The sequence below is a fragment of the Phocoena phocoena genome, chromosome 3 (assembly GCF_963924675.1).
Source record: "Phocoena phocoena chromosome 3, mPhoPho1.1, whole genome shotgun sequence".
NCBI lineage: Eukaryota > Metazoa > Chordata > Mammalia > Artiodactyla > Phocoenidae > Phocoena > Phocoena phocoena.
Window position 1 is genome coordinate 32,465,489 of NC_089221.1, and position 144,179 is coordinate 32,609,667.

General features: G+C 38.6%; 1 protein-coding gene across 1 annotated transcript; it reads right to left on the reverse strand.

Annotated features, from left to right (window-relative positions):
* Positions 1-6,269: 6,269 nt before the first annotated feature.
* On the reverse strand, positions 6,270-103,163 carry FYB1 (FYN binding protein 1). Its single transcript, XM_065873378.1, has 18 exons — positions 101,994-103,163; positions 58,020-58,176; positions 39,754-39,800; positions 37,813-37,832; positions 37,339-37,373; positions 36,258-36,378; positions 33,808-33,967; positions 33,160-33,304; positions 28,749-28,771; positions 27,603-27,669; positions 26,697-26,831; positions 25,004-25,029; positions 22,175-22,241; positions 19,388-19,478; positions 18,044-18,206; positions 10,331-10,364; positions 7,648-7,679; positions 6,270-6,861 (listed from the first exon to the last, which is right to left on the reverse strand). The coding sequence occupies exons 1-18, from the start codon at positions 103,126-103,128 to the stop codon at positions 6,839-6,841; spliced, it is 2,481 nt and encodes an 826-aa protein (XP_065729450.1). The 5' UTR covers positions 103,129-103,163; the 3' UTR covers positions 6,270-6,838.
* Between the last annotated feature and the right edge of the window lie 41,016 nt (positions 103,164-144,179).

A 144,179-nucleotide genomic window follows, 5' to 3' on the forward strand; every position in this document is an offset into this window, starting at 1 on the left:
CACTTGGGAGCCAAAGCATTAGGAGCCTCCCTGCCCCCACCACGTGGGCTGGCACATGAATTAACCAGTCAATGGAGTTCTCTCTCTAGGGACTTTGATTCACGAGTGAGTTATGTAAAGGCAATAGTTAATTTCTGTTGCTTGTAGCCAAGAACTCTGAATCTTTATCTAAACTTCAGTAGGAATACCGTTAATAAGTTGGTGTTTAAACATGCTTTTTGACACTTGCAAAACTCTTCTAATTCAATAGATTGTGGAGACAGAGAGGAATTGCTACATGCAGATGAACCCCCAGAGACAAGAGGTGCCTCTTGCACATCCATTATTTTACCAAATTTGCAGTTAAAGCTGAAGATTGTGACTATGCCCCAGCCTACTCTAAGAGAACATATACACAGCTTAATATATATATATTTTTTGCGGTACGCGGACCTCTCACTGCTGTGGCCTCTCCCGTTGCGGAGCACAGGCTCCGGACGCGCAGGCTCAGCGGCCAAGGCTCACGGGCCCAGCCACTCCGCGGCATGTAGGATCTTCCCAGACCAGGGCACGAACCCGCGTCCCCTGCATCGGCAGGCGTACTCTCAACCACTGGGCCACCAGGGAAGCCCCTAATATTTTCCTCAATGAAACAGGGTGAAAACTGTCACTGAATTAGAAAACAGATGTTTCTATTATGAAAACCAGGATGACTGTCTCCCTAAGAGTTGCAGGAAATATCAAATAAAAAATGATGTCCACACTGTAACCTGAAACTCAGATGCAGGAACTGGACCTGGCTCAGACATTGGGTTTATTTATTATTATTTTATTTTTGTTTATTGTGTTTAATCTTAAGTGTTTCTATATTACTCTCAAATATCAGCTGGTAAATAACTGGGAGTCAGAGCAAGTTTGCCATCATTAAAATAATGCTCATCTCAACAGAATTCCATTCAGTTGACATGTTCAAAACGTATAATAGCAAACAAGCAAGCAAGGTGATAATGATAAAATTAACATGGGTCAGGAACTTCCCTGGTGGTCCAGTGGTAAAGAATCCACCTTCCATTGCAGGGGACACGGGTTCAATCCCTGGTTGGGGAACTGAGATTCCACATGCCTCGGGGCAACTAAGCCCGCGCGTCACAACTATTGAGCTCGCGCACCTCAATCAGAGAGCATGTGTGCCACAAACTACGGAGCCCACGCACTCTGGAGCCTGCGCCCCACAACTAGAGAGAGAAAACCCGCACGCCACAACTGGAGAGAAGCCCGAGCAGACTGCGTGCCGTGATGAAAAGATCCTGCATGCCTCAACAAAGACCCCATGTGCCACAAGTAAGACCTGACGCAGCCAAAAGAAATAAGGAAAATAAATAATAAATAAAATAATATTAAAAAAAGATAAAAAAGTTAATATGGGTCAGACACTGTACTAAATGCTTAAGTACATAGTTTCAATTAATTTTCACAGCACTGTAAAGTACGTACTTTCATATTTTATAAATGAAGATCCTGAGTCTTAGCAAAGTTTAGATTCTTATCCAAGGTTATGTAACTTAGCTGATAATCTCAAGCAGGAGGCAGAAGAAATGACATACGTAGTCACTAAAATAAACCCTTAAGTATGTGGCATAATTGTGACAAGCATCAGCATGTATTTCAAAATAAGTCATAATAATAATGTGATAATATTTGAGTCCTTATGATGTGTCCAGAACAATGCTTAGCATTTCACAGATGTAATGACACATAATTTGCCAGGGAAAAAAATTGTAATTTGCAGTCTATTTCTGTCCAATCCTCCATCTTTTTACCTTTTTCTCCCAACTGGATCCTTCCCATCTGGTTTTGAATAAGCTCAAGTCTTTTCTCTCTTAGAAACAATCTATTCCCCAGAACAAAATAATAAAGCCCTTTCTTCACTTTATTTTCCCATCTGGCTATTACTTATATCATTTTCCTTACTTTTGCAGTAAAATTTCTGGAAAGAGGTGTCCATTATGTCTGTCTCAATTTTCTAACCTTCCATTCACCTCTCAGTCCATTTGTGGACATGGGATGCTAACCTCCTTCAAGGAAGTACTCGCTGCCCAGCTGAGGGGAATGTGGTCTGCAGACTGCCTCAAACTGTCTGCTTCTTCAGGGTCTGCCTCAGACTCAGTGTCATCTTGCACAAGGTCATGCCCTTCCAAGGGTGGCCCACGTATGGTGATGAGTGAGGTAAAAGGACTGGCCATTTTGGCCTGGGTAGAGTTTATTCCGAAGGCCCCCATCTGGTTGGCTGAGGATGTTGGGCTTGGATCCCAGTTTAACTGCTTTCTCTGCTCAGTCATATTTCTCTCCCTTCCTTCAACAGATGTTCATCCCTAATAGATACTCCAAACTCTATCCCAGAATCTGCTTCCTAACGCAGGGCACCATTGCAGTCAGCTTGGGCTTGATTGCTTCAGTCTTTCTAAGGTCACCTATTATCCACATGTTGATAAATCGAACTGGCATTTCTCAGCCATCAATTTACTCAACCTCTTATGGCATTTGAAACACCAATTAAGGAAAAATTACAGTGGCAGCCTACTGGATTAACACATTCTTTGCAGGCATCACTTATATTTTCATTGTCAAATATATAATAAAAGGCTTCAAATACCATGTAAAGTATAGGAGTATAAAACAAGTAAGACAGAGTCTTTATTTTGGGGACCTCTGTTTAATGATGAGTCATTGGACACTGAGAATGAATGAGCAGAAGCAGAGAAACTTCTGGTTTTGAGCTTGGGCAAATGGACGATACATTTGTCACTGAGATAGAATCTACAAGAGGGATCATCAACGGAAAGGGGGAAGAGAATGAGCTCAGTTTTGAGTCACGTGAGTTAGAGGTACTTGTGGGATATCCACATAGAGCTGACTTGAGAGTAATTGCAGCAGAGATCAGACTGCAGCAAGTTGAAGATTGAATATAACTTAAGACTGTGGCAGAGGGTGAATAGAGGCCAGGGATTCCCAAACCTGGCTAAGCATTAAACTCATATTTAGAGTTAATCAAAAATTGATGGAAACCAGCAAGTTTCTACTGTGTAGCACAAGGAACTATACTCAATATTTTATAATAACCTATAAGGGAAAAGAATCAGAAAAATAGATAGATTATATATATGTAAAACCGAATCACTTTGCTGTATACCTGAAACTAACACAACATTATAAATCAACTATACTTCAATTAAAAATAATGATTGAGGGCTTCCCTGGTGGTGCAGTGGTTGAGAGTCCGCCTGCCGATGCAGGGGACACGGGTTCGTGCCCCGGTCCGGGAAGATCCCACACGCCGCGGAGCAGCTGGGCCCGTGAGCCATGGCCACTGAACCTGCGCGTCCGGAGCCTGTGCTCCGCGGCAGGAGAGGCCACAACAGTGAGAGGCCTGCGTACCGCAAAAAAAAAATAATAATAAAATAAAATAATAATAATAATGATTGAAAAGTTTCTTCCCCAGAGATTCTGATTCAGTTGATTTGAGGAGGATGTGTATTTTTACAAACTCTCCAGCGCTACTGTGTTCAGTGCAGGTCCTCTGGAAAGCAAACACCAAGATGGAGTGAAAGTGTAGTAATTTTCTGTGTGTGGGGGGAGGGTGGCACAAATATATGTGTCAGAGGAAATGGGAGGGAGGTGGGGAAGGCTGGAGGAGCCATCTGGCAGCAGCAGCGCAAGTCTGACCTCATGAAGGGAGGAAGGGGAGATGATTGGGTAGAAGCATCTCAGAGTGCTATGTGGGATAAGGAAGGGTTAGCCAGGCTGCTGGAAGCTTATGTATCTTTCAGGAACAGGCCTGCCATGCTCAATTGCTGGCTACACAGGAACAGTCTGTGGGAAACGTGGCATTGGCACAACTGTGGGGATGGATTTCAGAGTGCAGAAGCTGGGGTCTTTGGTTAATTAAGCTCTCCGTGGTTGAAAGTCTGTGAGGCACGTTCTCCTGGCTGCCACATATACCCTACTTTTTTTTTTTTTTTGGCCACACCGGGCGGCATGTAGGGGTCTTAGTTCCCCAACCAGGAATTGAACCTGTGCCCCATGCAGTGGAAGCATGGGAGCCCTAACCACTGGACCACCAGGGAATTCCATATACCCTACTATTTTAAGACAATGAGATGAGGAAAGGAAGATAGAAATGGGCTGTAGTTAGAGAGGTATTTGGATTCGAGGCAAGGTTTCCTGCTGTTTTTCAAATAGGAAAGACTTCGGTATGTTTGTAAGCCTAGAAGAGGGAATCTGCAGAATGGAAGATGTTAAAGATAGAAAAGAGGAAGGGAAGGAGGGAGAGAGGGCTGGGGAAGAGGTGCAAGAGGGAGGTTGAGAATGAATTAATTGTGGAGGAAGAAGACTCCAGAGAAGGTAGAAAGACGTGAGATAACAGGTTGTGGCTTTGACTCTAAGCAGTGACATCTTATTTTCTGGGATAGTGTCTGGATAGGGTTAAGGTTGAATGTTGTAGGAAGTTAAAGGGAACTGCACTTGGTTATCTCAATTTCTACCACAAAACAGGAGGCAAAGTATCAAGGGCACCAGTGGTGGAAGGTTTCGTCTTGAACAGGAGGTACCACCCCATCCGCTGAGGCGGAAATCAAAAGAGGTAAAAATGGGCTCAAAGACTCATAGATTTGGGATCAAGTTACAGGACAGAAGGGCTGATGGCCGTGATTTCTTGATAAGTAGGAGGCAAAGTTATCTGCTGAAGGTATTATTTATTTGTCCCTCTTCTCACACGACAAAATTCCTCACATAAAACCATAATAGAAATAATATTTAGTATATTAAAATTAATACTTCAGATATTTCTTTTATATTAAGATGATTGTCTATCATATAAATCTTTCATAAACATGTGTCTGTTTCTTGGTGTATAAACCATAACTCTGAAAGATACTCTTGATATGATTTAGAATTTTAAAAACTGACATTGGGGCTTCCCTGGTGGCGCAGTGGTTGAGAGTCCGCCTGCCGATGCAGGGGACACGGGTTCGTGCCCCGGTCCGGGAGGATCCCACATGCTGCGGAGCGGCTGGGCCCGTGAGCCATGGCCGCTGAGCCTGCGCGTCCGGAGCCTGTGCTCCGCAACGGAAGAGGCCACAACAGTGAGAGGCCCGCGTACAGCAAACAAACAAACAAACAAACAAAAAAACCCCAAAACTGACATTGTATTGAGTTTATACCATTCTCAATCAGAAGATAAAATTACTGGAAACATAATGTCAGTGTATGTTGTATATTTGTTACCAAATGTAACAAACAAAAACCACTTCTGGATGCTGTAATTTTATCTAGTATTAAAATAAATTCATCACGTGAGCAAATACTGGCTCTCCCTATCAAAAAGTAGACATCAAAATATTTCATAATTGGAGGGGGTCTTTGAGATTAGTGGCTTCTAATTTGGGGGCCTCAGACCCCCAGAGTATACACATTGAACAATAGTAGTTGATGATCTATTTTTAAATTTCAAAGCACCTAATAGAAATCCCACTTTACCCACATGAAGACTTTGAGTTCCTTTACAATTACTTGAAATTATTTCAATTCAGTGGGGCTACTCTTCAGACTCTCCAATGGGCCTCCGCAATATTAAAACATGGATAATGCATTAATCATTATTTAATCAATGAGTTTTAAAAATCAGTAAAACTTCTGAAACACAGGGCTAGGGTAGAGGGAGGATTAAAGGCATTTGAGGTAACTGATAGTGAAAACGTTGGGAAAAATTGACTTAGTCTAATCCTGAAATTTGCAGATGAGAAAACTAGGAGGAGGATAAATAATTTATCCAATAACACATCATGGCTCATTAATAGCAGAGCCAGCATTAGGATTTGCTCGATTCATATTTTGGAAGCGGTGAAAAAATTTCCTAATATGCTATTTTCTTGGGTGTTAGGTTTCTGCATTTTGTATCGTGGCGTTTAGTGTTCTTAGCATTTGGAACCCAAATGCTTCACATTTTGTTTTGGGGTTATTTTTGGTTGAGTACGTACCAATAGGAAATACCCCAGCCCAAACGCTAAGGTTTATTAATTTGTATTTCCTCTGCTGGCCAACTTTCCAGTAAAGTGGTTTAAAATTTTTTTTCCATAGGGGTAATAGAGAAACAAAAACAGAAACCTTTAAAAGAGTCTTCATAGTAAAGAGGTGCCATGAAAGGCTAGTCAATTTTGAACTCCATTCTTCCATTCTTCATAATTTTGGGGTGGTCTTCATTCATATCTACTCTAGTTACAACAGTATTTTAAACAATTATATGGTAAACTTTATACAAAAGTTCTGCTACTACTATAATGTTTGAAAACATTTAACCCACCGGTAAGAGTGGAGACAGCCCTGCCTTTTAAAAGATAGATAATTTGAATAGAGAATATAAGATAGGATCATTAGAAGTACAAACAAGAGTTTTTCTTCTTATGAAAAGTTTAAAGATTTCCTTCCTTATATTTTTGTTGTTCTTTATATTTCTTTAGACAACAGCCATTTTTTCTCAAAAGATTTTTCTTTTTTTTCGGAAGGGAGAGTTGTCTATTGATGGTCTAAAAGAAGTGCTTACATAATTGTAGCTGAGGCAGAACTGGGTATTTAATATTTCTTACATCTCATTGATGCAGTCTTCCAAGATGTTGATTAAGCAGGGAAATCATTTTCTAAGTCCAAAATCTCAAAATGTATAAAAATAATCATAATTTTATAACAAATGGTAATAACTAGTTTTGTGCATTCATTTTCTATGATACCCGATAACATAGGACAATTAAAACACAGACTTCACATTGTCATCAAATGAACATAGCAGAATGACCAAAGCTGAGAACTAGTCATTGTCATAGATGCAACCTAAAAGAAGAAAATACAAATTTAAATTAGTTACACAAAATACATATCCTCTAAGTGTTCCAACACTGTAAATGTAAATGATTCATACTCTCCTGGTTTAGGATAAAAATAGGAGAATTGTCTCACTTTATGAAAAAGCATTTAAATCGAAGGCCATATATTTATTTAACATTCATTGCTCAGTGTACTTTTCCAAACAAAGTTTCTGGACAAATCTATTCTCTATCAAAATGAGGCTCAAGATTATTTTACCTGGTACTTAATTAAATGTACTTTTTGATAGTAATTCTGAATGAGGTTGAAAATATTAGGTATCAGTAAGAATCATACATTTAAAAGGAGACTAAAAGGAACATAATTAACACTATGCTTCATTTCAGGTGAGATTAATGTTTTAGATCATAATTTAGAAATGTACAATGCTTAGATAATACTAGTGAGTAATACAGGTTATGAAATAAGTACCTACTTATTGTTGAGGCACAAATGTTTTTGTGGATAAAGCAATTCTTATTAAGATTCATGGTATAATGAAAAATACACTAATATTTCATTCTTCTGCTTTCAAAGAAAATAAATAAGAGATTTTTCCTTGATTTTCAGTCATGTTCAAAAATAATTTTATTTCATTATACCATGGCATTTACCTTTCTTAACATTTTCAGGTGATTCAAATTCTAATCAGATTGGAAGGCTCTAATTAATCCAGCAAGCTATTTTCAGTATTTGTAAGAACAGTAAATTCACCATGACTGTTCTCTGTGCTGGATGCCACGTGAGACTTACCATCAGCAATATCGTCATAAATCTCTCCATCACTGTAAATGTAGAAAATAAATTTTATTTTAAAGAAAGAATCTTCTTAACATTAAAGCAATATTTAGGTTATAAGTTTAATAATGTGATTTTATGTGACATAAGGCATTTAAGGGTGAGAAGTTACATTTATAAGTGGGAAGAAATTTCATATTCATCTGTATCTCCTTTCATTGATTTAATCTAATCCTCTGTTTCATTCTTATAGCACACACACACACACACACACACACACACACACACACAAAATTTATTCCATATCATAGACATACAGAATAATGAAAACATGCCCCAAGAGCATAGACCATGCCTTACTCATCTTTAGATAGAACTATAAGCCTAGCACACAGCTGTCCTTGGTCAGTAGCGTTTGTTGAACTGAACAAACTGAAAAATCACGGCACAGTACTCCACTGGGGGCCCTAATCCAAAACTGTGATGGATTCTTTATGTTCAGTAATATCAGATTTATACTACTTTCACTTGAACTTCAAATGTTGAATCAAATACAGAAATATTTGGCATAGGAAATGGGTGCATGCTTTCTGCAATGTTTCTAATTATAATTTGTAAATATTAATTTAAAATATATAAATATTGGTTACAAAATAAGCAGCCAGGATATGGTTTGTATGGTGATTCTTTTTTTATTTATATATTTTATTTATTTATTTATAATTAATTAATTAATTAATTTTATTTTTGGCTGCGTTGGGCCTTCATTGCTGCACGCCAGACTTTCTCTAGTTGTGGCGAGCGGGGGCTACTCTTCGTTGTGGTGCGTGGGCTTCTCATTGCAGTGGCTTCTCTTGTTGCGGAGCATGGGCTCTAGGCACGCAGGCTTCAGTAGCTGTGGCGCATAGGCTTAGTTGCTCCGCGGCATGTGGGATCTTCCCGGACCAGGGCTCGAACCTATGTCACCTGCATTGGCAGGCGGATTCTTAACCACTGCGCCAGCAGGGAAGTCCTATTTTTTACTTTTTAAAGTTTTTGGCCATGCCGCGCAGCATGTGGGATCTTAGTTTCCCGACCAGGGATTGAACCCATGTCCCCTGCATTGGAAGCATGGAGTCTTAACCACTGGACTGCCAAGGAGGTCACTGTATGGTGATTCTTATGTTATATAATTTAAAAAATATTTGTGGTTATAGGCGGCAGCCATAATAATCGTTCTGGTGAGTTTTACACATTTTAGGTTTTATCTGGTCCTGAATCTTTGTGAAATATTCTATTCTACACACACACTGAGTCCCTCCTATGTACCAGGAGATATAAGTAAGACACAGTTTTTATTTCAAGAAACTTATAATCTAATGGAGGAGAGAATGATATGCAAGTAATTAAAGTAGAAAGAATTATAAATATTAATATAGCCTTGAAACGTAGGATACACAAATGTAAGGTGACTTTGTCATTTAGACCAGACCTACTCTTGGTTCCTATACTACCTCTGTGCATTTATCATGGAAGCAGCAGCAGGCTTTTCAAATTGCTGCCAACTATGGCAGATGCTGTGAGTTCCCTAGGTCTTCTGTTTGGATCCTTTCTCTGAGATTGAGGGAGGATTTGGCTAATGGAAATCTGATACAAATGCAAAGAGGACAGATTTTTTTCTATTATTCATTCAATAAACTTTTATTAAGTATTCACTTCAATAGGTAGTAAAGCAATAATTACTTAGAAAGTACACTTTCTGAATTCTCTCTTAATCATCCTGTAGTAATCACTGATGAAGACGTGGTCCCGTTATTTGTCACGCATTCTTTCCTTGAAATTTGTATCTTTCATAGAGTAAAACCTATTGAAAAGTCCCATGCCTACTACTGTGATTAATGCTCTGAGGAAAATAAAAGTATTGTGATTATTTTTCTTTTGACTCTTTCCTGGTTTGCTGACAGAGCCCTTAACATTGTTTTGCCTCTTTCTGATTGGTGTCAGGTTATTTATGGATACAGTTTGTGAATCGTCCTTGATTTCTTAATCATGCTGAATTCTGTAAATCTCTGTATTGGTATATGACCTACCCTGATAATGGAGTTCATTTCTTGCACTGGTTTACTTGGAATAGGATCTTATAACATTGTGGGTGGACTCTAATAGCACTAGTACCAGACTGTGACAATGTCCTATTCATAAAAATAGAAGAATCATTGACCGCTATCTTTTTCTGGCATGCTTCCAAAAAAGGCAACTTAATACTCTACTATGCCTAGTGTGAGTAAAGAAAAGCCTTCAGTTAGGCGCCAAGCCATAAACCGTTTACAGGCGATATTTGTACCTACTCTGCAGACACTAATCGATACCTGATTAATTCAATTCAATCAACTGCATTAATAGCTAGTGAAATGCAAAGTGTTAGTGGTTTTGACCTGTCTCCAATATTTGCAATGTGTGTATCCAATGAATATCTAAAACTATGAACTGTATAATCATGAATGAGAAGGGCTCCTCCTTTATATTTAAAAGAGTGACACTTTATCAAAACTAACTTCGTTATGGGTACTACCATATTGACATTAGTATAGCATATTGTTTTAAAATTTATTTATGATAGTTTAGTAGATTATATTATGTAAGTGATATTAGGAAACTTTCTTAAAGAAAAGCATATAATTATTTTCAGAAGTATAGTAGTAGAAGAAAATGGGCTTACTTGTCTACCAAGTAACTCCGAAGGACATAACCGTCTAAGAAAGAAAAAGAAAATAAATTTTATTAACAGTACAAACTAGAAAAATCCCTACTATTTTTAAAGAAATTGAAATAGAATTTAATAATTAAAGAATATGATATAATATATTGAATAATTATTTTTATCTCCAAATATGACTTATTTTTCTTATTTGTGTCCACTTTTCTCTCCTTCCTTTTTTTTTTTTTAACATCTTTATTGGAGTATAATTTCTTTACAATGGTGTGTTAGTTTCTGCTTTACAACTTTTCCTCTTCTCTCTAACTTTTTTTTCTCTCTCTCTCCTACATGACTCTTTTCCTCCATTTACAATCTTTCCTCCTTTCCCCCTTAAATTAAAAACCAATATTTTCTTTTCTAAGCTACTGTAGGTTGTAGCATAATCTTCTTTCACATTTTAATCTATTTCTTTAAGGTGTTACCCATTTGACACAGTTTTAAGAATTTATTAAGCATAATTTCTTCTATGAAAAAAGTAGGTCACAGGTAGGGATTTTAAATATCACCAGGTCTAAGACTTAACGTTTCAAATTTTATTATACTGAACAGTCAGAACTGTGTTCCATTCCCCTTTCAGATCCGCAATCTAGTGTGTACTTGGGGGAGTGTGCATTCTAAATGGTTTCAAAACACCTCTCTTATAATGAGTGTGAAAGATCTTTCACTATTGCTTTTGCCATCTGACAGAGCGTCGATGTTTGCATTTTCATCTTTCATGGAATAAATAACTATTAGAAGAGCACGTATCAGGGATTCTAGTGATTCCTCTGTTAAATGGAAAATAAACATTTTATACAAGAAAGCAAAGTTTTTTTCACTTTATTTTTGCCCCTCTTGTGCAAAATACTCCTAAGAAAACATACGGGCTATTTTTCTTAAGAAAATGTCTGCTGACATCTAATTAATGTTACTAGCCTTTGGAATTATTGGTTTTGTGTTAGCACCTAGCCACTGTTGTATGCTTGATATTAGTACCATTTATAGTCTTGTCAATACAGCTTCCAAATAACTTCTTTCACTGAGTCAGTCTATTGGTTTTGCTCCACCTCAGATCTAGTTTTGGTTCTAAATAAGAGTAAATGTGTAAAAAATGATAAAGCAGGAAGCTCACAAGCAAAAATTAATACCAACGTTAATAAACTTACATAAACATACTAATATCATATTGCCATTGATTTAACATGCAAAATTTTTTTAAAGTTAGAATCATACAACTGAAATTGTGGATTAAAAATTAAGAGAATGAACTTTCCCTTGAAATATTCCAGGGTAAAAACAATTCCACCAAAATATTTTGTCAAGAAATTAACTACTTGTTGATGAAAATTGTTCATAAGAATCATATTTGGAAAATAAAGAATCGAAGTTATCTCTGAATTCCTGCAGCATGGCAGTAATGAAGCATATGTCAAAATGATAAAAGTACAATAAGTAATATTTTTCTCAGAGTATTAAAAATTAGACAATGTTATACCTTCCTTTTTATTTCAATTAAAGAAGTGGAAAAATTAATATAAAGGTCATCTAAAATTAATATCTATGATCCTTGGGTAGACTTTGATTCCACAGTTCTTTCAGTCATTTCACGTTAACAAACTTTAAAAAATAGTTAAGGTAGACATCATCATTTAGCGCAATTTTTAAAGGGGGATAATCTCATCTCTAACAAATTCAACTCTATGTGTGTCTCTCAAAAGAGAAACTCTGTGCAAATAACAGACTTTTTGAACAAAGTGTGGATTTTGTGTCAGGCTTCCAATAATTGAAGTCTATCTTTACTCGTACTTCTGTTTAGGGCTAACATAAAGTGTGAACCATTTCTACAGACAGTAAGAGTCACAAAGTTTTTTTTTTCGTTAGTTAAAATTGGTGGTTATGTTTTCATTTTGAATTTTCTCTTAAAACAAATTGGAAAATAAAACAATACAAGTAAGTGTTCCCATTGATATTCATGTTTAAATTAATAATTTTAAAATAACGACTGAAGCCTTTAACGATGAAATCAATCTCATTGTGAGTTGTCTGGGCTTTGTAAAGTGTCTGAACTAAAATTAGCATGTAGACAATTAGAGAAATGTATAAGAAGTAAGAAAATAGTGCCAGAGATTGGAATTATTCTGGCCTCAACTATATTTCTGTTGTTGTTTGTAAAAAATATTTAGAAGGTCAAGAGAAACAAAATCCAAAACAAAGAGAATATAATCACCATTTCTGGAAGTAAAAGGTTTTTATTTTCTTGTGCTTGTAGGTCATCTACTTTTTAAAACTCAGTTATGCTAAAATTGTGTAGACCTGGATAAAACACTATCTGTAATTAGGCATAAAACAGTCCTTTCAATGACCAAAGTTAATAACTCATGATATAGAGCTTAATTACCTAACCTCACAAAGTTTATTTATAAAAAAATATATTTTCCTAGCTTCTCAAATCCCTATTACATTTCCTCCTATATCTTGACTCTTCAAGCGTTCTATGGAGCAGCTTTTTCTTTTGTTGAAAACTCTAACGTTGTTGCCGTTTTGTTGTTTTTGTTATTGTGTGAGCTACATAAACATCAACGATTGTGAATATTATTTAAGAACAAACTTATCAAGGGGTTGGGGTGTGGGATGGTACTGTGCTGCTCTACTTTAGTTGCCTGAAATGATGTGATCATTTGGGGCTCATAAACTATGAAATCACTATTATATAGCACTTTTGTAGGGTTAACGACTTTTAATACAGCATAGGTTTTGCTGTCTAGTACCTTTAAAAATCTGTGCTGAAACTTCATTCTATTACAAGCATGATTCATGACAGTGTCAAAACAAGTGTCTTACCATGGAGTTTTAAACAACTTCTCCATGATAGTTCCTAGACACAAATTTTTTTTTTTTTGCAGTAGAAAAATGTTCTCTGCTCACATGTTCCATGAACATTCATCATAGGGAATGTCATGAAAAATACAAACAAATGAAATAAACAGAAAACCTCATCATAGTTCTGTAACATGCAGAGTGGCTGCTGTGTTTAGTTAGCTCTATAATATCATGGGCACTGGCACACCAGGGATGCTCACACGTAATATGAAATTATCATTAGGAAATCTCACATTCATAGAGCAGAACACAGTGACTTGAAACAAATGTTTTGAAATATGTGGTGGGTAGAGTTGGTTAAGAAAGTAACACCCACCCACCATATGTGCCAGCTAATTTCTTCCCAAAACATTTACTTGCTGCAGTGCAGGTGTGTCGCAGGACTAATGACTCACCTTTCAGAAGGGTGTTGTGAATATAAAATTACCAAGGATATACAAAACCATCTTTGGAAAAAATATCTTTGTTCTAATATTTTCAAATTTTTTACTCAATAAAAATGACAAATTTTATTATTTCCTTATTATTTCGTTTGTTGTGAGCAAGTCCAGAAATAAAGTTAAACTTACTCAATTTGGCCTCACGCAGTTTAAAAACAATAAAGTCATACTGCATAGATTTACTAAGGCAAGTGGAACAACGTCCGACTTCAAGAGAAAATGCTCATAATGTAATAGAAATTAAAAACAAAATGCAGTGTATAATGCTAAATATAAATTATTATCCTAGTTCTATAAAAATGTTCTCTTGCCCTCTCTCTTTTTCTCTCCCTACTTATTTTTAGGGCTTCAAATCAGGTGACATTAAATTTCTGAATACAAAAATTTTCTTCAGTGAACATGTGCTGTTTTAAAATCGAAACCAAAATTACCTAAGCAAAGAAATCATCAATTGGATTTGGGGACACCCAAAACACCTTTAAAATTCCCCTTCCTTTGGTGCCCAAAGGAAATGGACAACATTTTGATCACAACTCAGCTCATGTCTCATTCCACACTTTTTTGTAGAAAAATTTTCTCCAGTGACAGGAGGTGGGAAAACTCACAGCTTATGAGACTTTGAGTTGAGGAACATGCACAAACATTAGCGAGAAATTCTAGACATTTGGGAACGTGCCAGACATATATATTTAAGATCTCAATGCCTCTACAACGTGCTTTTCTACAAGTCAGCGGGTGAGACCTGATCAAATGTGATAATGCCTGTAAAAGTGGCTTGTACTCTACTCCACAGTGGGAAGGGATTACTGTTAATGATTTAGCCTCTCATATCTATCATTACAAATTAGGTTTAAGTAAACTATGGTTTTCTTTTTTTTTTTTTTGGATGGATTAAAGAAGAATAGAAAGTAAGGAAAATGTTAGGGTCATCGTGATGTTGGACTGCAAATGTCGTTACTGCTAATTAGATGTAGAAAAAAGGAACTGAAAGATTCAGAGTCTCCCAAATGATACACAACAAGTGAACCACATCACTATGGCTAAGACAGAGAACTTCTGTCTTCTAACAAGTTAAACTATTCAACGGACTTCTTCCTGTGAATGTCAGTATGTCAGATTTCATCTGGTTATCCAACTGCAATCTCCAAATTGTTATACTCAATTCAGCAAGCCCCAAACAAGGTGCCAGGCAGTGTAGAATGTGTTGGCAATACAGTGTTGAGAACATTCCACTGAAGCTACTCTCAAGCTCCGTCTCATAAGAGTAATAGATTGGAAAAACAGTAAGGACGGTGACCGCAATAACAGTAGTGGCATGGTGCAGCAAGGGAGAGATTAATTGTGTTAGGGTGGCTGCAGAGGAGGGAGGGAGTGTGCTTCCAATTTTAGATGACAACTGGGTTGTTTTTAATAGATAATTTATGGGCATTCCAAGTAGAATAAAATAGCATAGAAGGATGAAATAGCATAATTTATTCAGGGAATGACAAATGAATAGTTTACATTTCTGGAGTGTTAGTTGCAGATGGGAAATAGTTGATGAAGGTGACGCTAGATCACAAAGGGCTTTATATACTAACCCTAAAGACTTCATGTTTTTAAAAATAATATTTGGGTAACAGTATGGTGAGTGGATTGGCTGAGAGAAGGCTAAGGAGACATAGCATTTGAAAGGCTATTGCAATAATCCAGGTGAGGAAGGGTTAAATCCATACAACAATTGTCCCAAATCCTATGGAGGTATTTGAGGAATAGATCAGAAATTAAGAAAATTAAACATGTTAAGGATCCAGTTCAAGGAAGGACTAACCAGCAGTTTTAGAAAAATTAAGAAAAGCAAGAGATTTGGAAAAATAAAAGGGAAATTAAGCAGATATGATCATTGAATCGTGGAATAATGAAATCGCAGATGCTCTTGGTGGCCCTCCCACCTGCCCAGGAGTAGGCTTCAATTCCTGATGGACACGGAGTTGATGTATAAGTACCCCAGTTTGTTTCCCACCAGATGGGATAACACTGCCACTCCGATTTCCCAACTGATTAAACTCCTACTACCCAAGTGTACCTTTTTTTGATAACAAGATTTTATTAGCTGCCTTCTCTTCCCAGTTTATTAACAAGATTTTATTAGCTGCCTTCTCTTCCCAGTCTACTTCTCCACGTGCTCATGGGAGTATCCCAGAATCTCCTCCCAAATGGGAAAGCCAAACTAAGACAAAGTCCTGGCCAAAGAAAGTCTATAAATAAAAAACAACTAGTACGCAAGTGCTACTGATATAATCATCTGGTTTTCATTCTGTTCGAGGTGGACCCTAAAACCACCTAAGAATTGAATTAGTTATCAGTGAGCTTGAGAATTGTAAAGTGCATTGGTCCTGCCACAGAAAAAAAAAAAAGAAGAGAAAAGTTACAAGGAACTCTTGATTTTATCTACCAGGATGTCATGTAATGTTTTCACCTCTCATTTTTAACAGATGATAAATTCTAAGAGGATAGGAGTCCTCCAGTATTCATAGCAGTATTTAGAATTACTGAGGTCGAAGTAGAAAATGATAGCAGATTACAAATTATCCCAGAATGGCTGTTGCTTTTCCTCATTCTTAAGGTCTACTGGCTCCTAGGTGGGAGTCTCCTCTGAATTTCTGTTTTTGATGCTGAATCTACATCTGCTCATCTGTATCTATACATGTTTGTTGTTGAGGTCATTTACATCCTGTTACTCAGAGTATGTTCTGCGGACCAGCAGCATCAATTACCTGCGAGCTTGGGAAAACACCTTACCTCAGACCTACTAAGTTAGAATCTGCATTTTTAACAAGATCCCCACGTGAAGTGTATGTACTTCGGAGTCGAGGAGCATTGCTCTAGATGGGATTTGTTGCGGGGACAGAAATCTCAGGACAGCAGGTCAAGATAAGTCTGAAGCTTGTCCTCTGGAGAAAGGTCCACATGACAAGTACTAGAACAATTCTCTGTTGTGAAAAATGTGAAATAATTTGGAAAGTAGAGGGAAGGAAACATATCATTTAGGCCCATCACCCTAATCAGCCACTATCAGGATTTTAGTTTGGTTTCTTTTATTTACATATTTTTTAACATGGCTGTAAATAAATCCTATCCTACTTTAAGCAGGCTTCTTATTCCTCTCACTGTTGTATCATGAGAATTTCCTCATGCTATCATAATCACCCTGGAAAATACACAGTTTATATATTTATCATAACTTATTTAATAATTTTAAAAATTTGAACATTTTAAAATATTTTGATGACCTTTTAAAGCATGTAGTTATTCTGCATTTAAGACTATTCCTTGGGGTACATCTTCACAAATCCAGGTCTGAATGGGGGTTTTCTTTGTCTTCTGGAGCTCCACCTTTGAATTATCTCCAGTAACCTTCAAGTCGTAATGCTACATACCCCTGCCTCTTATCCTTTGCACCCACATTCCATTTTTTTCTTTTAAAGCCAACCACACCCCTTCCATAAAAGCTTTAGATCCATTTTCCCCACCCTTGAGTCACTGTATTTTATTCTTAAAACATCTACTTCGGTTCCTGTCCCTGAGTCACCTTCCTGTCATTAAAATTGAACTCAGAGTTTGTGTTTTCCGTGCAGACTTACCGAGCTGATATGGGACAGCCATGTTGGCCATTCAATTTTAAATATAGGACAACATAATTTTGACTTACTCTTCCCTGGACGTTAAATGAAATAAGCTTCCTTTTAAAACTGGACAAAAACATTTCCACCTGCCAGCTTTAGTAGCTCAGAAAGTCAGAGAGGACAGGACACTCTTGTGTTTATTTGGAATAGAATGTCATATTAAATGTGGCCGAACAGGAAGTGAAAACAAGTGAATTTGCAAGGTAGGAAAACTGGAGATTCTAGGTGTGACATATGCGATATAATTTCAAACCAGACCAGAGCAAGAACCACTCACTACTTTAGCAGAGTGGTTCTCACTTTAGTGTATGTAGGAGCAAACTAGGGAAGCCGTTATGATCACAGACTCTGTCTGACCCACAGAGTACATGACTCAGCAAGTCAAGGGTGGGTCCAGGGTGTTAGAATTGTAATACACACAGGAGTTTTCTGATGCTGGTGGTCTGGGGGACCACATTTCCAGAAGCACACATTTGGCATAACTTTGGCAACTCAGTGCCAAATATAGCAGGTGGGAAATGAAAAAAAAAAAAAAAATTAAAGTAAAATACATTGATTCCAGCACAGCAAGGTCTCCAGTTTCTTAATGTTTTCCACAACTCACAAAGCATGGAGCAAAAACAGTTAATACAAATAGGAGTGATCACTAAGACTTGTTTAGTCGTTAAATTCTGGGGTGTCCTATCGATAAAGAATAAATAGTGACTTACATTTTCCTTCTTCGTTCCTGCAGAGAATTTTTGTATCATCTGTGTTTTGTATAACTTCCAGGGATTCTCCAGGCTTCACCTGTAGATCTCTGTTCCCCCACTTTTTAGAAGTTAAGTAGGGTGCAACTTTGGTGTAATAGAGGACTCTAATTTCACCATCATACTGGAAAAATAAGGAAAAGCATTTACCTTATTGATTGATGTGTATTATTAAAGTAATTCATTTATTGACAGATTTAGTAAGAAAATCTTTGTTAAATAACTAGTTCCTTGTTTTCAAAAAATAACAAAAACTTCTTTGGAGAAAAATCACTCATAACTTCACCAACCTAATAATAATAATTATTATTATTATTATTTTTTTGGCGGTACGCGGGCCTCTCACTGTTGTGGCCTCTCCCATTGCGGAGCACAGACTCCGGACGCGCAGGCTCAGCGGCAAGGGCTCACGGGCCCAGCCGCTCCACGGCATGTGGGATCCTCCCGAACCGGGGCACGAACCCGTGTCCCCTGCATCGGCAGGCGGACTCTCAACCACTGCATCACCAGCGAAGCCCCTAATAATTATTTTTAAAATAAAAAGTTTTTTTAAATTTAAGATGTAATGCATGTGTTGATTTGTCGCACTCATATATTGCAAAATGATAACAATCAGAACATAAGTTCTATTGGCTTGATCACCTCGCAATATTACCATTTCTTTTTTTATAGTGAGAACATTTAAGATTTGCTCCGTTAGGGACTTCCATGTATATAATACAGTATTGCTAACTATAAGCACCGTGCTGTAATTAGATCCCTAAAACTTACTCATCTAACTACTGAGTATTTGTACCCATTTGACAGACATCTCCCCATGCTCCCCTCCTCTGGTAACCATGATTTTACTCTTGATTTCTGTGGGTTTGGTTATTTTAGATTCCACATATAAGTGATATCATACAGTATTTGTCTCTGTCATTCTGACTTATTTTGCTTGGTATAATGCTCTCAAGGTGCATCCCTGTTGTCACAAATGGCAGGAGTTCCTTGCTTTTCATGGCTGAATAATATTTCACATATATCTATCTATCTCACATCTTTTTTATCTATTCTATTTTTAGCTTACCTTCTTATTAAGTTTCAAAGGACAGCTAAATTTAGATGATTATCACAGTACATATATTGTGCATGTATGAGAGTTTACTTAATTTCTTATAGGAATAAATTTAAATCTAAAATAAATTTTGTAGAAAATAAAGGAGTTGTGATGGAGGACTGTGATATTGATAATCACACTTTTAAAAATCATCAAATTTTTCATTAGCACTTTGAACTTTGTATGATATTTAAATGTAAACATACTTTAAATTTTTTCCTGAAGTCTTTTTCTTCTTTTTCTTGCTTTTTTAGTTTCTTAGGGTCTTTTTCTTCTGCCTTGGCCTTGGCTCCTTGACTAGGATGGCAGAACACACATAAAATAGCATTTAGTTTCAAAATATAAGAAGAATAGTGTATAACAGACAATTCATAACATTACATTTTTGCTAAATTTCATTTTCAATTATCATTGTTAGAAATCTAGTACATTCATTGTAATAAATGATGACATTTCATAATGCAGAATAGATTTTCAAAAGAATACAGACTGAGTTAAAATGGAAGTGAGAGATAATGTATTATGTTGAATGGTATAAAATGACTGAAGTATAGTTTAAACATGGTTACATATCAGCAGTTTCATATGATTCAACCTATTCTTGAACCCCTTATATTTTTCAGCCTTTCCTAGATAATTAAGTGGTTTGGCTAATGTCATAGAAAAGGCTTTTTAAAAAAGAACACTTTGTGAAAGACTGATTTTTATGGCTTAAAAAATTTATCTATATATAATCTACTTAAAACAAAGCCAGGGTCACATCTCATGATACCAACTAAAGCCAATTATTATAAGAGAGGTGAACAGCTCTGAGGTAGTGATTCTCCAGCCTGGCCACATATAGGATCACCTGGGAAGTTTTTAAAAAATACCACTGCCCTTGTCTAATTCCCAGAAATTAAATTAATTAAAAATTCTAATTAATTAAATTGAGTGTGGTCCAGGTACTGAATATATTTTAAAAGTTCCCAGGTGATATTAATTTGCAACCAAGGTTGTGAACAATTCCTGGGTTAAGTATGGATATTAGGGAAAGGCTGTGACTCTCTGTAGGAGGGAATTTAAAAAATCAGAATATTTGTGAATAATGAAAAATTTTAAACACTGACATTAATTTTGATTACCTAAGGTAAAGTTTTGTTTGTAACTGATTTATTTAAAATTTTTGAATCTTAGAATTTAGTTCATTCACTGGGAAATGAATTAGCACACTGTCCTGCCCTAGGTTCTGCATTGTCCCTCATACCTTCTCTCTGATGGTACCTGGGTAGTAGTGGAATCGCTGGCCCGGATTAGCACTCTGGAGCGATCAGAATATACATGAATGTTAAAAATGACCCACAAGCTCTCTTTAAGGGTAATTTATTGAAATTTATTTAAAAAAATAGAATGCTGTGTTAGAGACACACGATTGCCTTGAACTCTGAAAATAAGCAATGGGAAAGAAATTAGTACATATCGCACAAAGTTTAATCAGCTGGGGCTTATTTTGCTTAAAGAAAAGGGCCAGTGGGTGACCTAGAGAGATATTTAATGGAATGTGGTGGCATTTCTACAGTAATATTAAACACAAAAATGTGCTTAAAACTGTCAGGAATAGAAGCGACTTCCCAATGGTGAGGAATATTAAAACTTAACATATTTCTGAAGATTAGATTTTCCTTTCATGGAGAACTGAAAAAGGAGAATGATTCTCCTTTCATATTTCTGGTGTGTTTTGCCTGTAGAACTTGATCTTCTTATATAAATAACAGGATATTTTCCCCTCAGTTTCTTTGATCTTGCTCTTGTTGTGTAAAATTAGTTTAACAATGTTGGTAAAAAAAAACAAAAAAGAGGGGCTTCCCTGGTGGTGCAGTGGTTGGGAGTCCGCCTGCCGATGCAGGCGACACGGGTTCGTGCCCCGGTTGGGAAGATCCCACATGCCGTGGAGCGGCTGGGCCCGTGAGCCATGGCCGCTGAGCCTGCGCGTCCGGAGTCTGTGCTCCGCAACGGGAGAGGCCACAACAGTGAGAGGCCCGCGTACCACACACACACACAAAAAAGACAAAAACAGAAACTTAGAGTTCACTCATGCATTTTTACCAGTACAGCTCAGAAGACACCACTTACTGTATTCCATTGATGTTACTTTTATCCTTTAACTGATCAACTTCAAGATCTTTTTATTCATCTTTCTTTTTTCTTGAAAAAGCTAGAGAGGTGTTCTTGCTTCCATACATAGCATGTATCAGATCATCTCACATATTTATTGGAGTATAAAAAAGCATCCTAACATATTATTTTCTATTACAAAAGAATTTTCAAAAGGTACTCCTCTTCTATTAATTGATTTTAGATTTTCTTACAACTTTTGTCTAAAATTAAATTGAAGCCTTAGGTAAGCTAAAGAATGTCACTATTCACTGTTGACTGTTTTTGTTTGAATGGAACCTTTGAGAATCAGATGATTTTGTGAAAAAGTGACATAACTCGTAAAAGTCCTTTCAAAACACAAATCTGCTGTCTCTTTTTTTTTTTTCATAAAAGGAAATGATCTTCTTGTGGAGGATGGAGGAGGCTTGAAGCAGGTGGGTTAGGATTGAGACATAAACTAAGCAGTGTGTTCAAGACAAAAAACGTTTTGAGAAAAAAGTAAAAAAGGGAGCGAATGAATCAGTGAGAGCAGTTGCGATCAGGCTCTCAAATATTTTCCCAGTGAATAAATGAATGAAGACATTGGTGAGTCATAGGTCAGAAGATAATCAGGGGACAGGAAGAAGGACCACTGGGAAGGGGTGAGGGGAAGCGAGAGAGAGAAGGAGGAGGAGAACCTGGGCTATCCATCCATTCACAAACCTGGCAGAGAGGTCAGAGTTGGGATCAGGGAGAGGACGACAAAGCCAACAGGATGGCACACAGTACACACGCCCTCACTGGGGTTTTATTCCAGCTGAATTTTCTTAAACCGTCTGATTTTCATTACTTCATTGTAATGAGAACATTTAAATTACCTCATCTCTGGTGGTGGAACAGGGAAATCAGAGGCATCCACATCGTCATAAACTTCATCTCCCATGTCTAACGAAAGACAGAATAGCAAATGTTGAAACACTGTTAATGTACATTTTGATGTGAGCATTCAATGGGATTTTAATATAAAGATTGTTTCAAGGACAACAAAATAAGTTTTCCTGAGGTCTCTGTACATTTCTCCTGGAAGCACTGCCTATTCCTTAAAAGGGAGAGAGAAGTTCCTCTCTTCCTTGATGCTTGTGTTAAATATCCCTCAAAAAGAAAAACAACAACAACAACAAAATAGTGACAATGATAATAACTATTGTTATCAGGAAAAAAACCCTAAAGCAGTGACTGAGATTATTTGAATATCCACAGGTGTGATGAATTGTAAGATTAGTAGATTGCTGACAAGCAAATCAATATTACTGGCCATTGGCTGCAGGTAGAGATTGAAGTAAAGATGTTTATGGGATTTGGGGTGCTAGGATAATATACATCACTTTATTTATATGTCTTTGTCTTTGTGCCTATCTATCTATCATCTATCTATCTATCCCTCTTTTTTGCTCATTAATCTGTCTTCATTAACTTTTACCTTATAGGAATATTATGTGTGGCACTATTGTAAAATAAAAGACACTTCTGATACCAGCAGGTCTTGAGAATCAGTATTGGTGGAAAAGTTGCTATGACCTTAACTGGTTCAATGGCTTTTCCAATATGTAGACATTTTTCTTGATCCTAGACTTCTTGTTAATAAAGTCAGGAGGAATGCATCCTCTCTACACCTATTAAGTTGCTCCACAGCAAATTAAGCTGAAGAGATGAATTGAAGAGAGTACAAATGTTTTAAGAAATGATTATCACAGAAAGTTTAAAATGCTCTCTGGTAGTGGTAAGGATTTGATTTCCTTTAAAAAATACCCCCCCGCCACCTTGGGACTTCCCTGGTGGCACAGTGGATAAGACTCTACGCTCCCAATGCAGGGAGCCTGGGTTGATCCCTGGTCAGGGAACTAGATCCCACATGCATGCAACAACTAAGAGTTCACATGCCACAACTAAGGAGCAGGGGAGCCGCAAATAAGGAGCCTGCTTGACGCAACTAAGACCCGGTGCAACCAAAAAAAAAAAAATCCCCCTCTTCTGTATATATGTACACACACACACACACACACACACACACACATATATATATATATATATGCTCTGTATATGTATGTATATATGTGTGTGTGTGTGTGTGCTTGTGTGTGTATTTTCCTCCCACTCAGGTTAAGTAATTTCACAGGATAAAACGTGCTCAACTATATGAAGAATCTATAATAAATATGTAAAAATATTACATATCACTGGTTTCCAGAAAGGGAAAAGTTACTATTCCATGCACATGCACTTAATACACCTTTGAGAATGAAAGAAAATTAAAACAAGAAACACATTTTTTACTTATTTGATCACATTTTTTCCATTTTGTACCTACTATTTGTGGAGCTAAGTTTCTTTTTTTTTTGTTTTTTGCGGTACGTGGGCCTCTCACTGTTGTGGCCTCTCCCGTTGCGGAGCACAGGCTCCAGACGCACAGGCTCAGCGACTGTGGCTCACCGGCCAAGCCGCTCCGCGGCATGTGGGATCTTCCCGGACCGGGGCATGAACCCTCGTCCCCTGCATCGGCAGGCGGACTCTCAACCACTGTGCCACCAGGGGAGCCCAAGAGCTAAGTTTCTTGAGTACTTTTTGAAAATTATAGATTAAGATATAAGCTTATCAGTTATTGATCAATTTGAGTTAGAGCCTTACATATTTTCAAATTGATAACTGAAAACAAAATCAGATAAACAGTCTGGAAGAATAGTTTATCTTTGTGTTTGGTTTGCTCTTTCTATTTATTTTCATGTTGGGGGTAGGAGTTTATTAATTTATTTATTTATTTTTGCTGTGTTGCATCTGCGTTTTTGTGCGAGGGCTTTCTGTAGTTGTGGCAAGTGGGGGCCACTCTTCATCGTGGTGTGCGGGCCTCTCGCTGTTGCGGCCTCTCTTGTTGCGGAGCACAGGCTCCAGACGCACAGGCTCAGTAGTTGTGGCTCACGGGTCTAGTTGCTCCACGGCATGTGGGATCCTCCCAGACCAGGGCTCGAACCCATGTTCCCTGCATTAGCAGGCAGATAGATTCTCAACCACTGCGCCACTAGGGAAGCCCTCTTTCAATTTATTTACATGTCAAAATAAACTTTTTGAAAGCCCCTGAATATTCTTGTGAGACATTTTATTTTGTTCAAAGTAAACTTAAGAAAACTCCTTTAAAGATCTGTCTCAGCAGGGGTAAAAAAATAAGCTGATCAAAATTGTACAAAGAAGAAACTGTTTCACATTGAGCAGTGGAAAATTTTCCAAAGACAATATAAGTGATACATTTTAAAAATCAAAGAAATTTAGATTTAGAAGGACCTTCATGGCATATAATGTGGCATGTTTTCAGAAATCTTTATGCATAAGTCCAATACACCAAGCTCTGACTGAATTGGGGTGGGGAGGGTCCATGGGGAATGTTGGGGTCCATCCCTACTCGGCCCTTTCTCCATAGTGATCCTATGGCTGGAAGAACTGTTTAAAATTCATGATATTTTAAAATTTCCTCTTCCCACTATTTTACTGTTGAGAAACTGTGGTAACCCCAGGTGCAGTTACTTGACAAGGTTACACAATTTATTATTTTCAGAGTAAGGACTTTAATTCAGACAGCGTGACTATAGCCAATCCTTTCCACTACCTCATCTGCAAGAAGTGAGATATAAAATATGCAATTAGCTTTTATTACTTACCCACTTGTTTAGGAGGAGAAGGGAAACTGGAAAGAAAATGATAACACAGTTATAATCAGACCAATATAAACACAGAAATTAAGTCTTTTATTTAGGAGTGACATGAATAGCCTGGAGGCTTATAAAGTCTAATTAATCTGTTGACTGTCATTCCTTTCTCATCCTCCATTTCTCTGCTAAGTCCCAAGTTTCTGTCCATCAATCTGGAATTTAGCAAAACTTTTTGTGAACTCCAGTGTTGACCAAAAAAGTCAAGAGTCAAGATATCCAGTGATTTGTTTTGCTCACAGCCATTAGACCAATGTTTGCAGATTTGTTCTATGAAGTTTGGGCATATTATCATACCAGAGTAATTAAATGGTCTCAGTATTCTGGAGTCACTGTGGCATAGCTCAGGCCCAGAACTGTTTATTTGACTCAAAGAATAGAAATGCAGAGTCAAAATCAGCAGAGGTCATAGGAATCTTTATATGACCATGTTTCAACAATATGTACATGTATATCTCCAAAAGAAGAATGGTGAATAAGAGAGGAATATCCACTGAAACTAGAGAGTGAGAGCTTATTAACAGAAGTGATTTGAAATCAGGATTGGGTGGCTTTTAGTTGCAACAGAAAAAGACCTTTGCTTTTATTACTTTCTGAGCTTTAAACACACACACACACACATCACTGGAAGAATGGTGCACAGTTACAGTAAAGTGTGAAAGGTCATTAGTTCAAGTGATCTAAAACCAGAATTAGCTGGTGTGTAATTAGAGCAAAAAAAAAAATCTCTTCTTTTATTTCTAAGGACTACATTTGAGTAATGCTGCATGAAGAGAAGATTTGCTATGTTTACTTATAATTTTAAGAGTCCTGTTTATTGAGTGTTGTTTTAGTGTCTCACAAAAGGGTTTAAAATTAGGACTTCTATGTGGAATTAACATCTTATAAAGACTTCAGTTAAGTGTGGTGAATCTATTAGGCACATATAAAATAAGGATATCCTGTACCAGCGAGTGTAATTAAGATCCTTCAAATTCACACACATGGAACTTATACTAAAGGGTTATTTTTGTATGGAAAGGTAAAATTTATGCTTTAGTTTTATTTATACAAACTGAAGATATTTAGAATAATTTTATTATAGGATAAATATGTAATTCAAGTAGAATTAATATATCACAATTGTGATATAGAGTTACAAAGACTTTAAATATTGTACTTAGAGAAAAGAAATTCCAAATTGTGTCCTTTATTTCTAGCAATTAATTTTTAAAAGAGAATGTGTATTTTGAAGAATAGTCAGTATACAATATTATATAATAAAATGTGGCATTGGAATTGTGAACATTCAGATGTGATGCCACAGTTAAAAAAAGTCCTACTAAATGGAGGGTGAGTGTGTATGAATGTGTGAGGGTGTGTGTATGTACACTTGTGCGTGTGTGTGCTTGTACATGTTTGAATGGAAAGCAAAATATATTTTTGAACCATATGATGATTTTCGAATACTTTGTGCTCCTCTTATATAAATGCATGAGTTTAAGGGTGACACAGTAAATGAGGCTAGAATAACTAATGGGAAAAACACATTAAATTGTTAAAAGTTTGTCAGAAGTTGGTTATTGGTTATAAAATATTAGCAGCATTTGATTAAATTATTAGTGCTGTTATCGTGCACTGTATTTGGTGGTTGGTCGACTCTTACGATGAACCTTCATTGTCTGACTCAGAGTCTTTTGGTTTCCCTCGTATACTTTTCTTTCTGTCATCTTTTCCCTTTAACATCTTCAAAATCCCCCAGGACCACGTGTTACTCTTCTCTTCAACCTGTAGCGTGGAGCTTTGGAGCATGCAGGCATTGATCAGATTTTTTATAATTATACTGCTTTGATCGTTCAGGCTGTAAGCTACTCATTGTATTGAACAAAATGAAGCTATTACGTTTACAGGTTATGGTCTTTGAGTACTGCTTCTACTAGGTAAACAGTTAAGTTATTTTTTCCTATTTGGTAGATTTCTCCTGGTTCTTAAACTAGCGAGCTGAGTCAGGATTAAGTTTTAGACATCAATTTAGCTATACTGTATTAAAAGTAAGTTGTTAATAGATTAAAAATATTTTTAAATGTATTTAAATTTTAAAATACACCATTTCAAAAGTTTAAACACCCAAAGGATTCAATACTGGTTTTGCCACAGAGAGCATATGATCTCAGTTTATTTGGGTTGCCTACAACTATGATTAATATACAAAGGATAGCCATGCGACTGATTAACTTTCCAGATTGTCATAAAAATAAATTATTGATTGATAAATAAATGATAGGGAAAAGTTTGAAAAGAAAATCTGCAACACTTCTAATCCTTTATCCCTTTTTCATTTCACTTCTTTTGACGTAGTTGTCAAGGTTATTCCAAACAATATACCACTTCATTTGAAGTGTGTGCAGTTACACTTCCGCATTTACTAATGCTGTTAATTAAACATTCAAATAATTTTTGGTAACGTAACAGGGAATGTTATTTCTGCTTTTTATTTTAAATAGAAATCAAAACTATACAACTCCAGTATATACAATACTTTGCAAAAAGGCAGTTTGCTGATCATTCTTACCCATTAACAGCATCCTCCTCTTCTATCCCATCATAAATATCATCGTCTGGGGGAGGTGGGAACATCCCTTCATGTGAATTAGGGGGAAAAAGTCTTCTGTTAGTTTTATAATTTGGTCACAAATGTTCACTCAAAATTTGACAATAAATCTGTCTTATTTAATTGCAGAAAGCATCCTACTTTCATATCAACTATTTAAATAAAAACTAGCTTTATTTCCCACTCTCACATAGGTAGTAGGTAAATTAATTATTTTTAACATTATCTTATAAGGAATTTTTAGAGGGGAAATGTAATAAAAATATGAGGGAAAATAAAGAGTATTATGCATGGGAGATGAAAGAAATGGGGGAAAATAACTATGAAAAAAGTCAAATTAAATAAAGATGGAGTTAGAATTTATTGTGGGAAAAGATGGGAGAGGTGATAAGAAAATTTTAATTAATACTGAAGAGACATTCAGAAAAAGCTACTGATCAAGATATAAGTAAAGAAAAGCAAATAAAATGAAAGGTGAATTTATAAACATTGATGGGCTGACTTTTCATTTCTCTATATCATTTCATCAATGTGATATTTTAAAAGTTAAACCTTTTTTTGATTTGTTATCCTATAGTCCTTAGGAACCTTTCTATTTGACAAATATTTATTTAACAAATCTTTATTGAGTACCTTCTCTGTACAGGAATATGTACAATCAACTTGACATTTGATTTTTAGGATGAGAATTTTAGCACTGTCAGGTATTAGTAACCCTTATTTTGTTGATGAGATAACGAGGAGTCTTTAGGAGTCATAGCTAAGGTGACCATGTAAGTTATCATCCAAACAAGGATACTTCTGAAAGTGAAGGGGGATACTACTAAAAATTGTGCTCAGACAATTGGCATAAATCAAGACTGCCCTGGGCATACTGGAAGTGGAGTCACCCTATGACCGACCCATAACAAACTTGGAAGAAAGAACTGACTTGCTCAGGGTCACTCAGTGGCCAGGGCTGGACTCCAGGTCATTGGTTTCCAGTCCAGTGTTCTTTCTACCACATTAAGATCCTCCTCATTGTTTGCAGACAAAAGCATTTTGTCATTAGTACACACAAAAACGTTGAAGACTTGCAGAAACTGCTGATGAAAGTGTGTGGCTTACCTCCACTTCCACTCTGATTGTGGCTAGGAAAAAAAAAGTGGACCAATTAAATTAATATATGAAGTATTTAGCTATCAGGGAGAGAAGTAAATATATTGAGCAGTTATACAAAAGAAAAAATAACATTCCAATCAAAAGTTTATCAGGATGTTATTTACAATAGCCAAGATATATCAATAGAAGCAACCTAAGTGTCCATCGACAGATGAATGGATAAAGAAGATGTAGTATATATACACAATGGAATGTCACTCAGTCATAAAAAGAATGAGATTTTGTCATTTGCAACAACACTGGTGGACCTACAGGGTGTTGTACTTAGTGAAATAAGTCAGATAGTTAAAGACACATACTGTATGTTATCACTTATATGTGGAATCTAAAAAAAATAAAACAAATGAATGAATATTACAAGACAGAAAGAGACTCGCAGATATGGAGAACAAAGTACTGGTTATCAGTAACAAGGGGATGGGGTGGAGGGGCAAGCTGGGGATAAGGGTTTAAGAGGTACAAACTACTAGGTACAAAGTAAATAAGCTACAAGGATATATTGTACAGCATAGAGAATATAGCCAATATTTTATAATAACTTTAAATGGAGTATAACCTATAAAAACATTGAATCACTATGTTGTATACCTGAAACTAATATAGTATAGTATACCTGAAACTAATATAGTAAATCAACTATATTTTAGTTAGAAAAAAAGTTATCAGATGTTATATGTGAAAAGGAAGAAAAACTGTTCCTTATTGTAATAGATGAGTAGTAACAAAGCAAAAAACAAAGCAAAACAAACCTAATAAGAATCAAGTGAGATTCAGCACCATAAAGTATTCTAAACAATGATACTGTTTGCTTCTAGCATTTTCCCATGAGGCAGTTTTCAGATTATGCTGTATTACATCATTCCATAGATGGACTTATTTATAAAAAGAGAGTATTATTCCAGAACCATTATTGCATTAAATTCAATTTTCTTTTGCTATCTCATAGTCACAGCATTTAACTCTTAGTCCAATAGCATTACATATTTTTAAAAGGGAGAACTTAAAAAAAACTGAAATCCTCTTCATGGGGCCTTTGTAGAGTGTGGCTCCTGATTCTCTAAATCCAGAATTCTGAGTTTTAATTTATTTTGATAACATTCTATATTTCCCCTCTTTTATAATTGTCTGTTTTCTTGCCCATTTCTGCCACTAAAATATGAGTTCTGTGAGAACAAAGGAAGTGTAGAGTGTGAGAACTAAAAAAAAAAATCTCAGAAGTCATCTAGTTCCTTTTGCAGAAAGCAATTGAGGTGCTGAGAAATGACGTGATATGACCAAGCCCACTTTTAAGTAAATGAACAGATGAGAGGAGAACTTCAGCATCCTGCCTTCCCTTACAATATCCTTTTGGCTACACCTCGCTGCGCTCCCTGTGTCACCATTTGAGCCTTTTGGATCATCTGCCAGTAACAGATATCAGTCTGATATTACAATTGTATAGTGTAATTATACACTCGTATCTGATTCCTCAACCTTTAAGTCAGAATAAAAGAAATTGGTCCGACGCAGATCTACTGCTGATCTAGAAATAAAAAATATGTTTGTTAATGGAACTTTGGAGAAAAACATGCTATAAGTGTCCTAATATATAAATAAGAATTGATTTTTGATGAATTCTTAGTATATTCTCTACTTGCTTACAAACTATTTTCACATTCATTGTCCTCAACACTTCCCTTTGAGCATGAAGCAAGCAGATAGAATTATGTGAAAAACTGCAATTTGGGTTGGCTGCCACTCCTGGCAAATACAATATATTCCCTTGGAGAGTCTCACACCCAATTCCTAAAGAACAGAGTTATAATCAGGAGCAAAGCCACCATACATGATTTCATCTCTATAGCCGTTCTTCAATTTCCTATAATGGTCTTTTTGGAATACAAACCATTGATCAGATGAATGAGAGGTAAGGAGAGGAGAGTGTGAGAAAAGAGGAGGAAAGAGAAAGAGGAAAGGATAAATCACAGGGAAAAGGTTGGAAACATACATAGAAGAAAGTTTTTTTATGTGATGGAAGAGTGGTATTTGCACTTGTAATTTCCTTTTGTTCAACGTTTCACATTTAGCACAAAAAATTGCTTAGTTGAGAAGAAAGGGAGAAGAACCGCTGTCAGGTCCTGTGCTTTTAAGCCTCCTGTCTGCTCACAGAATTTGAAGTACACAGTCAGCTCTCCTTACCCTGGAGGAATTGGGAAAGAGCTGGTAAAGAGTGCAAGGAACCAGGAGGCATCTGGGGGAGGGAGAGGAGAGGATGGTGCCTTCTCTTATTCTTGCCAGGACAAGCTGCCAGCTATACTCAGCATCTTTCCTTGTTCTACTAAGGACAAAGCATATTCTGTCATGAGATCTCTGCCAGCAGCAGCTGTAGTTTCAAGAAAAAAACTTGTGTAGAAGTGATGTCTCTTATTCCATTTTCTTATTAAATGCGCATAAGGGAGGAATAGATGCTAGTAAATATTGTGGGGCTATACTTGTTTAAAATATTAAGCATAAAAACCTTACACCTCCTCCAACCCCAGTTTATTAAATGGAAGATTCTTTTTCTGCTACATGTTTACTAACTAGAGATATCTTTTAGAGTTGTGGTATGTATAGACTAGATAAAAGGAAAAGGTAATAGCATTAGTTTTGGGAAATAGTCACCTATTATGGAAAATAATGCTTCATTTTAAGGATATCATCCCTTTTTGTGGGTTTATCATCTTTTTCTTGAGTATGTTCATCAGTGTAAATATGTATATATTAATATAACTGGGGTTCTTTAATTCCAAAATAAGAGAAATGTGTGTGTTTTTTTTTAAAAGATAAAAGTAAAACACAAGGTATATATGTTGCTAATATACATGGTATGGCATACTCATGTCCAGAAAATTCTGTAACTCTCAGAATATGGCCATTTGGAACTTTGACCCCCAAATTAGCATTTACTGACTTTCAAATTAGGTCAAGGTGTTTCTTATTACTAAGGCCAATTTACAATCTGTAAACTCCAATGCATACATTGCATGTTTTGCTATATATTGCATAATTTATGATCATAACATGGTAAGAAGGCATGGAAGGCCATCATTCTTTTTTTTTTGGCTGTGCCACGTGGCTTGTAGGATCTTAGTTCCCCAACCAGGGATTGAACCCAGGCCCCAGGCAGTGAAAGCCCAGAATCCTAACCACCAGTCCGCCAGGGAATTCCCTATTATTCATTTTAGAAAGACAAAACTGCCAGAGAGCAACATAAGTTTAATTGATGCCATGAGCTCAAAGTCCACAAGAGGGAAATTTAATTCTTCATATAGTTCAAAAGTATATTACTGTTTTGATCATTTTACGTTTTTAAAATGGTTGATAATGAAAATATTTTTCCTTTAAAATTTGAGTTATGAAGAATGCAGACACATTTTTTCCCAAGTGAAGATCTAGCACAGATCATGTGTTTTGGGATCACTTGGGGGATTTCCCAATTTCACAAATGGGCATTAAAAAAAAAGAGGATTCTTCACCGTGCTGGAGATTTTCCTTCTCCTTTTCCTTCAACTTGAAGGGATTATGGCTTTACCAGAAAAGGGAGATATTGGAGGCAAGAAGGAATGAAAAGAAAAGGGGAATGGAAAAGGAAGGAGAAGAAAGGACAAGGAAGATCAGAGCTAGGAAAAAGAGACAGAAGAGGAGGCAAGGATAAGGGGAGCTGGAGACAGAGAAAAGAGAGAAGGGAAGGAAAGGTACGTGGAAGAAGATCGCCATCCTCTCCTCTGGACTCCTCTACCCCAGAAAGATGTTCCCATAATTCTTGCAGGGAAGGTCATGCCATTCTAGTGGAATGAATGGAAAGTTGGACCCTTAGTTGATTGCCAGGGATCATAGGGGATTTTACATTTTTACTCTTAAAGAGCAAAGTAGAGTTGGCTTAAAAAAGCATTTTTGTCTGTTATGTTTTTAAATAAGAATGATGAATATATTTAGACTCAGATTTCAGAAAAAAACACTTTATATTTTTCAGAGCTAACTTCTACATCTCATCCTTCAGTTTTACAAAGTCATACTTACTTTAGGCATATCCTTAAGATCAAATCAGAATAAATACTGTAAAACAGCATTTTGGATTGACAACACGTTTGGCAATATCTGGCAAATGGCCCATTATATTTCAAGTAGTATTTGATACATACAATCAAAGAGTAAAATAAAAGACTATGGAGTTTCAAATGACTTTTCATCCATATTGAAGTGATTGTAAATGGTAATTCAGTTTAGTGATAGAGGGCAGTAGGAAATAGGGAAAGTAAAATTCTAGCATCTTAAAATCCACAATATCTGACAAAGAGATGATTTGATTTGCTTTACAATTTGTATTTACACATACCTGTTAACATCTTCCTGCTCTGCGACATCATCATATACTTCCTGGTCATCTTCAAAAGGTCTTGATGAAAGAGCACCAAGCGAATTTTTTTTCCGTTTCAAGGAATCATAGTCAATCTCTACAGCCGTTGTTTTAATATAGCCATCTACCAAAAGGGGAACAACTTATGTTCAGGTAACTGTAGTTTAAATATCTTAAAGTTGTGGATAAAATATTAATTGCACACTTACTCTTTAAATTTTCCCTTTATTTCTTTGCTTGAAATTCTGATTTATAGACTTGTTGACACATGTTTCACTGTACTTTGTCAAAGTCTTATGCTGTTGTGGTTTGGGGTAAGCCTAGAGTCTATTTTCAAGATTCCAAAGTGATTTCATATGAATCATTTTTGCCTTTTAACCTCAATGAAGAACCTAATGCTCTTTGCTCCTCCCTGAGATACTATAAATATTTACATTTTTCCCCACTAAAAAGATTACACAGATGAGGTGAAGATGGAGCTATACCTGTCATTTAAAATCTTCCTATCTTTGTCCACCCTGTAACGTGCTCCCAACTTAATGCTTATGAGTAGCTTTGGAAGAATTTTCACATTAATATTGGCTCAAATAGAAAACACTTCGAAGTCGTAGGAAAATGTGCACTCACATGACCCCCTGGCTGTTTTGCCCAGCCATTTTCCTTCAGGGTTGTCTGTGATTCGGATTATCTCAATTTGCTCTCCTTGCTTGAAGCTCAGTTCATTCTTTCCTCCTTTGACATCACAGCAAGCTTTTGCTTGGTGGATGACTTGAATAGGGCCTGTTAGCTGCAAAGAGGAAAAAAAATCACGACTGGCTTCTTTACTATTCAGAACATCTTTAAGGAAGGCGGTTTTGAAAGACAGTATGTCCACCACTTGCCAACCTGCCTATTACCAACATTTACAAGTTTGAACTAGAAGTTGAGGGTGAATGTCATTCCTGGTGAATGTTCTTAGAGGAGGGGTTAGGGGAAAATTGTAGAGGTCAGACAGAACCAGCAAAGAACAGGTAAGCACATGCTCGGGGGCCAGGAGAGAGTGGCAGTGATCTGTTGACCTCGGGAACTCTGTGGAAGATTTGCAGAGAAAGCCACCGAGAACCGAATACCACTTATGTACGACATGCTGGGTGCTATGTGTTTTTATGGGGTATGCTGGTGGTTTGCTTGGTAGACAGAGAAATAGCTTTGTGAATAATAAAAATAACAAATATTATGAGAGGTTTTTAAATTAATATCCTGAATAGTACAGTGTTTTCTTGACAGCAGGGGAATAATCTAGTTTAGAGGCCATGAATCCTAAACATTTCCTAATCCAAAATTGGTCTTTTCAACAGAATTTCTTGGACCTTTTGATATGCAAATATGCATTGTGAGTTTTGAAGAAGGTCTACTTTATTTTATTGAACTTGTGATGTGATGAATTGTGAGACATATCATATCATCTTTCTTTCTACCACCAAGAAAGAAAGAAAATAGCTTAAGTTAAATTTTGATATGCCAACGATGTTAAAACGCATCTTAATATCAGAATTTTAAAATGTGAAATATTTTGTCTTGGAATTAATGAAATGTGAAGCTGTGTAACAGTTCTCACATTTATTTATTTAATTGGAACATCTATTAACATTTTGTGGAAGGAATATAGCGTGTGAAGTCCTAGTCTCGACAAACTTTTGAGTTCATATTTGGTGGTATATCTTCCATATCCTATTTTTTTCTTACTAACAAGTGTTATTCAAATGAATGAGTAAAACAATGCAAAACTGATTTCTCAAAAAAAAACCCACAAGGGAAAGCTTCACACCATTCCTTCAAAACTACAAACAATCTCTTCATAAAAAGTATGTTATAAAGATTTTCATTTAAGAAATTAGTTTTTCATGTTTTCCACTTGAAAACTATAAACATTGGTAGCCATACATTCTGTATGAGTAAAATGTTTTAGTATTCATACCGTAATCTTAATTTTGCTTAATGTAGTCAGCAAAATTGAATGAGATCCTATAATAGATACAGTGCCTTCCGTGCATTATTTTATTTAATTCCATAAAAATCTTTCAGGAGAGGTATCATTGACTCACTTTAAAAATAAGGATCTGAGATTCAGAGAAGTTTGGTAATATGCCCATGATCACATAATCTGCATGTGCAGTTGGACTTTGAATCCACATCTGTCCAACTGACTCTAAGCTTTACATTTTCCCTTTGCCCTGCTGTTGAATCTTTGTTTTACTATAATCAATATACTGGGAAATTATATATAAACCACATTTTTATAATTCAAACCATATTGTAAATGTTCAGGAGGAATTAAATATTTAAAGGAAACTTGATATGAATCCTTTTTGTAGTGAAGAATAGTTTTGTAGCTAGATAATCACTTTATAGCTGACATACTAGACCCACCCCAGAAGGGCCATGTCATCAAAGACGTACTGGACAAGAGAGTATAGTGCGCAAGGATAGTGGTAGTGGTGGTAGTAATAGAAAGCACACAATTAGAAATCAGAGATCAGAGAAGACAGAGGTCAGAAATCCAGGTGGATGAAGAGGGAGGAGAAACAGCAGGTATCAAGTCAGAATGTAGGTCAGCTTAAAATAAAGGCAAAAATGTAAGTCAGGTCTAGACAGCAGCAATCAGGTAGCTCATGGAGCTTTATTACGACAGGTCTGGTTAATCCAGAGACACTTCTGTCCCTCGTACCACTGTAATACATGCCACAGGGATGTGTATGTGTGTGGTCCTGAGCTCATATTATGAGTAGGATAAAATGAAATGCATAACAAGGAGGGTCAAGATGGGTCTGAGAAATCAAGTACTCTTTCACTCAATCGACATAAAATTTCCTGAGCTCCCACCATATTTTATTTGGACTTTATTGCATTAGTTTTTTAGTGCAGGGGTAAAGGAGATTATTGGACAAAAACATTACTATTGTGAAGGTAGTTACTCTTTAGAAAATAATGATTAAGTAATTCTCCAACCATGTAAGGTTTCAAGAATTGTGCCCCTTTTGTGTGAAAGTTATAAAAAGAGGTTACTCTTTTTCACCCTTCGGCAAGCAAGCTCTTACTTTAAATTTCTTCTTTATTTCCTGTTCTTTCTTTTCTCTCTCTTTCTGTTCCTTTTTCTCCAGCTCTAATCTCTTCTTTTCCTCCTTTTCCCTTTTCTTCTCTCTTTCTTTGGATGTTTCTCTGTGGATTAAAATTGTAAGTTTGTTTTAGCATCCACGGGCATTGACGTGTCAGGGCTCCCTATCCAGAGAGGTTTCTACCCAGAACAGAAGATAGTATGTGAAGAAGTATAGGTGAAGGTATAAAGCCAAGGCTTGTCAAAATTCCTGGGTGTATGAGACTGTTCTTAGAACCAGCAGGAGGCATTCAAATGAGGATGCCTTCCTAAGGTTCTGCTGCCCTTACAGCTCGTGCAGGCAAGTGGAAAGCACAGTTTATAACGGTTCTTGCAGCCTGTCGGCATGAATAGAATTAATCTCTCTCTCTCTCTCATGCACGCACTAGTACAAGTTCACATACACACATGGACTTGCACACACATGTACAAACCTTAATTCAGAAACTTTAGTCAGAATTAGTTGAATAAGAACTGGGTAGGGAAAATTAACATATTTGAATCAACAAAAGATAAAATAACATATTCATTCTACTTCTACTCATTTTCCAAGAAATTTCTTAGTCTCGGGCTACCCAGAAACCCATTTTGGAACCCATTCTAACACCTTTCTGTTTAGCAGGCTAAAACTTTGGCATCTGGTGCTGTGTTAAATCGTCTCTCATAGCAAGGTTGTGAGGTGAAGCGCTGTCTAGGTGAGGACATTGTAATGTATGCACGAATTCATGTGCCCAAGGACACACCGAGAGCAAGAAATCAGATTCCCGGTCCCTGTGATTCCCTGCCTGTGGGCTATCTAGTGGGCTGCAGGCCTCTGACCTCTCCGGGGATGACATTTTAATAGAATCCTCTGTAAAATCCTTAGACAAGAAAAGAATCTTTAGTCCTTTGTATTGAAATAAAGGTTATCATTTGAATGCCCATCATTTCCCTCCCAGTGTTGAATATCCCTCCACTCTCCCTCATACAAATCATTATATTCATCTTAGAAGGAAAATATCATGGTAAAAAAATGTAACTCATACATGTCTTCATATGTTTCTCCTTCACTCTCTTGTTCCTGTCAAGAAAAACATTAATAATGATTAACTGTAATTATTTAATAAGGGAACATACACATATTACATTGCTCAAATAATCAGTAAAACAAGCATACATTTGTGTGTCAATTTGGCTTATTTAAGATATTTTTGTTTCCTTTTTAGAGACAGACTGGAAAAGGAAGCACAGAAAGATTTCATTTTATATCTTGCTATGTAATTCAGATGTGTAGCCAGACTTCAGTCTATGTTTAGCATTACAAAATTACTATGAGTCAGTGTAATAATGGGTGTTTAATGTCTCAAGCATTTTAGATGAAATAAGATTATAAATGGAAAAAATCACCATTACTCATAAGGATTTTTATTTGTTGGTTTATATCAATAGAAAATGAATCACAATAATTGTTACATATTCTAGTTACAGCAATATAATATGAGAAGGAAAAAAAAACTGACCTCATCCAGATTTCCAGTTCCTAAAGTGTTTAAAAAAAGAATACAATTTAATGTACTGTAATTAAGAAGTGCTTTAATACAGTATTATTAAATGCAATATAATATTCAAAACAGTTCATCATGTAACAGAACTTATAATTTACCAAACGTATAGAAGTACAAAATAAAATATGCAGTTTAGATTCTTACTATGGCTTTTTTGAATCTTGTAATTTAATTATAAAATCATTTCACTGACTTTCATAAAATAATGCAAAAGCCAAAAATTAATGAAGACACTCTTTATTCTCTTTATGAAAAGCATGCACATTTGGTTTTGTGGGCTTGCAGTATGGAACAAAGATTTTACCAGAAAATCACAACTTGTTCATACTTTTCGACTTACTTGTTCCCAAGGATTTGCTTTCATGTGTCAAACAAATCAAGTTAATAAGATTTTTTAAAAAGATATTTTACTGCTCAAGGGTTTGGTAATATCAATAAATTACCAGGTACAAAGACATCATCTAAAACAATAATAATAAAAACAGTGTGGAACTGATATACAAATGAATAGACCAGTGGAATAGAGCAGAGAGCTCAGAGACAGATACACAAATTTACACACACACAAATAGAAGCACACATTATGCACACACAAACACACCTATATATGCAAAGACACAAACACATCGATAGAGCTAATACAGTAAATGTGGCATTATAAATTAATGAGAAAAGGGTGGATTTCAGAGTATGGTAATGGGAAAACCGGCTTTGTACATGAGACAACAAATCTAGATTTCTACTAATGCCTCAAAAGTGGACTGCAAAGAGATCAAAGACCTAACTATAAAGGCTAAAGTTCATAGAAGATAATATTTGTATTTCCTAGGGATAGGACTTCTTAAATAAAACTTAAAAAGTATAAATTACAAAGTAAATGTTAATGAATTTGATTATATCAAAATATATTTATGTTCAGTGAAGGACAGCATGGACTAAGTTAATAGACAATGGACAGAATGAGAGAAGATATTTGCAGTGTCTACAACTGACATAGGATTAATATCTGGAATACAAAGGAACTCCTGCAAATCATCCAGAAAAGGATACCAACCCCAAGAAAAAAATGGTCAAGGAATAGGAACTGGCAACGTACAGAAGAGAAAACCACAAAGGCTATTAAACAAATCAAGTATTCGAACTCAGCAGCAAGCAGAGATATGAAAATGAAACAAGTCATCATTTTATGCATGTAAGACTGGAAACAACTGGAAAGCTGCATAGTACTATGCACTGGCGAAAGGTAGGCATCTTGGAATCTTCATGCCCTGTGATAGGAGTACACAGAGATGCAGCTCTTCTGGAGAGCACTCTAATCCTACTCAGTTGGAATGAGTAAACCATTGCTTACAAGCAGCCACTCTACTGCTGGATATACATAAAGGAAGGCTCTCAGAGGTCCACATGGAGATATGGACAAGAAGGTGCATTGAACTATTATTTGTGGTACCAGCGAGTTGAAGGTGAAATGTGAATGCATAGGATGCATACCATGGAGTGCTGTGCAGTAGTTAACAGAAAGAAATTAAATATACATATATAACATGGAGGAGCCCCCCAAAACACATTATGCTGAATATAAAAAAAAAGGCCAGAGTGAGCTATAATATACAGTTTGTGTAAATTGAAACATGTACATATACACATACAACAGCATGCAAAGAATATGTACAAAAGACACACACTAAGTACATTAGAATATTTGTCTCTGGTAAAGGGGAGGAAGGAAAGGGAGTGAGTCATGGAGATAAAAGGAAATAAATAAGTAAGTAAAATAAGAGACGGGTCTTGCATGGACCAATGACGATAATGACCCATTAATGATCCAATGAGAATAATTAACTCAAACTTCCGTATCGGAGGGAAAAAATAAATAAAACATCTTTCGCCTCTTACCATCAGAGTGCATGACACTATCTTGATATTCTTCATTTACAGGGCTTCTGAAAACAAGAGAGAAGAAGAAGTGAAAATGGAACAAGTAGATGCTCCCCTTACAATGAAAAAGAAAAAAGAATAAAAGGATCATTTAAAAATAACTCTTCTCTTTCATATCTGCTCTGATTTAAAACTTCAGAAGTCAGTAGAATAGGCTTTAGCCTTGTATTGATGCCACTACTGCTGCAAAAAATGGAGAATCGGGGAGCTTGAGCACAGCACTGCCCATTCAAAGTGAGTATCTACAATTAATCAGTAGTTTAGTTTCAGAGCAGAAATATTTTTCTGTTAAAAGGACAGTATGTCAATAAGTCAATTCTGGGTTCTGAAGGTATATGATTGGCTGTACAGTACAGATTCCAAAGATCATTAGTTCCAATCCTGACTCATCACCCTTTTCCAGATGTTTTCCATCTGGTTTTGCTTCCATCACTTGTGGCTTGAACTCCAAGGTGCTTCATTCCAAACCACTTCACTCCAACTGCTCATAACAGCTATCAATACCTGGGCTTCATGAATCCCTAATGATTTATGGAACCATCTATATTTTCTATTTCTATTCTTGGGTTGATTTGCATAACTGGGGAAAATTGCCATTTTACTGATTTAGGATATTACCAATAATTGACATTCAATCTCAGCTATACCCCCAACACTATTCTATAATCTCATTACACTTTTTTTCTAGTCAACCCTCTCTTGCATCATCCTTCCCAATTGCTATTCAAAACGTTCATTGCTTCCCTCAGATCTCCTATTCCTCTCCTTTCTCTTTTCATCAGATGATCTTGTGTCTTATTTCACTGATAAAATAGCACTTATTGGGGGTGAACTCTCTTAAAATACATTCCTTTAACTCCCAAGCTTATCTACAGTTACGCCCATCCTTACCTGTCCCTACCGAAGTTCCTTCCATCTGTGTTCTGAATCCTATCTGAATGATCAATTATTTTACTCCTTTTATTCGCTACCTTCTGTGTGTCATCATATTATTTATATTACTATTATTGTTCTTCTTCTTTCACTCCCCATCCCTAAATATCTCACTACTGTTTTCTCCCTCAGCCCAAGTTACTCTCATTCATGAAGGACAAACACTTCTCTTCACCTTTCTAAATCCTCCACATTACCATAAGGCCATCATCCTTTTCCCAAAGTAGAAAAAACTGTCCATACTCACCGACTTTACTTGCTCTCCTCCTTCTCATTTCTTCATTGACTACAATCTGGTTTCCCTTGCTAATCCTTCACTGAAACTATTCTTAAAAGATTTGATTACCAAATCCATTAAACACTTCTCAGCCAGCACCTACTTGATTGCTTTGTGGCTCTTATCACAGTATTGGCTATTTTGCCTTCCTGGAGTCTCCTTTGTTTCCATGAGAAATCTCTCCCACTCACTTCTTGTCCCTCTGGTCACTACCCCACAATTTCCTTTGTCGGTTAATTTGCTCTGACTTCTCCTTTTAAGTGATGGTGTTCTTTTGTGTTCCAGTCTTGGCTTCCTCATTTTTATTTTCACTCTACATTTGCCTCTAGATAGTCTCATGTTCTCATATAACTCCATAGTTTCACATATAATCTTGGTGTTGAAATCTCTAGCCCAGATCTCACTTCTGAGCTTCAGACTCATCTATCTATCTATCTATCTAACTATCTATCCATCCATCCATTCATCTATCTATCTATCTATTCATCTTCCTATCTATCTTTATTTGTATGTCTCACTGACACTAAACCTGTTTTTCCTACTAAGTTTCTTACCTTGGTCAATCGCACCACAATTCCCTTAACCACGTAAGCCTTAAGTCATCCTTTATTTCTCACTCTTCTACAGTCCCACATCGAATTAATCAAGTTCTGTAAGTTCTGCAAGTTCTGAGTATTTAGTGTCTCCTATAATGCACTTCCCCTTCTGTCTCTCCTCTATCCTGCTAGACACAAGAACAGGATTCTATCATTGCTAGTGTGGACCCATGTAGTAGCCTTCTGGACAGTCTTCTAGTGATGAGAATTGCTCTTCATCTTTCCTACCCTTAAAGTCCCTCCTACATGCTGCTGCCAAAGTGATCTTTCTAATGTGAAATTGACACGATTTGAAGAATGTGAGCAGGAAGTGCCTTGCTATCACTGAGACCATAAAAAAGGGCTAGTGGGTACTCTTGTAGCCCAGGAAGAATTGCCATGGATATACATGTCTCAGTTTCCACCTGAGATGATAAACATATGTGGTCATAAACTGTTATCTAATAAACTCACTTTTTAAAAAAATCAAACATTTAAAATTTAACACATATGCATAGCTAACTACCTAGGTAAGTGTAAAGGCCCAGTGAAATTGATCATGACACGACACTTGTTTTTCTTAGTCAGCCTTTTTTAGATCTTGGATGATTCAGAATTAAATACAGAAACAATGAAGTAATTCAAGCCCATGGTACAAAAATCTGTTTCTAATCATTGGGACAATATATGTATGTTCAATATTTTAAGTATTTGTAGTATTTAAGAGATTTACTATATTAGATATTCAGTTGAAAATCTGTGTCACATCACTTAAAAAATTGTCAGTTAGACTTAATATTTTAGTTGAAAACTAAGGACTCTAAATGTTAATGTCAATGGCTGCTGGCCTCATAAAACAGAGTCAGCCAAAATTATGAGCTCCTAATAAAAGAATATATCATCACCAAGGAAGGAGTCTTACCTAACTAAAGAAAGAAGTACATTTAGAAAATAGAACTAAATTTGATCAAGCACCCATCTGTATCCAACTACCAATTTCCAGAGGAATAGGGAACACACAAGCTATACTGTGAGGAAGCGATCAGTGCAATCTAGACTGTGGGCAACTATAACGCCCACGAACAACTTGATTTGCTCAACAAATAAATTGCAATAATTAAAAAGAAAGAAAGAGAGGGTGAACCTAGAGATTGAAAGAGAATTACAAAACATATAAGCCCTAGACTTTGCTTGGATTCTTATTCAAAAAAACAAGAAAACCCACATACAATTTAAGGGAAAACTGGAAATTTGAAGACTTTATGTCTTAAATTAATACATAGAGTCTATTTTTAGGGAAGCCTACTGAAATATTTATGGTTATTATTACATGATGCTTGGCATTAGTTTCAAAGTAATATGAGAAGAGAGAAGTGGGGGAGTATAGATGAAACAAGATTGGTAGTGAGTTAAAAACTGTTGAAGTTGGGGAAGGGTGCATGGGTGCATACTATGCTATTCTTGCCTTTTATACACTTAAAATTTTTTAAAATAAACGTTTCTTAAAAAGTATAAGAAAAGGACTAGGAACCAAGATGGCAGAGTAGAAGGACATGCTCTCACACCCTCTTGGAAGAACACCAGAATCACAACTAGCTGCTGGACAATCATCGATAGGAAGACACTGGAACTCACTAACAAAGACACCCCACATCCAAAGAAAAAGGAGAAGCCACAATGAGATGGTAGGAGGGGCGCAATCACAGTCAAACCAAATCCCATAACTGCTGGGTGGGTGACACAGACTGGAGAACACTTATATCACAGAAGTCCACCCACTGGAGTGAAGGTTCTGAGCCCCACGTCAGGCTTCCCAACCTGGGGGTCCGGCAATGGGAGGAGGAATTCCAGCAGGAGGAGGAAGAAGCAAGAAGAACTACAAACCTGCATCCAGTGGAACAAAAACCACATTCACAGAAAGACAGACAAGATGAAAAGGCAGAGGGCTATGTACCAGATGAATGAACAAGATAAAACCCCAGAAAAACAACTAAATGAAGTGGAGATAGGCAACCTTCCAGAAAAAAAAAATCAGAATAATGATACTAAAGATGATCCAGGACCTCAAAAGAAGAAAAGAGGCAAAGATCGAGAAGATGCAAGAAAAGTTGAACAAAGACCTAGAAGAAAAAAGAACAAACAAACAGAGATGAACAATACAATAATTGAAATGAAAACTACACTAGAAGGAATCAATAGGAGAATAACTGAGGCAGAAGAATGAATAAATGACCTGGAAAACAGAATTGTGGAATTTACTTCTGCGGAACAGAAAAAAGAAAAAAGAATTAAAAGAAATGAAGACAGCCTAAGAGACCTCTGGGACAACATTAAATGCAACAACATTTGCATTATAGGGGTCGCAGAAGGAGAAAAGAGAGAGAAAGGACTAGAGAATATATTTGAAGAGATTATAGTTGAAAATTTCCCTAACATGGGAAAGGAAACAGCCACCCAAGTCCAAGAAGTGCAGTGAGTCCCATACAGAATAAACACAAGGAGAAACATGCCGAGACACATAGTAATCAAATTGGCAAAAATTAAAGACAAAGAAAAATTATTAAAAGCAGAAAGGGAAAAACGACAAATAACATACAAAGGAACTCCCATAAAGTTAACAGCTGAATTCTCAGCAGAAACTCTACAAGGCAGAAGGGAGTGGCATGATATACTTAAAGTGATGAAAGGGAAGAACCTACAACCAAGATTACTCTAACTGGCAAGGATCTCATTCAGATTTGACAGAGAAATCAAAAGCTTTACAGACAAGCAAAAGCTAAGAGAATTCAGCACCACCAAACTAGCTCTACAACAAATGCTAAAGGAACTTCTCTAACTGGGAAACACAAGAGAAGAAAAGGATCTACAAAAACAAACCCAAAACAATTAAGAAAATGGTCATAGTAACATACATTTCTATAATTACCTTAAACATGAATGGTTTAAATGCTCCAACCAAAAGACACAGGCTTGCTGAATGGATACAAAAACAAGACCCATATATATGCTGTCTACAAGAGACCCACTTCAGACCTAGGGACACATACAGACTGAAAGTGAGGGGATGGAAAAAGATCTTCCATGCAAATGGAAATCAAAAGAAAGCTGGAGTAGCAATACTCACATCAGATAAAATAGAATTTAAAATAAAGAATGTTAAAAGAGACAAGGAAGGACACTACATAATGATCAAGGGATCAATCCAAGAAGAAGATATAACAAATATAAATATATATGCACCCAACATAGGAGCACCTGAATACATAAGGAACTGTTAACAGCTATAAAGAGGAAATCAAGAGTAAAATAATAATAGTGAGGGACTTTAACACCTCACTTACACCAATGGACAGATCATTCTAAATGAAAATAAATAAGGAAACAGAAGCTTTAAATGATGCAATAGACCAGATAGATTTCATTGATATTTATAGGACATTGCATCCAAAAACAGCAGACTACACTTTCTTCTTAAGTGTGCATGGAACATTCCCCAGGATAGATAACATCGTAGGTCAGAGATCAAGCCTTGGTAAATTTAAGAAAATTGAAATCATATCAAGCATCTTTTCTGACCACAATGCTATGAGATTACGAATGAATTACAGGGGACAAAACGTAAGAAACACAAACACATGGAGGCTAAACAATACGTTACTAAATAACCAGGAGATCACTGAAGAAATCAGAGAGGAAATCAAAAAGATACCTAGAGACAAATAACAATGAAAACACAACTATCCAAAACCTATGGGATGTAGCAAAAGCAGTTCTAAGAGGGAAGTTTATAGCTATACAAGCCTACTTCAAGAAACAAGAAAAATCTCAAATAAACAATCTAACCTTACACCTAAAGGAACTAGAGAAAGAAGAACAAACAAAACCCAAGGTTAGCAGAATGAAAGAAATCATAAAGACCAGAGCAGAAATAAATGAAATAGAAACAAAGAAAACAATAGCAAAGATCAATAAAACTAAAAGTTGGTTCTTTGAGAAGATAAACAAAATTGATAAACCATTAGCCAGACTCATCAAGAAAAAGAGGGAGAGGACTCAGATCAATAAAATTAGAAATGAAAAAGGAGAAGTTACAACAGACACACAGAACTACAAAACATCCTAAGAGACTACTATAAGCAACTCTATGCCAATAAAATGGACAACCTGGAAGAAATGGACAAATTCTTAGAAAGGTATAACCTTCCAAGACTGAACCAGGAAGAAACAAGAAATATGAACAGATCAATCATAGGAAATGAAATTGAAACTCTGATTAAAATTTTTCTGACAAAAGTCCAGGACCAGATGGCTTCACAGGTGAATTCTATCAAACATTTAGAGAAGAGCTAACACCCAGCCTTCTCAAACTCTTCCAAAAAATTGCAGAGGAAGGAACACTCCCAAACTGATTCTATGCGGCCACCATCACCCTGATACCAAAACCAGACAAAGATACTACAAAAAAAGAAAATTACAGACCAATATCACTGATGAATATAGATTCAAAAATACTCAACAAAATACTGCAAACAGAATGCAACAACACATTGAAAGGATCATACACCATGATCAAGTGGGATTTATCCCAGGGATGCAAGGATTCTTCAGTATGCGCAAATCAATCAATGTAATACACCATATTAGTAAATTGAAGAATAAAAACTATATGATCATCTCAATAGATGCAGCTAAAGCTTTTGACAAAATTCAACACTGATTTATGATAAAAACTCTCCAGAAAGTGGGCATAGAGGGAACCTACCTCAACATAATAAAGGCCATAAATGGCAAACCCACAGCAAACACCATTCTCAATGGTGAAAAATTGAAAGCGTTTCCTCTAAGATCAGGAACAAGACAAGGATGTCTGCTCTCATGGCTATTATTCAACATAGTTTTGCGAGTCCTAGCCACGACAATCAGAGAAGAAAAAGAAATAAAAGGAATACAAATTGGAAAAGAAGAAGTAAAACTGTCACTGTTTGCAGATGACATGGTACTATACATAAAGAATGCTAAAAATGCCACCAGAAAACTACAAGACCTAATCAATGAATTTAATAAAGTTGCAAGAAACAAAATTAATGCACAGAAATCTCTTGCATTCCTATACACTAATGATGAAAAATCTGAAAGAGAAATTAAGGAAACATTTCCATTTACCATTGCAACAAAAAGAATAAAATACCTAGGAATAAACCTACCGAGGGAGACAAAAGACCTGTATGCAGAAAACTATAAGACACTGATGAAAGAAATTAAAGATGATACCAACAGATGGAGGGATATACCATGTTCTTGGATTGGAAGAATCAACATTGTGAAATTGACTATAGTACCCAAAGCAATCTACAGATTCAATGCAATCCCTATTAAATTACCAATGGCATTTTTTATGGAACTAGAACAAATCATCTTAAAATTTGTACGGAAACACAAAAGACCCCGTATAGCGAAAGCAGTCTGGAGGGAAAAAAACGGATCTGGAGGAATCAGACTCCCTGGCCTCAGACTCTATTACAAAGCTACAGTAATCAAGAAAATATAGTACTGGTACAAAAACAGAAACATAGATCAATGGAACAAGATAGAAAGCCCAGAGATAAACCCACACACCTATGGTCAATTAATCTATGACAAAGGAGGCAAGGATATACAATGGACAAAAGAAAGCCTCTTCAATAAGTGGTGCTGGGAAAACTGGACAGCTATATGTAAAAGAATGAAATTAGAACACTCCCTAACACCATACACAAAAATAAACTCAAAATGGATTTGAGACCTAAATGTAAGACCAGACACTATAAAACTCTTAGAGAAAAACATAGGAAGAACACTCTTTGACATAAATCACAGCAAGATCTTTTTTTTTTGGTGGTACGCAGGCCTCTCACTGCTGTGGCCTCTCCTGTTGCGGAGCACAGGCTCCGGACGTGTAGGCTCAGCGGCCATGGCCCACGGGCCCAGCCGCTCCGCGGCATGTGGGATCTTCCCAGACCGGGGCACGAACCCGTGTCCCCTGCATTGGCAGGTGGACTCTCAACCACCACGCCACTAGGGAAGCCCGCAAGATCTTTTTTGATCCACCTCCTAGAGTAATGGAAATAAAAACAAAAATAAACAAATGGGACGTAATGAAACTTAAAAGCTTTTGCACAGCAAAGGAAACCATAAACAAGATGAAAAGACAACCCTCAGAATGGGAGAAATATTTGCAAACGAGTCAACGGATAAAGGATTAATCTCCAAAATATATAAACAGCACATGCAGCTCAATATTAAAGAAACAAACGACCCAATCCAAAAATGGGCAGAAGACCTAAATAGACATTTCTCCAAAGAAGACATACAGATGGCCAAGAAGCACATGAAAAGCTGCTCAGCATCACAAATATTAGAGAAATGCAAATCAAAACTACAATGAGGTATCACCTCACACCAGTTAGAATGGGGACATCATCAGAAAATCTACAAACAACAAATGCTGGAGATGGTGTGGAGAAAGGGGAACACTCTTGCACTGTTGCTGGGAATGTAAATTGATACAGTCACTATGGAAAACAGTATGGATGTTCCTTAAATAATGAAAAATAGAATTACCATATGATACAGCAATCCCACTACTGGGCATATACCCAGAGTAAATCATAATTCAAAAAGACACATGCACCCCAGTGTTCATTGCAGCACTATTTACAATAGCCAGGTCATGAAAGCAACCTAAATGCCCATTGACAGACGAATGGATTAAGAAGATGTGTTACATATATACAATGGAATATTACTCAGCCATAAAAAGGAACGAAATTGGGTCTTTTGTTGAGACATGGATACAGAGTGTAGTAAGTCAGAAAGAGAAAAACAAATATCGTATATTAACATATGTATGTGGAACCGAGAACAATGGTACAGATGAATCGGTTTGCAGGGCAGAAGTTGAGACACAGATGTAGAGAACAAACATATGGACACCAAGGGGGGATAGCTGGGGGGTGGTGGGGATGGTGGTGTGATGAATTGGGCGATTGGGATTGATATGTATACACTGATGTGTATAAAACTGATGACTAATAAGAACCTGTTGTATAAAAAAATAAATAAAATAAAATTTAAAAGAGAAGTATAAGAAAAATCCAATTGCAAATGCAGTTGGAGTAGATAAGAGAAATGGATATGGTTTAATAGGTTTACAAGAGTTGTTTAAGTTCTTGGGAGGTTTTGCTGAGTGGAGTTATGAAATTTGTTCAGTCAGGTAGGTACCAGAAATGCTTGAAAAAAAAATTCAATATGTAAATTTATACACATAATGGGAAACATGTAAGGGAGTTTAATTACTTAAATTTATTATAAACATAACTATTGATCTGAAAGAAGTTAGTCTGAGTTTTCCAATCATTAATCAGAGATCTCCCTGAAAATAATTATTCTTATTTAAATAAAAATTGCTAGGTGTATAAATTGCATAGCAAGTTATATTATGTGAGTTTAAGTATTTAAAATAAATTAGGCCTTTGCATTATTAACTTTAGTGAATTAAATATTAATTCAAAGCACAAGATATAAATACCTTAGACATCAAAATACACTGACATTTTACAGAATAAAATCTATAGTTCTTTTCATGGTATATAGTTCTTAAGATCTGTCCTGCTCTTTAAGAGTTTTATTTTCCATATTTCCTCTTCTTACATTGTCTTCTTTTCACATATTAATACTGAATTCACTTATTCTCTGAACACTGCTTTCTTGTTTCTCCATGCTTAGCCCCCCTGCTGTTTGCCTTCTCTGGAATAATTCTCCCTTCTCATCATCCCCTGCTGTGGCCCTCCTTAATCTTTAAATCTTTAAGCCTCTTTTTAAACACTCCCTCCTCTGTGAAGTTATCCCAACTCCCCCAAGCTCACACAGTTGCTGCTTCCATATGTCATACATTGCTCACTACAGAGATTATTCTGGATTGCTATAATTATAGAGCAATTACTTGCAGGTCTCTATTCCTACTACAAAACCATAAGCCCTTGGAATAAAGAGATTATCACTGTTAGTTAATTTATTATTATGACTGTCATTTTTAGGAAGCTATTAGAATAATTCCTCTTATGTATAGGACTTTGATTTCTTTTGGCCAAATTAAAGATGTCTTAGTAATACTAAGAAACAAACGCTTATTACTAAGGTGAATTGTTTATTATCATTTTTGAAGAAGAATATAAGTTAAAAAGACTACTAGACTTGCAGTTTACTTCCTGAAACACTTGGATGAATTACAAATATTTGCAAAATGAAGGGGATCTGCATAGCACACTCATACATATACACCTGCACTTTAATGTCAACCAATTATTACTTGTAGATAATGTTTGTATGCATATATATATTCATGGAACCAACATTATAGCATATAAATTTTAGTTTTATATAGGTCTGAATTCACCATATATAGAACATTAATATAGTCACTAAATATGAAATTGTGTTAAGAATAGGAATAACAGTGAAGAATAAAAGGAAGAAAGATGAGGGGAAGAAATAGGTGAGTGTCAAGGATAGACCCAGATCAAACTGTCACCAACTGCTCAAAAAAGTGTTCCAGGCATTGAGAAAAGCCACACAGAGAGATAAAGAGACAAACAACGACACTAGCCACAACCCAAGTCCTAGAAAAGTAAACAGAGGGAGCGGGTAAAGAAGAAAAGGAAGCTTATCAGTTGTTACAATAAGGACATCTATTCAAGAAGGCCTTTCACCATAGTTCTTTGTTTTAGTATAAACAAAGCATACAGAATTAAACAGGAAAAGCAAAATTAATTTAATGTCATGTTTAGAAAGCTATTAGAGCTCTATTTCCTGACTTTTAAAGATGGGAACTGTTGACCTTTATACCTTATTCCCTATTCATGACCTTTATTCCGTGACTTTAGCTCTTAATTCTCAGTTTGATTTTTAAAGAAGAAGGAGGAAATCTAAGTGACTTATAAAACTTTGTTCTATACCTGACCTTACTAAAAACGAAATCCCATGAATTTTTCTCTGGAATATGACTTCCTGTATTTAACACATGAGAAATTATAAAACTATGACTTCTTAAAGCAAATGGACTTAGGTAAGACTGTCTGGGAGTGCATGACTGATATGGCAAGTCTCAAAATTCCAGAAAGTGTTAAGCATTTCTTTCTTTTTTTTAATGTTCAAAATATGTTGAAGAAAGTGCTATTTTTTTTTAACATCTTTATTGGAGTATAATTGCTTTACAATGGTGTGTTAGTTTCTGCTTTATAAAAAAGTGAATCAGTTATACATATACATGTCCCCATATCTCCTCCCTCTTGCGTCTCCCTCCCTCCCACCCTCCCTATCCCACCCCTCTAGGTAGTCACAAAGCGCTGAGCTGATCTCCGTGTGCTATGCGGCTGCTTCCCACTAGCAATCTATTTTACGCTTGGTAGTGTATATATGTCCACGCCACTCTCTCACTTTGTGCCACCTTACTCTTACCCTTCCCTGTGTCCTCAAGTCCATTCTCTAGTAGGTCTGTGTCTTTGTTACCGTCTTGCCCCTTGGTTCTTCATGACCATTTTTTTTTTTAAGATTCCATATATATGTATTAGCATATGGTATTTGTTTTTCTCTTTCTGACTTACTTCATTCTGTATGACAGACTCTAGGTCCATCCACCTCACTACAAATAACTTAATTTCGTTTCTTTTTATGGCTGAGTAATATATGTGCTACATCTTTATCCATTCATCTGTCGATGGACACTTAGGTTGCTTCCATGTCCTGGCTATTGTAAATAGAGCTGCAGTAAACATTTTGCTACATGACTCGTTTTGAATTATGGTTTTCTCAAGGTATATGCTCAGTAGTGGGATTGCTGGGTCGTATGGTAGTTCTATTTGTAGTTTTTTAAGGAACCTCCATACTGTTCTCCATAGTGGCTGTATCAATTTACACTCCCACCAACAGTGCAAGAGGGTCCCCTTTTCTCCACACCCTCTCCAGCATTTGTTTTTGTAGATTTTCTGATGATGCCCATTCTATCTGGTGTGAGGTGATACCTCATTGTAGTTTTGATTTGCATTTCTCTAATAATTAGTGATGTTGAGCAGCATTTCATGTGCTTCTTGGCCATCTGTATGTCTTATTTGGAGAAATGTCTACTTAGGTCTTCTGCCCATTTTTGGATTGGGTTGTTTGTTTCTTTAATATTGAGCTGCATGAGCAGTTTATATATTTTGGAGATTAATCCTTTGTCCATTGATTCCTTTGCAAATATTTTCTCCCATTCTGAGGGTTGTCTTTTTGTCTTGTTTGTAGTTTCCTTTACTTTGCAAAAGCTTTTAAGTTTCAGTAGGTCCCATTTGTTTATTTTTGTTTTTATTTCCATTGCTCTAGGGAGGTGGATCAAAAAAGATCTTGCTGTGATTTATGTCAGAGAGTGCTCTTCCTATGTTTTCCTCTAAGAGTTTTATAGTGTCCGGTCTTACACTTAGGTCTCTATTCCATTTTGAGTTTATTTTTGTGTATAGTGTTAGGGAGTGTTCTAAATTCATTCTTTTACATGTAGCTGTCCAGTTTTCCCAGCACCACTTATTGAAGAGGCTTTCTTTTGTCCATTGTATATTCTTGCTTCCTTTATCAAAGATAAGGTGACCATTGTGCATGGGTTTATCTCTGGGCTTTCTATCCTGTTCCACTGATCTGTATTTGTTTTTGTGTCAGTACTGTACTGTCTTGATTACTGTAGCTTTGTAGTATAGTCTGAAGTCAGGGAGCCTGATTCCTCCAGCTCTGTTTTCCTTTCTCAAAATTGCTTTGGCTATTCGGGGTCTTTTGTGTCTCCATACAAATTGTGAAATTTTTTGTTTTAGTTTTGTGACAAATGCCAGTGGTAGTTTGATAGGGATTGCATTGAATCTGTAGATTGCTTTGGGTAGTAAAGTCATTTTCACAATGTTGATTCTTCCAATCCAAGAACATGGTATATCTCTCCATCTATTTGTATCATCTTTAATTTCTTTCATCAGTGTCTTATAATTTTCTACATACAGATATTTTGTCTCCTTGGGTAGGTTTATTCCTAGATATTATATTCTTTTCGTTGCAGTGGTAAATGGCAGTGTTTTCTTGATTTCACTTTCAGATTTTTCATCATTAGTGTATAGGAATGCCAGAGATTTCTGTGCATTAATTTTGTATCCTGCTACTTTACAAAATTCATTGATTAGTTCTAGTAGGTTTCTGGCATCTTTAGGATTCTCTATGTATAGTATCATGTCATCTGCAAACAATTACAGTTTTACTTCTTCTTTTCCAATTTGTATTCCTTTTATTTCTTTTTCTTCTCTGATTGCTGTGGCTAAAACTTCCAAATCTATGTTGAGTAATAGTGGTGAGAGTGGGCAACCTTGTCTTGTTCCTGATCTTAGTGGAAATGGTTTCAGTTTATCACCATTGAGGACGATGTTGGCTGTGGGTTTGTCATATATGGCCTTTATTATGTTGAGGAAAGTTCCCTCTATGCCTACTCTCTGGAGGGCTTTTATCATAAATGGGTTTTGAATTTTGTCATAAGTGTTAAGCTTTTCTAACTAATAAAAAGGTTATAATGGTAAATTCTTACTTTTCCTCTAATTTTAGAGCCAGAAAAAGAAAAGTCTTACACTGACTAAGAATGACCTCAGGGTAAGAACTGCTTAACATTTCCTTTTCCAACCTTAGTCATTTCCATTATTTATTACTTCACTTTTCCTGTTTCATTACTGTTAGTAACCATGTAATTTGCTTTGTATACCACAATATTCAACCACTGGTTCTGTGTTCATATGAATGAGTTATACTGTTAAAATTATAATTAATTTTTTAAAATGGTACCAAGAAATGCGTTACCCTAAAGATATTGATTTGAACACTAAAACTGATAAATGAGCTCCTTTGACCCATTTCAGTTCCTCTTCAGATGTCTGAGTAAAATAGAAAATGGAACTAGCTGATTTCTGACCACTAGGTGGGGAAACAATACAATTTAAAATACAGTACAACTTTGGCCTCAACTACTGTCTTTTTGAAGATGTTTATTATTCGTAATTCTCACCTGCCTCCAATTCTTCACATTCTTAAGGCATACTGACCTGAAAGATATAATTACAAGTGACTTCTGGGAAGTAGGCAGGTGATAAAGGCCGGGAGATCTCCTGAAATTCTTTCTTTGATCCCGATTCCTTTTCTTGCCATAAGCAATACAGACTCTACACCCTGGGGAGAACTGTGAACCTTATCAGTCATTTATGCCTTTGGGAAGCCAGTCCCTCACCTGAGCACTAGTTCTTCGTTGTTCTAATTCTTGGTTCTAGGAATTCACTTCCTTAGTGATCTTAACAGTGTCAGGACTTTAAGTGTGGAATATACACCCATAACTCTCAAATATATATTTTTAACCGAGAACTCTCTCCCAAACTCTTCACTTCTTATACCTAATTGCCTCCTCAACATCTGCGCTTGCGTGTTTAATAGATGCCACAAGCTTAACATAGCTGGGCTCTCCTGATCTTCCCCAGGCCCAAACTTGCTCACCTTCAGCCAATCCCATTTCGGTTGATGGACACATCAGCCTTGGAGTTACTCAGGCTCAGACCTTGGAGCCACATTGGATCCTCCTTTTATTTCATACCCCAAATCCAAATTCTGTAGTCTCTACCTTCAAAATACATCCAGAATCTGGACCTCGTACCATTTGCCCTGCACCCTCCTGGTTAGAGCCACCTCTGCACCTTGCCTGCACTTCTGCCCTATCTGCCTAACTGGTTTCCCTTCTTCAATTTTTGCCAACTGTCCCTTTTCAGACAGCTGTTAAGGTGATATTTACAAAACATAAGTGTGAGAACGTCACTGCTCTGCTCTAGCTCTTCAGGGTTTCCCATTTCACTTAGGATAAGAGCTGTAATCTCTATCATGACCCACAGGGACCTGCATGAGCTGAATCTTTCCCTCCTACTCCTTCCCTTGTTCATCTACTCCAGCCCCAGCTACCTCCTTCTGAGTCCCTGGACATTCTAGGGCTCTGTTCTGTCTGTCCTCTCTGCCTGGAATGGTCTTCCTCCAGATATCTGCGTGACTAACTCCTTCACCTCCTTGAGTCTTTGCTCCAGTATAACTTCCTATAAGGGAAGTGACCCTCACCTGTCCCTTTAAAGTTGCAACACGCTGTCCCCAACCCTCACACTACACCACTAACCTGCTCTACTTTCTCCTATAGCACTTGATATTTCCTAACATGCTATATCCTTTACTTGTTTATTATTTTTTTTTCCCTTGTGTCTCTTGCCCCCTGTTTTATGTGGGCAGGAATCTTTATTTTGTTCACTGATATTTTGTGAATTTCTATTGCAAAGGCACAAAGTAGTGGCTAAAAAAATTATTATTGGAAGGGTGGTGGTGAGAAGAAAAAGCATAGAACATACATCACTCACAATTTTACTTAAAAATCATTCCATATATTTCCCTCTCACATGAAATATAAATTTGTGAGACTGAATATCAAGACCGATGTTACTTTCATTTCCTCTTTGTGTCTTTTCTAGCTTCCCCTCCTTGGGGGAAAGTTTCCAACCCAGATTATTTCTTCATTTTGGATTTTACTTGAGCTCTCTGATGGGAGCTTGAAAGCCTTACACCATACACCACATTTTTACTTAAAAAAAGAATTGTCTTATAGATGTCCCTTGGCTTTTGTTTTCTCTGTTCTCTTCATCTGACATTTAACTTTCAGATGTGCCAGTTCTAGCTTATCTAGGCAATGTAACATCTAAGATTCTTGTTTCTCTCCATCTTTTTTCTGAGAGTAAGAGTAACTCTTAGATGAATCAAACTTTCTTATTAGGAGTCCTTAATAAGATGGAAATAGGGATGAGGTTAAGTTTATTACAATTGGTGGATTTTGCTGATTTCTGATGAAAACACTATTACAAGTGAAAATTTGAACCTGGCTGGTTGGCGGGCTCTTTTCAACTTTGTACGAATTTCCTACAAAGTTGGGAAATTGACCAGCATTGGTATGATGTTGTAGTCCAGGCTACTGGTCTCTTTTTGAAATCCTTTCTTCTTTTTATAACTTTTTATTCTCCACCTTATCACAGTGGATTCTAGGGTGTAGGTTTACAGAAAAGAGTTATCATAGCAGGCCTGAAGTTGCTATTTTTAAAAGAATCTTCTATCAAAATGGGCTGTTAGTTTGTAACTGGGAACTCAGCTCCGAAAGCATTTCCTGCACTGATAGGAAAAGTTGCCTAATGATAAGAATGCTTTGCTGTGCCTAGATTGTATAAACAACATGACTTACGGTGAACACCTGCTTTCCTTCTAGAAGTCTGGTATTTTGGTAGTTGCTAGGCAGAAGGTGTCTAGGTGCCAGCTTTCAGTAAAAGCTGCCTCTAAAAGGCTTTCCTGAGAAGCAACATTACACTTGTATTACATTTTTGTACATGGAGAAAAGAGCAGTCCTACTCTGTCCACTGCCAGGTTTAGAAGGAGAGTGGGAGTGGGATAAATCTTAGCCATGAGTACTACTATGTTCTGAGTCCCGTGTGTCCTTTTAGTGGATCATCAATCATATGGGTGGTCTTGGGGACTCCCAAACAGCAGGAATAATGCCAAACCCTTCTCCTCTCCATGATTTCTTCAATCAAAGAACTACCAGTCTTTATGCCTTAGAAATTATCAGGAATTCATGCTCAAGCTATTTACTGAAATTTCTCACTAGAATTAAACAGGATCCAGAAGCCTAACTGAAGCCAGGAGCTGGGATAGAGTCATATAATAAAATTCAAAAGTACTAAGATCGAAATCTAATGGGTTAAATTCATCAGAGTAAGAACAAAATTAGGAAAAAGACACAGGATTTAATACATGTGAAAGGAAAGTAATTTACACAGAAATCAAGTGTGTATAAGAACACCTATTAGTTATTTTAATTAAACTAATATTTATTTGACACATATCTTAGTAGGCAGATGGCTAACACTCTTTATTTGGTAGCTGGTAATCATAAATTAGGATTCATAAACTCAAATGCCTGGAAGGGCATGTAGTTAACATAAATGCACAGTGCAGCTTATACAGAGGATTGTAGCCACTAAGCTGCTCTAACACCTTCTAGTTAGTTGAAGTTATGCCTTTAACCACACCCCCCACCCAAAGCCTAATAAAGTGAAACATAGTGGTGGCTACCCATGGCAAACATGTTTTCAACCCCTGCTCTAAATTGTAATCATCAGCATTAAAGGAAAGCTGTCAATCGGATTTTGATATTAATAGATTTTATCAGAAGGATTAAGGATATTAAGTACTTTAAATGTAATGAATATCAATCTGATAGGGGATTGAAGTGAAGGAAAAACAAACGTAGCTAAATATTTTGTCATATTACTTACTTGTGGTAAAGGAGAATCATGCAAAACAATTTTCTAGAAGAGGAAACGGAAGATCTACTCTGACTTGCCAAAGGAATCTATGCTTGCCATCGTCTGGCTATTTCTTTTTAAAACATTTCATCTATCCCAAGCTTCTGCTTGCTTTTTCCTCAACCAGCTATTCTGGTAAATCACGGATAAAGAGCCCGTGCATACAACCCATACAGTTTTGACATTTCTAAAACTACCATCTAAGAAAAGTGAGAGTGGGCTTGAATAAGTTTCCTAGTGTTTTAATACACAGTCAAAAATCTGACTATTCAGAGAAAATCTCCATTTTTTACTTAAAGGAGGTTATTTAGCAGAGTGGTTAAAAGCTCACATTTTCTTTGGACTCAGACTGACATTGACTCACATTTGGAGAAGTTACTTAGCCTCTGTAAAGTTCCATTTACTCATCTGTGACAGGATGATAACACTATCCACTCAATAAAGTTATAAGGATTATACATGTAACGTGCCTAGCACATCATAGGCAGTGAGTAAAATATGGTGGTGGTGGTGGTGATGATAATGGTGGTGATGGTGGTTGTGATAGTGGTGATGATGGCAATGATGGTGCTGGTGGTGATGATAATGATGGTGGTGGTGATGATGATAATGGTGATGGTGGTGATGGCTGTGGTGTTGGTGATGATAATGGTGGTGATGATGTTAATGGTGGTTGTGGTGATGCTAATGGTGATGGTGGTGGTGCTGACCTGAAGAATGCTTCAGAACTTCTAAAAAGGCACTGGAAAATTTCTTCAGATGAACTCTTAAGGGGAAAACCACTGAAAAAACAGAGAAATAAGAGTTGCTCAAAGGTATGGTGTGTGAGAGCAGCTCGCTCAGCCATCTTTTCCCCCTACCAACTGCTCATCTTTGTGGATCCATTAGCTTACCATGGAACCCACAGCATTCAGCCAAACATAGTTTGAAAATCCATGGCAAGAGACTGACAAAGAAATGGCAAGATAACCTTTTGCTTACTTGAGATCTAAGGGAGGTTTAATGTTTCTGGGAGGTAGACTTGGGACTGCCGATTGTGTTGGGTGAGATGCTGGCAATGGTGGCTGGCAGGCTGGATGGGATGGTGGAGGTGGTGGTAGGGAAGTTGTTGAGTAGGACGTTGAGACCTTGCTGGTACCTAAGAAGCAAAGCAAAAAATACTGTGAATTAAGACAAATCTTCAAACTATAAGAACTGGCTATTCCAAGTATGTAGAAATGAGGATTTTAAACATAAATATGTAAGAAATGCATTCTAATTATTCTAATTAATGCTGTAAAGAGTTTAATACTCTCAGTATCATGTGACATGGCTTTTTTATTTTCTTTCTGCATACCAGCTTTTATATTTACACAATTAAAAGATCTACATATTTTTATTCTTAAATGCTTACAAAATCTCTATAGCATTATGATTCTCTGAATCCTCCTCAACACTCTTGCCCTCATAAAGTCATTTTTTTTCCTTCTTATTTTTCTTTTTAAGTTCATTTTTTTCCACACACACACACACACACACACACACACACACACACACACACTGTATTTTATTTTTACAAGAGATAAATAAACTGACACCAAGCATTGTAAATGGATGACCACAACAAAAGCAACAACGGTTGCAATTACCAAACATGAAAAATACTCATACTGTGTCATAATATTGACATTCAGTCCAGTAATCCTCCACTGTAACAGCTCCTTTACTTTGCAGTGAAAATTGATTTGTATATTTTTTGCCTCTGAGTCCTTGTGGGATTTCTTTTTTTTAATTCAAACAGAAAGTCACAAAAATTATAATCATCCACATCAGTTCACTCAGTCCCATGTAATTAATTTGTTTTTATCTTGATCTTTTGTTAGCACTTGTATGAATTCATCAGGTCTCCTTTAGAGTTCTGAAAATGCTCATTCATTCAGTTCAGCAGTATAGTCAGTTACCAGAAACCTGTACTTGTCAGAGGCTTTTCATAAATTCCTTGAAGATGAAACCCTTTTATAGGAACACTTTTGCAAAAGCATCAGAGTACACTCAGAAATGTCTGTAAATGACAAAAGACTTAAAAATGACCACGGTTTAAAGATTTGAAGAAAGTTCATAATAATGCAATTGACAAGGAAATTTATTTATTTCTGAGATATACATTTCACATTTTAAAGTAATAACTAGAATTATGATTTATAACTTTATACCAGAACATATAAGATTTTTAGAAGTTTCATGTAACATCTAAAACATTTATATTAACATATTTCTATACAAATAACCCAAAGAAAGTTTAGTATTAGTTGTTATTTTTTTGTTTTTTTTTTATACTGCAGGTTCTTATTAGTCATCAATTTTATACACATCAGTGTATACATGTCAATCCCAATCGCCCAATTCAGCACACCACCATCCCCCCCCTCCGTGGTTTTCCCCCCTTGGTGTCCATACGTTTGTTCTCTACATCTGTGTCTCAAATATTCCCTGCAAACCAGTTCATCTGTACCATTTTTCTAGGTTCCACATACATGCATTAATATATGATATTTATTTTTCTCTTTCTGAATTACTTCACTATGTATGACAGGCTCTAGGTCCATCCATGTCTCAACAAATGACTCAATTTTGTTCCATTTTATGGCCGAGTAAGACTCCATTGTATATAAATACCACATCTTCTTCATCCATTCATCTGTTGATGGGCATTTAGGTTGCTTCCATGACCTGGCTATTGTAAATAGTGCTGCAATGAACAGTGGGGTGCATGTGTCTTTTTGAATTATGGTTTTCTCTGAGTATATGCCCAGTAGTGGGATTGCTGGGTCATATGGTAGTTCTATATTTAGTTTTTTAAGGAACCTCCATACTGTTCTCCATAGTAGCTATATCAATTAACATTCCCACCAACAGTGCAAGAGGGTCCCCTTTTCTCCACACCCTCTCCACCATTTGTTGTTTGTAGGTTTTCTGATGATGCCCACTCTAACTGGTGTGAGGTGATACCTCATTGTAGTTTTGGTTTGCATTTCTCTAATCATTAGTGATGTTGAGCAGCTTTTCATGTGCTTCTTGGCCATCTGTATGTCTTCTTTGGAGAAATGTCTATTTAGGTATTCTGCCCATTTTTGGATTGGGTTGTTTGTTTCTTTAATATTGAGCTGCATGAGCTGTTTATATATTTTGGAGATTAATCCTTTGTCCATTGATTCCTTTGCAAATATTTTCTCCCATTCTGAGGGTTGTCTTTTCGTCTTGTTTATGGTTACCTTTGCTGTGAAAAAGCTTTTAAGTTCCATTATGTCCCATTTGTTTATTTTTGGTTTTATTTCCATTACTCTAGGAGGTGGATCAAAAAACATCTTGCTGTGATTTATGTCAGAGAGTGTTCTTCCTATGTTTTCCTCTAAGAGTATTATAGTGTCCAGCATTACATTTAGGTCTCAAATCCATTTTGAATTTATTTTTGTATATGGTGTTAGGGAGTGTTCTAATTTCATTCTCTTACATGTAGCTGTCCAATTTTCCAAGCACCACTTATTGAAGAGACTGTCTTTTCTCCATTGTATATCTTTGCCTCCTTTGTCATAGATTAGCTGACCATAGGTGCGTGGGTTTATCTCTTGGCTTTCTATCTTGTTCCATTGATCTATATTTCTGTTTTTGTACCAGTACCATATTGTCTTGATTACTGTAGCTTTGTAGTATAGTCCGAAGTAAGGGAGTCTGATTCCTCCAGCTCTGTTTTTTTCCCTCAAGACTTCTTTGGCTGCTCGGGGTCTCTTGTGTCTCCATACAAAATTTAAGATGATTTGTTCTAGTTCCATAAAAAACGCCATTGGTAATTTGATAGGGATTGCATTGAATCTGTAGATTGCTTTGGGTGGTATAGTCATTTTCACAATATTGATTCTTCCAATCCAAGAATATAGTATATCTCTCCATCTGTTGGTATAATCCTTAATTTCCTTCATCAGTGTCTTATAGTTTTCTGCATACAGGTCTTTTGTCTCCCTAGGTAGGTTTATTCCTAGGTATATTATTCTTTTTGTTGCAATGGTAAATGGGAGTGTTTCCTTAATTTCTCTTTCAGATTTTTCATCATTAGTGTATAGGAATGCAAGAGATTTCTGTGCATTAATTTTGTATCCTGCAACTTTAACAAATTCATTGATTAGCTCCAGTAGTTTTCTGGTGGCATCTTTAGGATTCACTACGTATAGTATCATGTCATCCGCAAACACTGACAGTTTTACTTCTTCTTTTCCAATTTGTATTCCTTTTATTTCTCTGATTGCCATGGCTAGGACTTCCAAAACTATGTTGAATAATAGTGGTGAGAGTGGACATCCTTGGCTTCTTCATGATCTTAGAGGAAACGCTTTCAGTTTTTCACCATTGAGAATGATGTGTGCTGTGGGTTTGTCATATATGGCCTTTATTATGTTGAGGTAGGTTCCCTCTATGCCCACTTTCTGGAGAGTTTTTATCATAAATCAGTGTTGAATTTTGTCAAAAGCTTTTTCTGCATCTATTGAGATGATCATATGGTTTTTATTCTTCAATTTACTAATATGGTGTATTACATTGATTGATTTGCACATACTGAAGAATCCTTGCATCCCTGGGATAAATCCCACTTGATCATGGTGTATGATCCTTTCAATGTGTTGTTGCATTCTGTTTGCAGTATTTTGTTGAGTATTTTTGAATCTATATTCATCAGTGATATTGGTCTGTAATTTTCTTTTTTTGTAGTATCTTTGTCTGGTTTTGGTATCAGGGTGATGGTGGCCGCATAGAATCAGTTTGGGAGTGTTCCTTCCTCTGCAATTTTTTGGAAGAGTTTGAGAAGGATGGGTGTTACTCTTCTCTAAATGTTTGATAGAATTCACCTGTGAAGCCACGTGGTCCTGGACTTTTGTTTGTCAGAAAATTTTTAATCAGAGTTTCAATTTTATTTCCTGTGATTGATCTGTTCATATTTCTTGTTTCTTCCTGGTTCAGTCTTGGAAGGTTATACCTTTCTAAGAATTTGTCCATTTCTTCCAGGTTGTCCATTTTATTGGCATAGAGTTGCTTATAGTACTCTCTTAGGATGTTTTGTATTTCTGTGTGTCTGTTGTAACTTCTCCTTTTTCATTTCTAATTTTATTGATCTGAGTCCTCTCCCTCTTTTTCTTGATGCGTCTGGCTAATGGTTTATCAATTTTGTTTATCTTCTCAAAGAACCAGCTTTTAGTTTTATTGATCTTTGCTATTGTTTTCTTTGTTTCTATTTCATTTATTTCTGCTCTGGTCTTTATGATTTCTTTCCTACTGCTAACTTTGGGTTTTGTTTGTTGTTCTTTCTGTATTTCCTTTAGGTGTAAGGTTAGATTGTTTACTTGAGATTTTTCTTGTTTCTTGAAGTATGCTTGTATAGCTATAAACTTCCCTCTTAGAACTGCTTTTGCCGCATCCCATAGGTTTTGGAGAGTCGGGTTTTCATTGTAATTTGCCTCTAGGTATTTTTTGATTTCCTCTTTGATTTCTTCAGTGATCTCTTGGTTGTTTAGTAACGTATTGTGTAGCCTACATGTGTTTGTTTTTTTTTTACATTTTTTTCCCCTGTCATTCATTTCTAATCTCATAGGTTTGTGGTCAGAAAAGATGCTTGATTTGATTTCAATTTTATTAAATATACTGAGGCTTGATTTGTGACCCATGATGTGATCTATCCTGGAGAATGCTCTGTGCACACTTGAGAAGAAAGTGTAATGTGCTGTTTTTGGATGGAATGTTGTATAAATATCAATTAAATCTATGTGGTCTATTGTATCATTTAAAGCTTCTGGTTTTTTGTTTATTTTCATTTTGGATGATTTGTCCATTGGTGTAAGTGAGGTGTTAAAGTCCCCCACTATTATAGTTTTACTCTCGATTTCTTCTTTTATAGATGTTAGCAGTTGCCTTATGCATTCAGGTGCTCCTATGTTGGGTGCATATATATTTATATTTGTTATATCTTCTTCTTGGATTGATCCCTTGATCATTATTTAGTGTCCTTCCTTGTCTCTTGTAACTTTCTTTACTTTAAACTCTATTTTATCTGATATGAGTATAGCTACTCCAGCTTTCTTTTGATTTCCATTTGCATGGAATATCTTTTCCATCCCCTCACTTTCAGTCTGTTTGTGTCCCAAGGTCTGAAGTGGGTCTGTTGTAGACAGCAGATATATGGGTCTTGTTTTTGTATCCATTCAGCAAGCCTGTGTCTTTTGGTTGGAGCATTTAATCCATTCATGTTTAAGGTAATTATCAATATGTATATTCCTATGACGATTTTCTTAATTGTTTTGGGTTTGTTTTTGTAGATCCTTTTCTTCTCTTGTGTTTCCCAGTTAGAGAAGTTCCTTTAGCATTTGTTGTAGAGCTGGTTTGGTAGTTCTGATTTCTCTTAGCTTTTGCTTGTCTGTAAAGCTTTTGATTTCTCCATTGAATCTGAATGAGATCCTTGCTGGGTAGAGTAATCTTAGTTGTAAGTTCTTCCCTTTCATCACTTTAAGTATAACATGACACTCCCTTCTGGCTTGTAGAGTTTCTGCTGAGAAATCAGCTGCTAACCTTATGGGAGTTCTCTTGTATGTTATTTGTCATTTTTCCCTTGCTGCTTTCAATAATTTTTCTCTGTCTTTAGTTTTTGCCAATTTGATTACTATGTGTCTTGGTGTGTTTCTCCTTGGGTTCATCCTGTATGGGACTCACTGCGCTTCCTGGACTTGGGTGGCTATTTGCTTTCCCATGTTAGGGAAGTTTTCGACTATAACCTCTTCAAATATTTTCTCTGGTCGTTTCTCTCTCTCTTCTCCTTCTGGGACCCCTGTAATGCGAATGTTGTTGCATTTAATGTTGTCCCAGAGGTCTCTTAGGCTGTCTTCATTTCTTTTCATTCTTTTTTCTGTATTCTGTTCCACAGCAGTGAATTCCACCATTCTTTTTTCCAGGTAACTTATCTATTCTTCTGCCTCAGTCATTCTCCTATTGATTCCTTCTAGTGTAGTTTTCATTTCAGTTATTGTATTGTTCATCTCTGTTTGTTTGTTCTTTAATTCTTCTAGGTCTTTGTTCAACATTTCTTGAATCTTCTCGATCTTTACCTCTATTCTGTTTCCAAGGTCCTGAATCATCTTTAGTATCATTATTCTGAATTTTTTTTCTGGAAGGTTGCCTACCTACACTTCATTTAGTTGTTTTTCTTGGGTTTTACCTTGTTCCTTCATCTGATACATAGCCCTCTGACTTTTCATCTTGTCTGTCTTTCTGTGAATGTGGTCTTTTTCCCACAGGCTGCAGGACTTTAGTTCTTGCTTCTGCTGTCTTCCCTCTGGTGAATGAGGCTATCTAAGAGGCTTGTGTAAGTTTCCTGATGGGAGGGACTTGTGATGGGTAGAGCTGACTGTTGCTGTGGTGGGCAGAGCTCAGTAAAACTTTAATCCACTTGACTGTTGATGGGTGGGGCTGGGTTCCCTCCCTGTTGGTTGTTTTGCCTGAGGAGCCTACCTGGGCTCTTTGGTGGGGCTAATGACACACTCTGGGAGGGCTCACGCCAAGGAGTACTTCCCAGAACTTCTTTTGCCAGTGTCCTTGTCCCCATGGTGAGCCACAGCCATCCCCCACCTCAGCAGGAGACCCTCCAACACTAGCAGGTAGGTCTGATTCAGTCCCCCTGGGGTCACTGATCCTTCCCCTGGGTCCCGATACGCATACTACTTTGTGTGTGCCCTCCAAGAGCGGAGTCTCTGTTTCCTCCAGTCCTGTCAAAGTCCTGCGAACAGTTCTCACTAGGCTTCACAGTGTGATTCCCTAGGAATTCCCCCTCCTGTTGCTGGACCCCCAGGTTGGGAAGCCTGATGTGGGGCTTGGAACCTTCACTCCAGTGGGTGGACTCCTGTGGTATAAGTGTTCTCTAGTCTGTGAGTCACCCACCAGCAGTTATGGGATTTGATTTGACTGTGATTGCGCCCCTCCTACCATCTCATTGTGGCTTCTCCTTTTTCTTTGGATCTGGGGTGTCTTTTTTGGTGAGTTCTAGTGTCTTCCTGTCGATGATTGTCCAGCAGCTGGTTGTGATTCTGGTGTTCTCGCAAGAGGGAGTGAGAGCACTTCCTTCTACTCCGCCATCTTGGTTCCTCCCCTCATACACTCGACATGGCTTTTTGAATATTCCATTTCTTTCCCTACCTCCCCCCACCCCCAGTTTGTATGTATAATTGACAAATAAAATCGTAAGTTGTTTAAAGTGTATATATGATGATTTGATATACATATATATTGTGAAAGGTTTCCCCCCATCAAGTTAGTTAACATCCATCACCTCACATATTGACCTTTTTTAGGGTTGGTGGTGAGAATATTTAAGTTCTTTTAGCAAATTTCAGTTATGCAATACACTGTTATCAACTGTAGTCACCATGTTTTATTTTAGATCCTCTGACTTTACACATCTCATAACTGAAAGTTTCTACCCTTTGACCAACCACTTCTTCCTTTTTTTTCCCCATCCCAGCCCCTGGCAACCACTTTTCTACTATTTATAGACTGTACAAAAACCTTCCAAATTCCTTTTAGATATTTCTGCCTCTCTCCAAAATTTTTCACTTATGGTGATTATTAAAAATACTACCCTCTCTCCTTTCTCTCACAGTCCTCTTGGAGTTTTCAAAATTGCTCAGCCCCTGCACCCCTGACTTGTGACACTTCTTGCAAGGTGCAAATCTCACAGGAATAGCTCATTTTCTCTTTTGGCACCTATGTTTTTGGGTTGAGGTGGGGAGAATTAGTTCCCTTATAAATCTGGTAAATAAAAATTTTTAACTGATTACATTTATGTTAAAAATATTTTGTCTAGGGCTTCCCTGGTGGTGCAGTGGTTGAGAGTCTGCCTGCCAATACAGGGGACGTGGGTTCATGCCCCGGTCCGGGAAGATCCCACATGCCGCGGAGCAGCTAGGCCCGTGAGCCATGGCCGCTGGGCCTGCGTGTCCGGAGCCTGTGCTCCGCAACGGGAGAGGCCACAACAGTGAGAGGCCCGTGTACCAAAAAAAAAAAAAAAATATATATATATATATATATATTTTTTGTCTAGTTCATTTTTGTCATAAAGTTATTTTTTTTTGATATATAGGACTTACTACTTTTTCTCTAGTTCAATTAGTAAATTCTTACTACTTTTTCTCTAGTTCAATTAGTAAATTCTTGGGAATTCCCTGGTGGTTCAGTGGTTAGGACTCCATGCTTTCATTGCCAGGGGCCCGAGTTCGATCCCTGGTGGGGCAACTAAGATCCTGAAAGCCCCACAAGCCTTACGGTGCAGCTTTCTGATGGGCATCTGGGATGCGCCCCTGCTCTTCTGCCTGCCCAGCATCTACTCTCCCTCCCCTGGGTAGAATAACTTGAACTGCCCAGAAAGGGGTGTCACTGCTTTTCCACTGGACTTGGAACGCCAAGGGGGTCCTCTGGGAATTCTGCAGCCATCTCACCACCACCACCAGAGGGCTTGCCTGAGGGTACAGCAAAACCAGAGGAAAGCAAGGCTGGGAGATGGAGAGGGATTGGTTGGATTTTTTTTTACTTTTGGAATATTGTTAGAGATAATTTGACAGGTTTAATGAGACACTAAACTGTGTAAGTGTCTTATTCCTCATTAAGTTTGGGAGAACACATGCTAAAGTCTTTCTATGTTACACTAGTATTTAGCAGTGGAATGTTTTGCTTTGCAAAATTTTTTTTTTAAAAAAAACATGTATTCATACAGTGATCATTTGGTTAATAGGATTTTTTTTTTTTTTTAGATGTTGGGGGTAGGAATTAATTAATTAATTAATTAATTTTTCCTGTGTTGGGTCTTCGTTTCTGTGCGAGGTCCTTCTCTAGTTGTGGCAAGTGGGGGCCACTCTTCATCGCGGTGCGCGGGCCTCTCACTATCGCGGCCTCTCTTGTTGCGGAGCACAGGCACCACACGCGCAGGCTCAGTAGTTGTGGCTCACGGGCCTAGTTGCTCTGCGGCATGTGGGATCCTCCCAGACCAGGGCTCAAACCTGTGTCCCCTGCATTAGCAGGCAGATTCTCAACCACTGCACCACCAGGGAAGCCCTTGCTTTGCAAAATTTATGGTCACTTTCAAATACTACAGGGAATATATTTGTATGTATACAAAATAATTCTAAGGAAAAGCATCTTAGTATTTCAGGGGGAAAAAAACAGGTAGACTTACCTTACTATAATATGATTGGCTCTAAAATCTTAATGTGGACTTTATAAAATATACCAAAATATAATTAGTAATATTGGAATTCTCAAAAACAAAAATCTAGTCTGATGTGATGGAAAGAAAAGTGTGGATATTGAATTATAATAAAGCAAGTAAAGAAGAAACAGAAACAATAAATCTATAGGAAATTTCTGAGATTAATGATAACATTAATAAATCACTTTTTTGCTAGGAACCGTTTTAGGCATTTTGCATATGGAATTTTATTTAACTTTCATAACATTCTTTTGGGTATATATTATTATCTAGCTTCCATTTGATAATTAAGAAAACTACCCAAGATCAGAAAGTCAGTAAGCAATAGAGGTGGAATTCAAACTCAGCCAGTATTTGAACCTTAGTTGATTTCTTATGATGTCTGTGCCCTTTCTGCTATGTTCTGCTCATGCCCTCAAAGTGATGAAATGGAAATTAGTGATATGTTCCAATGGACATATTAACTCATTTTTGTAAGTCCGGCTTTTCTAATTGGTACTTCTCCTCTTAGTGCAGTTTTGACAACTGTTTTCAGTTTCATTAGGGCAGTACTAGCTCTGGAGACTATAAAGTAATCTGTAAAGGAATTCAAATATATTGGTGTTTTGGATATATGTTTCAGAATTTGATCTTGGAAACCAGATAGGAGGAAAGTAGATATTCAGGAGTTAGTGGAAAATGGGCCCCCAAAGATGGATGACTGATGTGGGCTGACAGGAAAAAAAAAAATGTCTCATGAATTGGAATTGAGGAGTTTGAAATAAAATCATGAAAGGATTTAAAAGATATGAAATAAATAAAATAAAGGGAAAGAACAACAAATTTAGAATTTGGTGGGCATCAAGAAATAGAAATGTAAAATTTGAGACCTAACACACAAAACTCTGATCTATCTGTTTATCTATCTATCTATCCATCCATCCATCCATTTATCTATCCATCTATCTATCTATATGTGTTTGTGTATGTGTGTGTATATATATATATATATATATATATATATATATATATATATATATATATATATATCTTATCCCCCAAGTCTCAGGGGATATTGCCTAGGTAGTCCGTGGCTTTACAAGAATTGAAAAGACAATTTGGAATTTCTTCCCCAAAGAATGACAAGTTTGTGTAGGGATATGGGCCTCATAGCAGTAGGCAGAGCTAGTCTCTTGGACAGTATAGGACAGCTCAGTGGCAGTGAGCTAATCAGGTGAATATGCATCCTACTGCCCACTCTCATCCCAAGTCAGATTCAGGAACTGTGTTCTTGGGTCTTTTAACTGGAGCCCAAGGCTTCAAGGAGATACTGAGCATTTTGCTAAAAAGCTGAATGGGAGCTTGACTTACACCTTGCTGTAACACTTGAACTTCCACAAGAGATGTAATTTTGATAATAAAATTCTTAGACATAATTTTAAAAATGTGACTAATAGAACTCACTGTACTTATAGTAGGGAACAGTTCATACTGGTTACAGAAAAACTGGGGAGAGTTGGGAATGAAGGGGAGAGAACTTGCAAAACCTTCTAGAGCAGGAAAACAACTCTCAAGAATCTGGGAAGTTAACAACCTCTGATTCAAACTTCATTCTCTTTAATTTTGGAAGCTCAGAAGAGGTCTTGTGCAAGTCATGTGCCCTGGCTCAGGCCGGCCTGGATGGGTGGAACACAAGGGTCATTTTACCAGGAGCAAACTACTGGGAGAGGCTTCCATGTGCCTAGGGGTTATCTGGCCTTGCCCTGAAGGGTGGCTCCAGGTTCACTGAACCACAAACTACCCAAAGTGGTGACATTATGTCAGGATTTAAAACTATAAATGGGGGGCTTCCATAGTGGCGCAGTGGTTGGGAATCACCTGTCAATGCAGGGGACACAGGTTCAGGCCCTGGTCCGGGAGGATCCCACTTGCTGCAGAGCGGCTGGGCCCGTGCACCACAACTACCGAGCCTGCGCTCTAGAGCCCATGAGCCACAACTACTGAGCCCACGTGCCATAGCTACTGAAGGCCGGGTGCCACAACTACTGAAGCCTGTGTGCCTAGAGCCTGTGCTCCACAACAAGAGAAGCCATTGCAATGAGAAGCCCTTGCACTGCAACGAAGAGTAGCTCCCACTCACCGCACCTAGAGAAAGCCCGTGTGCAGCAACAAAGACCCAACACAGCCAAAAAAAATAAATAAATAAAATAAATGTGAAAAAAGAAAAAAACTATAAATGGAAAGACAGAGTTGAGCGGGAAGGAAAGAAGAGATGCGGAGAAGGGGAGGGGGTGATTAATGAAGAAATGGTGATGGTGGTAATGTACTCATGTTATAGAAAATGGAAATCGTATTATTTCACAAACTTTGCACTTTAGATTTTTTTGACAACTAAATACTGGTTCCTGATATTGTCACAATAATCTTGTAACACAAATATCTATGAGGACTCGGGAAATCTACCCCACAGATTCTGACATTTATGACTTTTGATTAAGAAGGTGCTTGTAACCTTCATGTCCCAAGGCGTCTAAGGAGCATCTTGAGTTGTGGTTCTGGATTTCCTTTTTAATCCATGGATTCCTCTACAAAACCAAAGACACTATCACCCAATTGCCATAAAACCCTGACTCTAGACCTAATTTCTAATTATGGTTTTGCTGGGATGTCTTAGAACTGAACCAGGAATTAGAAAACTTTAATTTTACCACCAGCTCTGTCACCAAAGAGTTCTTTGTTGTTGGCAAATCATTTAACTTCCACGTGATTTAGATTTTCCAGCTGTCAAAAGGGAGTGATATGACCCCAACTACTTCACATAGGTTTAAGGATTAGGTGAGCTGATATGTATGAAAGCATCTTGAAAAGTCTGAAGCATTATATGAACATAAAAGATGATCACACAACGATGGGGGGGGGTGCCACAAATAAAATCACTACTAAGTTATCCTGACTTGAAATACTTTAAAATCATTTATATAAGGTCATTTATTTATTTGGGAATTATTATGTGCCTGCCCCAAGATTTAGCCATTGAACTGGCAACATGGAATAACTTTTATTTTCTCTAGGCCTGGATAAGCATATGGCTATTGCCCATCCAGACAGGATGAAAAGCTCTAGCAATTGTATGGCATTTCCAGAATCTGGACTGGTGAATTCTGCACTAAGAACAATCTAAACGCACACCTGATGGAACCTCTAGCAGTTGCCTGCCCATGCACAGTCATTTACACCTAACTAAACATGGGCTTTTTCAGGACGGAGTCTCACTGAGATCTTTTCACGTTTACCATAATAGTGGTTTCAAAGTTCTCCACATTACCGGACCCTACTCATGCCTTCCTCAGTCACCACAGATTTTCTTACCTCTTGTTTTACTAACAGCATGGAGAACACTCTACCTGACCATTCCCACTTAGCCTTCATTCTAACTTAAAGTCTCCTTACATCTTGCTTCCCTCATTTCCTTTACCACTGATTCTCTGGAAAAACATCAGTCTTACCAATACTAGCTGCCATTCTTGGTTCGTATTAGTACCCGCTTCCTTATAGACCCTGCTTCATTAATCACCAACTCCCTCACTTGCATCAGGTAAGAAACATTTATTATGAAACTACTATGTGCTCTGGACTGTGTTTCATCCTTTACGATGCACTTCCCATCTTAAACATGGTTTGATCTCCTCTACTCTAAAGAAACACAACAATATCCTTTCTTCTTTGTCCCCCACTCTAGTTACCAGCTGCTTTTTTTCCTTCCATTCACAGCCACACTTCTTGGAACACAAGTCTATATTTGCCACTTCTATACCTTTATTGTGCTTGGGTGGCTTCATGGCAGAGGGAAGAATGAAAAGTTCTGAGGTAGAGAGGCTTGGGTTAGAAATCAGACTTCACCACTCTTATGTTAACCTTTATTTAATTGTTTATTACTCAATTTGGGGCCTTAAGTAAGTTGTTTGACTTCTCCAAGTCTTCATTTTCTCATCTGTGAAATGGTCATATACACCCACCTTGCAGAAGCACCTGAACATTGCAGCTCTTAATAAACATTCCTGTTCTTAACTGTTACTTGATCAGGCTGCATCATTGATATATGGCAGTCTGCCCACCTCAACTGTAAAAACCAAGACCTTTTCCCCAAACCAACTATGCATAATCTTGGTTCTGTTAAGATATCTTAGAATGGGTTAAGAATCAGGATGTTTAACTCCTTACCCAGCTTGTTAGGTACCAAACAAACAAACATTACTTTCACTTTCTTGATTCCTAAACAACACCAGAAGCGAGTTTTCAACATGGGAAGTAGAATGGTTTGGTAGAAACAATATTTGTGCTAGAATCATTCAGATCTGGGTTTGACTACCAATCCCAACTAGTACTAGCTGTAGGACACTGGGTAATGTATTTTGCTTCTCTGGGTTTTATATTCCTTGCCCGTTAAAATGGGACTACTGCTTCCTAACATGCAGGATGGTTATGAGAATTAGAAATGATATGTGTACCTACCCAGCACATAGTGGGTGTTCTACTTAAGAATTATCTTAGAACCTAGAACCGTTGTGTTCTACATGGGACAGGCTCTCATTAAACCTCCGAGGGCACGTTTGTGTCTCTCTGTGTACTGAGACTGGGATAATCACACTCTACTACGATTGACATTTGATCCAGTATAGAATATCATTTACAATATAGGCATATAAGTAGTATTGCCATTTATGTTAAATCATAAAATTTTTCAGAAGATCCTCAGTAGCTTTCAAAAGTAAGGATTTGAAACCCCTGGGTCACAGGCTTAGAAAATCCTGTTTTACAGAAATTTTTTCTTGCCTGATTCAAAGTCATCTATTCTTATCTTCAAAGAATTTATAAACCCATAGTGGATGTAAACCCATAGAGGATGGGAAATTTTGAAAACCAATTTAGTTGAAAACAAAGTACTGTAACTATATTAGTAAAAAAAAAAAAAAAACCTTTGCTTTGAAAGAAAGCTGCCAAGAAAATGTTGGCCAGCTTAGAATAGTCCATCAACATGGAAAGAAAAGTAATACTGAAACGTTCATGTTTTCATAGATAATCAAGGCAGATATTAAAAAGAAGGTGAAGAGGTAGGGATCAAAACAAATATGATCAATTAGAGGAAAATAAGTAAAGAAAGCCTTTGATCACTACCTTAAACTTCCCTATCTCAGATCTAACTGTAACATTCAATGTCTCCGAATACTTTTTTAATTCTTAAAACTTCACTTGCCCAATAACTTTGTTGGCTATCCATTTGTTTATATCGTTATTTTCACAATTAGACATAATCATGAAATGTAAGTTGTTTTTATAAAAGTTTTTATTTCTTTTTTTTTTTTTTTTTTTTTGCGGTACGTGGGCCTCTCACTGTTGCGGCCTCTCCCGTTGCGGAGCACAGGCTCTGGACGCGCAGGCTCAGCGGCCACGGCTCACGGGCCCAGCCGCTCCGTGGCACGTCGGATCTTCCCGGACTGGGGCACGAACCCGTGTCCCCTGCATCGGCAGGCGAACTCTCAACCACTGCACCACCAGGGAAGCCCTGTTTTTATTTATTTTCAATTCAGAAAATAACATGAAATCAGATCAGACAGTAATTTGACTGAAGACTGCTGACTTCTGAACCTTTCCTTGTAAAAAAATGTTAAGTATCATATGCAAAGGAAAAAAGCCAGTATATAGGAAAAGTTTTTTGTCAGATGCTGACAGCTTACAAGGTGCCTTTCTTGTTCTGAGATAGAGCATATTTGAGCAGAAGACAACAACTGAATTTCTTTTCTTCAAATGCTAAAATTGTTTTAAAAGTATACTAAAACTCATATAGGAGTAAAGGAAGTACTAGAACTCAAGGTTTAGAAAATCCTCATATGAACTGTTTTATATGTTGAAGGAATAGTGAGTGTTTTGAGTAAATCAATACTTTAAAAATAAAAATCAATCCAGAAACGTAACATCTATAAGCAGAGAAGGAGTAAACATTGTTGATGCAGAGACAATATTACAGCTTCAGAATGTGAGAAAATAGAGGGACAACTAAAGCAGATGCTTCAAACTCAACTGTCAGTGGAAGCCAGACAGGAACATGCATTTGTACGTAGCTCTGGGAATCGACTAGTGAGGAGGAGATTCATGCCCTGGCTCAATGGAGTGGCTACTGCAGGGCTCTAGCCAACTGTAAATTTGTGGAGAACAAGTCTAGACTTTTCTGTGAAATCTTTCAATTTTTGAATGTTGGCAACTAAGTAAACAAAACAAAACAAATACATAAAGCAAACAACATCCCCCAAATTCTGCACACCAAACAAAGTGCACTTTTGGATTAAACTACTTTGTGATAGACACCTTTTTTAAGTTAAGTGAGAGGAAGTGCCATAAAGAAAAGGTCTATTAAGGGAAATTGCCTGATCATAGGTTCCTCCAGTAACCTAGTTTTTTTCCTGCTAAAACTATAAGGGCTTGAAAGGGGTAAATTAGACCACCAGACCAGGTAGAATCATGAATTGAGGAAAGAGGACCAGAACTGCCAACAAAGAAGACAGAGCTTCCCTGCAGCACCTGGACAGAGACTCCAAAGGAAGAAGCGCTGGAGAAGCAAAGTGACCACGACCCAGTATAGCTGAAAGAAGCACAGCTATGTAGACAGATGGATGTAAACAGAAGGTTCAGTTCAATTAATGTTTGTCATTTCTATGGCAATGACTATTCTTGTCATTGCTAGTTTTGGAAGATCACCAAGGGAGAAGAGTGAAGGGTCCCTGAATCAAGAGGCAGCACAAAAGCATCAGGTGATAAATCAAGACCTAGAGGAGAGAAAGACATAGAAGAAGAGAAGACCCAAGAGAGAAAATATAAAAGCCACAGAGAAGCTCCTACCAGAGGCGTGACCTCAGGCAGGTCTTGCCCTCTTCTTTCTTTTCTTAAAAAAAAAAAAAAAGGTATTTTAATTTACACAAATAACATTAATTATTTCTTGAAAAAGTTTTAGGACAGAAAAAATAAAATTTCACATGACACCTCACTCCCCATTCCAACCATTGTTTATCTTTGCAGAACTTTTTCTATGCATTTACTCACCTACGGATGTATGCATAGAAATGTCTGATTAAAAACCTAAATATTGCTGTATGCTGAGCGTCATATCGCATAGCATGGGCCTAGCTCATTCTTTGTAACTGTGGCAGAGTGCTTTGTGATCAGGATATTTCATGGTTTGTTTAGTCTTTACCCACTTTCTACTAACAATGCAGCCGTGAGAAGCTACCTACATGCTTCTCCGTATATCTGTGGCAGTAGCTTTCTAGACTAGGTATGTAAGAGTAGAATTATTGAGATGAAGGATTTGCACATTTTATATTCACATGGTTTCTGTGAAACTGTCCTCCAGCGGAGCTTTAGCAGTAGAGACTCTCTGAAGGCTTGCCCCCTCATACCCTCTCTACCACTGGACATTTTTAATCATTTTTTTTCAGTTGTGCCAACACCAACACTTAACTTTTCTGAGCCTCAATTTCATCTGTAAAATGATAAAAATCCTACTTTCCAGTGTTAGGATAATTACATTAATTAACAAAAGTGCCTGTCACAAGTGCCTAGCTCACAGTAGGTAATCCATGAACTTTCATTTCCTTCCCTTATTATGTATTCCTCAGTGAAGGACAATTTAATCTAGTTAGTTGCATTTGTATAATTTTCTTATGGTGCTAATAAACCTTTTCTATTAGTAACATGTGTTTAACCATTGAGTAAATCCATTTTTAATTTTTAACCCATATTCACAGTCTATTTTTAATTAAAGTGCTCTAATGAGGAATATTTCTTTTAGAGTTTAGTATTGCTATAGTATTATGTCCTGTGTTATAAGCCAATTTTACCACTACATTCTTTTTTCAGTTACTGTGAAACCTTTGTTTTTATTTTCATTGTGACATTTTTTGGCTTTCACTTGTACTTTTCATTAGTCTGGGGTAAATAAAGGTGTATTTTAATGAAAATTAATGTAAATGTATGCTTACATTAATTTTTTTTTTAGATTTTCACTAAAATGATAATTTACAAGTTTGTCTAGAAGATCTAAGGAACTCTGAGAATGTCTGAAGACCTCACGTTGAAATATACTACCTTGTCTCTCCACAGCTCAGTCAGGTTTACGAATCGCAAATAAAGATTTCTCCACCTCATTTATCTCATCTGTGTGCTTTGCTTAATGATTCTAACTGATCAAACAATACCAAGTTTTACTGCTTCTAAATCTAATTCGTAAATTTCTTCACTATATTATGCAAATTAAATTAAAATAATATAGTCACATTTACATTGTGCATCTAATCTTGTATGAAGTCCAAATATAATAGTAAATTGGTGAAATCAATGTATAATATTTAACAACCATTCATATGGATTCCTGTTTTGTGTTTTCTTACTCCCTACATCCAGTATGTGAACAATTCCTATCAACGCTACCTCTGAAACATATTCTAAATTCATCTACTTGTGTCCCTTCCACCCTGGTCCAAGCCACATCATTTCCCACCTGAAAATCTTCTAACCTGTCTTTCAGCTTCATTCTTATGTGCCTACATTTTATACTCCACTCAGCAGTCAAAGAGAAGTCCCATAATGTAAACCAGATTATAATACTCTTCTTCATAATGGCTCCAATTTCAATGGCTTCCTTTTATAAATTCTGAACCATGACCTTCTAGGACCCATTGGATTTGGTCAGTGCCTACTGTTCCAGCCTCATCTTGAACCACTCCCCCTTCACTTACGGTATTCCAGCTGACTGAGGTCTTACTATTTCTTTAACCAAGAAATAGGCTGATTCTTGCCTAAGGAATTTGCACTAGCTGCTTTCTGGCCAGACATTCCTCTCCCATATCATTGTATAGTTGGACTCTCTCATCATTCATGACTCTGCTTAAACATTATCTTCTCAGAGAGGTCTTCACTGACAATCTCATCTAAAGTAGCTTCACTTTGTCTGACCTCTCAGTCACATCATTGTTTTTATTTCATTCACAACACTAAGCCTTCTCTGAATTTGTTTATCCATTTACTTGTGTATTATCTGCTCCTCCAACTAGGATGTAAGCTATATGAAAGCAAAAACCATATAATCATTCTTATTGCTATATCCCCAGGCATAAACACATGGTAGTCACTCACTAAATATTTGTTGAACGGATATATGAATAAATAATCTTCTGCTAGGAAAAAAATGTCAAACCCTCTTGGATCTTTCCCTCTTGGAACAAAGCAAAGGTTAAACACAATAAAGAATTTATTATGTAATTCATGTTTATCATTAATATTCACACTAAGGGTTATCATTTTTTGCACGCAAAAGTGAAACTGAATGTTACAGGGCACTGAACAGAAAGAATGACAGTCAAATATAGGCATAAGTCATATAATTAGTAGAAAGAATAACATTTAATACCAGACTTGGAGTTGGAATAAGAAGTCATCCAGTAGAAAAATTCACTGGGTCTAAATACAATTAAATTTTAAATCACTGACTTGACTGAAAGAAAGGAAATCTTTGGTAATAAGAGAGCAAGGCCAGTAAGCAGTATAGGATCAAGACTAAGGATTCTGAATAGATCAGAATTGGATGGGTCTAAATTCATCCAGAAAGGTCAGCCAGGAAGGAGAAAAGAGTCCAAGATAGCCAGCCAATGTAGAGTTCCAGTCAAAACCGTGTACTTTGGAGTCAATCAGACTTGGAGTCAAATCCCCTTGACCTTGCACATAATTGATGCTCTTGTCCATATTGGAGTTTTAGCATGATGAAACTGGGAAGGGGGGAGGACAAGGGGCTTGGTAAGACCCCATTTTGCTCTTTCCACATGTGCCAGGAATTCACAAACAAAACAGTACATGTCCAACATATAATGGAACCAAGCCAAAGTTATCTTGAGGAACCAGGAGATATAGAAAACTATGACCACCGAAACTGCCCCAGCCTGATTTCTTCTGATATGCTTTGCTAAAACTGTATTACTTATACTTGTCTTGGTAAACTCTGACGGCTACAAATTGCGTCATACTGTTCATTTTGACCGAACTTCCAATGCAGTCTTTTGCAGGACTGCATCAAAGGAGCACACTTAACTTAGGTTGTTGATAACACCTTGTTGAAGGGCCTACTGCTACTTTAGAAGCTAAGAATTATATTTAAAGAAACCCCAATAAGTTAGAGAGCTCTAACTAGAATGACATTAAACAGAAAAAGTACAAGTTAATTACTCAGTGACCAAAAATTTAGTATGTGATGGGGAAAAATCAAGTATGTACAGCAATCACAGAAAAACTTTTAGGGTACCCTTATTTCATCATAGATCAAATATTAATAAATTATATAGCATACCTATTTTAAAACTTAAAATATTTAATATTGTAGATATTTCAACTGAAATATGACCCCTAGTTTCAAAAAGGAATCACCTTTTAGGCTCTTATTAAATTGTCAGAATTTAATTATTCAGAAATTGAGTATAAGGCTGATTATTGAACTTAGATCTACAGCAGTAGTTTCAAAATTTAAGAATAACTTGGGTGCGTATTTAATAAACAGGTTCTAGGAACCCATCCTTAGAGATTCTGATTCAGAGATACTCTTGGATGGGGCTCAGTGATCTGCATTCTTGCCTAGAATCTCAGGGAGTTCTGATGCATGTAGACTATGGACCACATTTTGAGAAATGTTAATTTTGCTTTCTTCTCCTTTAAAGAAATAGTGAAACTCAAGCCAGCTAATGTTGGCACTACTGATGCGGTAAGAGGTTTAGATTAAGGTGTGAAGAGATGCTTTAAGTAGATTGCTTAAAAGAATTAAAAAGAATAACTTAGAGATAGTATTTGTCCATTTTCTTCTATTTAGCATAGGACAGTGTTTCTTGAAGTGTAGACCCAGCACCAGTAGTATCAGCAACATCTGAGAACTAGTTAGAAATAGAAATTCTCAGGCCCCATCCCAGATCTAATGAATTAGAGATTTGGGGGCTGGGACCCAGAAATCTGCATCTTAGCAAGTTCGGGGGTTGTTCTGATGCACAGTCAAGTTTGAGAATCCTGGTGCAGACTAAATGGTGGTAGACCAGGGCTGTGAAGAGACTGGTAATTTTAAGTAGTCATTGTGCTACTAAGGTGTGTAGCTTGTTGCCTGAAATGTATTATTATCACAACCTCTCTTTCTTAAAGCACAACTTGTTTATTTTTGACCCTCAATAATATCATATTGGCTACTAGCTGATGCTTTCAGTTTGTACTTCATTTTCTAAGCGTTCTTTCTGGTTATTTCTTGTCCTGTCTACAAGAACCAAACCTTACATGATCCACCCATAGCTGAAATAAGAGAACCTCGTGATTATGAAATGGGAAAAACCTCATTAAGACGACACCACACTGAATTAGGAGATTGGGATTAACATATACACACTATTAAATATAGAACAGACAACCAAGAAGGACCTACTCTGTAGCACAGGGAACTATACTCAATATTTTGTAATAACCTATAAGGGAAAAGAATCTGAAAAAGAATATATATATAAATGAATCACTATGTTGTTCACCTGAGACTAACATGACATTGTAAATCAACTATAATTCAATTTAAAAAAAGAAGACCACACTACCTCTTCTTTAAATGGATGGATGAGGAAGTGACAAGGAGGGGTGGTGAGTGATAAAGGCAAAGGGGAAGATCAGAAGATAACTTTAGGATATGGCAGACTGAAAAGATCGGAGAAAGGAATACAAAGTGATCAGGAGCAATCTTTAACGTACAGCTTATAGAATACTGACCACCAGTTTTCTCTCCAGAAAGAGAGAAAGAACCAGGCAAAGTGGATTCGTCAAGAGGGTAGAATCCATTTTGACTACCTACCCTATACAGTTTATGGAGCAAATGGCCGAGGAATTAGAATCTCTGTGCCTAAAGACAACCATAAAATTGTAGGACTGGAAGTTCTTGTGAGTTTACTGTTTCTGTGCCTTTCACATAATTTGGCATAAAAAGTTGATTGTTAATTCTTTATGAAGCCATCTTCCTGCTTCTGCATAGGACTTTGAAACACAGAATGAGAGAATCATTTAGCCTTATGGATGACAAAGCACAGAATAACTCTTTAAAGCACCCTGAGTTCTGATCAAAGATAAGAAGTCTGAGGTCCAGATAAGTTTAGTGATTCATGAAGGAACACAGATCTTAAAATCATGAGATCCTGCTACTAGAATCCTTTTTCCTTATTCAAGCCTTATGTTCTTTCTACCATCCCAGGAAAGCAAATCTCTCTACCTCATTTTTTCCAAAACCCTAAGGAGATAAAAGCTTAACGCCTTCCTTTTGAAAGTTTTTTCAGTATCTCAATGGTGAAATAACTGAAAATGTACATGTTACTCTTCAAGATGGAAGAAGCAGCTAAGGAGAGACTAGGCAAAACAGAAAAATCAACAACTAATAGACTAAAGGCAAACATAGCAGGCAGAACTCTTCCCCCACACAGAAACAGTTCTCTCAGCTGTTCTCGTGAAGGGGAGGACCTTAATAATTCCCCAAAGTCATGAGTACATGTTCGCTTGCTCATACATTTGTGTGCATGTGTGTGCTGAGATGATTCCGGCTGTGAGCAAGGTTGATACCTAACTTCCAGGAAGGAGGGGAATTGTTGATAGCCAGATCTCTGAATTGAGGGGAGGAAGAAGGGATGTAGGGTGGGAAGATAGAGCAGAGTGGAGATTCACCCAGGCAGATTCTATGTCGGCTGTTGAGCCTTCTTTATGGAGAATCCAAGAAAACATCAAAGAAGGGACCCGGTTGGTGGCGGGGAAGGTCATGTGTCAACAGCAACTGGGTTAGACATCTCTTTGATAGGGCTTGGAGAAGACCCTAGTTGATTGATGTTCCTGATATAAGCAGTGAGCTGGGTTGGATTGAGTTGAAATGGTTCTGAAATGAGAATGTCTCACATGGACTGGAGTATGGGTGTGTGAAGTGTGGAACTAGAGAGGGACCTCTTTTGACCTCATTGAGCAAAACACCTGCCTTCTTCTGGAGACAAAAAGAGAAGTATGACAAAAGTTGCTATGAAAGTGTGTGGAATTGCCACTCTATAATTTCATAACGAGCTCAACTCTTAATGTACCTTTTACGTGCAGGTTTCCTGCTGCGTAGGATGTTTCCAAAAGATTTTTAACTGCACGTTCATACTGCTCAGTGCTCTTCTAGGCCATCCTGATAGGACGCTAGGCAGAAAAGAATATCCATGTGCGTCTGGTCAAGGGTCCAAATGGGGGTGGGCAGTACAAGCTTCCAAAGAAGCATTTGGAATTGGGGATGGGGTGGGGGAGAAGGGGTTGATCTTAGCTATTCCAATGGCTACTGGCTTTTCAGTGGCTAGAGATCAAGGAGGCTAAAATTCCTGAACTAGGCAAGACAGCTCTACTTGAGGAGGAATAGTGTGTCCCAGCCTGCTGGTGGCATTCCAGAAAACTGAAGACCTCATTTTATACACGAGATCCAGGGCGTTAAGTGCCCTAGAGGCAGGTGCAGAGCACGGAGCAGTCCCCTCTAAATACAGCAATGTAACATCCCTGCCCCAAAGTGGCCCCCTCATGGTTGTCCTCTTTTATTCAGAAAATCCCAGGTTGTTTTTATATCCACCTAAGGACTGTGTGATTATAAAGACACACAGCTGCTATATTCCCCGTCATCAGCAAAAGCAAATCTATATTTTCAAACACTAAACATATGATAGCTCACAGCTCTGGAGGACCATATGATCAGTCTTCCTTTGGCATCACGATTAGGAGTGGCTTTACTTTGAGAGTGCCAGTCTCTGAAAAGATAAACACCATTGATCTCTCAAAGCAGTCATAAATGGTAGGAAAAGAAACAAAGATGGAAACCTTCGAGTTTTTCAGAAATGAGCCTTTTTCTTCAAGTTCAGAGTAAAATAAAAATAGTGATGCAACTTCCTGATTTTCTGATTCAAGTCGTTTCATGCACTAGTCATTTGGTTTGCTTTCCCAAGCCCAGTTTAATTGAGATGGTGTAGGCAGTGAAAACTGCACCAGTGAAACCACGGCGAAGTTTCACCCTGAGAGACAGGAGCAAAAACAGGAAGGTAAGAGGTTAGCCTAATTTCCAGAGACTGGGTGGTTACAATTTCAATTAGGCATTATGAACCCATGGGAGGAAGCCAGTGATCTTCCTTCTCATATATATATATATATATATATATATATATATAGTATTTCTGATTTTGTGGACTCTGTCTTAGGAGATTTTGCCCTGGCAACACTGGAAGATCACAGCTGTCATTATTTCCAGCCATTCATGGCCTACACTTACTATTTCAGGCCCATCCTGAATTTAGTAACATGACACAGTGGCCTGCAGGCTACAGCCTAGACACCTATCTGGTTTCCTCAGGGCTGTGGCTAACCTCCAAAGTTTATTGTTTCTGTTGGTGCCTCCTTACTGCCATGCCCCTGCTATCCAGACAGGTCTCTATTTTCTTGGGGAATTAACGACCAGAAGAGGTCTGTGACCCACCTCTTCCTTTAATTTCACAGATTTCCAGAGCAGGAAGGTACCTTAGGGGTGATCCAATTCAACCCTCTCCTTTTGCAAATGAGAAGGCGGTCAAAGAAATTGCTTGCCCAAGATCACCCAAAGTTGACAGAATTGGGCCCAGAAAGGAACTCTTGACATTAAAGACTGTTAATAACTGTGGGTTGATCACAGTCACTGCAACTCATGGTGCTGAAACTGCTGGTTGTCATAGAATTAGTGAATCATTTAGAGTGCAAAACTACTTTTTTTTCCAGTAAGTTTTTAAACTTTGCAATTGCTTTACTTCCAGCTTTTGAATCTCAACTTTTATATATAAAAGGGTGCCACCAAAATCCCCAACGTTCTTCATCACCTCTCTCTGGTCCTTGAGGTTGTGTGTGCATGTGTGTGTGTGCTCTCTGAGATAAGGCATCTTACAGCTCTGGCTCTGAACAACAAAGCTGCTGAAGCTGTTAGAAGCTGCAAGAATACCCACTTCCTACTTTACTGGTGACATATTTTTGCAAAGTTGTTCTCACTCAGCTTCCCCATCTCAAGCAAATTAAGATGTAGAACAATGACTTCAAATTCTTTTTCATGCAGTTTCTGCTCTGTACAGTAAAACGTCTTTCCTAGCAAACACAAAATATTTTTCACCAGTGAATTTGAATTGTAAGTATTATGTTACTCTGCATTTATATCATGCAGCATTTCCTTCAAAGTTAGTTCCTGAGCACGTTGGTCTTACTGAGCTATTTTGAGAGAGGGAGGAAAAAAGAAAGAGGTCTGTAGTCAAACATGATTTGGAAATTGCTGCAAGTTATATTCTCCATTTGATATTCGTAGTGCTCAGTAGTATATTAAAGACCTTACACTAAAAAACTAATTTAAATTCGCTTAACCCAGGATTTCCCAAACATACTTGAATTACTTTTCCCCATAACATTTATAACATCCTGCAGAAATCTCAGTAGATGGGCAATTCTGAGATAACATTAGCCTTTCAGTATGTCTGTGTTCCAAGCACCATATGATAATGAAGTTTTTTTAAGGCTCAAATATCAGAATACAAATGCAGACTCTATAGTCAAAAGGCTCAGGGTTCAATTTCGGCTACATCTCTTACTAGTTGCATAAGTTTGGGTAAATTACTTAAGTTCTGAGCCTCAGTGTCTTCATTGCAAAATGGGGAGAATAAGAATGGATTGTAATATTAGGAGAAAAGAAAGAAATACTGGTAGAATATCCAAATAAAGTAAAAGAACTTGAGCAATACTTGTGTTTTTTAACTGAACCAAGATTCAAAAAAGTACCGAAGGCCTGATTTTATGTTTCTGATAACAACTGAGGCTAACAATTTTTAATCTCTAAAGAAATATCACTCAGGAATTTATTGTTGGGTGTGGTAAGACAGATTTTTCTTTTCCCTCAGATCTTTTAACATATTGCAATAGTTTTCTAAGGTACCTGATAATTTTCTCAAAATCTTGGGAAATCCCTAAAAAACATATTATCTCATGGAACACACGGAAAATTTGCTAAGTTTAAAAATCTTCCTAGCCCCGGCTCCTAGTGGATTGGGACACAGAGAAGTTTGTAAGTTGTTTCCCATGGAAATGTAGGTTAAATGCTTGCTTCCATACCAGCTAACAACAGTCTTTTTAGCCTATGCTAATAACAAATAGCTTTTGTAGGGTGCTTCCTATATGCCAGGCACATATGTTCTCAAAGCTCTGCTTTTGGAAATATTCCTGTAATTCCTCAAAACCCTCAGAAGGTAGGTAGCATTATTGTTCTCATTTGTAGGTGAGGAAACACGCAAATTATTATAACTTGCCCAAAGTCTGACAGCTACTGGTGTGCAGAGCTGGGAATCACACCCACACAGCCTGGCTCCAGAGAGTGTGCATTTAACCACTGTGCAACCACGTGTTGTGACTGAATGGCAGGGTTGATTTAGATTCCTGTGGGGGAGGAAGAAACATGGGGCAGAGCAGGAAAGGAGAAAAAAAAGATGAGATCTTTTCCATTTCTAGGGGACAGAGAACAGTATGTAGGCTTTAACTTTTCAGTACTTTTTTGTACTTCCCACACCTTGCCACTTCTCCCACTGATACTCTGAGTTACAGAAAAGTTCACTTTGGGGCCCCTGACAGCTCTCACTTCTCTTCAGACATCTGCACGTGCTCATCTATCTCCCCACTCTTCCCTCACTGGCCTGATTGACACTCTTTTCTGAGGGCTCTGCTTAGGTGTCGATTCCAATAGGAAGCCTCCTCCTCTAAGTCTCACAGCATCCAGCCCGTGCTCTCCTTTCCTTAGCACTTGTCAGGGGTAGTATACATGCCCACTGACTTGTCCATGGCTCCTAGTACAAGACAAGCATCAGGAGAGTAGAGACGCATCTGTCTCGTCTCTGTTGGATCCCTAGGCTCCTGTACAGTACCTAGGGCATACTCAGTGCTAAACAACTATTTGCTGCTGTCCACAACGTACCATCACCCAATGATTTACCATGTCCAAAATCATTATCTCTCACCTACAATTTCCTTCTTCCTTGTGCATAAACAGGAAAATTACAGCAGAACATTGTGGTGCTGGAGGAGGAGGAGGAGGAGTACGTTTCTGCTCAGGCTTTGGCACTCCCGTCCTGTGCCGTTTTCATGTGCCTCATCATTCCTCCTGGGACCTCCACCGACGTCTAATTTCTATTCCAACCCTCCCATCCTTATGTGTGAGGAGGCAATCCCTTGCAGCAGCATTGTGACGAGCGTATGCAGATGGGGTGTTGACTAAGGCTCTTGGGGAAATCCTTATCGTGACACTGACCAGTCCCAGGAAGACTCTGTGGCCAGAACTCTCAACAACACCACGGTTATCTGGCAAGGTATCCTGGCCATTTAGGGGCAGAACACTTGAGGGATGGAAACAGAGATGCTATAGCAACAGATGCTATTGCTGCTGCTGCCTCCGTGAAGTGGTACATGGTGGTAGGTGTTACCCACTGAACGCTGGTCTCGTTAAAACTGGGTACAGTAGAGGCAGAAGGTAACTCGGGAGTACACCATCTACTTTCTACCTCTCCTGCCTCTACTCTAATTATGTTATAATTATGTGCAATAGACCCTTTTACTGAAGCTGTCTTATAAACCAGGCTATAGTATTCTATGGTTCCAAATCTCAGTAGTTATCTCATCAGTATAAATCTAAGAGGTTACATAAGTGATTACTTTTCTACATATTTTTGGGACAGAATTTTAAATATTGTCCTGCTCAGTTACTCATTCAATCAACCAATGCTTGCCAAGCACATAGTACAAGAGCATTTGCTGGTATGGGAGGACTTGAGGATGAGTAGGTCATGGTTCTTGCTTTCATGGAACTCACAGTTTTCAAGAGTTTAGGTACAGAAATAACCAGCACCATATAACATGTAATTGGTGTGATACTCTTGGTGATATTAATTCAGTTTTGGAGATGTAGCTGAGGCACCAGGAGGTCATTAGATGAGTGTAGTTCAGTAGAATGTTCTGGGATGATGGGAATGCTAATATCTGTGCTGTCTTATACTATAGCCACTAGCCATAGGCGGCTACTGAGCATTTAAAATGTGGCTAGTGCAACTGAGGAACTGAATTTTAAATTTATTTGGTTAATTTAAATTTAGAAAGCTCCCTGTGGCTAGTGGCTACTATATTGGACAGGGCAAACCTAGATAACAGACTATCAGACACGTGGAAATGTAAACACTCAGAAGAGCATTGGGTCCCAAGAGACAGGCTGAAGTGTCAACAATGTAGAGAGAGAACTGAAGCTCCTATGAGCTCCAGACCCTTGTAATTATCTGCCTATGCGACGTCTCAAAGACTCCTCTAATTGAACATGTTCAATATAAAGACCGTGGTCTTCTCACGTAGTTAATCCATCATTTCCTAGTCTAGATATCTCTCAGATTCACTCTCTTTCGCCATCTCTACTGCCACCTCTGTAGTCCAAGCTCTTGCCTGGATTACTTCAATGGTCTCCTACTTCTTTATACTGCTCCTAGAACAATCCTTCCCAAACGTTAAATCTAACCAGGTCACCTCATATTTAGGCAAACGTCCCAGGTCTTTAACGTAGCCTATAAAGTCTGACCCCTGCCTACCCCCCGGTCCCATCTTTTACTGATTTTATTTCTTTTTTTTTGCATTCTTTTTTTGATCTTTTAATAAAGAATAAAGCATACAAAATATTTTAAAATAGCATCATTCTCACATTTAAAAATAATAGCTTCTTTATTTTGATATTTTTGCCTTTTTAAAAAGGAGTAGCCAAAAAACTTAACATTTAGCTACTAGCTGTTTTACACACTTAGGAGCATGTGTCAGAAATCTTTTTTTTTTATTTTATTTTTTTTAAGTTTGAAGTTTTATTTATTGTGGTAAAATACATATAAACTTTACCATTTTAACCATTTTTCTCCTCCTTTATAAATTGAATTACAGTTGATTTACAATGTCGTATTAGTTTCAGGAGTTCAGCACAGTGATTCAGTTATACATATGTATATATCTATTCTTTTTCAGATTCTTTTCCCTTGTACGTTATTATAAGATGTTGAATAAAGTTCCTTGTGCTATACAGTAGGTCCTTCTCATTTACCTTTTTATTGCTCATTAAACAATGCTGGTGTGCATGGAGAGCAGGTGGCATGTACAGATGCCACTAATGTGTGTGTGTGTGTGCGTGTGCATGTGTGTGTGTGTGTGTGTGGTCAAATATTATCTACCACTGCCATTTGGTTTCACTAAAATTTGAGGAAGCTCCAATAGGTGCTGTGCAGGTGGCTCTAACCAATAAAAACAGATGCTTTTATTTCGGCCTGAGGTCTATCTCTGTTTTAAAAAAGCTTTAATTAAATAGAAGGCTTTCAAAGAGACTCAGGTCATATACATCCTTTTTACTAGGTTAGTGTGAACTGTGCTGGTACAATGTGGGAAAAGTAAGCTTATTTTAGCATGATCATATCCGTAGCTAACTGGTTCATCACAGACCCAAATCAGGGTGAAAACAAGGAGTCAAAATTTAAGATCCTTGTAGGTCAGAGTACTTAGCATGTGGGGGATGTGAAACATTTGGTAAAATAAAGTACCCATCTGGAGATAGAGGAGTAGGAGAAGGCTTTCTTCACAACACTTTCTCTATAATAGTTGGCACCTCAGTCTGACATACTTTCGTGCTATTGTTTCTTTCCTGTTTGCTGTTGTTATTATTAATTTTTTTAGGTGTTTCAGGAAAATTTCATTATCCTCATAAGTTGTTCAGGGCAGAACTGTCTTCTCAGGCAAAAGGAAGTAAGTGTAGACAGGCCTAGCTCTAAGCAAAACTGAGTTGACAAAGTTCATCTTCAAAGGCACCCATGTCCCCTATTTGTAAATATTGGTATTTGTTTCTCCTTTTAGGTACTCTCAAACTCTGGTCCAGGAAGGAAAGGGGTTGGTTTGGTTTAGTCACAACCAAAGCCAAGCATAATCTATGCATTTGACATGTTTGGATCTATCCTAAGAGCGCTTAGCTCTTTTAGGAAGATTGTCTGGAATTCCTAGCATGATGGGAGAATGAATGTTATCCAGCAGTCTCCTCTGATTCTACACAAGCTAACTGTCAAATGCCAGCTCTCGTAGCACTTCAGGCCAGCGTCTATGACAAGGCTGTGTGGAATGGTTCAGACCAACTGCCTGGTTTACCAGTTGTCCTTTTCCTTGATATCTCTACCTTTCCACTCCTATTTAGTCCAGGGCTTCCCTAAGGAACATGAGTTTCTAACACTGCTCAAAACAAGCTATTATTTACTTTATAACACAAGCAAAAGTATTTGCCAGTTAAAGAAGGGCTGATCTGAGTTAAAATTTTTCTACTGTCAATGTACACAAGCATCTCCAGGGCAGTTATTAAAAAATGGAGATACCTTGGCCCCAAAGCCAGAAGTTCTCATTCAGAAAAGTGGCTATGGTGGTGGTAGAGTTGTGGGGATGCAGTGATTTTAAGTTTTGTAAAGTGCCTAAGCCCGTTCTGATGTAGATGGTCAACAGGCCACACTGGGAGAAACACTGCCTTGAGAAACAATGGGTGAAAAGGAAATTTTATAATAGTTGTCAGGTGAGATACTTTGAGATGATGAAAATTTACTTCACCTAATGGCAGACCCAGTCCTATTTAGCAACTTAGAAGAAAACCCAATTTTCAATTATTAGAGAAAACAGAAAAATGTATTATAAATTGATTTGCTAGGCTAATTTTGTGACCATATCAGAAAATGTGATTATAATATTCATAAAACTTTCTAAAGCAGATAGTTGCCAAAGTTATGAGGTAAATTATAATTTAACAAATTGACCCATGAAGTCTAAAACTTTTTTTTTTTTTTTTTTTGCGGTACGCGGGCCTCTCACTGTTGTGGCCTTTCCCGTTGCAGAGCACAGGTTCCGGATGTGCAGGCTCAGTGGCCGTGGCTCACGGGGCCAGCCGCTCCGCGGCATGTGGGATCTTCCCAGACCGGGGCACGAACCCATGTCCCCTGCATCGGCAGGCGGACTCTCAATCACTGTATCACCAGGGAAGCCCTAGTCTAAAACATTTTGTGTTGCTGTATGTGGAACAGAATAACAAAAGTTAAAATAATAAACAATTCAAGTATTTTAACCAAAAGAAAGTTTGATGAGTTTTCTTCTACAAGGAAGGTATAGTTATCTTAATAAAATCAGTAATGTTGTTGCCTGTTTAAATTATTTTAAATTACCAAAAGGTGAAAATTCGAAAACAAAAGTTAAACGGGTTATTTTGGTGAGTTTGAATGTGAAAATCCTAAACTATTGGGTAGTATAATTAAGTCAAATCTCTCTTTTTTTCTCTTCACTCACAGACTACAAAAAATTCCAAGAAAATTCCCAAAGAATTTTCACATTGGGTGATAAGTCCATTTGAAGGAAAGACTCATTTCATATTTGCAGAGTATGCTCTCAAATGTGCTACTGCTACTGCAAGCTGGGCTTTTACTTAAATATTCTTTGTTGAATCAAGATGCTGAAGTAACTCCCATCAGTTTGCTGCTGCGGCTTAAAAAAAAACTCTTCAGTAATTCGTATATTTTTTGATAGTTCACCTTTCGCCCCGAGATTTCTTTAATAGTGTTATAGAGAGATACTTGTTGAATATATGCTTTGAATCAGTGTTCATTTTAAAGTGAGAGATGATGCACAACCTATTCTGACCTATAGACCTATCAAATCTTACAGAAATTATATCGATTTTACTTATCAAAGATTAATTAATCTCTATCCCATGGATATCTTTCAACATGAATTTATATTATTTTCCCCTCAATTAAATGGAAAGCACTTTAAGTAAAAACAATTTTGCCCCAGCTTTAGTTAATCTTGATTCCAGCTCATATGCTGTTAGCATTTATAAGCCTTAAGTCTGGAATCTAAGTAAAAATCTTTTTTGGAGAGTATGTAATTTTTAAAATTCCAAATAATGAATTATGTGTCCCTTTAAGGCACTCAAACACATTTCTCAACGTTCTCCCTTTAGATCTTACAAATCCTTGTAAATAGGGAAGAGTACTCAGTATATACAAACATTGTTTTTCTTGTAACATAATTCAAGAAGTGAAAAACCCATGTAAACAATTATCTTCTTTAGGATGGCTGTCATTTATTATGACCAGGTGCAAAGTCTACACTGACACATACATACTATCAGTACATGAGGATGGTTGAATTTTTCACTGTTTTTTACATTGTGTAAATCCAAACTTTAGATGATTCATGTACGGTAACCCATTAAGTACTTCTTCTGATATTGATGCTTTACAACAGTTATATGCCTTACTAATGTTTTCCCCCTTAGATATATGATTAAAAGTTCCCAGTCAAGATGGCCGGTTGACTACACGCCATAGCAAGCTCTGCTCACCCCAGATCTCTAGAAATGATGGAAAAGATAATTAATGAAAACAAGCAAGCAAGCAAACAGACAAACGATAAACGTACTGGAAAACAAGAACGTAAATCCACAATGGACCAGAAGCCATGAGGAATCCCTAAAAAACAGACTTGAAGAGAGATCTGTTGCAAGAAGAAACAGAAGCCCAACCAGAGCACACGAGAGAGTGGGACCCCACCCAGAGTGCTCTGCACTCAAAAGACAGAGAATGGGGGGGACAGGAAGGGGCTTTGGGGGAGTACTTGGAGGGAAAGATGCAGTATAGATATGGCCAGGAATCAAGGGAACAATGACTGAGCCCTTGGGTAGGTGAAGTGGAGCAGAACTCCGGGGGCTGCAATGCCCAGGAGGTAGGGGCTGTCCTGGGGAAGACTAGCCATCAAGGCCCTACCCCTCAGCACTCAGCCACTCCCTCACTCCACTGAACTCTGTCTCCCCCAGAGCTGGCTGCACAAACAGAAACGGCAAACAGCCGAACTGCATCACCACTACCAACCTGTGCACAAACAAACAACCTCCAAAATTCAAGAAAAGCCAGCGCCAAGAAAGGAGAACTCTGTAGTGAACAAATAGTAGAACTCACACCTAAGGAGACAGTAATATTGCAAGAGGGATGCAAGGCGATGCTGCATCTCAAAGAGGACCAAGTTGATGCTGTGATAATGAAAATCTTGTATGTTGTGTTGAAACAAAATAAACTATGATTTAAAGTCTGCAACAATTGGATGATGTTCTTACTAGTACTGATTGATACCTGAGGCGACTTCTAATGGCTGCCATCTATTACTCATGTATTTTTCAATGAGGTCTTTATTTGAACATTATCTCTGTTTCCCCTTTAATACATGTAATTAAATTACTGCTAATGGTTTGAGTCTTCAGGATACGCCAGGAACTTTAAAAGTACATTATATACATTTTCATTTAATCCTCACAATAACCCTATGACAGAATTGATTTCTTATTTCTGTTAACAGATGAGAAAACCGAGGCTTGGAGAGGCTAAGAACCCTTCTTGGGGTCCCACAGTAAGTAATGGAGCTTGTACTAGACCCCGAGTCTCTCTAGCAACAAAGCAACTGCTCTGAACTCTCTCTGATGAGAAACAATTGTGTAAACACTTACATTTTTCAAAACAAAAAAAGCACTATTGTCTTTAGAACACATCTCACTTCTCATAGATCATAAGTGTTCAAAGCGCTTTCCGTAAGCTCACCTATCAACTTCACAGCGAGATTAAAAAGAAAGTTTCCAGCTTACAAAATTACAGTGACAAGCTTGAAAATAATCTGTTTTTATCCATGCCACATCCACCCTCTCCTTTTATCATTAGGCTCACAAATGCAGGACTCTGCAGCATCGGAACTCGAGAGAGCTTTTCTCCGAACTCGAATAGCTCTGAACATCAACTAAATAGCATTACAGAGGAAATCCACCCTTTATTTTGGGACAAATGCCCAGCTTTCTTCTGCATTGGCTTAATTACTCTTAAGCACCATATGAACATAGGCCTATTTTGAAGATTAGTAACTTAATACACTAAATATTGTTAAAGAAAAAGATGAATGTTGTTACCAAGTGATGAGTTATATAGGTAGTGGGGTAACTAGGCCAGTACAGTTGCACTTGGGCGCTGATGAGATTCAGAGCATAGAAAAACCCAGTGCTTTTAACTCTGCTTATGCCCTGGCCCTCCTGGTCAGTTTCAGTGGAGTGAACCCTCCATCTCCAAGCATGGAGACCTCCCAAGGGAATAAGTACAGCCACCTTGGGCAGGACTGTGGGCTCTCCTGTCATCCTGGCCTCCATCAGTATAGTGGTAGTTCTTACAGTGATACACAATTATTCAGGTTTCCAAAGTCTGTTTATTTTAGCACTTACATTGTTTTTCCTTTGCCTTGAGTACCACCAGTTGTGCTAAACATGGCTTTTTAATTTGATGCATAGTAAGAATATGTGCCACGTGAAAAACACTGCTGAACTAACCTGAAGGCCACTACAGGGCAGAAGGGGAGAAAAGGAATGAAAATAGAAGGGAATAGAGAGCAGAAAAAAGGAAGAAAGGAAAGAAGCAGAGAGAGTAGTGAGAGTCCTTGATTACAGGTGTTCTGTGGGGGAGACGGGAAGCACTGTGCTCCTCCAGGCTGATGGGCAGGGTAAGCTGGGGCGTACCAGCCAGCTGGTATGCACAATTTAACCATCAACTTTTAAAACACTCTAACTAGCTGAAGCCCTCTGAGGGTTCCAGATGCCCCTCAGTAACCCCTGGATGTCTTTGCAATCCATCAACGAACAGGTTAATGCCTGATATAACAAAAGACTTTCGGGACTCTGGTGCCAGCCACCCAGATGTTAGATATTTGAATAGCATCTTTGCATTTTCCCACTCATTTCCATGTTTGATATAATCACTAACTTCTAAGATCCTGTCTCAGTGTTACAGCATTTCTTTTGTTTTCAGGAAAATACCGCTGGTTTAGAAACCCTTCCTCTCCCCATCATCCCCTTTACTCCTCCCCCACTGTAATAGTTCTCATAAATGGCAGTATTTCTCAACTGTGGTCAGGGAACAACTTGCATTAGAACCACTTGATGATGTTGATAACTATTCCACTTTCTGGGTTTCATCTCAGGCTTCTTGAACTAGAAACTTTGGGGGCATTCCTAAAGCAATTTAAAGTTTGAGAACTTTTGAAAGACTAAGGCCTAATTTTTATGTCCTCTGGCTCCTTCTGAATACATACGATGTACACATTGTTGATCAGAGCCACTATTCATTTTGGTCATCTTTCTCTTTAGGACCCACTTAGTGTCACAATGATCATGAAGACATGTAAGAGACATTCGTTTGCATGGTTGTCCTTATATTAAGGCAAAAGTCTGAAAACTTGCAAATCCCAGATCTGATAGAAGAAAACTGCTCTCCAGCACTCGTATTTTTAAAGAATCTCTGGTTATTAGGCACTGAAAATAGACAAAAGGATGAAACAACCTGACTCTCACACCAATTTGGAACAATTCAGTTCCTATACTTCTATCAGGATAGACCAGACTCTCTTGGATGTATTCTATTTATCAGCAGTTGTTTCTAGTACTAAAATGGCTACCAATCACAATAAAAAACAAAACCACTTCCACCCCCCCCCGGGCCATCCCATCCCACAAACTCCTTCCATTCTTAAAAGAGATGGTGAGGGCTTCCCTGGTGGCGCAGTGGTTGAGAATCTGCCTGCTAATGCAGGGGACACGGGTTCGAGCCCTGGTCTGGGAGTATCCCACATGCCGTGGAGCACCTAGGCCCATGAGCTACAGCTACTGAGCCTGCACGTCTAGAGCCTGTGCTCCGCAACAAGAGAGGCCGCGATAGTGAGAGGCCCGCGCACTGCGATGAAGAGCAGCCCCCACTTGCCACAACTAGAGAAAGCCCTCGCACAGAAACGAAGACCCAACACAGCAAAAATAAATTAATTAATTAATAAACTCCTACCCCCAACATCTTTAAAAAAAAAAAAAAAAACGAGCTAGTGAAATGGCCTTTGAATAAGAAACTCCTGCTTTTGTGCAAGGGAAGACATCAGCTGAGTTCAAGGGTTTGGGTTAGAGGCAGCTGAACTTTTCTGAATAAGAAAATGGAAAGTGTGTTCTCATTTTTCTTTGCCATTGAGAAGGAGGGGTCAAGGAAGTGAGGAAAAGAAAGAAGAAGGTGAGTCACAGTGCAGGGGACAGGAAGCTGAGCTGCAAAATGCACAGTTGCTTTTGAAGAACCGTGGTTGCCGGTGTTCCATTTTACATTTCTAGCCTCAACGCAATGTGAACTCCTGTCTCCACAGACCTTCACTGAAGTCTGTCACTCACACACACAAATGGCTTCAGTGAGTGGTTTGCAGTGAAAGTTAAAGAAAATAGCCCTGTCTTGTTTGGGTGACTGCAGTACAGCACAAGGTCAGGGGGGCAATTGCTAAACCAATCCAAGTTAGAAGCAGGAGCTGAAAGACAGAAATGACCTTGAGAATTCAAGCCACGTGGTTATTCATTTGTCTTCTGTGGAGACCATTAAATTTGTCCATGAAACATGGGCTAGCATTTGGAATGAACTTTATCCAGATTTTCAGGAGCACACTAGCAGATTTTATTTATTTCCTACTTTAGCTTTTCCATTTCAAAATCATGTTGACACATGTAATTAGCCATGTTTTCTTAGTAGTTTAGAATCAGCAACCTCTTTGATCCTCATGCCTTCAAAAAGCTCAGCATTTTCTGTGGGTTTTACTCCCAGGCTTCATTGTCCCAAAAGAAAAGAGATTTGTGGTGATGGTGTGGAGGGATAGAAAAAAATAAGATTTTTTAAAAGGAACCATAGGTTAGAAGATGAGAAGGAAGAAGAAAGCAAGAAAATAAGAGGGAGACAGATGGTTGGGGAGTGGTAGACTCTCATTTGCAAGTCTGAGTGGCACAGGAATGTTTTTGTTCCTCCAAAGTTTACATGAAACTTAATCACTAATGTGATGATATTTGGAGGCAGAGCCTTTGGGAGGTAATTATGTTGTCATGAGAGTGGAGCCCTCATGAATGGGATTAGTGCCCTTATCAAAGAGACCCCAGAGAGCTTTCTAGCTCCTTCTGCCATGTGAGGACACAGAGAGAAGACAGCCATCTATGAAACAGGAAGTGGGTTCTCACTAGACGATGAATCTCTTGGTGCCTTGATCTTGGACTTTCCATCCTCCAGAATTGTGAGAAATAAATTTGTGTTGTTGCAAAGCCACCAATCTACGGTATTTTTGCAATAGCAGGCTGCACTGACTAAGATACTACTGCACTTTGTAATAGTTCGCCCAAGGTCCATTAGATAATCACTCGGAGTCAGTGGAAAAAGTAGGCGTTCCTGAGTGGTAGATAGAGATGTAGCAGAAGATAGTGGTCTGGAAACGTCATCTGGTTGCACTCTACTCAGCCAGAGCACAACTAACTTCTCCTCCTGAGGACTAAGAACTCAAGCCTTCAGAGAAATAGAAGACAGCCTCTTAAAGAGTGAGATTTCCTGCTTGTCAAACTGTTCATATCAGGTCTAGAAAATTCTCTTTAATTTAGAGTAACGTGAATGACTGAAATGTATTTTATAGACTTACCTTATCCTCCTTTCATATAAAACAGCTTTTGAAAAAATGGCTGAGGAGCAAGTCAAGGCTATGTTGTGTGTGTGTGTTTGTGTGTGTGTGTGTGTGTGTGTGTGTGTGTGTGTGTGTGTAGCTTTACCCACTCTACATGAACCAGAAGCTAAAGGCTGGAAAGCAAGGAGAAGCCACACTCCAGACCCTCCGTAACTGAGAACACATGATGTATCTCAACTTCCTTAAGGAGACAATTTGGAAGAGAAATAGGAACTACTGTAGGATTTAAAAACAAACCACTAAAGACTGTTGCGGCCTCTCCCGTTGCGGAGCACATGCACCGGACGCGCAGGCTCAGCGGCCATGGCTCACGGGCCCAGCCGCTCCGCGGCATGTGGGATCTTCCCGGACCGGGGCACGAACCCGTGTCCCCTGCATTGGCGGGCGGACTCTCAACCACTGCGCCACCAGGGAAGCCCGCGGGGACAGATTTTTAGCTCCCTGGTCGCAGTAATCCTATCACCACACAGGCTGCTTTGGAAAATCAGATGAGCTATCTTATTGCTCTAAGAATTATAAAAAAAACAAGAAAAGAGAGCAGGGGTGGTATGTGGCAAAAACTTCCCTGTGCCCCTCTTTACCTCAACAGACCTACTGCCACCCCTGGAGAGACACCTGCCCAGTCGCCAGTAGCATGCTGGCGGAAAGAGCTGTTGTGGTGTGCAGAAGCACAGCTGCAGACTTTTGTAACAGATACGAACAGCTGATTCGACAATGCAAGTTCTTACTTTGGGGAAAGAAAAACCTCACATGGGTTTTTGTTCAGACTTTTTTTCTACAGCCAGATGTCTCATCTTTGGTTGCTCTCTCCTGATGGCATCTATTGCTATCAGCTGTTCTAGATTTTTTTTTCTAGCTTGCTATGCCAGACAAAATGAAGTATAGTCTTTTTTCTTTAGTGGCAATTTAACGGAAGAGAAATAGGTTTCTCGTCTGTGTATTTACTAGTGGTTAATGTAGCAGTCACATTCTCCAGCATGTGGACCTTTCTCTCTTCTTTGTTTCTCATATATTGGAAGAACAAACAGTCTAGTGCTCTAGATGTTTCTCTGGGCTTTAGAGCCACGCCACAACTATCATGGTTGTGCTTGCTCTAAAAGGATAAAACATTTCCAGATATTTTTGTAAAATCAGGTAGCTGGATTTCTGCTCCTGAGGCATACTTTTGCTCTTCTAATAATTGAAGTTATTCTTGTGTTATAAAAGTTAATTCGTTTTGTTCTGAGAATAAAACACATGTGCACAAAGAGGTACTTTTTGCATATGAACTCATCATATTCAGAAACAGTTGTCATCAGGGGAAAAAAGGAGCCTTCAATGGCAAATGACTATTCTGGAATTCCAATTCTTAAAACAAAAAAAGGTTTTATTTGGCTTGAATTGGAAATTATTTTAGCAGATTATATGAAGCAAGGCATCTCCTGCCCAGTAACTGGACTGAATTATCACACGTACATTTGTCCCAATCTTCCTATCTAATGCTTTTCTTTAAAAACATTTTTACGTGTACGCACAATTGAAAGTAAATCAGGAAAAGCTTTCAGGTATTTGATTACTTGACTCATATGTATTTTTATTTGACTCTTAGATGTGACTTTCTTTTTTTACCCCCTTCCTTCCTCAAGTAAATTGCAATTTCATTTTAATGCTTTTACCTCTAAGGGTTGCATGCCTGTTTCTTTCCAGTTTTATTGAAATATAATTGACATATAGTACTGTATAAGTTTAAGGAGTCTACAGAAACGTAATAATTTAACTTATATACTGCATGAAAAGGTTACCAAAATAGGTTTAATGAACATCCATCATCTGAATATGGCTAAAAATTAAAGAAATAGAAAAAAAGTCTCTTCTTGTGTGAAAACTCTTAGGAGTTACTCTCTTAACAACTTTGCATGCCTATCTTAAGAATTAAATAATGTTGATCAAATTTTTTATATATTAAATCATCTCATATGCATTTTATACTTTAAGGGTAAGTCAGCCACTGTAAAACAAAATATGCATTTATATTACAAGTGGTCACAGCTTCTTTGATCTAGCGCATGTTACAAACGTTGATATAATGCCAGTTGGTTGGGCAATATTTCCAAATTTTCCTTTGTAAGTGGCTTAAAATATACCGACTTCTAGCCTCTTGATCACAGGCAGAGTTATTATTACATCATGGTAAATCACGGCATGTTGCTCCAAATCGGGTTTACAGAAATTTCTCTTCTCATAGTTAAGAAAACAATAGTCTGTTTTACAGGCCTGGTAAATATCACTGTAAGGAAACTTTTTCCTGTAAATTAAATAATAAGTGTGGTTTATCGTGTCAAAATTAATATTAAAAGACTAGCTGATGCCCAGGCCATTAAGAAAGAATTTTGATGGCCCAACTGAGCGCCCGGCAAGAAACCAGGAACCTCAGTATGCTTAGGGGACTTTTCAGTGGTGACGGTGGCCCTGAAGAGGGGGAATCTGCCTTCCCTGGGGGTCAGTTCAGTGGTCCTTTCCCTTTCCTGGTTCATCTGCATAGTCAGTATTCGAATCCTCTCTTAGTCCAAGTATAAACTGATCGGCTGTTAAAGGCTTAAAATATGACTGCTCTCAGGGATTTGCAGGTTAGTGGAGGTCAGATGCTATCAACAGTCTGAGTGAAGCCCACATGGGGGTAGCTGGATCTCCCCATAGCCCCTTCTTGATTGCGTCCTGAAGACTCCTCAGAATAGGAGACTTGGGAAGGGGATAGGGAGTGGTCATCCAAGTGTCCATAACCAGTGAGCACAGTCCAGAGGATACGAAACACAGCTCTCAGTGGGCACTCAAAGTCACATGAGTTTCCTTTCTGCCATCTTGCTGCCTGCCTTGTGAAGGGGTGAACCTATGGTCCCTTTGGAAATACCGCTGACTCCTGGATTATAACTGAAATATTTAGTTGGTATTAAATAATGAGGGAGGGACTTACAGGATGTCCCTCCTCCAATTCCCAAATAAAATAGGAAAAACAAAATAAGGCAAGATAAACATTATCCCAAACTCACTAGGAGCCATGGCACAAGAAAAGGAAAATAATTGCATTAAATGAACTTCAAACATTAGTGGCTAAGGGAAGAAACAGGAGAGTCTGGTGCCACAGGAGGCAAGTGAAGCTTTCCACTTGTTCCCCAGGCTGAGAAGCAATACGGGGGGCAGACAGTGATCCTAGGAAAACCTGTGGATTCTCCCTAATGCACGCCAGGTTGGAGAAGTGGACTCAGAGGTGGTGAACAGCCTGGGGAAGGTTAAGGCAAAACCTATAGCACAAAAGCCCTACATACCACAACAGGATCTTCCCAGAGACAAAGGGGGAATGAGCTGCCATGGTTGGCCTTGTCCTGGTACAGGGCTCTGAACGAGACGTCAGAAAATGGGACAGCATTCAGGTCCCCAGCAAGGACTGCCCTCAAGACCAGCACAGCTAACCTTCATTTTACAAATGAGGGGATTAAAAGCAATACTCAGAACTCAAATCACAGCTCTGAAGGGAAGACAAATTTATCACACTGGATTAGAGTGAGTAGATGCGTTTGTCATCCATCAGCCAGATCAAAAGAAGTGGTGGGCCCTCCTTATACACGGAACAGAAAATGTCTGAGAGCTAAGAGGAACATCATCTCAGAAAATACTGGTGATAAAATGATTGACACAGATACATCTTGGCTGTTTTTAAATCTTAAAGACAGATTTCTTTGGGAATCTAGACAGAAAAGCAAATCATTTTCAAAGTAATTGCTAAGCTATAAAGAGTATGAATACTAAATTCTGATTAAACGATTTCGGTGGGAGGGCAAATCTGAGCAATCAACAAGAATATATTATTTCTATGCTCCAAATAAATAATGTTAAACAGACTGGCCTCTGTTTACATGGAGCTTATAGTAGTATTTATAGTAAAACAAAAAATGACGTGTTTTAACCAAAGGACAGAGAAAGGGAGAAGAATGAAGATTCTTTGGGTTTCGTTTATGCTTTACTTATTATCTCATAATATCCTATGTTTCAAGAGAGGGACCATAGCAAGGAGGGTGGCAAGGGGGGGCACAGGCTCTGAAATCAGAGAGACAGGAGGACCAGCCCTGTCTTTGCCTAGTCACATTATGGCCTTGGGCAAGTCACCTAACCTCTCTGAGCTTTAATTTCCTCATTGAATTCCCATTTCATTGGTTTCTTGGGAGGAATAAACAGGGGTAACATGTATCTAATCTGTAACAAGTCCTCAATAAATGATAAGCACCCTTAATGGCTAATATATTGGACAGAGATGATAAAAGAGGGAAGGTAGATCTGGGGAAGAGGTTTAAGGAATTAGATGTGAACCTGGAAAGGAAGGAACCATGTAGAAGCCTAAGAAAAAAGTTCTAGAGTTTTGAAAACCTACAGAGTTACCAGGTGAAGCTTCAGTTAATTTGAATGCTATTATACACTTTCAAGTTCTGGTATTTTTTTTAACCTTTCTAAATGGAGTACTAAATTACTTAGTATGGTTTAGGAAAAATAGCAATGGTAGGATTAGGAGTCAGCAGACCTGATTATTAAGAAATTCTCTGTGTTCAGAAAGTAAATGCTCATTTTGTGACACATATACAAGGTTATTTTCTGTAGCACTGTTTGGAAGAGCAAAAGTTTGGAAACAATACAAATTGTTAAATCAATTAAGTGAGTCATCCATTTACCTGAATATCATGCAGTTTTAAAGAATATTCAATAACCTCTTATTAAAGTGTGGAAAGATAGACAGGAATTTTATTTTTATTTTTAAAAAGCGAGGATCAAAGCATTGCATATAGTATTTTACTTATTGAGTAAAAAGCAAGGAGATTAATATTTATATTTGCTTGTGCAAACACAAAGAAACTTTGGACAGATATACAAATGAAGAAGAGTGGTTTCTGTGGAGCAGAGGCTGAGAAGACCCAGGAAATGGTGGAGACGGACTAAAGTACTTTTTACTCTATATCATTTTTGAGCCAGATGTAAATTTCTATTTAAAAAATAAGTTAAAAATTTAAATGCTTTAAAAAAAACTGTGAATGCTGTAAAGGGGTGTTACTCAGAATTTAAAGTTATGAATCAGATTGCTTTATCCTGACACCAACCTGACATCAGTTCAAATTAAGAAGATTGAGTTTTGATTTGTGGAAGAGGTGGATGAAGAAGGAACAGGGTCCACTTTGAAGCATAATATATATCGAGGGATCAGAGGGTGGAGGTAGGGTACATTGATGAGAGGATTTCGAATCTAAACTGTGTCATGGGGCACATGAGCAGGGGGGAGGCATGTCAGGATGGGGACAGGGAGGAAGAAGAGGACAAGGATCAACTTGGCTTCCTAAGTAGTTTTGCCTGGGTCTCTTGGAGCTATGCGGCACTGAAAATCAGCTCAAGGCTGACCTTGCCAGGATTGCAGAGCCAAAAGAGGACTTCACAGGCATTTCAACAGCACGACAGCAGCCATCTGGGTACTACCACTCAAACCAGGTAGTGGAGTGTAAATAAAGATGGAAGACGTGGAAGAAAACTCTCAAGGATTTCCACTTCACATCAGGACAGTTTCCTTGGCATGAACTCAGAGCCGTAAAATGGAGGTTATGATAGTTAATTTTTTATCGGGGGTGCAGAACTATGACAGGGAATTAAGAAAGGGCTTTTTTAGAAGGTTTCAGAAAAACAACATTTCTGAGTTATGGCCCAGTATTAAAATGAGAAGGTGACACACGAGGACACAATAAGTGTAACAGGCTAACTCTTTCTAGAAGAAAGGTGATCACGGGGTCATTCCAAACTTGCTTTCTACGAGACCGATTAATGGGGGATTTGATTCCTAACATGTTGGTTGACACCGAGAATATTGGTCTCAGGAAGATGACACTGTGAGATGCTTCTACAGAGCCAAAATAAAAATGAACTACCTTTATACCCAGAACTGCATTAATTAGATCCACTTTCGTAAGTAAAAAATATATATAGTTGTGGTGTGGTCACTCGTAAGTATCCTTTTTCCTTTCTCACAATAAACAACGGTTGTACATTATTTGCCTAAAATAGTAATCATTTCAAGCATAAATGAGCTTCTTTCATCACTATGAGGGTTACAAATCTTTACCAAGTCATTCAGGATCAACTTTTAGCATGTGCCATAGTATGGTGGTAACATCTCTGGTAGAAAATTAAACTATTTACCCAGGAGGAAAATAATGTATCCCTTTGTCTGGCTTATTATCTTAGTTATGTACTACTTTATAAATCAGAAACGTTCAGAAAACTTTTGCTGACGGAGCAATAGAAAACAGTTGAAATATAAAACAGTAAGCACCGTTTCACAAGAGTCCTGTGCATCTCTTATTTGAATATTGGGCTTAGGAGACCTATGATGAATTTGTGGACATTTAAAATCATTTGGAAAAAGGTTTCTCAACCTCTGTACCATTGACATTTTGAACTGGATAATTCTTTGTTGGGCGGGGCTGCTCTGTGCATTGTAGAATGTTTAGCAGCATCCCTGGCCTCTACCCGCTAGACGCCAGTAGCACCCTCCAGCCGTGACAGTCAAATGTCCCCTGGGCATCCACCACTGACTTAGAGGTTTGCTCACCTTCTAGCTCCTTTGTGGTAGTAGAGGGAACACACCTCGGTCGCATTCAACAGAAATGAAACCCAACAAAAGGAAGTAACCACTTGGCAATCAAATGGAGGTATTTCTCCCCACGCCCCCAAATCAGCCCCCCAAGGCACTTCCTCACAGAATGCCGACCTAAAACCAAGGATTTCAACCTTCTCAGACGTCCCACACCGGAGGAAAAAAATGCCAAACAAAAGTCATCATACACACAGGAGTACCGGTGACAACGTCGGTTCCTTGTTACAAAATTTTCCCTGGAAGCTAGATCACCCTCTGCTGGGAAAAAAACATGTGCAAAATAGCAAATGAGAGAAGAACTCACTGTTTCCAGAAGCGGCTTTCCGGAATTTCGTCAAGTCAACGTGCGGCGGTCTGCTGGGCTTTTGTGGAGGGGGGCCCAGGGTAAACAAGGAGGGCAGGGGTTTCCGCTTGGGGGTGGCTGAATTCTGGTCCTCCTTTTCCTTTTCTTGACTTGGGCCCCAGGGCCCTGCCGTTGTCCGCTTCGAAGGTGTCTTCAGGAACTTGGCAGGAGGGGCCCCAGAGGCCGGCTCTTCCGGATTCACTTGGCTCAGAAAGACGTTCTTAGCAGCATCCACCTTCCTACCTTCTCTTTTCTCTTCAGCATTTTTGGAGAGGCCTGGGGCCCCTCTGCTTGCAGCAGGTTTCAGAACGACTCCAGGAAAAGGAAAACTTGACGTCTCGCCCCCACGCTCTTTATTCTCTAGGTCGTCCCTGGCTGGTTTCAAAGGGCCGGATTTGGCCTTGGCTCCCAGGGGGGCCGGGGGGCCTCTCTGTTGAGCCACAGTCTTGGTGGGGCTTTCGTCTTCCTGGGGGTCATCTGTATTCAGGGATGGCTTCTGGCCAAAGACAGGTTTGGGGAAGAGGGGCGTGGGGTCCTGATCTTGTGAGGCTGACAGAAACTTGCTTTTAGCCCCAGCCAGCTTTGGGAAGACTTGCTTCGGTTCATTTTCCTGGGCTGGATGATTTGACCCCGGCTTGGGGCCTGGTGGCTTCAAGTCATGGTCTTGGTTTACACTGTGAAGTGAAGGCTTATTCCCAGGAGGCCGGGGAACCGCAGGTTTGGAATCTTCTTTGTGCAAGTTGATGGGCTTGGGGCCTACAGGTTTCAGAAATCCCGGTTTCACCTCGGGGTCTCTGGTGGCCGAGTTAGCCTGCGGTCCAAACCTGGGACTCACTCCAGTCGGCTTTAGAAATGGAGGTTTGGGCTCCTTGTCAGGCTTTTCCTCAGAAGAAGGTTTCACCCCCAGAGGGGGCTTTGGGGACCCAAACCTGGGCACATTGCTCGGTCCTGCAGGAGGGCTGGCATTTCCTTGGTTGTTGAATAAGTTCTTTTTGACCTGTACTCCTGAAGGGGAGTTTTGGCCCGGGACCTTGAAGGGCCTGCTGTTGCCCGAGACCTCCTCCATGGGGTTGCCCCCTGTGTTAAACTTCGCCATGAGGGACTTCACGTTCGCATTCCCATCCTGCAAGCACAGGGAACAAAAACTCACTGAGAGCCCAAAGTCTCACTTGCACAATTTAAAGTACTACACTTTAAAGGGTTTCCTGGTTTGAGGCCTGCAGCGCCGCTGATTGGTTTGTGAGATATTGTAACATTTATCTTCCTCTATGGCAAAATAAGTTGTGAGAATTTCTTGAAGGGGGCGGGCTATAATACTTAGACTATTCTTTTTTTTTTTGGTTGTCTTAGACTGACTTGCTTTTTTTGGTTGTTGTTAAGTCACAGCTTATATTTTCTCCTTTCCTCTCACTGGTTCTCTAACTCTCTTGTTGGATTTACTCTGAACTTGGTATTTATGTGTTTTGTTGAACTTGAAAAAATATGAACGTGACTAACAAATGACCTCTTCCATATTTTATAGCTGAGTCTCTTAAATAGAAACTGCATTTAAAAAATGAAAGCAAGCTCTTCTGTAAATCTGGGCTGCATGCTTCACACAGCATAGCCACATTTGACATTTTGTGTTTGCAAGCCTGTTCTTGTTCCCACCTATATTTAAGGTCCATCTGTTTCCTAACAGGGAGATGTGGCAGAAAAACCCACTCAGTTTTATACATAAGCAATAAAATGAGTTTTTCTACTTATTGATACATATGAGTGTAAATGATTCAACTGGAACCAGACTAGCAGGCAGACTGTGCTCATTTTCAAGGGGCATAGTCTGGAGCACAGGGAAGGTGACAAGGAAAAAGCAGGGACAGGCTGGAAAATCTCATTTCCAGGTGCTGGTTTCTCCAGTCTCTGTCCCCCTGGTCTAGAATTAGGGTATAACCTAGTAAAGAGGGCGGGCAGTCACCTTTCTCTGTGACTATAATCCCATGTAACCTGTAAGAATTCATGGTGGGTTTGCTTTTTCTCTCAAAAGCCAGGGGTTGAACTTTTCTAGTTCTTTTAGGAATATTGAAAATCTGAGGCTTAGAAAAAAAAATCACAGGTAGCCATAACAGTTTCCATTTTTTGCCTTAAAATTCACCTAGAAAACGTTTTCTTACTTCCTATCCTCACCTGTCATTGCTAAGCGTATTTCTTCTCTCAAGGCCCCACTCAGATACTACAAAACCAGATCCTGTCCGGTTGGGAGGAACTGCTCCCTCCTCTTATCTCATGTAGCACAGCAGGCCCTGCTACATGCCCCTGTATTACTTCCTTTCCTAATACTAAGAACCACCGTTTAGCACGTAAACACATGTGCTTGATTCTGAACCAGGCAAGTTATCTATGTCGCCTCATCTCACTCTTTTGGATGATGGCATTATTTAACTCCATGTCACAGGAAAGAGGATTGAGGTTGAAACTGCAGGAGGACATCACGTAAGAGCATGGGAACTTGGCTGGAATCCTAGTTGATTAGCAGGGCCTCAGTTGCACAATCTGTACAATGGGGATAAGAGAGCCTATCTGCCAGAATTGTCATGTGTGTTAGAGACAGAATTTGTAAAGTGCCTGCCTGGCCCTCAGCCTGGGCTCAATGTAAGGAAATTATTATTAGAAACATTAAGTAGCATATTCAGGGGCTCACAGCCAGGAACTGTGAGGACAGGGGTGCAGACTCAGGTCTGTCTCGGGCTCCAAAGTCCAGAAACTGTCTCATTCCCCTTTGTATAGAACTCTCAGGATTCTAATATATTTGGGAAATTGTTCAGGTTGGCACTGAGATGAATACTGTGAATGGTGATTTTAAAAGAAATGGTCCCTTCAGCAAGGGTTTCTCTCCATACCAAACTATAGTCTTTCAGGACTGGGGTAAGCAACCTAGGCAGGAGGCGAAAATGAGGTGAAAGGAGCAATTTCCAGCTTGGTTTTGCTTCTTTAATTTACTACCCTGTATCCAAGTTGCTGAAAATATCTTGTTTTCTACCTTGCCTCCTTTGACCATTTTTTTTATCCCCATGATTTTCTCAAATCCTCAAGTAATCCCTGGAGGTAATAGGCAGGAAGGCAGCAGAACCAGGGAGAGTTTGGGTGCTGGCAGAGGGAACAGATGAAGACGGATCCTACCCTGTGCCTCCTGGGAGATCATAGCTGCAAAGGACTTTAAACCTTAACACAAGATGCATAAAAAAGTATCAATACAAAAATTTTCTCCCCACCTGGAAGAAAGTCTGTCTCTAGGGAAGAATCTTTTATTCTAGACTCACTCTATATTTTGTCATTTATATTCTAGATCTACAATTTAGTCCAGAATGATAAGAGGCTGCAGAGTAAAGTGGTTAAGAGCATCGGCTAGGGAGCCAGGTTTTGAGTCTGATCAGCTATTTACGTAACGTGAGGTATATAAGCTCCTTGGGCCTCAGTTTGCTCACCTCTATTAAGGGAATAAAGAGTCGTGTCATAGGGCTTTAAAAGAAATCAATATCTGTAAGGCACTTTAAAGAATGCCTGGAACCTGGGAGGGTTTCCTATTTTTATAAAGAAAGTGAAGACTTTGAAATGATCTATTCTACCTCTCTCACTGCATTGGTGACAAAACAGAAACTAAAGGATTTAAATGATATCTTATTTAGTCACAACAACTTCACAACTTGGATTTCATGGGAGGAAATCCATGAGACACACTAACACATTGTCAAACTGCATACCCTGGTTTTAGTTTAGAAAATATGGAAGTGGTTGATTTGGAATTTAAGTCCCAGATGCCAACTCAAAACCAGGAGGCAGTGCAGTATCATGGTTAATAGCAACGTCTCTGAAATCATTGACTTGGGTTCCAGCCTTGACTTTGCTACTCACTAGCTGTGTGATCAAGCAAATTACTTAACCTCTCTGAAACTCAGTTTTCTTTACCTATAAAATGAGAATAATGAGTACCTATTTCTCACCGGGTTTTGTTTTTAAATTAGGATTAAATGAGTTAATGCATGTAAAGTTCTTAGATAAAGAATTGCATGTAATATACATCCAAGGATTGTCTGCCATCATGATTTTTTTTTTGAATTCACTAGTCACATAACATCATTTCTCCAGGTGACCAAATTCTGAAGTTACAATCATTAATGTTGCATCTTAATTTTAAATTAATATGACTGAAACAAACATACTGCTGGATAACATCATAGAGTTTATGATGTTTGAGTTTGGTTTCCCCCAACCTGAAACTTTCAACTGTATATTGAAAGACAGGGAAAGAGCGAGCCACAGGTTCCTACGTGGGACATATTGAAGAAACAGTAACAGCATCTGAACTTACTAATGTCTCGTAAATCAATAGCTTGAACTCTACAGCTATTTAATCTCTTATACTGACTGCTTAGCTTTAGAGGTTTTTAGTTGTTATAACTCTTAATAAGTTTATCAGATAAAATTTTCAACACCCAGATTCACCCTTAATCTTAATAGCTAGATTTCTTTCTTTATGATAATGATAGACAGGCAAAAATGATTAAAAAATTTTTGACATTCTCTCATTCTCATTTCATTCCATTTTCTAGGGCTCTTTTTACTCTAAAAAAGTTTAAAAGAGGGTAAGAGCAATGTATTTCATGAAAAAGGGAAAAGTAAGCCTGCTCTAAACCCTGACCCTCCAAGCCCTCATGCCCCTGTTCTATGGGGGTCATAAATACTGACTTATCAGTACAGTACAAGTTCATGCCTATTGTTCTGGAATAATTATTAATAATGCTCCCTTTTACTCTCAAAATTGACCTGCTTTAAACAATAATTACATGGTGAATTTACCCAGTTCCTCTCTAGAGTCAGTCAACCACTGTTATCAGCTTTTTATGTATATTTCTAACTGTGCATATACAAATATATAAAAATAAACACACACGCACATCCTTTCTGTCCCTGCTTTTTGCACAAATGGAAACCCCTGCTTTGCACCTTGCTTTCTTCCTGAACCGATACTAAGTTACTACACACCAGCTCAGCTGGATGTGTGGTCAGCAGCCACTCTGATTGCTTGGTGCCCGTGCAATTCCAGTTGTTAAATATTTTCAGTATTAATTCTCCTTTTTCCCCCTTGATAATTGGATCCATATCAGTGCATATTATTTGCACCATCTCTTAAAAAATAGACTTAATTTCTTTATTTTTTACAACAGTTTTAGATTTACAGAAGAATTCAGAAGATAGTACAGAGAGTTCTCACAAAATTTACATCCAGTTTCTCCCTTACTAACCCCTTACATTAATTTGCAGGACCTCTTTAACTTTTAATGATTTAAAGATGGGGCTTCTGTTTATTCTTAAGAAGAGGCATTTCACAATCTAGGAGATCTCAGAGTTTGAGATATTTAAGTAAAACAAACATTTTGTCTTGAAATTTACTTGAAATTTATTTTCCAAATTTATTTGAACAAATTGTTATTAATTCCAGCTGTTAATGAGTTTGTGCAGCTCTTTCTCCACTTATGATAGTTACATCCAGATAAACCCATTGTAAGTTGAAAATATCCTAAATAGAAAATGCATTTAATACACCTCACCTACCAAGCATCATAGCTTAGCCCAACCTCAACCTACCTTAAATGTACTCAGAACACTTACATTAGCCTAGAGTTGGGCAAAATCATCTAACACAAAGCCTATTTTATAATAAAGTGTTGAATACCTCAGGTAGTTTATTTAATACTGTACTGAAAGTAAAGCAGGATGGTTGTATGTGTGTGTAATAGCTGCAAGTATATGGGTTGTTTACCCTCATGATTGCACAGCTGACTGGAAGCTGTGAGCACCACGAGAGAGTATCGTACCACATATTGCTAGCCTGGGAAAAGATCAAAGTTCAAAGTTCGGTTTTTCATAGATGCATATTGCATCATTATAACGTTGAAAAATCCTAAATCAAACCATTTTAAGTCAGAGAATGTCTGAACAATGTTTAGCCAAAACTACTCCCATGCATTGCTCTATAATCATACACGTGTAATTGTAGAGATGCTCTTGACAGAAATGAATTTCCTTTAGCCCCCATGTTTTCCCCTTCCTCAGAATTATATACCTTCACTAACATAAATTTAACATGCTTTTCACAGTCCCTGTGAAGATGCAAAAATGCTTTAGCTACATCCTCTGTACTTCTAGTTAACAACTCCAGATTCCAGAAAATCTTTTTTGCTTTCAGCAACTTACATAAAGGCAATAAATCAAGTACATACTTAAACAAAGGCTGAGATGGCATTTAGGACAGACGTCAAGGAACTACACATCAAGAAAATGTTTTCTTTTGCAGCTAGTTCATCTACATATTTTCATATGGAAAATTAACAACATTGGTAACCGGATTTTGTTTGGTTTTAAACATATCCTGAGCATTAGGTTAATGCAGCAGTTCTCAAATTGGGGCAATTTTGGCAATGTCTGGAGATATCTTTGATTGAAATGGTGGACTGAGAAAGTGCTCTTGACAACTAGTGAATAGAGGCCAGGGCTGCTGCTAAACATCTTACAATGCCCAGGACAGACCCCGAAACTAAGAATTATCAGTCAAAATAGTGTTGAGATTGAGAATCCCTGAGCTAATCCTCTTGCTCCTGAATAATTGGAACTATCTTACCAGAAATTCTGCTTTTAATTTTTATAATGTAATACACTCTAAAACCTACAAGTAACTGTAGAGGAACTAATAATACAAAAGACTATCACTAGATTGTTTTCAAAGTTCCTTGTCTTTGAAAGTCTCATCTTTGTAAAGTCTCATTTGTAAAGCACAAAAGAAATAAAACACCCATGAATCGTGGGTAACTAATGAATTTAAAATAACTTTGAGCCTAATTTTACCTCCTTAATATGTGTTAGTGTCACTTTTGTAATTAAAGCATGAGGAGAATGAACCACTCTTATGGATGCTGTTATTCTTTCCTAAATAGAGCCCAAAGAATAAGAGAAGAAAATGATTTCACTTGATTGCATCTAATGCTTTTAATCATGGGGGAGTTGGTAAATAACAATAGTTTATCCAAACTGGTCTCTTTCTCCCTCTATCTCTCTGACTCTCCTTGTTCTTTCTTTCTTTCATCATTGATCAATTCTACCATGTGTAGGTTTTCTTTTTTTTTTTATTGCTATGTTGAGATAACTTGTCAATACTCATGATTTATTTGGTCCGAATTGCTAGTGCTTCTCACGGAACAAAATTAGTTCCTACCACTGCCACCACTGTCCAGAACAGAACCCCAGGTAGAGCGGCATCTGTGGCATCAGCGTGCAAGGAGATGCATATGTAGTGGGAAATTGTTCCAGGAAGCCCGCCCTAGTCCTGCCCAGCATGGGTAGAAGAGGAAAGAAGGCAGGTGAGTGTGGCGTGCTGCATGGGAGAACACAGCTTCTGCTGAGGTGATGGCTCATGTTATTCAAATTTAGGATCCACTCAGCCCAGGATTGACCAGAGGTATAGCAAAAAGACAGAAAAGATAGTTCTTCTGTTAAGCCAGATACATTTACCATCCTTGAGGTAGGAAGCAGGCTGGTGAAAATTTGGAATAGACTCAAGCAGCTCAAATTTTCATAGAGCAATAGTAGTATTTAGCATCATGGATTTATATTGCCTAGATTAAAGAAAATAAAACAACAGATATATTCCTCATGACCAAGCCAAGCCCTCCCCCACTTCCCAACACACACACACACACACACACACACACACACACACACACACACAGTGATAAATTGTCTTTTCTTTTCAAAGTGACTTGATCTGCTATACCCAGTAAACTTGGAAAAGGGATTTTTTGGGGGGAGGGGGATTAGTTTTGTCTGAAAATAAATTTTCTTAGAACTTCTATTGTTAGAAATTATGTAATAAAACGACTTTAATTGTTTTTGGTTGTCAAGATAGAGTTAATGGTTGAAAACACAGTACTTATGACAATGCTTCACAAGATAGTAGATGGCAAGCTCCACTCTAGACCCTGAAACTGCAGTAAACTTTTTTTCATCCCTGTTAACACTGTCTAAATATTTAGGTACTTAATGAATCATAATTTATGTATTTAATGTGTGTACTCTGTTTTCTTAAGGAGATGTAAAAGCAGGGACCTGGTTTTATTTTCTTCCTCAAAAACAACCCCCCTCTGCCACCCCATACCCAAATAAGCACTCCCATAATGCCTGCACATTTCTTTCCATAATCGCTATTAAACATATGGCTGACAGGCGGAATTTACTTGAATTTCTTCATGACTGATCACACAGATGAAAGTAGGAAAAAAGATTTCCTCAGCCTCTTAAGGAGCATTGAACCCAGTCATGAATCTATCCTCGAGAGCGCCTTGCTTAACGGAATGTTTACTTCATGGCGAATGGGCTGTGATGGATTCCAGTTGGCTGAGACTCTGATGCTGAAGGGAGCATCAGGCCCCTCTTCAACAGGATGTGGGAACGTGCTTCTCACCACAAATTGAGTTCTTGGGGTGGGAGCGGTCTGCTGCAGGCTGGGCAAAGCATAGGGAGGAGGAACTGGCAGTGGGAGAAGTGGTGGCAGCCCCGACTGTGACAACCCCTTACATTTTTGTCAGTGACTTATGAAGGTGGAGAGGGAACTGCAGACCACCCCAACCTCGTGTTGTGAGGTGAAATATAGTAGGAAGAAAACACCTGGCATGAGTGGGGTCTCTCTGGGGGCTGTGTGTGCATGGCTTTCCTTGACGCAGGTCAGTGTGGCCTTTTGTTCTCAGGAGGCTGGCCTGGGCATCTTAGCAGAAAACCTCTGCATTTGTCACTGTGTATCATCATTCCCTCTTCTGGGATCTCTGGCACCTGCTGCTCTGCACTCTTTCCTGGTTCCTACTGGGTTCTCTCTTCTAGGGTGAATTGAAGTAGAGGAAGCACGGTCACACAGCAACTTAAAGCTGGTAAAACTTTACTGGTAAACTTAACCAGTAAAGACCCACCTCCCAAATGCTGTGGCACCTTGAACTCTCCAGGCATATTGATCAGTTAGGCTTTTGGGTACCCTTTGTCTTTAAAGACAGGCTTGAAAATCACCATCATTCTACAAATTAGAACCTTCAAACCTCTTCCTGGTCATCTGACCAAATAGCTCCTGCACAAATACTGTTTTGACTTTGGCATGGTCTCTGATGGCTTAACCATTAATGGATGAGGAAATTACCTGTGACTTTCTATGGTTTCTGAAATTTGTTCTGCTGTAAGTTTTTGCCTTCTTGATGCTAATGGAATGGCGATAGGATGTAGATAATATAGGACAACAAACAGTCCTGACGCCATGTGTTTTTGTTATTCCATTTTATATAGCTTTTACAGCAAATTTATCTTACATTTGCTTATGATATTATTCACTTAGCCTGCATAAACTATACCAAATCAGAGGATAAGCTCGGAGGAATTTACATTTTGTCTAATGAACTTGTAGATAATTGAAGGATTTGCATAGATCTCTTCCTAGGGGCTTATTTGGATCTTAGGATAATATTTAATATGCACATCATAATACAATATAAGTCCTTTCATTTTTCCTGTACCTCCAACTCTGTCACCTCAAAGAGATCTTATTTTCATCTACTATTTCTAATGGTTATTCTATTTTCAAATAAAAGGAGTATAAACCAGCAAAAGAAAACTCACTTTGCTAAAAACATATGAAATTTGAAATAAAACATTCTTGATGGCTGAGAAAGACACTCCTTGGCATAGGAAAAATAAGATAGAAATGTCCTGCTCTCAGCCCCCAGATCCCTCTCAACACACATAAACACACCTTGACACCAAGCCTGGGATTTGAGTTCCTTTCTGCAGTTGACGAGGAGTTAGAAACTGAAAGTGCCGGGGTGGGGAGAGGAGGCCATCTCTGGGGTTTTCTAGACACTTCCTTCCCAGTGTGTGAAAAGTTCTGTGTGAAGAGAACTGCTTAGACAAGGAAGATTTCAACAAGCCCATCAAGACAGGGGACGGCACTAACAAAAGATCAAGATGAAAAAAAAAATTACATGGGACTGAGTGAACTGATGAGGATGATTATAATTTTTGTGACTTCTGTTTGAATAATAATAAAAAAAAGACAGGGGGCGGCAGCTCATCAGCGAGGGATCCAGAATGTGATTTGAGGAAAATAAAAACTAGATATAAGAAATGGAGGGTGGGGCTTCCCTGGTGGCTCAGTGGTTAAGAATCTGCCTGCCGATGCAGGGGACACGGGTTCGAGCCCTTGCCCAGGAAGATCCCACATGCCACGGAGCATCTAAGCCTGTGCACCACAACTACTGAGTCTGTGCTCTAGAGCCCGTGAGCCACAGCTACTGAGCCCACGTGTCACAACTACTGAAGCCCGCACACCTAGAGCCCGTGCTCCGCAACAGAGAAGCCACGACAATGAGAAGCCCGCCCACCGCAATAAAGAGTAGCCCCCGCTTGCCGCAACTAGAGGAAGACTGTGCACAGCAAAGAAGACCCACACAGCCAAAAATAAATAAATAAATAAATAAATTTATTTTGAAAAAAAGAAATGGAGGGCTATGGAAGATTCCACACAGAGATGGTTGATATTTGAAACCTCAGTCTACAGAATATGTGGAATCCTTCCCCCACACCTCTCCCCAACTCATTTTTATTCTATTTGTTCTCCTTTTGAATGTGGAAGAAAATGCATTCAGTATTTTGTAATCAGGATTAAATAATATAACCACCTCACAGTTCTGACCTCACTTTTTCTCTCCTATAAGTCACAGTAACAAGACTTTGCCATGAAATGAACAATTTCTCTCACCTTTGTCATCATGGGGCTCTTTACTGTCAGTTGCACCTTTTCTCTTTAAAACTGTGATATTCTCAATTTCAACCTTTCAATGGTGTATATCCTGATCTTAACACCTAGCCACCCTCTTTTCCCAGGGGCCCTCAATTTTCCAGGGTGCTACATGACTTCAGCTACTCTGGGTTTTCACAAACCCTCTCATTCATGCATTCCATCATTCCCTCCTGAGGGTACTGGTGATTCCTTGCTTATGTGCTAGTTTTGGTACGTGGCACTTTGCCATTATCTAGATTAAAGTCTGTGCTTTACTAAGATCGCTTATTCCAGGCTATGAATGATCTCAATATTTTTCTATGAACACTTGTATATCTGGCAAAAGACATTCTGGAGTTTGGTATTTTACACCCATTACTAATTCTATTATTAGAACTATTAATCACATTTTTTAAAAATTCCATATATAATATCTCTTTTGATCTTCCCAAAAGCCTGGTAAATTCTTATTGTTACAGAAAGGTAAATGGAGTTCAAGCACATGGGAGAAAGGAGATCTAAAGCCAGAGTTTCTGATAAGTCCTGGTTTTCCCTGATACATCATAGGATCATGACTTTCTTTCTTTTTTATAAATAGGTCTTTTCTATTTTTTTTATACAGCAGGTTCTTACAAGTCATCAATTTTATACACATGAGTGTATACATGTCAATCCCAATCGCCCAATTCATCACACCCCCACCACTACCTTCCCCGCGGATTTACCCCCTTGGTGTCCATACATTTGTTCTCTACATCTGTGTCTCAATTTCTGCCCTGCAAACCGTTTCATCTGTACCATTTTTCTAGGTTCGACATATATGCATTAATATACGATATTTGTTTTTCTCTTTCTGACTTACTTCACTCGGTATGACAGTCTCTAGATCCATCCACGTCTCAAAAAATGACCAAATTTTGTTCCTTTTTATGGCTGAGTAATATTTCCTTGTATATATGTACCACATCTTCTGTATCCATTCATCTGTCAATGGGCATTGCTTCCATGACCTGGCTATCGTAAATAGTGCGGCAATGAACATTGGGGTGCATGTGTCTTTTTGAATTGCGGTTTTCTCCGGGTATATGCCCAGTAGTGGGATTGCTGGATCATATGGTAATTCGATTTTTAGTTTTTTAAGGAACTTCCATACTGTTCTCCATAGTGGCTGTATCAGTTTACCTTCCCAGCAACAGTGCAAGAGAGTTCCCTTTTCTCCACACCCTCTCCAGCATTTGTTGTTTGGAGATTTTCTGATGAAGCCCATTCTAACTGGTGTGAGGTGATACCTCATTGTAGTCTTGATTTGCATTTCTCTAATAATTAGTGATGTTGAGCAGCTTTTCATGAGCTTCTTGGCCATCTGTATGTCTTCTCTGGAGGAATGTCTATTTAGGACTTCTGCCCATTTTTGGATTGGGTTGTTTGTTCTTTTAATATTGAACTGCATGAGCTGTTTATATATTTTGGAGATTAATCCTTTGTCCGTTGATTCGTTTGCAAATATTTTCTCCCATTCTGAGGGTTGTCTTTTCGTCTTGTTTATGGTTTCCTTTGCTGTGCAAAAGCTTTTAAGTTTCATTAGTTCCCATTTATTTTTGTTTTTATTTACATTACTCTAGGAGGTGGATCAAAAAAGATCTTTCTGTGATTGATATCAAAGAGTGTTCTTCCTATGTTTTCCTCTAAGAGTTTTATAGTGTCCATCACTACATTTAGGTCTCAAATCCATTTTGAGTTTACTTTTGTGTATCGTGTTAGGGAGTGTTCTAATTTCATTCTTTAATATGTAGCTGTCCAGTTTTCCCAGCACCACTTATTGGTGCTGTCTTTTCCATTGTCTTTTCTCCATTGTATATCCTTGCCTCCTTTGTCATAGATTAGTTGACCATAGGTGCGTGGGTTTACCTCTGGGATTTCTATCTTGTTCCATTGATCTATGTTTCTGTTTTTGTGCCAGTACCATATTGTCTTGATTACTGTAGCTTTGAAGTCTGAAGTCAGGGAGTCTGATTCCTCCAGCTCCGTTTTATTCCCTCAAGACTGCTTTGGCTATTCGGGGTCTTTTGTGTTTCCATACAAATTTTAAGACTTTTTGTTCTAGTTCCATAAAAAATGCCACTGGTAATTTGACAGGGATTACATCGAATCTGTAGAGCTTTGGGTAGTACAGTCATTTTCACAATAGCGATTCTTCCAATCTAAGAACATGGTATATCTCTCCATCTGTTGGTATCATCTCTAATTTCTTTCATCAGTGTCTTATAGTTTTCTGCATACAGGTCTTTTGTCTCCCTAGGTAGGTTTATTCCTAGGTATTTTATTCTTTTTGTTGCAGTGGTAAATGGGAGTGTTTCCTTAATTTCTCTTTCAGATTTTTCATCATTAGTGTATAGGAATGCCAGAGATTTCTGTGCATTAATTTTGTATCCTACAAGTTTACCAAATTCATTGATTAGCTCTAGTAGTTCTCTGGTGGCATCTTTAGGATTCTCTATGTATAGTATCATGTCATCTGCAAAAAGTGACAGTTTTAATTCTCCTTTTTGAGTTTGTATTCCTTTTGTTTCTTTTTCTTCTCTGATTGCCACGGCTAGGACTTCCAAAACTATGTTGAATAATAGTGGTGAGAGTGGACATTCTTGGCTTCTTCATGATCTTAGAGGAAACGCTTTCAGTTTTTCACCATTGAGAATGATGTTTGCTGTGGGTTTGTCATATATGGCCTTTATTATGTTGAGGTAGGTTCCCTCTATGCCCACTTTCTGGAGAGTTTTTATCATAAATCAGTGTTGAATTTTGTCAAAAGCTTTTTCTGCATCTATTGAGATGATCATATGGTTTTTATTCTTCAATTTACTAATATGGTGTATTACATTGATTGATTTGCGCATGCTGAAGAATCCTTGCATCCCTGGGATAAATCCCACTTGATCATGGTGCATGATTCTTTTAATGTGTTGTTGGATTCGGTTTGCTAGTATTTTGTTGAGGATTTTGGCATCTATATTCATCAGTGATATTGGTTTGTAATTTTCTTTTTTTGTAGTATCTTTGTCTGGTTTTGGTACCAGGGTGATGGTGGCTGCATAGAATCAGTTTGGGAGTGTTCCTTCCTCTGCAATTTTTTGGAGGAGTTTGAGAAGGCTGGGTGTTAGCTCTTCTCTAAATGTTTGATAGAATTCACCTGTGAAGCCATCTAGTCCTGGACTTTTGTTTGTTGGAAGATTTATTTATTTTTTTGCAGTACGCCGGCCTCTCACTGTTGTGGCCTCTCGTGTTGTGGAGCACAGGCTCTGGACGCGCAGGCTCAGCAGCCATGGCTCACGGGCCCAGCCGCTCCGCGGCATGTGGGATCTTCCTGGACCGGAGCACGAACCCGTGTCCCCTGCATCGGCAGGCGGACTCTCAACCACTGCGCCACCAGGGAAGCCCCGTTGGAAGATTTTTAATCACAGTTTCAATTTCATTACTTGTGATTGGTTTGTTCATATTTTCTGTTTCTTCCTGGTTCAGTCTTGGAAGGTTATACATTTCTAAGCATTTGTCCATTTCTTTCAGGTTGTCCATTTTATTGGCATAGAGTTGCTTGTAGTAGTCTCTTAGGATGCTATGTATTTCTGCGGTGTCTGTTCTAACTTCTCCTTTTTCATTTCTAATTTTATGATTTGAGTCCGTTCCCTCTTTTTCTTGATGACTCTGGCTAATGGTTTATCAATTTTGTTTATGTCCTCAAAGAACCAACTTTTAGTTTTATTGATCTTTGCTATTGTTTTCTTTTTTCTATTTCATTTATTTCTGCTCTGATCTTTATGATTTCTTTCCATCTGCTAACTTTGGGATTTGTTTGTTCTTCTTTCTCTAGTTCCCCTAGGTGTAAGGTTAGATTATTTATCTGAGATTTTTCTTGTTTCTTGAGGTAGACTTGTATAGCTATAAACTTCCCTCTTAGAACTGCTTTTACTGCATTCTAACAGTTTTGGATTGTTGTGTTTTCACTGTCATTTTTCTCTAGGTATTTTTTGATTTCCTCTTTGATTTCATCAGTGATCTCTTGGTTATTTAGTAACGTAGTGTTTAGCCTACACGTGTTTCTGTTTATTATGTTTTTTACCCTGTAATTCATTTCTAACCTCATAGCATTGTGGTCAGAAAAGATGCTTGATATGATTTCAGTTTTCTTAAATTTAATGAGGCTTGATTTGTGACCCAAGATCTATCCTGGAGTATGTTCTGTGCACACTTGAAGAGAATGTGTATTCTGCTGTCTTTGGATGGAATGTCCTATAAATATCAGTTAAATCTATGTGGTCTATTGTGTCATTTAAAGCTTCTGTTTCCTTATTTATTTTCATTTTGGATCATCTGTCCATTGGTGTCAATGAGGTGTTAAATTCCCCCAGTATTATTGTGTTACTGTCAATTTCCTCTTTTAGCTGTCAGCATTTGCCTTATATATTGAGGTGCTCCTATGTTGGGTGCATATATATTTATAATTGTTATATCTTCTTCTTGGATTGATCCCTTGATCATTATGTAGTGTCCTTCCTTGTCTCTTGTAACATTCTTTATTTTAAAGTCTATTTTATCTGATATGAGTATAGCTACTCCAGCTTTCTTTTGATTTCCATTTGCATGGAATATCTTTTTCCATCCCTACTTTCAGTCTGTATGTGTCCCTAGGTCTGAAGTGGGTGTCTTGTAGATAGCATATATATGGGTCTTGTTTTTGTATCCTTTCAGCAAGCCTGTGTCCTTTGGTTGGAGCATTTAATCCATTCAGGTTTAAGGTAATTATTGATATGTATGTTCCTATGACCATTTTCTTAATTGTTTTGGGTTTGTTTTTGTGGGTCCTTTTCTTCTCTTGTGTTTCCCACTTAGAGAAATTTCTTTAGCATTTGTTGTAGAGCTGGTTTGATGGTGCTGAATTCTATTAGCTTTTGCTTGTCTGTAAAGCTTTTGATTTCTCCATTGAATCTGAATGAGATCTTTGTCAGGTAGAGTAATCTTGGCTGTACGTTCTTCCCTTTCATCACTTTAAGTATATCATGCCACTTCCTTCTGGCTTGTAGAGTTTCTGCTGAGAAATCAGCTGTTAAGCTTATGGGAGTTCCCTTGTATGTTATTTGTCATTTTTCTCTTGCTTCTTTCAATAGTTTTTCTTTGTCTTTAATTTTTGCCAATTTGATTACTATGTGTCTCGGTGTGTTTCTCCTTGGGTTTATTCTGTATGGCACTCGCTGTGCTTCCTGGACTTGGGTGGCTACTTCCTTTCCCATGTTAGGGAACTTTTTAACTACAATCTCTTCAAATATTTTCTCGGTCCTTTCTCTCTCTTTTCTCCTTCTGGGACCCCTATAATGTGAATGTTGTTGCGTTTAATGTTGTCCCAGATGTCTCTTAGGCTGTTGTCATTTCTTTCCATTCTTTTTTCTTTATTCTGTTCTGCAGCAGTGAATTCCACCATTCTGTCCTACAGGTCACTTATCCGTTCTTCTGCCTCAGTTATTCTGCTATTGATTCCTTCTAGTGTAGCTTTCATTTCAGTTATTGTATTGTTTATCTCTGTTTGTTTGTTCTTTAATTCTTCTAGGTCTTTGTTAAACTTTCTTGCATCTTCTTGATCTCTGCCTCCATTCTTTTTCTGAAGTCCTGGATCATCTTCACTATCAATTTTCTGAAACTTTTTTCTGGAAGTTGTGTATCTGCACTTCATTTAGTTGTTTTTCTGGGGTTTTTTTCTTGTTCCTTCATCTGGTACATAGCCCTCTTCCTTTTCATCTTGTCTGTCTTTCTGTGAATGTGGTTTTTGTTCCACAGCCTGCAGGATTGTATTTCTTCTTGCTTCTGCTGTCTGCCCTCTAGTGGATCTCTTTCTTTCTTGTGTAGTTAGTGTTGGGAGTTTAAATTCTCAGCTCACATACAAAACTTTCTAGTTTCCTTTTCTGATACAAAAATTTTTCACCAAACTCTCATAATTTACCTTCTGTCCAAGAATCCCTAATCATGTCAGGTGATGTGTTAACATTTGTTCTACCCATAGGATGAGATGAACAAGGAGACAGAACAAGGTGTAGTGGGTGTATAGCTCTGGCCAGAACATCTTGATTGACTTTGCAACATCACAGGCAACTTGGAGAGGGGAAACAACTAAGAGAAGACAAACAATGCTGCTTGCTTTTTTTGATATTTGGTCTAAGGGCATCTTGGTGTGGGGGTGGGGCTTTAGGCAGGTGACTGTATTAGTGTCTCTTTCCAGCAAACAGCTGCCCCTAGAGTCCATAAAATGAGTCGTCCAATTGTCAGTTCAGGGACCTGGGGCACCATTCTGGCTCATCCAAGTCCCCTGGGGATGGTGTTGATTGCTCACCTGGCTGAAGTTTAAAGTTTATTACCCGAATGAGATTGAAGATGGATGTGAACTGATGTGAAAAATTTGATCTTATATTTTCCCACAGTGAGATGTTTTCTTTCTTTTTTTCTAAGTTACACTGATTGCAAGAGCAAAGTGAAAATGTCTCAATCCCTCAAACCATACATAAAAATAAATTCAAAATGGCTTAAAGACTAAAGTATAAGACATGACACCATAAAACTCCTAGAAGGGAACACAGGCAAAACATTCTCTGACATAAATCGTAACAGTGTTTTCTTAGGTCAATCTTCCAAGGCAATAGAAATAAAAGCAAAAATAAACAAATGGGACCTAATCAAGCTTATAAGCTTTGGCACAATGAAGGAAACCATAAACAAAAGCAAAAGACAACCTATGGCCTGGGAGAAAATATTTGCAAACCGACAAGGGCTTAGTTTCCAAAATATACAAACAGCTCATTCAACTCGATAACAAAAAAACAACAAACAACCCCATCCAAAAATGGGCAGAAGACCTAAATAGACATTTCTCCAAAGAAGATATACAGAACGCCAACAAACACATGAAAGAATGCTCAACATCATTAATCATTAGAGAAATGCAAATCAAAACTACAATGAGATATCATCTCACACCAGTCAGAATGGCCATCATCAAAAAATCTAGAAACAATAAATGCTGGAGAGGGTGTGGAGAAAAGGGGATACTCTTGCACTGCTGGTGGGAATGTGAATTGGTTCAGCCACTATGGAGAACAGTATGGAGGTTCCTTAAAAAACTACAAATAGAATTACCATATGACCCAGCAATCCCACTACTGGGCATATACCCTGAGAAAACCAAAATTCAAAAAGAGTCATGTACCAAAATGTTCATTGCAGCTCTATTTACAATAGCCCGGAGATGGAAACAACCTAAGCGCCCATCATCGGATGAATGGATAAAGAAGATGTGGCACATATACACAATGGAATATTACTCAGCCTTAAAAAGAAATGAAATTGAGCTATTTGTAATGAGATGGATAGACCTAGAGTCTGTCATACAGAGTGAAGTAAGTCAGAAAGAAAAAGACAAATACCGTATGCTAACACATATATATGGAATTTAAGGGGAAAAAAAATGTCATGAAGAACCTAGGGGTAAGACAGGAATAAAGACACAGACCTACTGGAGAACGGACTTGAGGATATGGGGAGGGGGAAGGGTGAGTTTTGACAGGGCGAGAGAGAGTCATGGACATATACACACTAACAAACGTAGTAAGGTAGATAGCTGGGGGGAAGCAGCCGCAAGGCACAGGGATATTAGCTCGGTGCTTTGTGACAGCCTGGAGGGGTGGGATGGGGAGAGTGGGAGGGAGGGAGACGCAAGAGGGAAGACATATGGGAACATATGTATATGTATAGCTGATTCACTTTGTTATAAAGCAGAAACTAACACACCATTGTAAAGCAATTATACCCCAATAAAGATGTTTAAAAAAAAAAAAAAACAACAAACAACAACCCAATCAAAAAATGGGCAGAAGACCTAAATAGACATTCTTCCAAAGAAGACATACAGATGGCCAACAGGTACATGAAAACGTGCTCAATATTGCTAACTATTAAAGAAATGTAAATCAAAACTACAATGAGGTATCACCTCACACCAGTCAGAATGGCCATCATAAAAATATCTACAAACAATAAATGCTGGAGAGGATGTGGAGAAAGGGGAACCCTCCTACACTGTTGGTGGGAATTTAAATTGATACAGCCACTATGGAGAACAGTATGGAGGTTCTTCAAAAAACTAAATAGAGAGCTACCATATGACCCAGCAGTCCTACTCCTGGGCATATACCTGGAGAAAACCACAATTCAAAAAGATATATGGACCCCAATGTTCATTGCAGAACTATTTACAATAGCCAGGACATGGAAGCAACCTAAATGTCCATCAACAGAGGAGTGGATAAAAGATGTGGTACATATATACAATGGAATATTACTCAGCCATAAAAAGGAATGAAATAGTGCCATTTGCAGAGATGTGAATAGACCTAGAGACTGTCATACAGAGCAAAGTAAGTCAGAAAGAGAAAAACAAATATCATATAATATCGCTTATATGTGGAATCCAGAAAAATGGTACAGATGAAGTTACTTGCAAAGGAGCAATAGCGACACAGATGTAGAGAACAAACTTATGGATTCCAAGGGGGGAAGAGGGGGTGGTGCACCCCAGTGTTCATTGTAGCACCATTTACAATAGCCAAGATGTAGAAGCAACCTAAATGTCAACAGATGAATGGATAAAGAAGATGTGGTGTATATGTATGTATATATATATATATATATATATATATATATATATACACACATATATATGTATATGTATATACATATATATGTATAAGATGAAATATTGCTCAGCCATAAAAAAGAATGAAATAATGCCACTTGCAGCAACATGGGTGGACCTAGAGATTATCATACTGAGTGAAGTAAGTCAGACAGAGGAAGGCAAATATCATATGATATCGTTTATATGTTCTAAAAAATAATAAAAATGAATTTATTTACAGAACAGAAACAGACTCACAGACACAGAAAACAAACTTATGGTTACCAAAGGGGAAAAGGGTGAGAAGGGATAAATTAGGAGTATGGGATCAACAGGTACACACCACTATGTATAAAATAAACAACAAGGCTTTACTGTATAGCACAGGGAACTATATTCAATATCTTGTAACAGCCTATAATGGAAAAGAATTTGAAAAAGAATATATTTATATATATACATTTATATATATATAATATATATCCGAATCACTTTGCTATACAACTGAAACTAACACAGTATTGTAAATCAATTATACTTCAATTTAACAAAAAAGAAAATGACTCAAAAGGGAGGAGAAAATGGCATTTCAATAAGATCAAACTTACATGTAAACATCTTACACTCCAGATGAAACTTTGATTCAAAATATTTTTTTAACTTTTAGAAAAAATTAAATGACTTACATATAAGTGTGGCTAAAATGTAACAATGGACCAATGTTAAATTTCTAATATGAATAAAAACAATAAAAATGACTTGAGAGGTACAAGCATATTTGTCACTGACTAAAGTTATTTTTTGACTGATAAGGTAAATAAAGGTATTTTGGATGTCCTCTTTGAGGTGAAGGCAAGGAAAGAGGAAGGCAAGAAGCACAGGGTGTGATAGAATCACCCTGGAGATTTTTTCAAGCTGCACATGCTAAATGTCCCAACGCATCCTGCTTTGTTTCTCTAAAACTTTCTTTATGGAGAATCACCAGCCCAGCCACTACAAATGGGAGGGTGTAGAGTCCCCTGGTGTATTTAAGTACAAAAATGGTGCAAAACCATTGGGATCCTGGATCCCTCTTGCTCTTATCCTCACATCTTTATTGATCAACTCCTGCTAACAGAGTTGCAGAAATTCAATGGCAAGGACTGGGATATCTTTCGGGGCTACCCTGATTCGGCATGGGTGAATGGAACTGGGGTGCAGATGTTGGCTGCTTGTCTTTCTAAATTTCCCCTCTATCTTCTATGCTCACTAAGTAAGTTCAATGGTAGCAATCTCAAAATATATGTCCATGTCTCAGAACCTGTGCATGTGACCTTATTTGAAAAAGGGGGTTTTGCAGATGTAAGAATTATGTGAGGGGATCATCCTGATTATCTAGGTGGCACTAAATCCAATCACAAGTGCCCCTATAAGATACAGAAGAGGAGAATACAAGACAGGAGGAGATGGCCATGTGAAGGCAGAGGCAGACTTGGAGTGACGCAGCCACAAGCCAAAGAATGCAGGCAGCCACCAAAAGTTGGAAGAGGCAAAAAATGGATTTTCCTCTAAAGCCTTTGGAGGGAGCATGGCCTTGTCAACACCTTGATTTCAGAACTCTGGTCTCTAGAACTCTGAGAGAGTAAGTTTCTGTTGTTGTAAGCCACCTAGTTTGTGATAATTTGTTATAGGATCCACAAGAAATTAATACATCCACCCTCACAAAGATTCAAAATGCCTTTGTTCTGTATTTCTATAAATGTCCAAGCACTTGCATGGATGAGGTTTAGGATGAAGGGCAGAAAGTCTTGTTTCATGATTACGTTTACTGAGCCACCATTTGTTACCACCCCAGAGCAAGGTGTCCATGCTGGGATGGCACCTGGCTTGGAACAACAGAGTGGGGAATTAGTCATATGCAGTAGGTGAGCTTTGGTGGCATTTAACGTGCTCTTGGAAGAAAGATCAGGTACTAGTTGAACCAACATTGGTGGCACACACTTGGCAATACTACTAATAAAGTATATATTGAATTTATACAGCTCAATGGTTTTGCTGGTTTCCTATCCATGTAAGGAGGCTAGTTAGCAAAGATTAAAAAAACAAAGCAGGTTCTGAACCCTCTAAATGTATCAGAGAAACCCCAGACCAGCTTCTGATGGGGGAATATTCTTCAGCTTCTAGGACTTCCCTTTGGATTCTAATCCCTGCCCAAACATGTACTTGGTCTATTCCTAGTGGCTGATACAGAGACAATTCCAATCTCTATTTCTCATCAGTCAGCAACTATAGAAATAAATGCCTGGGACATGCTTGCCCCTGGGCTTTGGTAAAAGGAAAGATCAAAATGAGCCTTAAAGGTGGGCCGATTTTAATGGGAAGACTCACCTTAGACTCACAGTGTTTGAGAAAGAAAATAACCTAAAACATCAGTGAGTTCAAGCTCTTCATTTTACAGGAAAGGAAACAGGGTAAGTGATCTGTCCAAAGTCACACGGCTACTTAGTGGCAGAACCAGAATCTGGGTCTCCTGTTTGCTCGTCCATTGGGTCCACTGTCCTGTGCTACCTGACCCGTGAGACATCAGCTTCTACAGCATCTTCCTTTTAAAAATAGTCACGACAGGCTTCCGGGAAGATGGCGGAAGAGTAAGACGCAGACATCGCCTTCCTCCCCACAGATAACACCAGAAATGCATCTACACGTGGAACAACTCCTACAGAACACCTACTGAACGCTGGCAGAAGACCTCAGACCTCCCAAAAGGCAAGAAACCCCCTACGTACCTGGGTAGGGCAAAAGAAAAAAGAATAAAGGATAGGGACGGGACCTGCACCAGTGGGAGGGAGCTGTGAAGGAGGAAAAGTTTCCATACACTAGGAAGCCGCTTCGCGGGTGGAGACTGTGTGTGGCGGAGGCGGGAAGGCTTCGGGGCCGCGGAGGACAGCACAGCAACAGGGGTGCGGAGGGCAAAGCGGAGAGATTCCCCCACAGAGGATCAGGGCCGACCGGCACTCACCAGGCCGAGAGGCTTGTCTGCTCACCCGCCGGGGCGGGCGGGGCTGGGAGATGAGGCTCGGAGCGTTGGAGCTCCGGGAGAGGACTGGGGTTGGCGGCGTGCAGTAACTTGCAGGGGTTACTGCGCCACGGCTAGCCGGGAGGGAGTCCGGGGAAAAGTCTGGAGCTGCCGAAGAGGCAAGAGACTTTTTCTTCCCTCTTTGTTTCCTGGTGCGCGAGGAGAGGGGATTAAGAGTGCTGCTTAAAGGAGCTCCAGAGAAGGGCGCGAGCCGCGGCTAGAAGCGTGGACCCCAGAGATGGGCAGGAGATGCTAAGGCTGCTGCTGCCGCCACCAAGAAGCCTGTGTGCGAACACAGGTCACTCTCCACACCCCCTTCCGGGGAGCCTGTGCAGCCCGCCACTGCCAGGGTCCCGGGATCCAGGGACAACTTCCCCGGGAGAACGCACGGCGCGCCTCAGGCTGGTGCAACGTCACGCCGTCCTCGGCTCGCTCCGCACTCCGTGCCCCTCCCTCCCCCCGGCCTGCGTGAGCCAGAGCCCCCGAATCAGCGGCTCCTTTAACCCCGTCCTGTCTGAGTGAAGAACAGACGCCCTCTGGCGACCTACACGCAGAGGCGGGGCCAAATCCAAAGCTGAGCCCCTGGGAGCTGTGAGAACAAAGTAGAGAAAGGGAAATCTCTCCCAGCAGCCCCAGAAGCAGCGGATTAAAGCTCCACAATCAACTTGATGTACCTGCATCTGTGGAATACCTGAATAGACAATGAATCATCCCAAATTAAGGAGGTGGACTTTGAAAGCAAGATTTATGATTTTTTCCTTTTTTCCTCTTTTTGTGAGTGTGTATGTGTATGCTTCTGTGTGAGATTTTGTCTGTATAAGCTTTGCTTCTACCATTTGTCCTAGGGTTCTATCCGTCTGGATTTTTAAAAAAAATTTTTTTCTCTTAATAATTATTTTTTTATTTTAATAACTTTATTATATTTTAACTTACTTTATTTTATTTTACTTTATCTTGCTTTTTTTCCTTCCTTTCCTCCTTCCTTCCTGCCTTCCTCCCTCCCTCCCTCCTTTCTTTCTTTCTTTCTTTCTACTTCTACTAATTCTTTCTTTCTACTTTTTCTCCCTTTTATTCTGAGCCATGTGGATGCAAGGCTCTTGGTGCTGCAGCCAGGAGTCAGTGCTGTACCTCTGAGGTGGGAGAGCCAACTTCAGGACACTGGTCCACAAGAGACCTCCCAGCTCCACATAATATCAAACGGCGAAAATCTCCCAGAGATCTCCACCTCAACACCAGCACCCAGCTTCATTCAATGACCAGCAAGCTACAGTGCTGGACATGCTATGCCAAACAACTAGCAAGACAGGAACACAACCCCACCCATTAGCAGAGAGGCTGCCTAAAATCATAATAAGTCCACAGACACCCCAAAACACATCACCAGATGTGGACCTGCCCACTAGAAAGACAAGATCCAGCCTCATCCACCAGAACACAAGCACTAGTCCCCTCCACCAGGAAGCCTACACAACCCACTGAACTAACCTTAGCCACTGGGGACAGACACCAAAAACAACGGGAACTACGAACCTGCAGCCTGCAAAAAGGAGACCCCAAAGACAGTAAGAGAAGCAAAATGAGAAGACAGAAAAACACACAGCAGATGAAGCAGCAAGATAAAAACCCACCAGACCTAACAAATGAAGAGGAAATAGGCAGTCTACTTGAAAAAGAATTCAGAATAATGATAGTAAACATGATTCAAAATCTTGGAAATAGAATAGAGAAAATGCAAGAAACATTTAACAAGGACCTAGAAGAATGAAAGATGAAACAAACAACAATGAACAACACAATAAATGAAATTAAAAATACTCTAGATGGGATTGATTGCAGAATAACTGAGGCAGAAGAACGGATAAGTGACCTGGAAGATAAAATAGTGGAAATAACTACTGCAGAGCAGAATAAAGAAAAAAGAATGAAAAGAACTGAGGACAGTTTCAGAGACCTCTGGGACAACATTAAATGCACCAACATTCGAATTATAGGGGTTCCAGAAGAAGAAAAGAAAAAGAAAGAGATTGAGAAAATATTTGAAGAGATTATAGTTGAAAACTTCCCTAATATGGGAAAGGAAATAGTTAATCAAGTCCAGGAAGAACAGAGAGTCCCATACAGGATAAATCCAAGAAGAAATATGCCAAGACACATATTAATCAAACTGTCAAAAATTAAATACAAAGAAAACATATTAAAAGCAGCAAGGGAAAAACAACAAATAACACACAAGGGAATCCCCATAAGGTTAACAGCTGATCTTTCAGCAGAAACTCTGTAAGCCAGAAGGGAGTGGCACGACATATTTAAAGTGATGCAGGAGAAAAACCTGCAACCAAGATTACTCTGCCCAGCAATGATCTCATTCAGACCTGATGGAGAAATTAAAACCTTTACAGACAAGCAAAAGCTGAGAGAGTTCAGCACCACCAAACCAGCTTTACAACAACTGCTAAAGGAACTTCCCTAGGCAAGAAACACAAGAGAAGGAAAAGACCTACAATAACAAACCCAAAACAATTAAGAAAATGGGAATAGGAACATACATATCGATAATTACCTTAAGTGTAAATGGACTAAATGCTCCCATCAAAAGACACAGATTCGCTGAATGGATTCAAAAACAAGACCCATATATTTGCTGTCTACAAGAGACCCACTTCAGACCTAGAGATACATACAGACTGAAAGTAAGGGAATGGAAAAAGATATTCCATGCAAATGGAAATCAAAAGAAAGCTGGAGTAGCTATACTCATATCAGATAAAATAGACTTTAAAATAAAGAATGTTACAAGAGACAAGGAAGGACACTACATAATGATCAAGGGATCAATCCAAGAAGAAGATATAACAATTATAAATATATATGCACCCAACATAGGAGCACCTCAATACATAAGGCAAATACTAACAGCCATAAAAGGGGAAATCGATAGTAACACATTCATAGTAGGGGACTTAGCACCCCACTTTCACCAATGGACAGATCATAAAAAATGAAAATAAATAAGGAAACACAAACTTTAAATGACACATTAAAAAACATGGACTTAATTGATATTTATAGGACATTCCATCCAAAAACAACAGAATACACATTTTTCTCAAGTGCTCATGGAACATTCTCCAGGATAGATCATATCTTGGGTCACAAATCAAGCCTTGGTAAATTTAAGAATATTGAAATTGTATCAAGTATCTTTTCCGATCACAACGCTATGAGACTAGATATCAATTACAGGAAAAGATCTGTAATAAATACAAACACATGAAGGCTAAACAATACACTACTTAATAACGAAGTGATCACTGAAGAAATCAAAGAGGAAATCAAAAAATACCTAGAAACAAATGACAATGGAGACACGATGACCCAAAACCTATGGGATGCAGCAAAAGCATTTCTAAGAGGGAAGTTTATAGCAATACAACCCTACCTTAAGAAACAGGAAACATCTCGAATAAACAACCTAACCTTGCACCTAAAGCAATTAGAGCAAGAAGAACAAAAATCCCCAAAGTTAGCAGAAGGAAAAAAAAACATAAAAGTCAGATCAGAAATAAATGAAAAAGAAATGAAAGAAATGATAGCAAGGATCAATAAAACTAAAAGCTGGTTCTTTGAGAAGACAAAATTGATAAACCATTAGCCAGACTCATCAAGAAAAAAAGGGAGAAGAGTCAAATCAATAGAATTAGAAATGAAAAAGGAGAAGTAACAACTGACAATGCAGAAATACAAAATATCATGAGTGATTACTATAAGCAACTCTATGCCAATAAAATGGACAACCTGGAAGAAATGGACAAATGCTCACAAATGCACAAGCTGCCAAGACTGAATCAGGAAGAAATAGAAAATATGAACACACCAATCACAAACACTGAAGTTGAAACTGTGATTAAAAATCTTCCAACAAACAAAAGCCCAGGACCAGATGGCTTCACAGGCGAATTCTATCAAACATTTAGAGAAGAGCTAACACCTATCCTTCTCAAACTGTTCCAAAATATAGCAGAGGGAGGAATACTCCCAAACTCATTCTAGGAGGCCACCATCACCCTGATACCAAAAGCAGACAAGGATGACACAAAGAAAGAAAACTACAGGCCAATATCACTGATGAACATAGATGCAAAAATCCTCAACAAAATACTAGCAAACAGAGTCCAACAGCACATAAAACGGATCATACACCATGATCAAGTGGGGTTTATTCCAGGAATGCAAGGATTCTTGAATATATGCAAATCAATCAACGAGATACACCATATTAACAAATTGAAGGAGAAAAACCATATGATAGTCTCAATAGATGCAGAGAAAGCTTTCGACAAAATTCAACACCCATTTATGATGAAAACCCCGCAGAAAGTAGGCATAGAGGGAACTTTCCTCAACATAATAAAGGCCATATATGATAAACCCACAGCCAACATCATCCTCAATGGTGAAAACCTGAAAGCATTTCCACTAAAATCAGGAACACGACAAGTTTGCCCACTCTCACCATTCTTATTCAACATAGCTTTGGAAGTTTTAGCCACAGCAATCTGAGAAGAAAAGGAAATAAAAGGAATCCAAATTGGAAAAGAAGAAGTAATGCTGTCACTGTTTGCAGGTGACATGATACTATACATAGAGAATCCTAAAGATGCCAGAAACCTACTAATGCTAATCAATGAATTTGGTAAAGTAGAACGATACAAAATTAATGCACAGAAATCTCTGGCATTCCTATACACTAATGATGAAAAATCTGAAAGTGAAATCAAGAAAACACTCCCATTTACCATTGCAACGAAAAGAATAAAATATCTAGGAATAAACCTACCTAAGGAGACAAAAGACATGTATGCAGAAAATTATAAGACACTGATGAAAGAAATTAAAGATGGTACAGATAGATGGAGAGATATACCATGTTCTTGGATTGGAAGAATCAACATTGTGAGAATGACTCTACTACCCAAAGCAATCTACAAATTCAATGCAATCCCTATCAAACTACCACTGGCATTTTTCACAGAACTAGAACAAAACCTTTCACAATTTGTATGGAAAGACAAAAGACCCTGAATAGCCAAAGCAATCTTGAGAATGAAAAACGGAGCTGGGGGAATCAGGCTCCCTGACTTCAGACTATACTACAAAGCTACAGTAATCAAGACAACATGGTACTGGCACAAAAACAGAAAGATAGATCAATGGAACAGGATAGAAAGCCTAGAGTTAAACCCATGCACATATGGTCACCTTATCTTTGATAAAGGAGGCAGGAATGTACAGTGGAGAAAGGACAGCCTCTTCAATAAGTGGTGCTGGGAAAACTGGACAGGTACATGTAAAAGTATGAGATTAGATCACTCCCTAACACCATATAAAAAAGTAAGCTCAAAATGGATTAAAGACGTAAATGTAAGGCCAGAAACTATCAAACTCTTAGAGGAAAACATAGGCAGAACACTCTATGACATAAATCACAGCAAGATCCTTTTTGACCCACCTCCAAGAGAAATGGAAATAAAAACAAAAATAAACAAATGGGACCTAATGAAACTGCAAAGCTTTTGCACAGCAAAGGAAACCATAAACAAGACCAAAAGACAACCCTCAGAATGAGAGAAAATATTTGCAAACGAGTCATCAGATAAAGGATTAATCTCCAAAATTTATAAGTAGCTCATGCAGCTCAATAACAAAAAAAAACAAAAAACCCAATCCAAAAATGGGCAGAAGGCCTAAATAGACATTTCTCCAAAGAAGATATACAGACTGCCAACAAACACAGGAAAGAATGCTTAACTTCATTAATCATTAGAGAAAGGCAAATCAAAACTACAATGAGATATCATCTCACACCAGTCAGAATGGCCATCATCAAAAAATCTAGAAATAATAAATGCTGGAGAGGTTGTGGAGAAAAGGAAACCCTCTTGCACTGTTGGTGGGAATGTAAATTGATACAGCCACTGTGGAGAACAGTATGGAGGTTCCTTAAAAAACTACAAATAGAACTACCGTATGACCCAGCAATCCCACTACTGGGCATATACCCTGAGAAAACCATAATTCAAAAAGAGTCATGTACCAAAATGTTCATTGCAGCTCTATTTACAATAGCCCAGAGATGGAAACAACCTAAGTGTCCATCATCAGATGAATGGATAAAGAAGATGTGGCACATATATACAATGGAATATTACGCAGCCATAAAAAGATACGAAATTGAGCTATTTGTAATGAGGTGGATAGACCTAGAGTCTGTCATACGGAGTGAAGTAAGTCAGAAAGAGAAAGAGAAATACCGTATGCTAACAGATATATATGGAATTTAAGAAAAAAAAATATCATGAAGAACCTAGGGGTAAGACAGGAATAAAGACACAGACCTACTAGAGAATGGACTTGAGGATATGGGGAGGGGGAAGGGTAAGCTGTAACAAAGCGAGAGAGAGGCATGGACATATATATACTACCAAACGTAAGGTAGATAGCTAGTGGGAAGCAGCTGCATAGCACAGGGAGATCAGGTCGGTGCTTTGTGACCGCCTGGAGGGGTGGGATAGGGAGCGTGGGAGGGAGGGAGATGCAAGAGGGAAGAGATATGGGAACATATGTATATGTATAACTAATTGACTTCGTTATAAAGCAGAAACTAACACACCATTGTAAAGCAATTATACTCCAATAAAGATGTAAATAAAATAAAATAAAATAAAAACAGTCATGACAATAGATAATGCTATGGATTGCCTTCTTTGCTAGGAGCTCATAATAAACCATGAAGACGTTATTGTTATCCCCATTTTATAGAAAAAGAAACCAAGGCATGGGGCAGTTCAGTAATTCACCCAAGGCCCATAGCTGGTGAATGGCAGACCCCACCCCCCCCATTCAAACTCAGATCTTGATTCTGGAACCACGGTTTTAGCCACAACCCCTGTGACCACAGCCTTAACTTTGCCAGTAGGCTACGGTCCTCTCCCACATCCTTGTTCTTAGAAATGTTCACCCAGAGGCAGCCCGTGCTAACACCTCAGACCAATGAAAGGTCTTGTCTACTCCCCCTGAGCGCTCTCTCTCTCTCTCTCTCTCTCTCTCTGTCTCTCTGTCTCTCTGTCTCTCTCCCTCTCTCCCTCTCTCGTTAACATGGGATTCCAGTACTAGAAAGAAAACGTGAGTTTTAAGGCACAGTAAGGCTAGAACAAGCTTCAAAGCAATCGCTTGCACTCAGCTTTTGCGCCACTAGGTGGCGGTGTGACTGCTCGATAAGGCCACCATCACTTTCAAGGATGTAGAATTTCCCCCCAAACCACCTTTACTGAACTTCAAGTCCAGGAAAGGGGCCTCTGGATTCCCACAGGAGCTGGGAAACATTTAAAGTGCACTGGTAGTTAAATAAATGGATGGAAATAACATGCAGGCACCATGGATTTGAACTTTTAAAATAATTTCCCAAGAGAAATGGAGTCCTTCCCAGACATTTCTGTTTGAAACAGAAGGCTAACTTCTCCAGGGTGTCCCATGAATACACTGCGATTCCTTTGACATTCATGATCAACTTTAATGGAGCATTTTAAAAGATGTGGTTTTATTGGAAGGAACAATCTCACCCTCCTGCCCCTCATTTATCATTAATTTCTTGGAGCATCAGAATCTGAAGTTTATGCCCCATCTTGTACATGCATGTGTTTTGATCAACATAAAATCTCCCCTGACAGTTTCTCAGCATGGACAGAAAAACACAGCCATGATTTTGCCTTGTGTTCATAAACCTATCTATTTTTCTACACAGAATAATCCCTAATGCCAAAATATTTAAAGTGGCAAATATTAATGATCTTTTATTATATATTAGTACACAATAAGTATATATAATTTTATACTCACAACAACCCTGTGAGGTAAGTACTATTATTATCCTCATTTTTTTAGAGGAGAAAACTGAGGCACAGAGAGGTTAAGTGGCTGGCCCAAAGTCACACAGCTGGTAGGAGACAGAGTAAGAGGCCTATGCTCTTCTTTTAATTACCTCATTGTAAGTTTAGTTAAAATGGGGGAGGGGTGGGGAAAGGCCCTGTGATTCTTTTCATGAGCGGTAGCAATTCATACAAGTGGGCCAAAGTCTCCAACTAAATTTTGGAGGTACCGGTTGCTCTGAAAAGATTTCCTCGGATGACTTGTAGCAGTTTGTCATCATTTGTCCCACTTTGCCAGGATTCCTTCTGAGAAGGCAGGGCTGATGGCAGCAGAGCCCCCTTTCCCTAGTCTGTGTAGGAATTCCACATGAATCCCCACTTCCTGCCAGCTCCTTAAGCTTTGGGGGAAGGTGAGATTTGTTCCTCTTCATCAAAAGGTAAGCACAGGCTTGTCAGTAGCCAAGATGAAATCAATTGTCTGTGCCCAATTAGGACCATGGCTCTGCTTTCGTTTCAAGACTTCATTTAATACCAGCAGCACCAGAGCTTGGAACAGGCATGTGTGACAGGCCCTATCCGGTTATGAAACAGCAAGTGACAGACACATTTTTATCTGTTTATCACCCTTCTGGTTACAATGAGGCTGAGTTGTGGTGTCTGATGTCCACCTCTTCTGCTATTTGCCAACAGAACATGCTTTTCTGTCAATGATTCCAGCCAGAATGTGGAGGCGGTACCTTTTCCTGTTGTAGAAAAAAAACCACACATTGGTTTGAAAAAGGAAACCTGGATAGAGCTGTTACCTGAACTCCTGAAGCATGAAGTGGGAGGGTGGTCTCATTGAGTAGGTCTTCCTGGGGCCAGGGGCTGGGCTCACTCACTTTTGGCTGTTGTGTCTGCTTGGCATGTAGAATCCAAGCCCTGTGGCACTTTCTGAGCCCTGGCCGGGAGACATCCAGGGCAATGGTTGAGAGATCCACTCTTTCCCGCTCCCTGCCCCACCAGGCTGACTTAGACAAGAAAAGTTCTATTGTGCCCTCAGGATATTGAGTAAGAAGGAGGAGAAAGAGGGGAACTAAAAAGAGTCTATTCGGCCTGAATGCTTCTGCTGACAGTCCGACCAAGCATGTGATATTTAAAAGAGCAAAGCGAAGTCAAGGCTCTTCTGCTGCCACCATGGATGTCAAAGGGAAGAAACTGGAAGGCCTTTGGTTCTGTAATCTGCTTGCACACCCGGGGTTGTCCGCCTGCCATGGAGGTCAAGGACGGGGGGCTGTGACTAGGGATGTCCACTCCAACATGTGGAATGTTTGGGACCCAGTTGCATCTGTAGTTGGGAGGTGAAGTGGGCTGCTTGGCTGCAGGAACTGAAGGGGATTGCAGCGGGTGGAAAGCCCAGTGGATTCACTCTTGTCTGTTCTTGGTTAGACTTTTCTTCAAACTCTGGAGAAAATGGAGTATTCAAATGACAATCCATGTTAAGAGACTGCCATTGGCACAAGATGGGATTTTAAGAAATTGTGGCCATTAAATTAACCTCCCCTATCTCCCTTCTATTCATTCAGTCATCAGTCATCCACGTTAAGCACCTGCTGTATATGCCAGCCCCGTGCTAGTCAGAAAGGTTAATGAGACGAGGCTCTTCCCCTGAGTGGTTTATAGTCTTGTAGAGGTTATGCCAGGAATGGCCACTTTCCTTCTTACATAATTTTCCTTTATTCCGTAGGGTTGACAGACTTTGACTTGTGTGCCCAACCTGGCCTATGGCCTGTTTTGCAGAGCCTCAAGGTAAGAATGGGTTTCCCATTTTTAAAGAGTTGTAAGAACAAAGAAGAAGAGCAACAGTACATGACAAGGACTGTATATGGCCTAAAATATTTACTATTTGGCCCTTTGCAGAAAGTTTGCCAATGCCTGTTCTATAGTAAGATAATTCTTGCCTTTTAGCCAGGCATACAACTACAACTACATTTTCTACCCCTCTTGACACTAGCTGTGGCCATATGACTAAGTTTTGGACCGTGGGATCAAGGCCGAAGAGATCTGAAGAGCTTCTGAATCTGAAGTGCTTTTAAGCTGGGTCCACCATGCTTTTCTCTGCCAGAATGCTGTGCGGGCCTGAGCCATTCAGGTTTATTGATGACTAGGGCTTATTAATACCCTAGTGATGGCAGAGCCAGAGATGGAAGGAGGCTGGGCCCTGGCACCAGAGAGCAACTCTACTATCCCTGGATTTACTGGATGGTTATGAGGGAGAGAAAGAGAAAGAAGAAAGATGTTAACTTTTTTTTCTTTCACTCTCTAATTTTTTCTTTTATTGGAGTATAATTGCTTTACAATGTTGTGTTACTTTCTGCTGTACAATAAGATGAATCAGCTATATGTATACATATATCCCCTCCCCCCTGGACCTCTCACGCACATCACCCCCTCATCCCACCCATCTAGGTCATCATAGAGCACCAACTGAGCTCCCTGTGCTATATACAGCAGGTTCCCACTAGCTATCTATTTTACACATGGTAGTGTATATATATGTCAATCCTAATCTCCCAATTCGTCCCACTCTTCCCTTGCCCCCCATGTCCACAAGTCCATTCTCTGTGTCTGCATCTGTATTTCTGCCCTGCAAATAGGTTCATCTGTACTGAAAAATGTTAACTTTTAAAAATCAGTCTTATGTCTCTGCTCCTGCACTAACCTGCCCCTGATGTCAAAATCAAAACAAAATCCTAGAACCCAGAATGTGCCCTGTCTTAATGGAATGCATCTCCTTTCTTTTCTTTCACCTGGTTAAGTCCCACTCATGCCCCAAAGCCCAGTGTAGATTTATCACTGACTTCTGACCTTAGTCCTTAAAGACTGGGGAAGGTGGCCTGCCTTTCTTTGGCTTCTGTGCTATCTTTTAGTTGTTGGAATCTGTCTCTCTCTAGACCTTGAGCTCTGTAAGGGTGGTCTGCGACATTTTGGTCTTTGATTCCTAGCTTCTAGTACGGTGCCTGTCACACAGAAAGTACTTTATAAACATTGTGGAATTGAATTAATTTATTAGAGGCCAAGGATGGCTTCCTGGTTTGTGGGGCAGTTGATTTTTTTATGCATTTATCCCAGGTAAAGGTGAGTCTAGCAATTTCTACCTCTGAGGTGTAGACATAAATTTTGCTTTCCAAAATGGGGAGAAGAAATATACACGTTTAGAAAGATTATATTTTAAAAATTGAATATTTTATTGGGTTTGGATGGTAACTCTATTTGCTGATAATTCTGAATAGGTTTGAAGATTTAATAAAAACAAGTAAAAAGCCATGAAGCCAGTTTAGTAACATGATGATACGTTCCTGAAATAAATGGAAGTATGGACATTTTCCCAAATCTATCTTCTCTTGAGCTAATCTTATAATTATGGAATAATAAGCACTCAATTTTTTCCTATTTTTATAAATCCTTCTAAAGGAAAATTTGTGCAATAATCTGTTATTATTGATAACAATTACATAATAATGAAGATAAAAATTCCATTGGGTTCTCCCCATTCCTCTCTATGTTATATAGCTTATAATCAATAAGTGCAAAAACAAAAACACTGTTTTTGGTGTAAACCTCTTTTACCATATGCTCTGGATACATGTAACCAATTTTCTGAACCAACAAATTAATATAAGACTTTCAAGACATGATATAGCAGTAGTATTTTTCCCATTATTTAGAGGAAAGAATACAAGATAGGAGGGGCATATTTTTTTTCACATATAATCCTTCTTGAGGTGGTGTTAACAGAAGGTAGAGTTGGACAGAATTACTTGTACTACTTTTTTTAAAGGAACCAATAATGTAATATGGGGTTAGTAACTGAATATCTACTTTTCATTATTTTTGTAGTTACTCCCTAAAGCTTTTCATAAATTACAAGGAACGCTGAGCAATAAAATAAAAATAAAATAATTCAAAGGTTTCTTAAATCAGATGTTAGATCTTATATTACATCTGCTACAGAATCATAGCTAACACCTCAGTGCTTCTGGGTATTTTACTAAATGTTTAGGGCTCTCCCCCGCCCCCAGCAAAAGCAATTCTAAGCAAATGATGAAGATCTCAGTGAATAGCTCATTCTTTGTGCTCCTGAGTGCCAGGCTTTTTCTTCCCCATCCTGATCAATTCTATTGTGCCACACAAGGAAATAAAATACTGTAGGAGGAAAATTAGTGAGTTGGGGGATTATGGATGAGGTTGGAGGAAGTCAGCTTACTCAACTTATGACTACTAGTAGCAATACCTATTTAGGATATCAGAATTTTGGTCTTTATAATCCAGGCAAATTCTTCTACTATCCTTATCTCATCCCATCCTCTCCTCTACCCCAGGCTGAGGACCTTACCCTATCTCTATCTGGTAATTACTACCTATAGCACTGGCCTGTTTATACCTATGGCCCGCAAACAAGCTTACTTTTCTGACTCTAAATGAAAATACTGTGTGTATTATTGTTCTTACACTTTAGCAATTATGACGTTTACTTTCCCTCAGTTAAAAAAGAATGATAAAGTTCATCTTCTAGTTCCGATGGGAGTGACACAAAGCCGATGACCGATCCAACCACCGCTCAAGGAGAGGTGATCTGCTTCCGGGGGCTATGCCCGCTCTGCTGTGCCATTTAGAGCCTCTAGCGACTTATTCAGAAAACAAACCCTGAATGTGTTTGAGAGTGAAAATGATTTGGCCTGAAGTTAGGCTTTTGCCCAATCCTGATGGCTTCCTTTCCTAGGGGCATCAGGGTGTAGTGTGAAGACACACGGGGCGGGCGGGCTTCGACCTTCTGCTTGCTAAGCACGCGAACGCCTTGGGCAGGAGAGCCCGAGCCCCGCACCGCTCCCCACTATGGAGCGCAAGATGAAGCCACGCCCTTCCAACAGTTCGCCCTTGCCCTGCTCCGTATGCCTGAGTGTCGGGAATTCTGTCTCTAAGCCCATGACGTCCTGATCACAGGTCATCGAAGGTGCGTGTTCCTGGAATGAGTCTACTGCCTGCCGTCAGAAACACCCTACTGCCAGACACACTGGCGATTAGGATGAGAATCTATTGTGTAAGGCTAGCAAAAAATATATATATTTGATCATGTGCCCCTAATATCTGGGTATTTATTACTGATATCTATCTATCTATCCAGCCATCCATATATCTTGCTTTGGGAATATACTTTACCCATTATAAAATGTAAACAAAAATAGAAAAGATGAGATTTTTTAAAAAATCTAGTATTTCTAACAATTTCTCTTCATGCTCAACAAACTGTCTTAAACCCTCCTTTGAAGGGTCCTCCACTTTGGAGGCCACTAGAGAAAGGAGTGGAGAGAGGAAATTGTAGCACTAGCACTAGGGACATCAACAAAACCAGGGTCCCCTAGTGGTTGGTTCCACCCATTCAAATGGGTTCACCACTCGCTTTCTGTAGCAGGCAATCCAAGCACACCCTTTGTCTGATCCAAAGGCTGGCTCTTCAAGCCTTTCTGCCCCAATGGCCTCTCCTGGGTTTCTCCTGGGTCTGAGGCTCTCACTATTGCTCTCTTAACCAGGTAACCACCTAAGGAACGTTGTCACTTAAATGTCCAGCAGGCACTGCAATCACCTATTCACGTGAGACCGAAACATGAGCCCAGAATCAGCTTTAGCCTCCCTCCTCCAACTCCCAGGCCCGCGTCTCCACTGCCCATCCTGTATTCTCTGTCTCAAGAGCTTGCCCTCCTGCCCCACTGCGCTGCCTCCATCACTTCCTGCCTCTGTAGCTGCGGTGGCCTCTTACAGAATTGCTCTGCCTCTGATCCTTCCTTCTCAGGCCTATCAAACATGGTCTTCCTATGATCGACTGGATCATGGCTGCTTAAAGGCCTCCAGTGGCTCTCCAACCCTTCAGAAAAACAAAAAAATTAAAACCCCTCACCATGGATGAGACATTCCTTCACCCATTCTTGGCATACCTCCAGGTGCACGTGGCAGAGCTTCTGCTTCTCTCATTGCCATACAGTTCCCCATCCTTCATCTGGTTAACTCAGCCTCCATCTTCAAACCCCACTCAGAGTTCACCTCCCCACCCCCACCCCAAAGGCTTCTCTGACCTTCCCTCTGGGTGTCTGGAGAACTTATTGCCTCAGTGATAACGTTTTATGTTTTGGTTCTACTAGAATTTGCCAGGGGAAGTGCCCCATCCTTAATTTATCTGTGTGTCTTTAGAATAGTAATCCTCAAACTTTAGTGTTCAGAAGAATAGCTGGAGGTGTTTTTAAAATAAGTGTGATTCCAGATTGAGCAGGTTTGAGGTGGAGGCCAGCCACTGGCATTTGTAACTAGATCCCTCTCCCTAGTGACTCTCATCCAATTCCTCCTCAGAGTTTCACCAGGTATCAGTGCTACGACCTTCAATTAATAGCAGTGAGAGAAGGAATTCTCTTTCTCTTTCTCTCATCTTTCCGTCCTTGATAAATGAATGCACTAATATGGGCTGAGACAGACCATATTGACTCTGCTTTTGGAAGTGGAACCTTTGACGGACTACGCTTGGGTGCAGAGACGTACCCCACAGTGTGAAATTGGCCTGGGGAACTGCTCTCGTTGCCTATGTGTGGGTGTGTGGGTGCATACACCCCTCCACACACACACACTCATTCATATAAATCATATTCATTACCGACAATTAAAAATAGTTTTGAAAAATAAAAGAGGGTAGAAGAACTCTTCTAGATTAAAAGATACCAAAGAGACACAGCAATGAAATACAGTATGTAAATCTTGATTGGATCCTGTTTTGAACAAAAAAAAATTATAAAATAATGTTGGGACAATTGGAGAAATTTTCATGTGGGCAATTCAAAGATAAAGACATTGTTGCTTTTCTTAGGTGTGATAATGGCATTATGGTTAAAAGGGAGAAGGCCCTTATTCTTAGGAGATGCATGCTTAAATTTTTACAGATGAATTGTCATGATTTGCACAACTTACTTTCAGATGGTTCAGGAAATTATTTATATATATACATAAAATATGGCAAAATGTCAGCAATTGGGTGAATCTAGCTGAAGGGAATACAGTTGTTTGCTGTGCTATTGTTTAAGCTTTTCTGTAGATTGAAAACTTTAAATATTAAAAAAATGGGGCAATGTAAAACCTAGAGTGATTTCACATAATTATTTATATTTGTGGCTTTCACTGAAAAGTCCAATTTCCCAATACAACAGTTGGCTGGAGTTTCACGGAGCCTCCATAATTTGCTGTGACTACTTAGCTCATTAAAGTCACCTACCTGGCCAGAGGATGCATTTGATTTGCAACCCATGAGATGAAGGTCAAGAGCCCTTGAAATTCTCCTCCTGGACTCTCTTTATAGGATTGTGTCTCTTGAATCCAAGAAGACTAATCTAAAGTGTCTTTTGTTGGGCAAGTCCTTCCACCCTGAGGAGGCCAAGTGGGAACCAGGGAACCAGGCTTGGGCTCACACCATGTAGGCTGCATCTGTTCTTGGCACACATAGAACCTAGAGCATCTCTCCAAGATCAACAACCAGATCAGGATATGATGTGAAAGACCCACTCAGCAACAATGGGTCACTCTTAACTGGAGCAGTCATCATGTCCATCTAAGGGGGTTTGGGATCCTGGCCTCACAAGTCAGGATGGACAGCACTGACCTTGGCTAGTAGGTAAAGAAGTAACCCTAAGAGAATCACAGTGAAATCATGATGGAGTCTATCTTTGGGAAGGCCTGAGGAGGAATGATGACTGATTTCAACTTTCTATATACAGTTTATTCTTTTCATATTAAAAAAGGCTTTAAGCAAATAGGACAAAATTCTTGGTCATGGATCCATTGGTATTTGTTATATACTTTTTTTGTGCTTTTTTCTCTTATTTTAAAAATTTCTCAAAAACAAACAAACCAAAATATTGCTTCTACCTCCCGCAAGTGTTCCATGCCCTGGATATGCAAACCTGGGAAATGTTGTCCCCTACAGAAATGTGCTGTCAATCTCTTTCCAGAACTGAAGGAAGCAGAAGTAGAATCATAAGCCCTAATTTTCCTGAAGACAAAGAACCACAGATTTTAATTTTAAATCACCAGGGTCAATGTTTTTTGATACTGTATTTCCCCTTAATTTCCCAGCAGTTAAAGGAAGAGGTTAGCAAAGGAAAATACAAGACAAAAAATGTGGGAGATCTTTCTTATGTATGATATAATTTCCCTTTTCTTTTTTCTGACTCTGGAAACTAATAAAGTAAGATCCCTCACTTATGATGTAATCTTCCCTCTTTTTTGATTTTGGAAGCTAATAAAATTTTAAAACACAGTTCTTCCACTACAATTGATGACTTTAGCTAAGCATAGCCTTTTCTCACTATAAAATTAGGCAGGTTCTTCTGGCCCATTCTAATTCTCAGCAATGCATGAAAATAAAGCAGGATAGTAAAGGGGGTTTGTCTAGTGGTAACAGCATGCAGAGGGTCTCATCTTTCTGTGGGACAGGGTGTGGCTGCCACGCAAGACTGGGGTCAGTCCTGATTGAACGTCCCACCTCATGGGCTGGGATGGGGCTTGGGCTGATTAAAAGAATCTGGGGCTTGGGATCCCAGGCATGGTGAGCTGAGTCTTTTAGAGAACGGGGAATGGTACTCTTTTACTGATGGAAGGACTTAAAACACCAGTAGGACTATGAGCCTTGTTGGGATAGGCCTGAGTTTATACTATCCCCATGGAGACAGCTGGCTGTGTGTACATGATGCTAAGCTGATTTGTCCTTCAGGCTCTGCTGTGTGAAAGGAGAAAACCCAAGGAGAAACCAGTCATCACCCAGAACCAAATGCAAGGACGGCAGAAACTAATAGCTCTCCTGAGACATATCAGTTTATAGGCAATCTCAGCAGAATTAGTTGGAACCCTAAACTTCCTTAAGTCTGATCAAGATGGGTGAGTTTGGAGCATATTCTTGGAGATTCACTTTTGATATTTATGTTTGCCATTGCTTAGGGATGTAAGTTGGCCTGCTCTGTAAAATTGATAATTTTGACTACCTTTTATTGAGGGATTAACATGTTCTAGGCAAGGCACACAGGACTTTATATATATTATCTAATTTAGTCCTCGTATGATTATTATGCCCGTTTTTTAGATAAGGGCACTCGGGTTTAGAAAAATAAAGTGAGTGACCTAAGGGGCTGAAGAGGTCCGCAAACTTAAATTTGTGTGTTGGTCCAAATCCACTTTCTTAAATACACCCAGTGGCTCTCAAATCTCACTTCACAACAGAATAATCTAGGGTACTTTTAGCAAATGCTGATGGCCGGGCCCATGTGGCCCAAGTAAATTTTATTATTTGGGTGAGGTGCCTGGGCATCTATTTTCTTTAAAGCTCCCAGATAATTCTAATGTTCAGTCAGGATCAGGAATCTCTGACTTAGCTTGCACAGCTTCCAGTATAATCAAAACTGTCCTATAGTGTGGTAGACAAAGTAATGCCCCGCCTACCAAGATGTCTACTTTCTAATCCCTGGAACTGTAGATATGTTACTCTACATGACAAAGGGGAATTTGCAGGAAAGTGATCTTGAGATGGGGAGAGTATCTTGGATTATCCAGGTGGATCCAATGTACTATATGGGTCTTATACAGGGAATAGGGAGGCAGGTGTGCCAATGTCATAGTGATGCAGTCTGAGAAAGACTCTATCAGCCCTCACTGGCTTTGAAGGTGGAAGGAAGACATGAGCCAATAAATGCGGCAGTCTCTAGAAGCTGGAAGAGGCAAGGGAAAAGATCCTCCCTTCGGGCCTCCAGAAGAAACACAGCCCTGCCCACACCTTGATTTTGACTCAGTGAGACCCATTTTAGAGTTTTGCTCTATGAAACTATGAGACCATAAGTTTGTGTTGTTTTAAGCCACTAAATGTGACCTTTTGCTTATACTGGAAGTGGTATAGTTATGTGTCAGACAATTTTACATATGCTGATGGCTCTCTATCCAACCATCCATACACCTGCCTACCCATTCACCCACCCATCTATCCATCAATTCAGGAAACATTTACTGAAAACCTACTAACGGTGTGAGGCAGGGATTGTCATCTCCATTTCACAGATGGGTAAAACAGGCACAGAGAAATCAACAACTGAGGCAGGACTTGACTCCTAGTCTTTGGATCCCTGAGTGCACTGATCTTTCTCTGTAGTGTGTTACCTCTAGAATTTCTGATTATTAGAATCCCAGGCCCTGTAAGCATTCAAATATGGCCATAGCTGACCAATAGAAGAAATATTGTGGTGCATGTAGATTTCTGTAGCATCCTTCAAGTCATAAAGTTGGTGAAGTGAGTTTGCCCTTCATTGCTGTAAGGCTGGCTCTGGAGTAGTCATGCCTAGATCAGTGTTTGGTGTCTTCTCTGACCTCTATAGCATGGGACACCTAGCAGTGATGAGGTCACATTTTGGCCTCTCTCTGAGATTGGTTCCTATAGCAGCATAGAACCCAAGATCTGAGATTGGGCCATAGCTGATTTCAAAAATTTTAAAAGCTGTAGAAGACTTTCTTTTAAATGAAATTTGTGTTAATAAAAGATATATGTTAGGACTTCCCTGGTGGCGCAGTGGTTAAGAATCTGCCTGCCAACGCAGGGGACATGGGTTTGATCCCTGGTCCAGGAAGATCCCACATGCCACGGAGCAACTAAGCCCGTGCTCCACAAATACTGAGCCTGTGCTCTAGAGCCCACGAGCCACAACTACTGAAGCCCATGTGCCCTAGATCCCACGTGCTGCAACTACTGAAACCCGCGTGCCTAGAGCCTGTGCTCGGCAACAAGAGAAGCCACTGCAATGAGAAGCCAGTGCACCGCAATGAAGAGTAGCCCCTGCTCGCTGCAACTAGAGAAAGCCCGCGTGCAGCAATGAACCAATGCAGCCAAAAAAAAAAAAAAGATATAAGTTAAAATCACTCCAGTAGAGGCAGAGACGTCAAAACTCATTTCTCCTACCCCAACCCGCTGATGTGTCTCCCTGGAATTCCCAGGACTCCTCAGGGCAATTTGAAATTACTGGGCTATAGTATTAGTGGAGAGTGGGACATCTGGTTGCCCTAGGCTAGCCACACTAAGAATGGAGCATAACGGTGTACAAATATCTTTTCACTTTAACAGGAAAATATACTCATTTTATATCATGATATTGATTGATATTGATTAGGAAGAGGAGGAAGATAAATATGAGAAGAGCTATTAATCAAGAAATACTTACTTAGGGAGGCAGTGTGATGAAATAGAAAAAGGTGTTTAGCTCAGAGCCAAACAACGCTAGCCGCCAGCCCCAACTGCTGTTACTCTTGGATTGCTGTGTTATCTTGGACTAGTCCCTTCATCATTTTGAGCCTCAAGTTCAAGGATTAAATTAGATGATTTATGCAAAAGCACTTGGCACAGTGCTTGGCACATGGCAGGTATGGAATAAATGTTGCATCTGTACTGAGTACTTTTCAGGCTTACAAGGCATTTTGTAATCAAAGATGAATAAGAGAAAATCTCCGCTGTCAAGAAACTCAAGGCTATTTGGAAAAACAACACATTTTTGGAAAATTCATAGTA

Bases quoted from the DNA above. Each gene is read 5' to 3' on its own strand.
- FYB1 (XM_065873378.1), bottom strand. From the start codon at position 103,128: ATGGCGAAGTTTAACACAGGGGGCAACCCCATGGAGGAGGTCTCGGGC. The intron at 18,207-19,387 runs GTATGTTTACAT...TTATTTTTCCAG, and splicing joins ACTTCAGGAAAAAATTTAAA to TATGATGGTGAAATTAGAGT. The intron at 10,365-18,043 runs GTAAGTCACTAT...TTTCTTTCTTAG, and splicing joins CAGGAACGAAGAAGGAAAAT to ACGGTTATGTCCTTCGGAGT.